This window comes from Anarhichas minor, unplaced genomic scaffold, assembly GCF_050575085.1.
Source record: "Anarhichas minor isolate MPS153535 unplaced genomic scaffold, ASM5057508v1 ptg000031l, whole genome shotgun sequence".
NCBI classification, from domain to species: Eukaryota; Metazoa; Chordata; class Actinopteri; order Perciformes; family Anarhichadidae; genus Anarhichas; species Anarhichas minor.
Window position 1 is genome coordinate 3,322,501 of NW_027466477.1, and position 140,000 is coordinate 3,462,500.

General features: G+C 40.5%; 5 protein-coding genes across 16 annotated transcripts in view; 1 reads left to right on the forward strand and 4 right to left on the reverse strand.

The window, feature by feature from the left end:
* Window positions 1-43,220, reverse strand: part of LOC142964722 (transcription factor COE3) — a 126,753-nt gene extending 83,533 nt beyond the window's left edge. For 8 of the 9 annotated variants that reach the window (XM_076105220.1, XM_076105214.1, XM_076105213.1 and 5 more), the window contains exons 1-6: window positions 43,031-43,220; window positions 27,683-27,839; window positions 24,602-24,665; window positions 22,548-22,603; window positions 18,064-18,137; window positions 10,047-10,115 (exon numbers count right to left, since the gene is read on the reverse strand). In XM_076105220.1, the coding sequence (XP_075961335.1) occupies window positions 10,047-10,115; window positions 18,064-18,137; window positions 22,548-22,603; window positions 24,602-24,665; window positions 27,683-27,839; window positions 43,031-43,164 (554 nt within the window). In that variant the 5' untranslated portion in view covers window positions 43,165-43,220. The remainder of the gene's footprint in view (window positions 1-10,046; window positions 10,116-18,063; window positions 18,138-22,547; window positions 22,604-24,601; window positions 24,666-27,682; window positions 27,840-43,030) is intronic. The other variant, XM_076105216.1, reaches the window with a different exon arrangement.
* Window positions 43,221-52,378: 9,158 nt separating this feature from the next.
* Window positions 52,379-60,278, reverse strand: LOC142964687 (ubiquitin-conjugating enzyme E2-17 kDa-like). Of its 3 annotated transcripts, XM_076105158.1 has the most exons (8): window positions 59,917-60,278; window positions 56,109-56,172; window positions 55,993-56,024; window positions 55,667-55,744; window positions 54,949-55,054; window positions 54,766-54,859; window positions 54,389-54,441; window positions 52,379-52,965 (listed from the first exon to the last, which is right to left on the reverse strand). In XM_076105158.1, exons 1-7 carry the CDS (start codon window positions 59,938-59,940, stop codon window positions 54,393-54,395), a joined length of 447 nt encoding a protein of 148 aa, XP_075961273.1. In that variant the 5' UTR covers window positions 59,941-60,278; the 3' UTR covers window positions 52,379-52,965; window positions 54,389-54,392. The 3 variants fall into 3 exon arrangements, with proteins under 3 accessions (XP_075961273.1, XP_075961272.1, XP_075961274.1); XM_076105157.1 differs by having other exon boundaries at window positions 52,379-54,441; XM_076105159.1 differs by lacking the exon at window positions 54,389-54,441 and having other exon boundaries at window positions 59,917-60,276.
* A 427-nt stretch (window positions 60,279-60,705) lies between these two features.
* On the reverse strand, window positions 60,706-89,618 carry nfkb1 (nuclear factor of kappa light polypeptide gene enhancer in B-cells 1). 2 transcript variants are annotated; one of them, XM_076105209.1, is made up of 24 exons: window positions 89,346-89,618; window positions 88,132-88,175; window positions 87,063-87,144; window positions 85,433-85,473; window positions 82,706-82,804; window positions 75,393-75,544; window positions 75,134-75,297; window positions 74,698-74,856; window positions 73,272-73,376; window positions 72,657-72,748; window positions 72,078-72,216; window positions 71,788-71,940; window positions 71,578-71,670; window positions 70,983-71,135; window positions 70,278-70,407; window positions 70,047-70,161; window positions 69,112-69,337; window positions 66,644-66,813; window positions 66,444-66,546; window positions 65,107-65,246; window positions 64,615-64,681; window positions 64,249-64,412; window positions 63,741-63,873; window positions 60,706-63,022 (listed from the first exon to the last, which is right to left on the reverse strand). In XM_076105209.1, exons 2-24 carry the CDS (start codon window positions 88,168-88,170, stop codon window positions 62,937-62,939), a joined length of 2,805 nt encoding a protein of 934 aa, XP_075961324.1. In that variant the 5' UTR covers window positions 88,171-88,175; window positions 89,346-89,618; the 3' UTR covers window positions 60,706-62,936. The 2 variants fall into 2 exon arrangements, with proteins under 2 accessions (XP_075961324.1, XP_075961323.1); XM_076105208.1 differs by having other exon boundaries at window positions 65,107-65,261.
* Window positions 89,619-94,144: 4,526 nt separating this feature from the next.
* On the reverse strand, window positions 94,145-115,335 carry dgkq (diacylglycerol kinase theta). The gene is made up of 23 exons (XM_076105331.1): window positions 114,112-115,335; window positions 110,101-110,180; window positions 108,611-108,710; window positions 107,947-108,032; window positions 105,841-105,966; window positions 105,169-105,322; window positions 104,347-104,415; window positions 103,825-103,925; window positions 102,673-102,887; window positions 102,496-102,586; window positions 102,062-102,116; window positions 101,699-101,760; window positions 101,460-101,610; window positions 100,695-100,733; window positions 99,918-100,033; window positions 99,349-99,500; window positions 97,970-98,118; window positions 97,702-97,880; window positions 96,827-96,927; window positions 96,594-96,740; window positions 96,360-96,471; window positions 95,995-96,147; window positions 94,145-95,310 (listed from the first exon to the last, which is right to left on the reverse strand). Exons 1-23 carry the CDS (start codon window positions 114,335-114,337, stop codon window positions 95,209-95,211), a joined length of 2,766 nt encoding a protein of 921 aa, XP_075961446.1. The 5' UTR covers window positions 114,338-115,335; the 3' UTR covers window positions 94,145-95,208.
* Window positions 115,336-121,926: 6,591 nt separating this feature from the next.
* mgat4b (alpha-1,3-mannosyl-glycoprotein 4-beta-N-acetylglucosaminyltransferase B) overlaps window positions 121,927-140,000 on the forward strand; it is an 81,457-nt gene continuing 63,383 nt past the window's right edge. The window contains exon 1 of the mRNA XM_076105315.1: window positions 121,927-122,023. Coding sequence (XP_075961430.1) covers window positions 121,927-122,023 — 97 coding nt within the window. The remainder of the gene's footprint in view (window positions 122,024-140,000) is intronic.

Sequence of the window (140,000 nt, forward strand, 5' to 3'; positions counted from 1 at the left end):
GGGCGGACTCCCAAAGTTCCCATAATCCCCCTGGTGAGCACCCCCGCCCTGGGTCAGGTGGTTTCCTGCTGAGCACAGCTGGATGTTGACACATTGAGGCGGCTAACGAACCTGCAGGTGATGATGTAATCCCTCAATCCAATTAGGAGTCAACAGGAAGTGGGAACCAGCTGATGAGACGGGATCAGGTCTGGTCCTCCATGAACCAGGACTCTAACCGCGCTGCCTTCAGGGCCTTCAACAAAGTCAGTTCTCTCTGTTTCACCTGTGTTTGAGGACGGTGACTTCCTGGTCCCATATTACTGGATGTATAATTGCATTAAAACTTGTTCTTGTATTTTAAAACCTGTTTTATTCTATTTTAGCTTCTATTTGTTCTCTTAAATGTACTTTTATAATGTGTTTCTTTGGCTCTTTGTTTTTTGGCTTTCGATATTTTATAGTTTTGAGTTGCCGTGTTACTGAAATGTGCAAATATAAATAAACTATAATTTTCTCTAAAGGCACGTTTTTTTAACAGTGATTTTTGTTTCTGTTAAATCTGTTTTAATTCCCTAAAATAACTGCTTTCTTCAGCCTCTCAAATATGAAGATATTGAGTTGTATTCCTCAGTAACCTGGCTCTCTTTTGAAACATGTTATTAGACTAAAGCGATGGCAGATTAACTGCTAATAATGAAAATATAGGTGAGCTGCAGCCCTGAAACATCTGTTTTTACTATAGTCGTGATATTTTAGGTCTTCACCTCCGTCCTCCGTCTCTGTACACAAACACCTCCTCCCTGAGCTCCGTGGCTGTGGGCAGCCCCGGGCCACTGAACACTTCTCCCTGGATCACATCAACACTGAAGGAGCCCCGAGGGCCCCCGCAGGGCCCCCCGGCTCCACCGGGGCCTAATGGAGACACCCAGACAGGTTACCCAGAAACCCCAAGACCCCCAGACCACCACACATCTGAGAAACTAAAGAGAGCCGCCTTCGTTTCTACTGAACGTAAACAAACAAGTCACGCTGTCGTTTTTAGAGAGAGGAAAGTTTGTGGAAAACAGAGGCAGAGGTCACACACACACACACACACACACACACACACACACACACACACACACACACACACACACACACACACACACACACACACACACACACACACACACACACAGTGTTAGTCATTCCTCTGAGCTATTCTTGTTTCCCGTCTTGGTCACATAAAGTAAACACAACTCTAAAAACAGGACTGATACTCGACCTCTGACCTCTCTCTCTCTCTCTCTCTGTACAAATTCAAAGTCGACGTTTAAAATGCTGCAAAAATACTCCGGTCACCAACGTCGTGCTTCGGTTTAAATAAACCGCATCACTCCGTGAAGGAGAACAGATGATTCCAACAACTAAGAAGTCTGAGAGTTAAACTCCAGAGTGTGATGGTGTGAATAGTTCAGAGAGAACATCAGGACACCTGCTGCAGCGTCCAGACACCATCTTTATTTTACCAACACTCAAACCTCACACCACATGCAGCAGCGTCCGTCCACTCACTGTACTCTTCTCTACTTTGAAAGGAACTCTTTCTGAATGCTCTGAATATCAGGGGATTTCATGGAAATCATGGACTTGATAGAGGAAACCTCAGAGAGGATTATACGTCTTCAGGGTAAAAGAATCGTAGAAAAGAGTCCGACTGAGTAGAAAGCAATAAAGCTAAGTTCTTGTGTCTGATTCAATACTTTAGTTTTGGTTCGGAACCGTTTTTCTCCAAAACCCTTTCATTTCACAAAAGAAATGCTAAATGTTCAGATAAAAACAGAACGGTCCAAACCTAATCAGCAAATGTGGAGATGTGCTGTACTTTTAGCCCCAAAACATTGGATCCTACATTTCCCATAATGCACCTAACAGTATCAAAAGGTACAATAAGTGTCTGTTTGTTACCTAGAAATACTAATAAATGTATTGTAGACGTTAAATATTGGTACAAAACCTCATCTCTCAGCAGCTCTCCATCAACCTTCAAAATAAAACACAGTCAGTACAACCTGATCCCACTTTACCCATGATGCATTGCCCCCGCAGGTCGTCCGTCCATGTCGGCTCCAATAAAGCTCCATTAACACGTCGTGGTAACAACGGCCTCCTCCGATAACCGACATGAACCTGGAATCACGTCGCAGCAGTTGACCTGAACCCAGATCCCCCACACACTCACACTCAAAATTACCCAGAAACCCCTGCGGCAACCTCCAGGCCTTTCCTCTCCCCCTCTGACTGACTCTTCCTCACCCTCTCCCTCCCCCATCTCTCTCTCTCTCTCCTTTCAATTTTAGCCTGGCCTGCCCAGTAATGTCCTGCTTTTATTGTAAATCTATACTCTTAATCTGGCCGGCTCCGATGGGCCTCGCTCGCCCCGATCAATACGCTACGATTGCTGGGAAGGGTCCACGGGGGCAGATAACCCCCCCACCCCCCATCTCCACCACCAGCCCCCTATGGAGTTAACCCTCCATAGGGTCCAACACTGAGACGTGACTCAAAGCCGCCGCTACTTGACTGGATTTTCACCGAAAACCAACGCGACTGGTGTTCCCTTCTTCACAGAGAATTAGATGTCTGTCGGTGAAATGCATCCTGGGAGTTGTAGTTGAATTCTCTCTTTCAGGTATCTATTCTAAAAACAACAAGACTTCGGGATAAAATAACGTCATAAGGTTAGAAACGTCTCAAACTTCCTGCTGTCCACCTAAAGGCTCAGTATATTTCTGACAATCAGAGTTAAATTGTTGCAAAAAATAACAACATGGCGACGGCCGTAATTTAAGATGCGACGGCTTCAAAACATCACAAACCAATGAGTGACGTCATGATGACTACGTCCACTTCTTATATACAACATAGCTAAGCTACCTAGCTAGCAAGCCAAGGTAACTGAAAAATCACGGTTTAAACCTCTTCAATCGGAGAGACTAACTCAGTATTTAAAGTTTAATAATGAAACTAATTCAACAAGTTCAACAGTTATTCTTCCCGTCATGTAACACTGTGGAAGACTTTGAATCATTTCATTCAAACTATTTTACATTTAAATAAAACATTTGGTGTCTGAATTAAACAGTTTGTATCGGTATCAGAAGAATCATCAATATAACTGCTGAGTACAAACTTTCCACCTTAGTTTATATGATTTAAATGAACTCCGTCAACAGAACTTACTGATTTTCCTTCATCTGCCATGTGAACCAAATTAAGGGGAATTTAAAGGGGAAGTCAAGGCCTCTAAGTTTTTATGTGACATGTTTTTATTTTGTATTTCTTTGAATGAATCATTTGCTTAAAAGAAACTCCTGCACGCCGTCTTTGTCTCACAGTTAAGAAGCTTTATGGCCTCCTGGGATCAGAAACAGCATCGAGGAGGCTTTGATTTACAACACAGAGGTTTCCTCTTGTTTGTTCTCCTTCACAGCAGCTCTTTATTCTTTTAGTTCTATCCATGTAAAAAGTTGCTTTGAGTCATTACTTCAGTCTTTTTGTTACATCTGGTCTTCCATCAGCTACATTTGGACAGATTGTTTTATAAAAGAAGTCCGCAGCCAGACTCGAACTGGCGACCTTGTGATCACTGCAGTGTAAACGGATTCTTAATAATGTGCAGAAAATGACTGCGTTCATACGCATGTTTGCACCTCAGAATCATAGACTGTATATAAGAAGTGGGCGTCGTCATTGTGAAGTCACACTTTTACATTTTGAAGGCTCAAGTTGTTTTTTTTGCAACCGGTGAACAGGAAGTGACCATATATGGACTGAGGAGGAGTGACGTAGAGACGCCGTATACGTCTCTGGTAGAGACCCATCAATCACTGTGTAGCCCCGCCCTAAAGCATCCCCTGCTTTATGGTCTGTTTGACTCTAAATGGACCATAATGTACTAAATGAACATCATGCTGTATTGAAGAAGACTTGAAACTAGAGATTGAGACCATAAACTCATGTTTACAATGTTTACTGAGGTAATAAATCAAGAGAGAAGTAGAGTCATTTTCTCATAGACTTCTATACAACCAGAGGAGTCGCCCCCTGGTGGACACTAGAGAGAATGCAGCTTTAACACTTGAAGCTTTGACTTCATGAACAAGCGAGACCGGTTGTCAATGAGAGAACATCAGACATCGTGGCTTCAGAGAGAGACGTCACTTTTGAGTGTGAAATCCTTCTAATTACGTATTTTCACAGTCTTATACTTCAACAGTTTAACCATCAAGTGTTTCGCCTCTTTGAAGAAGAGCTTTGCTAAACACGTTGCCTGTTAATTCCAGCTTGTTCTCGGCTGCTTTTATTGTGAAACTCTCGACAATGAAACAGGAAGTTGTTCCTGTTTAAATCTAAGCTTCCAGTTTCTTTTACCAATGACTTCTTCTCTTCTTATTCTACTGCTGCTCAGAGGATCGTTGTCTCTTTCACTTCTGGTTCTTGGTTGAACCGTTGGACCGTGTTTTGTTCTACTAAATCTACTAAACGAAATAACTTCTATTAGTAAATGAGGGGCCGCAGGTTCGATACCAGGAGTGTCCCTCAGGAGGTGAAGCAGGAGGCTGATGGTGAGTGTGGAGGTCAGAGGTCGCTCTCCATCACTCTAAACTCACCTCTCTACAGACGACATCAAAGCTGCAAATGGTGTTAGAGGAACAAGTGCTGATCTGTGTGTGTGTGTGTGTGTGTGTGTGTGTGTGTGTGTGTGTGTGTGTGTGTGTGTGTGTGTGTAAAGGGGGGGTCATAACCTCCATGTAAGGCCCGGCCATTAAAGCAGGAGGGTGATGGTCAGACAACGCAGGAGGAGGAGGAGGGAGAGAGGAGGAAGAGGTGTGTTCTGGGTAATTAGAGCTCGGCCTCCTCGTACGCTCTGACACTCTGTGGCAATTTATTGCCCCGCTCGGGCAACTTGTCCACCCATCTAATTGCAATATTAGCGTGTAATAACGGCGGCGTTACGGCGATCCGTCAGCGTAACAGTTCTGCTGCCTCGGCAGGATTTCGGCCATTAACCGGCAAACGGAGGAAACAAAGCGACCTCTGAGAGGAGCATCAGCGCACATTTATATGCACACGCACACACACACACACACACACACACACACAAAGCTATAAGAACTTCCTGTTTTTGGGGGACAAGCTGTTAAAGGTTCAGTTCACCAGAAACATGGTCCCTCTTTTCCGTCTGCAGGTATTCTCTCTTTCTCTCTCTTGTCTCCACAGATTTGAAACATTATTTAATGATATTAAATAAAATAATATACATCGTCTTTATTTTTATTATCGTTCTTTCACATTTATATAATAATAATATGTTGTTATATATATTATTATATATGTTAATTTTTATTTTATACATTTTTCTATTATTATTACTTTCTTTATTTTCAATATATATTTTAATCAACAGCAACATCTTTTTCCAGGAACAACAGCTGTGTCCAAAGTCACTCCCTCATACATCCACTTCTCCACTTCTCCACTTCTCCTTATGAAACGTAATAAAGACTCTCAACAATCATCACCGTTTACCAGCCGGCAGCAACTCAAAAGTCTCCAAACTGCTGCACAGTTAACAGAAGGTCGGCTTGTTAGATAAAACAATATAAACATGAAGTATAACTACGCTGAAATACATTCATGAATGATAACACTTTTTGTAAAAACTGATATATTGTACATATTTTAAAGTATTTCTTCTATTTTTATTGTAATTTTTTTATTCTATATTTATGTTTCTTGACTGTTTTGTTTTGCTATGTTCATTGTTACGACTTTCATTAATTAATCTATGAATTAGTATTTTTTTTAAATCACTGTGTTTGTTATTGTTAATATTATATTAAAAATAAATAAAATACATGATTTTAATATGTGGTTTAATCTGCGTTAATAACAGAGAACCCGTCTGTTATTAACGTCACCGCCTCTAAAACATGAAACCAACCAGCAGGCAGGAGGTCAGAGGTCAGAGGTCACAGCAGCGAGAACGCTCACAGATCAAGGAAAGCAAACAAAACGGTGAAAGAGCTTTGTGTTCAATGATGAAGCATGACGATCAGTGTGTGTGTGTGTGTGTGTGTGTGTGTGTGTGTGTGTGTGTGTGTGTGTGTGTGTGTGAGTGTGTGTGTCAGTTTGATTTATTTCAGCGAGACGTGAATTCACAACATTAAACTGCTTTACTGTAGCTACTGAGCTACATCATTTGCATGATGGGTCACTAAACACACTAAAATACCCCCCCACACACACACACGCTGTATAAATATGTGTGTGTGTGTGTGTGTGTTTGTGTGTTTAAGTGTGTATCAGAGCGGTCACAGTAATAAATCCTGCATTTCTTAACAGGCGCTAAAATGCAGAGAAACAAGCAGAGCTGCAGTAAATCACAGTGTGTCTGCACATATATGTGTGTGCGTGTGTGTGTGTGTGTGTGTGTGTGTGTGTGTGTGTGTGTGTGTGTGTGTGTGTGTGTATTCCCTGGGTTAGTGGACTAGTATCAGTGTCCTGTCGTGTCCTAATTAAAGCGGTCGAGCTGCAGAGAAACGAGGAGACAGTTTGTTCTGAGACTGATGTTGTGAAGAAGCGACGTTAACGTGCATTATCTTCTGCACTGTTGTCTCTATATATTTATTTAGACTTCACACTGTGAACTTTGGCACATTCCTGCTAAAAACTGCACAAATGTCACATATATTTATAGTATTTATATTTATTCTATATCAGTGTTTCCTGGCTGCTGCAGTACGTTTGCGTTTATCTATTTTATTTCCTCTCTATATGTTTATTGTTCAATGTGAAAACCTGCTTGGCAACAAACCTGAGTCTGAGTCTCGATGACATGATTATACTGTAAATAAACCACCTTCTGTATGTAAGTATATGAAGTAACTCTGCACTATTTGCAACACAGCATTCACAGTTTACAGCAACATTTTAACCCGCTTATACATTTTATTTATGTATTTCTTGCCCCTACTCGTCTGCACATAATAAATAGGTTTTTGTTTATGTGGCATTGTGTTTCTTGTCAGCAGAAACATATTTAGCAAAATAAAGCTGGTTTTGATGACTGACACGATCTTAAATAATATAATATACATATTTTTGCTACTTTTATGTTCTTTGTAGTGACATTCTGGACAGTTTTGACACAGTAGAGACACTATACAGCTCTACCCAGCAGTACCCATAGTGCCTTGTGTTTGGGGGGGGGGGGGTGGTATAGAGTCCATCTCATGTGTGACAGGACACACAGAGAGGTGACAAGACCTCTAAAAACACCCATCAAACACACACAGAACACAACACACAGCCCGAGGTGAGAGGACAGAGTGTGTGTGTATGTGTGTGTGTGTGTGTGTGTGTGTGTGTGTGTGTGTGTGTGTGTGTGTGTGTGTGTGTGTAAGTGTGTGTGTGTGTGTGTGTGTGTAAATTGTATGAGTGTAGGATGTATTCCCATTCTGGCATGTATGAACACGTGTTTATACATTTTCTCTTATAAATGTAGAGAGAGCGTGTCTGCACTCATACAGTATACGAGTGTGTATCACCTCTACGTGTGTGTGTGTGTGTGTGTGTGTGTGTGTGTGTGTGTGTGTCTGTCCTGGCCGAGGTCCAAGGCCTCTCTAACGAGCCAACATGGAGATGATACTGCCCCCCCATTCTCCCTCCTGACCCCCTCTGAGGTCATTGGCTCCCACCGCTGCGACCCGGCCAATCACAGCCGGGCGCTGTGACGGACAGCCGCCGACTCCAAGGACACCGAGGGCGGAGGGATTAGACAGCGAGGACGAACGTTAATAAAGGATTGTGATGCGGAAAAAGTGGGGTTTTTGGAGCCGTCTGATTGGCTGTCGGAGTTTTTATTCATTCTTTTTTTTATGTGGCATTGGATGAAAAATAGATGAAGCGTCATTTAAAATACAGAACAGAGTCCATGCAGCAGGTTTGGTTTCCATCGTCTACAAACAGAGGTTTTAATGCTGTGGGGGGGGGGTTAAAGTGCGGGTGAGGAGGGGGGAGGGAGGTGAGGTGAAAGAGACAGATGCATACAGATGGTCTAAAAACAACAAGTTAGTGACTGTAGTTTGGCTGCTGATGTGAGCGCTCAACAACACACAGCTCATAGAGCAGATTAACACTTTAACATGTTAAAATATATACATATATATATATATATATATATATATATATATGTATATGTATATATCATTCAGTGTGACTTTCACTTCCTGAGGACATCATTATCTCTCAAGTCCATCCACAATAAACATCCATAAATCCACTAAAGACGCTGCAGAACCTGAGAATTATCATGTTTTTAAGTTTTCTTCAGTATTAAAGTAATCCAGCGATAGTTGTTCATGAGTTCACTCTAAAGAAGAGATGCTAACTGAGACATCTGCATACTTTTAATGGAGGTTTAAGCTCCGTGGCAACATTGTACTTCATGTTTGTTTACAGCAGTTCCAAAAGCATCAACATGCTTCTTATATCACTCCTCTGGTTGTATAGAAGTCTATGAGAAAATGACTCTACTTCTCTCTTGATTTATTACCTCAGTAAACATTGTAAACATGAGTTTATGGTCTCAATCTCTAGTTTCAAGTCTTCTTCAATACAGCATGATGTTCATTTAGTACATTATGGTCCATTTAGAGTCAAACAGACCATAAAGCAGGGGATGTTTTAGGGCGGGGCTACACAGTGATTGACAGGTCTCTACCACGGCGTTGGGAGTCTTACAACTTGAACTCTTTCACAGTGTTTTCTAACACTAGCTCCGCCTTTTCGTGTCACTTCTTGTTGTTAAAAAAAACAAGATGGCGGCCGCAAGTCAGCGTTGTTTATCCGACTGGTGTTGATTAAACAATTCACACAGTCGAGTATCTCGTCGGAGATGAAGAGGTGAGGAAGAAGTGAGACGCCACAAAACAACAAAGAGAGAGAGAGAGAGAGAGACGGTTCATCTTCAGCTCACTTTGAGTTGTGAAGATGATTAAACATCGAACGTGATGGATGGACGTTCTGCAGCTCCTTACAAGTCCATGCGAGTTGAGTTTTAATTGATAAATTAACTGAAACCAGGAAGGAAAGATTTAGAAAATGGCAGCAACCAAACAGCTGATAATTAATAATAATAATTCAACTTTACTCCAACAAATCTCTTCTAAAGACAGCTTTACTGTCAAATAACTCCAGATTAATTTAAAGACACTAAAGATCTAAAACAAGAACATAAATACTTTAATAACGCTGCAACTTTATCTTCTGTAAAACAGGAACCAGGAACTCCACAGAGTGTTCCAGAGTTGTTCACATGTTCAAAACACTTTTTACAGACTTCTCGGTAGATTTTTCAGACCACAAGACTTACAAATCCACCTTTTTACACACAGTCAGCATCTATAGCTTCCTGTTTAGAATCCAGAACGCCATGAGCATCACAAATCTTTCAGGAAGTCTGAACTTTATATTTCAGAAAACAGAATAAGAGCAATATTCTGTTTTTTTCCCATTCTTATCCAGACATAGAAGTTACTCAAATGTGTAAAAACTCTGCCAGATATCAATAAAACTGAGCGTCCTGGACTGAACCCGACTCCACGAGTGAAGCTGAAACAGTGTTTGTGTGGAAGGAGAGGAGACAGACAGGTACACGGTGGTAGAGAGACAGAGAGGAGACAGAGAGGTACACGGTGGTAGAGAGACAGAGAGGAGACAGAGAGGTACACGGCGGTAGAGAGACAGAGAGGAGACAGAGAGGAGACAGACAGGTACACGGTGGTAGAGAGACAGAGAGGAGACAGAGAGGTACACGGCGGTAGAGAGACAGAGAGGAGACAGACAGGTACACGGTGGTAGAGAGACAGAGAGGAGACAGAGAGGTACATGGTGGTAGAGAGACAGAGAGGAGACAGAGAGGTACACGGTGGTAGAGAGACAGAGAGGAGACAGAGAGGTACACGGCGGTAGAGAGACAGAGAGGAGACAGACAGGTCTGTGACCAGGTGAGGTCCTACCTGTCGATGATGACGGGGTCGGAGGGCGTCTCGTTGCGATTCCCGCAGCTCTTCTTGTCACAACACCGACTGGAAAAGAGAGAGAAAAGAAACACAGAACGTCAACACATGTGTGGTGTACAGCAGCTAACGTTAGCATCAGAGCTAACGTAGCATCAGAGCTAACGTAGCATCGACAAACACAGAAGAGCAGACGTCGTATTTCTGAACAGATTGAATATTTACGTTTTTTTGTTCTCACATTTAAGCTTCAAATAAAAAGTGACCGTCTGAGATTAAACTGCAGAATGATTCATCACATGGTGTCATTTCTGTTTGAAAGTTTTAAAACGAGTGAATAAATCTGTAAGAGCAGCAATAATATTATTAGAGGATCCGCGTCATGAATCAGAAGAGTCGATGTAAAACTCTGATTCTCTGCTGTTTAAGAAAAAGTTGATGAGAAACAGAAACAGACTTGATGAGAAGGAGCTTTTTATGATGTGCACATCAACACATCAGCAGTAATAATAACATAAAATATAATGCATCAAAGAAAATCTGCTATTTGAAAACAACACTTCCATATTTCTACAAACATTTAATTGTTTTTACTTCAGTAAAGTATCTGTTGGTCAAAAGGAGCAAACATGGCAGCAAGAGGTGGAAAACATACTACTATAATAATATTAATAATAATAATGCACACACATTTAACCCCAGGCCTGCTACATGTATTCATATTTTAACACATAGAAAATATAAATCACTTCATTTTACAAAAGCTTGAAGCAGCAAAACTAAAAGCTGAACTACATCAGAACTTTATCTCTATTTCACCTCAAATTACAAACAGACGACATCATTCTTTCCAGGAAGGTTTCAAGGGATTATTAGGAAATCACAGGAATAAATATAGAAATAAATAAAGTCTCACTAAATCCTTTTATTTTGAAAAGCGGCCCTGTTTCCCCTCCACTCTCTCTGTCCAGCTGGGTGGAGTCCAAACCAAGGTCACTAACAGTTGGATGAAGCCCGGCAATGGAGGCAGCAATGGAGGCACCACTGTGGACACCCCCCCCCCCCCCCCCCCCCCCCCACACACACACACACACACACCTCAGTGCCATCGCCCCTGACAACCAGCCAGCCAACCGGGCAGCTGCTCACCAAAGCAGCCGTCCAGGTAGCCAGAGGGCAGACCGGTTCCATCCAAACGGCTCCAAAGACTCCAAACATTAAACCGGACCGGAGTCTGTGGAGGCATCTGGAGGGAGCGCTGGGTTTCTGTCTCGGCTCCGTGGGGGGGGGGGGCCAAACGAGGCTCTGAGTGTCGTGGGTCAGTGTGTCGAACAGCAGCAGACTGAATCCAGCACATTAATATCCATCACACAGACGGGAGGATGCTCAGATGGGCTGCGTTTAGTCTCCGACGGCCGGAAGAGGTCAGTGAATGTACCACGAGGCTCAGAGTCAGTCAGGGGGGGTTACTAAGAATAAATATAACTCAGTACATATATAACTAAGTATAAATATAACTCAGTACATATATAACTAAGTATAAATATAGCTAAGTATAAATATAACTCAGTACATTTATAACTATGTAGATTTATAACAAAGTACATTTATTTAAAAAAAAAATTACATTTATTGCAAAGTAGGCTACATTTATTTTATTTATTTATTTAAATTCTTATTACCAAAGTGAAGTACTTAAGGACACTTCTCAGGTACTTGTGAAACATTTAAATTTGCTACTCGGAGGAAAATATCATCGTTTTGGTTTTCTAAGTCGTTGTTTTGTCTCTGTGATTAACATCTTTAATGGAAACGAAGACGAACAAGTCGAGATCTAAACTCGTCTATATAAATAAAAATAATAAATAAATAAAAATAATACTTTTTAAAATTTTGAACCATTAAATTCAATTGTAATTTTACACGTTTCTCTCTGTTTTTATCTTCACCTCTTTACCTGCTACATTCAACGCTTACTTTAACATCATTTTTAATCTTTGGGAGATAATAATAATAATAATTAAAGTCCTGTGACCAGCTGCAAGTCTTTTTACATTTTTTAATTATATTTATTTTGTCAAGTCTTAAGTTATCAAAAGGTTTGAATGTGACTTGAGATTTCACAGACAGACAAATATAATCAACCGTATTATATTATTATATATATTATGTTACGAAACTATATTATTTAAACTACTGTCAACGCATTAATTCATCAGTAATAATAATCCATCGGTATAATATCTGATAACATAACCCTGAGTTTCACTATTTAAGACGCTGTCAAACTTTTATTCTCCATGAAGAGTATTAATAAACTCTTCTGTTACATGAGAGAAACATTTGAGCCTCAGAGGAAACATTCACACGTTTCATCCAGCGAGACAGAAATGTCAGAGAACGTCGGTGCAGCTCTGTGAGAATGTGACATCCGTCATTAATAACAACAACGCTATCTGCACTTATAATCTCCGTCTTTCTCATTAACATATCTTCCGGTAATTCTTAAAAAATTAATCATATCGCATATGACCCCGCGACGTCCAATTACGCCCCTGCCTCGTTGGCCCCATGCTGTCCTGAATCACATTGCCATTTGACAAACAAGCATCAAAATCGCAGGGCTGCGAATGCCAAATGAGACGCTTTATGAATCATTTATCGCAGCGTTTGATCTCGTAAGTACAGAAAAATCACAAACTAAGCGGCGTGTTTGTGTCTCTCTCTCTGTCTGTCTGCGTCCGTATGGATGTGTACGCGCCACTGTTGCCATAGAACGCGCCACAATAATTTATTCCCCCAGCTACTTGGAACCATTAGTGAAAGTTCCAGGAGACCAATTAGCATTGGAAACCCACTGGTGCCGCTGTGGTGACAACCTCCTCCAAACTGCCAAAGAAGTGTTATAAACAAACCGGACCCCAGGAGCACTGCCGGGGCCCCTCCAGGGACCCGGGGCCCCTTTCCAAAAGACAAAAACAAACCTTGGCTGAGCGTCCACAATATCGCCTTAATGACGTTTCCCCCCGGGCCGCAGACAGGCTAACACCACGGCCGGCTAATGACTGAGAGGAACAACACACACAAACCTGAGAGGGAGTGTGAAGCCGAGTGTGTGTGTGTGTGTGTGTGTGTGTGTGTGTGTGTGTGTGTGTGTGTGTGTGTGTGTGTGTGTGTGTGTGTGTGTGTGTGTGTGCGTGTGTGTGAGAGAGGCTAAAAACAGGAATAATAAAGCTAACAGTTTGTGTGTGTTGTTGCCGCTGTCACTCATTTTGTTGGGGAGATTTTTGTCTCCTCCTCAGGTCGCTGTACAAACACTCTCAGACCCCCAAAAATAATTCAGCCACAGGAGCCAGTTTGGCCGGCAACCCCGGCCGATTGCCGGTTGCCGGTTGCCACACACAAGCATCATTACTGCTGGCTGCTGCTCCTCGGCGCTCTGCAGCCACTTCAGACGTTTGCCACAAGTGGAATCTACTTAAGAGCACAAAGAGAAGGTTTGTCCGGGCATGTCGGCGCTCCGCTATCACACAAATAAAAAATAAAAAAAACAGAGAGAGCTCCCTTCAAAGGCTCCCCTGAGGACGGTGCAGCGCGGGCGTCAGAGGCCCCGGCTGCTCGGATCACAGCGTCCAGATAACACCGAGCAGGACGGGGGCCCGGTAGCGCAAGGGCTCGCTTTCAAAGGGCAAGTGTTGTAATTACCCGAAGGCCTGGAACGCATCGGCACCAGCAGCAGCATCAGCAGCAGCAGCCAGGGCTGATGGAGCTGCTGCAGCCTGCAATGCCAGCCAGCCGGCCGGCCGGCAGCCAGCGCCGCCTGAACTGGAAGCCACCCTTCCTCTCGGCGAGCGTGGCAGCAGGTTTTGGGTTTTTTTTTCCGCCCGGAGCCTCTGGCAGCCAGCGAAGGGAGAGCGAGGTGGCCGCGAGGCGAGGAGAGCGAGGGCTACCGGAGAGCTGGCGAGCCTCGGGGAGCCCCCGCTGGCAACGCCGCCGTGCCAACCTGGCTGCTCACTGGTTTGTGATCGGTAGTTTTTGGAAAGCGGCAGAGTCCCGTTTAAGAATGGTTAATGTGCCGCCATGATATGATGGAGAGGTCACAGCTGAAACACACGCGCACACACACACACACACACACACACACACACACACACACACACACACGCACACACACACACACACACGCACACACACACAGGATTTCTAGATTCTGATACGTTGATTTCTGAAAGATCTCTGAAACAAAGTGACTAAAGAACACGAGGAGCAACTTCATTTAAAGCTAAACTTCACCTTTCTCAAAGAAATTAGGTTTATATTCTACTTTGGTTCCCAAATATTATTCAGAGAAACCAGACAGGAGTCAGATGTGACTCCGGTTTATGCAACAGAAGGACTTTGGTTACGTTTAATCAAAGATCATAGTTTCTATTAATTGTTGCTTATGTTAATTATGTCAACATGTGTCTCAAGTCAGTGTTGACTTTCTCCGACCACCATCTTTCTTTAACCTGAACCAATCCTGTGGGAGTCTAAACCATCAGATATCTTGGCAGAAAACAAGTGAAACATGTCGTCAATGAAGCGTTCAGTAGCAACATTTCTTTGCAACTTTCAAGTTGATTAACGTATTTTGATTCTACGGCTCACTTTTAATGTTTTGGACAGTGTGTTTGGCTAACAGCTAACCGCTAACAGCACTACCTGTACCTACACTGCTGAGTACATCGCCGCAACTCAGTCGCTGCCTAGCGGGCAGGTTGGTGAGTTTAATCTTGTTTTGGGCTCGGATTCTATGAGGTGTCTTATATCGGTGACTTTGAGCCGATTGCTTGCATACATCGCCGCTTGTTTTTGAGTTTAATTGAAGTGCGTTTTATGCTAACAGCACCATTGGTGACTAGAGGGAGGGGGGGGATTCATTCAATCACACAATAGCGGTCGTTGCAGCTCTGTTCTCTGTCAGCAGAGATGGATCAAAAAGCACCTCTACAATTATAGAGACACTGTCCTATCCTCCAACAAACACTGACAGGCCATTTACTACAAATAAACACCATAATACAAATGGGGAAATCAATAAATATAAGTCCAAACTGTACATGAACCACTGATTTTTATAACGCCTGATAGGAAGGACCAGCACCCCCACTTCTCACGTCCAGCTACGAGTACAGAGGAGTGACTAAATGCTGATAGTTAGAGACACAACACTTATATTTATCTCCTCTTGGCTGTAAATCTGCTCTGTAACCAGAAACTTCAGCCGTCACATAAATGTAGTTGAGTCGACAGAACAAAATAGAAATAGGAGATGGTAGATTCTTGTTCTTTTAATCCAATAAGAGGGAAACAAGTCGTCCCTCCACCTGAAACAGGTGCTGAGTGGGATCCAGGTAGACAAACCCAACAGGGACGCCCATAAAGATGCTCTCACCTGAGAGTGTGATGGCAGAGAGACGGGGAGAGATGGAAAGAGTGAGCCGCTCTCTCATTAGCGAATGGAAACACAGCATCCATCAGGGGGAAAGCTGGTTAATAATCGCACTCAATCACATAATGACTGAAGCTCAGACAGACAGCCAGCGTTATGGAAAGAGAGCCGCTATCGAAAGGAATCTGGGGGGGGGGGGGGGAGCTCGACGTACTGAAGTTTAGAGATACTGAAGTTTAGAGGTACTGAAGTTTAGAGGTAATGAAGTTTAGAGATACTGAAGTTTAGAGGTAATGAAGTTTAGAGATACTGAAGTTTAGAGATACTGAGGTTTAGAGATACTGAAGTTTAGAGATACTGAAGTTTAGAGATACTGAAGTTTAGAGATACTGAAGTTTAGAGGTACTGAAGTTTAGAGATACTGAAGTTTAGAGGTACTGAAGTTTAGAGATACTGAGGTTTAGAGATACTGAAGTTTAGAGATACTGAAGTTTAGAGGTACCGAAGTTGAGATACTGAAGTTTAGAGATACTGAAGTTTAGAGGTACTGAAGTTTAGAGGTAATGAAGTTTAGAGATACTGAAGTTTAGAGATACTGAGGTTTAGAGATACTGAAGTTTAGAGATACTGAAGTTTAGAGGTACCGAAGTTGAGATACTGAAGTTTAGAGACACTGAAGTTTAGAGATACTGAGGTTTAGAGGTACTGAAGTTTAGAGGTACTGAAGTTTAGAGATACTGAAGTTTAGAGATACTGAGGTTTAGAGATACTGAAGTTTAGAGGTACTGAAGTTTAGAGATACTGAAGTTTAGAGATACTGAGGTTTAGAGATACTGAAGTTTTGAGATACTGAAGTTTAGAGGTACTGAAGTTAAGAGGTACCGAAGTTTAGAGGTACCGAAGTTTAGAGGTACCGAAGTTGAGATACTGAAGTTTAGAGATACTGAAGTTTAGAGATACTGAAGTTGAGAGGTACCGAAGTTTAGAGGTACCGAAGTTGAGATACCGAAGTTTAGAGATACTGAAGGAGAGGTGAAACTACAGGCCCGGTTCTGTTCTGTTTCTGCTGTTACTACCAGTTCACTCCAGACTTAAACCAATCCATGCATCAGTAAACCAGTTCACAGATTAGATTAACCAGTTTAATGCTAATGTAGACTAGTTTACATGCAGCAAGTTTAGCTGCAGAAACCAACATCAACTGTATATTTCTGCAATTATAGGTTATATTATATTTATAATATCATAACATATGTATGCACATACAAACCAGTTCACATATTCACCAGTATACTGCAGATAAACCCAGTCAAGATGTAAACCACTTTACTGGTTTGCTCTACCAGTGTATTCACATGTAAGCCACCTTATCAGGACCTTCAGCCATCACGTCAAACCAGTTTGCTCCACAATAAACCAGTTAAACCAACACTTTAACCAGTTTGCTGCAACTGGGACCAGTTCACTGATGAACCAGTTTGCTTGATTCATGAAATAAATAAACAGAATAGAAACACATCTTCTCTTCTTCATGTGGCTCAAACACACAAAGACTGAGACTCCAGCTTCAGGTGTGTTTGTGTGTTACGTGTGTGTGTGTCCTATTTTTATCCCCCCCTCCTCCCTCACTCTTCTTCTTCTTCACTCCTCAGACTGAACCAGTAAAACCATTACCTCACAGACAACAGCAGAAACACGCAGGCCAGGAAACGTGTTGATTGGTGTGATGAACGACAAACCAACAGCTGCTCTCACACACACACACACACAGGTACACACACACACACACAGGTACACACACACACACACACACCTCCTGTATCTATAAACCATCTCTCATCCATACAATGCAGCTCAAAGAGATAATACAAATAATAACAAGAATAATATACAAACTTATAAAAACATCAGCATCAAAATAAACTTAAAGTACCAAAAGTAAAAGTATTCATGCAGATGAATATATATTACATTACTGTATTATAGTTATTGATAATATAATATAATAATAACATGTATTATTTATTATTATATTATATTATTTATATTTTGAGTTAATAATCTGAACCTGGAGAGTAACTAAAGTATGTATAGCAATAGAAGTATAGAGTAGCAGAAAATGGAAATACTTAAGTACAACTTTAAGGTATTTGTACTTTACTAAAGTACATGACTTGAGTAAATGTACTTAGTTAGATTCCAGCTCTGCTCAGAGGTAAATATTGTTCTGTTTACTCTGAAAGCTTTGGTTTCTTTTCAGATTCTATGTTTATAATATTTTAAATGAAACACAGATGAATAACAGGTGCTGCTATTTATTTTCTAGGCGATAGATAAAATAAAATAAAACTAATTAATTCTAACTTTAGGACACAACTTTTCATTAAATTGGCATGAAGATACGAGGATGAAGTACTTTTGACGTACTGAACTTTCAGTGCTCATTATAGCACGAAGTACAACACAACGTTCAGCTCTGATGTCAAACTACACCGTTAATACATTCAGAGTAAAACCGCAGGAGTCGCAGGTTCGACTCCCTAAAGAAGAGCAGGACAGTGAGGGCTCGTGGGGGGGTCTCACCTGCACATGATCTCGTGGGTGAGGAGGACGCGACACATCTCTGGGTTCTTGTCCTGACCTTCGTAGAGGATCGGCTGATGGGACACAAACAGACAGGAAGTCAGACGCTGACTCAGTGGAAATAAAACTGACAAATAATCGAGAATTTATCTTATTAGGGTCGATGTTTCGGTCATCTGAGGTTAACATAAAGTATGTTTGGTTGGCTCGGGAGGCTGAATGGTTGATATCTAGAGGTGTTGATTAGTCCAGAAGTAAACCGGTTAACTGCCTGTTAACCGCTTTACTCTGAGATAAACCAGTTTACTCTGAGATAAACCAGTTTACTCTGAGATAAACCAGTTCAGTACACATGTACTGCACATGTGAACCAGTTCAGTACACATGTACTGCACATGTGAACCAGTTCAGTACACATGTACTCCACATGTAAACCAGTTTAGTACACATGTACTGCACATGTAAACCAGTTTAGTACACATGTACTCCACATGTAAACCAGTTTAGTACACATGTACTGCACATGTAAACCAGTTTAGTACACATGTACTCCACATGTAAACCAGTTTAGTACACATGTACTGCACATGTAAACCAGTTTAGTACACATGTACTCCACATGTAAACCAGTTTAGTACACATGTACTGCACATGTAAACCAGTTCATAGACCAGCTCAGTGTCCATGTAGATCTACTTTAGACCAGTTCACGGTGCTTTGTCGTGTTGTTTTATGCAGAACACATGAACTAATGAGACAGTTGATGTATTGATATGTGCAGGTGTTGCTTTTATTTTGTCCCCCCCCTCCTCTCCTCTCCTCTCTGATTGGACTTCAGCACCAACAACAAAGTCAAACATGGCCTCCAACCACCACCACCTCCCTTTTGGTGGTCCCAGCCTCCTCCGGCCTTCCCAGAATTCCCTGCCAGATGGCGGGCGGTGCCCCAGGATGAAGACCCCCCCCCCCACACACACACACACCCCCACCGAGCTGTCATGTCAGCGTCCGGATGACGGATGACCGCTGTGTGTGTGTAGGTAATACCCTGGTGGTTGTAAATGAACTCCAGTAAGAATGTGTGTGTGTGTGTGTGTGTGTGTGTGTGTGTGTGTGTGTGTGTGTGTGTGTGTGTGTAAGTAATACCCTGGTGGTTGTAAATGAACTCCAGTAAGAGTGTGTGTGTGTGTGTGTGTGTGCGCGTGTGTGTGTGTGTGTGCATGTTAGTGCGTGTGTGTGTATCCTCCCCCCTTTTCCTTCCCTCTTTTCCTATGATGACCTACCACTACCTCATCCACCTTTATAGTCAAAACAGACCTCCGCCCTGCACACACACACACACACACACACACACACACACACACACACACACACACACACACACACACACACACACACACACACACACACACACACACACACACACACACACACACCCCTGGGTACAATACTTTTAGGATAACGACCACTTCTGCATTATTGATCCTGATCCCGGCTCTGTTCCTCTGGATTAAAACGCTCCAGTTTGACCAGAAGGGATGTGGATCGCATCAGGGACACACACACACACACACACACACACACACACTCTCTCACTGTGTGTAGATTTGGTGGTCGATATTTATACATCATTGGTGATGTAATACCCCCGTGAGTGTGTGTGACTGCACATCCTCTTTCATGCTCGTTTGTGGGTCAACGTCCACATTTCTGTGTGAGCGTCTTCAGCAAAATGGACATTTTGGGGAAAGTCCTGACATCTTTGAAAAGACAATGAGGACAATTCTTTTGGAAAGGGGACATTTTGGAAAGGAAGAAGACATTTTGGGAACCTGAGGATATAATTTTTTGTATTATTTGAAAGCGGAAACTTGTGAAGAGAGTTTTTGGAAGTTAAGACATTTTTGACGAGTGATATTTTAAAGATTGGGGATAGTTTATGTATCGTGAGGACATTTTGGATTTGAGATAATCATTTTGAAAAGTGCGACTTATTTTTAAAAGAGGACATTTTGAAATCTGAGGACAGTTTTTTTTGGCAAACAGGAAAGTTTTTAAAAAGTGAAACTCGATATTTTGGAAAAAAAAATTGGAAAGACAATTTCTGAAAATAAGGACACTTTCTTTTAAAGTTCAAAAGAGAAAATGTTGAAATTGAGGATTTTTATATTCTTTGGAAAGTTAATAAGACATTTGTAGAAAATTGAGAAACAATTTGGAACATTTTAAGTTGAAGGTCGGACGTTCTTAGAAAGTGGAGACAATTTGTGAAAAGTCATAATTTTTCTGTGGATTTCTTAGAAATTGGTACGATTTTCAGAAAATGAAGAACTTTATCTTTGGAAATTAAGAGCATGTTTTGTAAAGTGAGAACATTTGATCATTTCTTTAAAAGATTGTTTTAGGTTCAGATTTCGACGACGATCCTCACAAGTTTAAACGCTCTGATTCTTCCTTCAGAGAGCTCAGATGTGTCTCGTTGGTTGCACACACACACACACACACACACACACACACACACACACACACACACACACACACACACACACACACACACACACACACACACACACACACACACACACACACGTTTAGTTTAGTTGTGACAGCTGAAGTCACACTGAGCGCTTCATCCTCTCTGTTGGATGCAACTCTCTGTGTAAAAGTTGCTCTGCAGTCCAATCTGCATTAATTCAGCTCCTCGCTCCGACGATCCCACGGACGCGGGGCCCCTAACGGGCCCTCCGCGGGGTTTTTATCGACTCCAGCCGACCCGTCTGTCAGGTCTGACTGTCGACCAATGGGGTGTCATGTAGAGGGAGGTGAAGGTGGAGACATGTGGGGGGGGGGGAGATGTCAGGATCATTGTCTCCAGTGGGCCGTCGCTGTGCCACATTAGGGCCTATTGATCGGTTTCCATGGCTGACGCTTTGTCGAGGAGCCGCTTGGTACATCGATTGGTGACATGCCGACAGGGCCAACCGGGAGGGGGGGTAGATATGACTGTGTGGGGGGGGGGGGGCAGGAGGTGTAGCTGGGAGGACGGGTGGAGGTTTAAACAGGTGTTTGGACATGATTTATGCTTTGGAAGATTTTTTGTAAGTGATGGATATTAATTTCCTCAATCTTCAAGCTCCTAAACATAGCAAGACTGGAACACAGACCACCAGACCCCCAGACCACCAGACCCCCTCTGCCTCTATTATGAAGCCTGTGTGCACATGTTAGACTCATTAAAGGGCTACAGGCTTCATTCAATAGACAACTTGTGTCACGTTACTCATTACACTGCAGAAATGAGTTAATGCGTAAATATATGAAATCATTGATTTGATTCTGACAATTACAAATCGTGATGTGTTCACATGTAATCTTGTAAAATGTAGTTTTTGGAGAGAAACTTGAATAAATCCAGTTGTTAAAACTACATATGACAAGATGTTTTAAATCAATAAAACTACAATCTTTTATTTTCTAATCTTTTGAATTGTGTGTTTTAATGTTAATATTCTCGACATTACGACAACAAAGCAAAGAGAACAAACCTTCAGTTGCACCAATAGTTTTATCAGAGTACCATTAGTTTGGAGTCACTTCTTGTTCTAAACTTCTGTTCAGAGTTTAAAATGTTATAAAGAACGTTGAGATTATTGATCTCCGATGAATGTTCTCACAGTACAGCGTGAGGTGTGAGGAACCGGAGGATCTGGACTCCAGTGAACTTCAGGAATGAAGCCGGGAAGTCGTTCACAGGTTCAAATCCCACAAGAGGTTCTGAGTGAGTGAAAACCAGAAAAGTGGGAGTCGGCTAAAGAGGGAGCTGCACAGCTGGAAAGGAAAACACATCAGTGCTGCCGAAGTAAGAGTGAAGAGGAGGAAGAGGAGGAGGAGGAAGAGTGTAGAGGAGGAGGAGAAGAGGAGGAAGAGGAGGAGGAGGAAGAGTGTAGAGGAGGAGGAGAAGAGGAGGAAGAGGAGGAGGAGGAAGAGTGTAGAGGAGGAGGAGAAGAGGAGGAAGAGGAAGACGAAGGGTTTGAGGTTTGAGGAGATTCTTCTTTGAGGAGTTCGTTAAAGTTTCAGGAAGGAGAACGAGAGTTTGAATGAATATTATTGGATTTATGGGTAAACAGTTTGTTCTGGAGTCACAGACAGTCTGAGACTCAAACGTATAAAACGTGTTCGTCAGCGAGGAGTAGACCTAAAGGTCTAAATCTCCACTAGCTCTCACACACACCAAGCTTTACACCTTCACTCCTCTATTCTGAAGGTTTGTTCACGCATCATTCAGAGACTCGTTTATAGATCATTGAATCACTAAAAACATGGAGAACATAGATGTGTTTATGGCTGTTGACAGTATTTTCAGATTTATGGATAAATTCCTTCTGTAAAAACCTTTGACTGTCACATGTCAACACAATGACAGAATCATTGTAAACCTGGTGTAATGTTCACATTGATGTTCTGGACTCTGTGGATCGTCTCACCTGTTTGGTCATGGAGTCTATCAGCCGGACGAAAAGGTCCTGTTCTGTCCTGATGCCTGAAGAAAACACAGAAAACACACAATGAACAGTAATAATAATTATAATAATAAGCATGCTATGCTAAGTTATGCTAATTCCCTCTCAGTATGCAAACAAAAGAAGAGAACCCTAATAACGTTCTGTAAATGAGTTCTGATATTATTTATGTCCCGGTAGTGTATTTATGTTTTCTGTAGCTCTTGTCGTCTCGTCCCGGCTACGCTAACACCCCCCCTCAGCATAAACAAACATTAGCGCTGCTCCAGAGCTGTTTATTATTTATAGGCCACGCCGCCTTTAACTGCCGAGTTCCCCCCCCCCGCTGCCTGTATTTTCCTCGAGGATAACAAGGAATCCTCGTTCTCCTACAAATTAAATATCAATCAGGACGGCTCGTGTTGTACTAGTGAGTGTGACACAAACACGACATGAGGCAGAGGAAGCAGCGTCGCGGGCTAACACCTGTTAGCGAGTGGAGGAGCAGCTCGAATTGTATTCCAGTGTGAGTTTTTTTTGTCCTCACGGCTTCCTGTGCTTTTCTTAATTGACATGATTCACTCCCAGAATGCCGAGCGGCGGCTATCCGTCCCCAGGTTTGCGGATGAGGTCAATTAACCTCCGTACGATGCTAATCCCACATTAGGAGTGATTTATCCCCTTTTTGGACAAAAAAACGCTCTTTTATGGCTTCACTTCATCACACAAGATGGAGAAAACAGAGTTTGGTTAGTTGTCAGATATTCCAGATGTCTCTCTCTCTCTCTCTTTCCCTCTCTCTCTCTCTCTCTCTCCCTCTCTCTCTCTCCCTCCCTCTCCCTCCCTCTCTCTCTCTCTCTCCCTCTCTCTATCTCTCTCTCCCTCCCTCCCTCTCCCTCTCTCTCCCTCTCTCTCTCTCCCTCCCTCCCTCTCTCTCTCTCCCTCCCTCTCCCTCTCTCCCCCCTCTCTCTCTCTCTGTCTCTGTCTCTCTCCCTCTCTCTCCCTCTCTCTCTCTCTCTCCCTCCCTCTCTGTCTCTCTCTCTCCCTCTCTCTCTCTCCCTCTCTCCCTCTCTCTCTCTCTCCCTCCCTCTCTCTCTCTCTCTCTCTCTGTCTCTCTCTCTGTCTCTGTCTCTCTCCCTCCCTCTCTCTCCCTCTCTCTCTCTCTCCCTCTCTCTATCTCTCTCTCCCTCCCTCCCTCTCTCTCCCTCCCTCTCCCTCTCTCCCTCCCTCTCTCTCTCTCTCCCTCTCTCCCTCCCTCTCTCTCTCTCTCCCTCTCTCTCTGTCTCTGTCTCTCTCCCTCTCTCTCCCTCTCTCCCTCCCTCTCTGTCTCTCTCTCTCCCTCCCTCCCTCTCTCTCTCTCTCCCTCCCTCTCTCTCTCTCTGTGTGTGCTGATAATAAACTTTTTTCCAGCCTCACTAGAAGTCTGCTGAGTTGACCTTTAATATAAATTCCTTCCTCCACATAAACTCCAATTCATGCAGGAAAGTTCACAACTGAGAGAAACCGACGGTCTCACCTGTGGGAGCCCCCCCCCCGATCATTAGCTCCACTTCAATCAATCAACACGTTGAACAAAGACTCACCTGACCTACAGAGCTGCCATTTAAAAAGAGGGAGAACTTTAACTCCACGCTGTCAATCATCTTTAAAATCACGAGTTCAACCGACTGGTTTTAAAAGATAATCGAGCCAATGAGAGCCGATGATTAGACATCGATTAGCCAGTCAGAAATAGGGGCGGGACGTCGTACTTTGTTTCTTAATAATAGATATCACCCTTTTCTCTTTCTTTACATACATCTTTAATAACTATAATTCAACGTGATTTTTGTCAATCTTGTCATTTTGAATTGTGCAGTGACGTCATCTTCTTTCCTTTGCTTAAGGATGTTCCTTATGCTGAAGGAGATAAGAAAGGAAGCATTGAAGCACCTTTCCTTAGCATTTAGAGAATTCAAACAGCTCTTATAGCGGCCACTTATGTAATTATAAATATATATATATATATACGTATATTACGGTATTATAACGTGACTCACCGTTGCTGTAGAGGAGCTGTAGTCTGTAGTGGATCCCGTTGTTGGTCTTCTCTCCGTTGTACTCCTGTCACACACACACACACACACACACACACACACACACGTTACACAACGAGTTACTGTGATGAAGGTGTTTTGTTTTTTATTTATTTTCTGATATAACTTTTGTGTACTTTATTACTGAGTCGTGTTTTGGTTCCTGGTTCCACCGTGTGAAGCACTTTGTAACTTTGTTTTGAGTTCAGAGTAAATAAAGTTAATTATTAAATTATTATTACTACAAGTTTGTTATTATAACATTTCATCTCTTTCATTCTTGTTCTGTCGGGAACGTGTTTCCATAATGAAGTCTTTACTTATTTAGTCTCTTTTTAAACAACTCTAAAAAATATTTTATACAAATTTTAAGTTGTTTTAAGTATTTTCCAAAATCCTTTTAGCCGTTTTATTGTTTTATCTTATTTGTTTATTCTGTACACGTCTGAGTTAACGTGAAACTCGACTGTTTTTGAAGAAAAGCTTAAAAAAAAAGATATTAAAAGCAAAACAATATTTTCTAAAATCTGTTGAATTTTTCAGTTTGACGATATTTTAAATGTTATTATTGTTATGATTGTTTATTATTGCCGCTGGGTGACCTTTAACCTCTGACACACAACAACCAGGTGATCATGTGACTCTCGGCCTGAAGACGAGGCCGACGTCCGTCCGTCCGTCACTGGAGAGACTCTGAACACGACGGCCACGAGACAGTGAAGTCTCTCTTTGTCCCTTTCTCTTTGATGTTTAAGTTGTAGAGAGGATCACATAAGTGTAAACTTGTTGTTTACATACACGTATGTATTTATATGCATTAATATTTACTTATTTAGTTTATTAACAATTTGCTGTACATGTTTACTGCTCAATTTACTTGATTTTCTTTGTATTTAAAATCTACAAAGATGATATCTGTTATGTTTCTTTTCTCTCTCGACCCTCTCTCACCCCTTCTTCTTCTTCCTCCTCCTCTTCCTCCCCTCAGCCTTTATTCCTCTTTTTATTTCAGCTCTCTCTCTCTCTCTCTCTTTTCTTTCAGCTCTCTCTCTCTCTCTCTTTTTTCTCTTTATTTCAGCTCTCTCTCTCTTTTCTTTCAGTCTCCGTCAGTCGGTCGCTCGATGCCAACTGTGCCTGGGAGTGTTGGCTCAGTCCCAGTGTGTGTGTGTGTGTGTGTGTGTGGGAGTGTGTGTGTGTGTGTGTGTGTGTGTGTGTGTTGGGGGGTTTCGGGGTGAGAGACTAGAGGTCGAAGCAGAGGTGAGGTGAGTGAGTGGGTGGAGGATTTTAGTTCCAGCTGGCAGCCGATCAAACACCAAACACTCCTCAACCTGTCTGGATATTATTATTATTATTAGTAGTAGTAGTAGTAGTAGTAGTAGTACTGTCAGCAGTAGTACTGTCAGTAGTAGTAGTAGTAGTGTCAGTAGTAGTAGTAGTAGTAGTGTCAGTAGTAGTAGTAGTAGTAGTACTGTCAGTAGTAGTAGTAGTAGTAGTGTCAGTAGTAGTAGTAGTGTCAGTAGTAGTAGTAGTACTGTCAGTAGTAGTAGTAGTGTCAGCAGTAGTACTGTCAGTAGTAGTAGTGTCAGTAGTAGTAGTAGTAGTGTCAGTAGTAGTAGTAGTAGTAGTAGTAGTACTGTCAGTAGTAGTAGTACTGTCAGTAGTAGTAGTAGTGTCAGCAGTAGTACTGTCAGTAGTAGTAGTAGTAGTAGTGTCAGTAGTAGTAGTAGTGTCAGTAGTAGTAGTAGTAGTACTGTCAGTAGTAGTAGTAGTGTCAGCAGTAGTACTGTCAGTAATAGTAGTAGTGTCAGTAGTAGTAGTAGTAGTGTCAGTAGTAGTAGTAGTACTGTCAGTAGTAGTAGTAGTAGTAGTGTCAGTAGTAGTAGTAGTACTGTCAGTAGTAGTAGTAGTAGTACTGACAGCAGTAGTAGTGTCAGTAGTAGTAGTAGTACTGTCAGCAGAAGTACTATCAGTAGTAGTAGTGTCAGTAGTAGTAGTACTGTCAGTAGTAGTAGTGTCAGTAGTAGTAGTAGTAGTAGTGTCAGTAGTAGTAGTGTCAGTAGTAGTAGTACTGTCAGTAGCAGTAGTAGTACTGTCAGTAGTAGTAGTAGTAGTGTCAGTAGTAGTAGTAGTAGTGTCAGTAGTAGTAGTACTGTCAGTAGTAGTAGTAGTAGTGTCAGTAGTAGTAGTAGTAGTAGTAGTAGTAGTAGTAGTAGTACTGTCAGTAGTAGTAGTAGTACTGTCAGCAGTAGTAGTGTCAGTAGTAGTAGTAGTACTGTCAGCAGAAGTACTGTCAGTAGTAGTAGTAGTAGTAGTACTGTCAGTAGTAGTAGTAGTGTATGTGGCTCTCAGCTCAAAGCTCATTGATTCCTTCTTTAGTTCAGATTTCCTTGATCAATATTGAGATTTGGACTCATATTATTGGTCTTCATGATGTGTTTGTACCATAATCACAAATGTATTTATGTATTTATCAAATAATACATCTGTTGCTGTTTTTTTTTTCTCATTTGATTTAATTTATTTGTTAAATTTCCTTTGACGACTACGAGAATCATCACTAGATATTCCATTGTTTAATGTAATTATTATTATTGTCTATTCGTACGTGTGAAATAAAGGAAAAATTTAATTAAAAATATTGTTCCAAAATTTAAATAATAACACAGCTGTTTGTTGTTGAGCTCAACTTCTCACCGAACTTTGTTTCATAGAATAATTGGTCTGTTATTAGTCGTATATTAGACATTACCCAATATATTCAAACATTATCATGACATTCAAACACTGTGTTTCATTATTTTATGTTATATTTAAGTTATCTATGTTATAAGATGTTATGTTATGTTATGCTATGCTATGTTTTTTACTGCTAATAAAGAATAAAAAAGGATCAACAAGTTTCAGATGTTTTAAAAAGCTGATCGCTGTAGGAAACTACTTTCAGCGGCAGATGAATCCACTCTAGTGAGTATTTGAATGAGTCAGAATGAACTACTTAGTGTTCCCGGTGATGAAGGACCAACACAGAGGTCTTCAGCGGCTCACCTTGTCTTTCTCCACAAAGTCGATGTAGGACGTCCTCTCGATCTCCACCGGCTGACCCTGCCGGTCGTACAGCGCCAGCACGAAGTGGAAGAAGTTGGACTTCCTCAGGTTGGACGGAGGCTGCTTCTCAAAGTGAGCTCGGGCCAAACCAACACCGCTGAAACACACAGAGAGGAAACGTTTCATTATCTATATACATGATTACACACAAACACACACACACACACAAACACACACACACACACACACACACACACACACACAAACACACACACACACACACACACTACAATTGGGATTAAGAGTCTGAGATGATCTCTCAAAAATCATCACGAGATCTGAAATCTGTAAAAAAACAAAACTTAAACTGATTCATGTGTAAAGATGAAATAAAACGCACGAGGACAGAGAAGGACAGGTGATAGAGGAGGACAGGTGATAGAGGAGAACAGGTGATAGAGGAGAACAGGTGATAGAGGAGGACAGGTGATAGAGGAGGACAGGTGATAGAGGAGGACAGGTGATAGAGGAGGACAGGTGATAGAGGAGAACAGGTGATAGAGGAGAACAGGTGATAGAGGACAGGTGATAGAGGAGGACAGGTGATAGAGGAGGACAGGTGATAGAGGAGGACAGGTGATAGAGGAGGACAGGTGATAGAGGACAGGTAATAGAGAACAGGTGATAGAGGAGGACAGGTGATAGAGGAGCACAGGTGATAGAGGAGGACAGAGGACAGGTGATAGAGGAGGACAGGTGATAGAGAACAGGTGATAGAGGAGGACAGAGGACAGGTGATAGAGGAGAACAGGTGATAGAGGAGGACAGGTGATAGAGGAGAACAGGTGATAGACGAGAACAGGTGATAGAGGAGAACAGGTGATAGAGGAGGACAGGTGATAGAGGAGGACATGTGATAGAGGAGGACATGTGATAGAGGACAGGTGACAGAGGAGGAGGAGGACAGGTGTTGATGCAAGAGGACAGGTGACAAAGGAGGACAGATGATGATGACAAATGGGTGACAACAGAGAAGGACAGGTGATAGAGGAGGACAGGGGAGGACAGGTGATGACGGAGGAGAAGAGTGACGGAGGAGGACAGGTGACAGGTGTGTGTGTACGTGTGTGCGCTCTGGAAGCGCGACCTTTTACATAAAAAGCTAGAAAAACTCCAAAACCCAGGAGAGACCAGAGGAGTAGGAGGAGGAGGAGGAGGAGGAGATCCTCTTCCTCCATACATCGTAGATAATGTGCTGCATCATAGCGTCTTTAAAGGAACATTTTCAGTCCTGAAGACAGGAAATGTAGTTCACAACAACAACAAACCAGCACCCTGCTGGTCTCTTTTAAGCTTCAGGACCTGATGGTGGAAGAACCACCATCAGGTCCTGTCCTACGTAAAACTTTGAGATATTTACTTCATACTTCATCATCGTGAAAAGTCCTTCAGCACGTGTTCCTGAAATATTCATTCATCTCCAACGTGTTAAACCTGAACTCCAGAAACATCAAACACTAAGAGAAACATTCTTGTTTTGACCGGATGAAAACAATAACCCTTTAATAGTCAATAAAAGGGTTAAAAGACAATAATTTAACTTTTTGAAACCATGTAGATAAATAGAAAAAACATTGTAGAAGTCCAACCTGCGAGAGATTAAATCATTGAGTTGTTGTTAAAAGGGAAGAATGTGTTTTTGTCTATATGTTTTAGTTCAAATAATAATGTAAATCTTTGTGTTTTCTGATGTAGTGTATAATAAAGTTTAGATGTTTATACTGTAAACTCACTGAAAGTTTATGTATTATTAAATATATATATATATATATATATAGTTAGTTTACTGGGAGGAATGAATATTAAATAAATGCTTCTTTGAAAAGCTCATTAATACGCCTCATTATAACCGACTGTCTGACCTCGTTTTCTCAACATGTTTTTACATGAAGTCTACCATCAATCATCACAAAACCTGAGCCAGACAAAGATCAATCACTGGGGGGGGGGGGGTCCTCAGAAATTAAACAAAGCAATAAACTGGATTTTATGTTGAGGCTGATAATAGTTTGAATAGTTTGAACTGATCCTGGTTCAGTAGATACGTAGAGAAGAAGAATCTAATAAATACATTTCATTCACAATGATCCGTTAGTTGTGGGGTTCCCCAAGGCTCAGTGTTGGGCCCATCATTGTTTATCATAAATGATCTGTTCTAAGACATAATATTAATAAAATATATTTAATCATACTTTATTTATTTAATCAGGTACGTTACACACTTTTACTTCCTGTGAGCAGGAATACATGAAACTTATACAAATGTAATTGTTACACTCTAAATTGCAAACAAATCTACAAATGAATTGCTTATTAAAAGGGACTTTATTGCCAAGAAAAGAGAGATTTATCCTTTAATGGGATTTTACATTTATTGCCTGAAGTTGATTGTTGTATCATGATGAGGTCAGAGGTCATCGTACTTTTGATTCATGCCATATTATTGCCTCAGAATGAGCTTCAGCACCACGAGCAAAACTATAAAACACCTTTTACTGAGAGAATAAAGAGAAAAACATCAGTGAGTTAATGTCAGCAGATGATTTTAGGAAAAAAGTGGATAAAAAATCCTGAAATAAAATCGATGTTCCTGCAGGAAGAGGCCTCCGAGCTCACAAACAACAACGACCGAATATTTTTACATCAATCTCATTTTCCTAAAACACTTTATGATCAATATGATCGCCCGGGCGTGGATAAATATTTATTCATGCTCTGGGTTTGTTTTTGGGAGCTCTCTCTCTCTCGCTCTCCTCGGCTCGGGGGTGTATTCCCCAGACGGCAGATTAATACAGCCGTGACCTTTCTGCACCTCCATTACCGATGCTTAATGCCTCATTTGTAGGCCGGTTTGGTGGAAGCGGAATTCTTTTCGACTCGGCCGAGGAGCGTCGAGAGTCTGCGGAGAAACTCTGAGGAAGAGGAGGAGGAAGAGGAAGCTCAGGTGTGTGTCGCTCAGGCTAGAGTTTGTTTTAAAAGAAGGAGGCTCGGAGGGAATAACAGTAACACGGCGGTGTTAAAGGAAGAAGTAACAGCGAGAGACGTCAACACTTTCACTACCAGGTATGTTCAATCACGTCCTGTGAGAAGAAAGAAAGTAACAAGATCCACAAGCATCTGTCCTCATGCAGGTTCACAGTTACAGTATAAATAGTATGAGTCCTGTACTGAAGAATACAGTATAAATAGTACGAGTCCTGTACTGTAGAATACAGTATAAATAGTACGAGTGCTGTACTGAAGAATACAGTATAAATAGTACGAGTCCTGTACTGTAGAATACAGTATAAATAGTACGAGTGCTGTACTGAAGAATACAGTATAAATAGTACGAGTCCTGTACTGTAGAATACAGTATAAATAGTATGAGTGCTGTACTGAAGAATACAGTATAAATAGTACGAGTCCTGTACTGAAGAATACAGTATAAATAGTACGAGTGCTGTACTGAAGAATACAGTATAAATAGTACGAGTGCTGTACTGAAGAATACAGTATAAATAGTACGAGTCCTGTACTGAAGAATACAGTATAAATAGTACGAGTCCTGTACTGTAGAATACAGTATAAATAGTACGAGTCCTGTACTGTAGAATACAGTGTAAATAGTACGAGTGCTGTACTGAAGAATACAGTATAAATAGTACGAGTCCTGTACTGAAGAATACAGTATAAATAGTACGAGTGCTGTACTGTAGAATACAGTGTAAATAGTACGAGTGCTGTACTGAAGAATACAGTATAAATAGTATGAGTCCTGTACTGTAGAATACAGTATAAATAGTACGAGTGCTGTACTGAAGAATACAGTATAAATAGTACGAGTCCTGTACTGTAGAATACAGTATAAATAGTACGAGTCCTGTACTGTAGAATACAGTATAAATAGTACGAGTCCTGTACTGTAGAATACAGTATAAATAGTACGAGTCCTGTACTGAAGAATACAGTATAAATAGTACGAGTCCTGTACTGAAAATGTTACTTGAGTTAAACAGAACATTGTCTGTAAAATGTACTTTAAGTATCAAAAGCAAAAGTACTCACTACGCAGTAATATGTCCCGTGTGAGTGGTATATGATATATTATATAACCGGATTATTGTCGAGGTGGAGCCAATAGTAACTATGTATATATATATATATATGTATATATATATATATATATATTTATTATGGAGCTCAAATGATTACTCCGTACACTACCTGCTCAAAGACTCGATCACATAAATAAGTTGATTGATCGATAAATAACGACCTCATCCACACTTCAGTCATTCTGATGTTCTAATCTTCTATTCTTGTTCTTCATGTAACTCAAAGTCGGAACATGATCTCACACTGAATGCTGCTTGTAAGAAGCTCTGTGAACACCACACATGTGGGTGAGGACTCCTCACTTATTTAGGAGTATTTGCATCTAATTACACTTCATTGGTACTATTTACTGTACGATTGGAGCGTGCATTATTTAGTATCTTTAATTTTTTTGCTTTTCCATGTTTCATTTTTTCCTATCAAACAAAAATCTTGAAAAAGCTGATCATTTCATAAATATTCTCATTGAGCAGATATTTTCATGTCTTCAGGACTCAAATATACAGAAATAAATATTTGTTTAGTGCAGTTGTTTTATCGCACTGCATCCCAAAGCCTCAGCTTCAGGACAAAAGCAGCTTTGATTCAGATTTATTTTAATATTTGTTTGTATGAAAACGAAGACAAAGACGCGACACCAACGTAGGTTTTTAACTCTAAAACGAACCGACTTTGGCACCTGTTTCATCGACTAAACCGGCCCCATTATCCCAATTACACACAATGCTTTGCAGCGATCGCCCTCGTCCTCCTCTCCGCTCCGCTCTACCTCCACTCAGAAAGCTCGTTAGCATTATTATTATTTCAATTATGCTAATTGCGGCGGCATCCACTCGTCGCGGCGCCTCGTATCCGGCTGTTAGCACTTGGCACAAGGTGTAATAAAAACAGTATCGATGGCACACGGCTCGCTCCAACATGCCCGGAGTGTAAATCACACGCCAGCAGCCGGAGAGGAAAAAAGGATAAAACACACACACACACACACACACACACACACACAGAACAAACACAGGGCCGCGGCCGGCGATCTGCACGTTTCCACCACAAAGCCTGAAATTAAAGGTCAGCGGGAGTCGTGTCGAGCACTCTGCAAACAATTACTGAGCAAGACAGCCGGTCCTGTGCAGTCAGTTCATATCCACACACACACAGACACAGGCTGAATAAATCCACAGCCTGAATATTGCAATAAAACCTGCGAGGTTGATCTTCTCTTGTCTCAGATTAAAAGGGAGATCAGCCAGTGATCCAGCGTGATGACTGCTTCCAAACCAAACAGAGCTTTAATTTGAAACTCCATTGGAGATCTCACAGAGATAGCAGATACAACTGTGTGTTAAATGCATGCAGGTTATTTCCACCTGTCTGACGGCTGCAGCCACACACGTGTTGTATGTTTAGTGGTCGAGGTTTTCTTTAGTTTGTCTGTGAGTTTAAGAATCAGCAGACTGGAGGTGAAACAACAAACATCAACAGGCTCTGAAACACACAGCAGAACACGTGTAACCCCACAACCTAACAATGTGTGCTCCCTCCTAACCGAGCCCACCTGCAACAAGAAGCGGTGACTTCAGTTCCTACTGGAGATGAGGACTCTCAAAAATAAAGCAACAGACAGAGCGGTCTGAATGTGAGCAGCAGAGGAGGAGATGTCTGGACTTTCAGTCCCAAAACACTGGAGCCTACATTTCCCATCATGCACCTGGATAGTGTCTTTCATTAGAGCCTCCCTTCCCGGTGGACAGCGACGTCTTTCAAACACCGCACAGACTGAGTGAGACGTTTTAATGGTCAGAAAGCTAAAAGACTCACTAAAATAAATTAAAGACGAATAAATGACACAAGTCTGTGAATATCCAACGTGAACGTAAACTCTAGAATTAAAGACAACAATCTGAAGTTTAACCTTAAAAAACATTGAAAATCATCTGGATACTTAGACTGACGTACATGCCTCATATTCACACACACACACGCACATGCACACATATCAATGCGCACACACACACACACACACACACACACCATGACAATCAAACAGGAGATGGAGTGTGACCGCTGTTTCAGTCTTTAACCAGCGTGGCCTGTCGTCTCACACACACACATGAATACATACACCAGCCTAATGAGCCATACAGCACACACACACACACTCATGCACACACACACACACACTCACTGTCTGGCTGGCTGCCAGGATGTTAATCAAATAAACGGTGGATGTTTAAATCAGATTCAGTGGGAAACCAACTCAGAGCAAACACACCCTGACGGGACAACACACACACATACACACTCTATAATCACACACACACTCACACACACACACACACACTGTTTACACACACACACACACACACACTCCAGGTTGTAGTCTGAGTCTATTTTAATCTGAAAGTTAATCAGAGCAGATTTCAAACCAGAACTGACACACTGACTGGATGCTAACAGATGCTAACAGATGCTAACTGAAACTCCCTTATTGAAAGCTCCACCGTAAACAGTCAATGTGTCGATAAAGTTTTCTCTGTTGTAAAGCCCAAAGTAATGACTCAGCATCAATTCAGAAGAAGAAAAAACTCCTTTTTCAGAATAAAACTACAGTAAAGACACAATTAAATATTAAGTGAACATATGATGACTTATGTTCAACTTTAACAATCAAATCATGGCTTCTGAACCGACACATGACCCACTTCTGACTCTGTGACGTCACGGGACTTTTTGTTTTCTAGCTCTGAGTGTTAGCGTTGGATGTTAATGTTTCCCACCAAACGTCCAGTCTGAATGTAATTAGTGCCGAACACACACACACACACACACACACACGCCTCTCTAATTGCTATGGAAGTGGAGTTTGGACGGTTAAAATATGCACATATTGTTCATGTACAGTGTGTGTGTGTTGATTTATGCGGGGCTGCACAATTACCCACGAATACATTTACTCAATCAGGCCTGTGTGTTCTCACACACACACACACACACACACCTGTTTGGTTAGCTCTCATTAGCCGTGTAATATGAACTAATGAGTTGAGGCTGAAGCAGGGTGGGAGGACAGCAGGCCGTGTGTGTGTGTGTGCGCGTGTGTGTGTGCGTGTGTGTGTGCGTGTGTGTGTGTGTGTGTCCAGCATCCTCTCCGTCTGTCTGTTCCCTGGTTTCATTGATAAATCAAAACATTGATCGACTTCATCAATAGAATGAATCAACTTTTCTCCAAAATGTTCAAATGTTCAAACAACAGGAAACTCACGAATCAATAACTTGATTTGTAAATATCGGATGATACACAACTTAGCTGATCAATAGCAGTCTCAGTGTGATCAGTTAACAATGAACAAATGATCTGAACATTCTGCATGGAATTAATTAAACTAGTTAGAACCAACAGATTATATCGGAAAATCGCCAATCTAACACTTTGTGTTCTTCGTGAATATTCATTGTATATATTATTCTTGTTTTCTTTTCTAGGTTTAACTCAATGAAACTGGTTAGAACCACAAACTCCATTGACAAATAAAACAAATTTAACATTTAGCGTGTTCTTTGTGAATACAATATGTATAATAATAATAATTTGACTTTCATCAAATAGAGTAAAAGGCATCAGAGAGTAATCACATGACTAAATCTGATTTATGTATTCATTTATTGATCTACTTATTCTGACACTTGTTTCTACTGTTGACTCTTTCACAAGTGCATTGTGGGAGGTATTTTTGGCGTGACGGCGGCCCGCTGTGGGTTCGATGGCGTCGGCGGAGGAAACGCCCGCTGACTGATTTCCATTTGTGCACCTTAATAGCGTGTGTCATTCCTAATTAGGGCGACTGGCTCGGGGAGACGGTGGCTCGATGCTGAGATGGCTGCTCCTGTCATGCTGCAATTACCAACAAATTAGTCTTTAGACTGAGGGGCTTCTGCACACACACACACTCCTGGTCGAGTGTGTGTGTGTGTGTGTGCTAATTAGTGCGTTCTGTGAGGTGTTCAATGTGTGAGAATTCGTTGTAAACGCAGGTTTCACAGCCGTCAAAACTCCGACCTGCAGCTGTTTGTTCTGCAGCTTCACCTTCAACGTGAACAATAATACAATTACACGTTAACGCTCATAAACCTCAAAGCTGCTCCGTCGAACAACCGAATCATTAACGTCTATGCTCCAGTAGAAACGTCGTAACGTTAAACTCACAGCGAGTCGTCTGAAGAGTCGAACTGAAACATCAAACTCTGCACCGCGTGGTGCGTTCAGGGGTCAGTGAATCTCAGGGTTTTAGTATTGTCAAGTATTGTAATCTGATTGTTTTCGGTATGTTTGACATATTAGGACAATTTATTAAAGAAGAAATAAGAACAGGAAATTCCTTTGTAGGTGTAAACCCAAAATGTATTAAGAGAGATGTAAAATAGCAGATTTAATCTGGTGGATAAAACCGCTTCAACAAGTCAAACTAATAGTTTTTAATTCATGTTTTTAATCAGACTCATTTGAGAGTTTTCATATTTTAATTTATTCATAAAACTATGGTCACTGTGGTGCATTCAGTGTTCAGTAAATCTGAGTGTTCCTGTTCAAGGAGATGTTTGTTGTTGTTTTTGGCGGGAAATTACGTTGCACGCTTTTTGGCGCCAAACTCTCGTCACATTTATTTGGATGTGAAGAAGAATTTTTACATCTTTTACTTGTTTGTGTTTTAGCTCTCAGGATGGAGAGCAGAGCTAATGCAGCGGCATGTTCTCTCTACTCAGCTGTTTCCTCCAAAACAGACCACACACACGCGCACGCACACGCACACACACGCACACACACACACGCTGGCCGAGCCCATTAGCCTGGTCACCTGCTCCTCTCAGACGAAAGCTCGGGGTTAATTGTTTGCAGCTTTTTCTTCTTCTCTTTTTTGTGTGTGTTTAGCGTAGCTGCTTGTGATTAGCCGAGCGGCGGCCGACACTCTTCAGAGGCCGCGAGGAGACAGAAGAAGAGTGTCGCTCGAGTGTCGACGGTTTATTTACACGAGTCAACTTCACTTCCACGACGACGACGACGTGTCGCTGAGGATTTACAGTAACGAGGACGACGCCGCATCTGCCGGCTGTTTAATTATCCAACACGTTCTTAAGGCGGCGTTCAGGAGAGTTTAATTGTGTGTACGTGAAGAAGAGGAGGAGGAGGAAGAGGAGGAGGGTGTTGACAAATGCAGATGCAGCAGGAAGTGCATTTGTTCTTGTTATCGGGAGAATAAAGACGTCTAAAAGGAGGACAAATAAATCAAACAGGTAGCGAGCGGCCGAGGCCTCGGCTGACCTCCTCCATCGCCATGAGTAACGGCTCTCTGAACAGAAGTCTCTCAGCGCTCAGATCATCACTGACGAACGCTCCAGACCCGAGTACGAACCCCCGATCGCCGGGAGCCCCGAGTGGAACGCCAAACGCCCCCCGATGATCGAGCAGATGACGAATGGCGGCAAAGTGGGAAATCCCCCCGCCGACGATTATTCACCTCTCAACACTACCTGACCCCCCCCCCCCCCCCCCCCCTTAACCCCAGAGGACACAGATAGGGCGTGGAGGGCAGGATCACTCACTCTGCTCCATCTTTCTTCAACACTTTTTATTCTTCTTCTTCTTTCTACAGCGGTGTCAGGGAGGGTCGAGGGAAATCTGTTCACCTGAAGCTTCATCACACACACACACACACTCACACGCAAAACCTCCATCTTCACACATCATTTCTGTTGTTGAGTCCTGAAAGTATATTTTTCCTGAAAACAAAGTGTAAGAATCTGCAGCCGACGGGTTTTCCCCAAAGATCAACTTGTTTTTAGGGATTTTATTATTTCCAGAAAGGAGCTTTAGTGTCATTAAAAAAGATATAATAAAGATTTAAGATCAACACACGAGCGTTAAAGCTTCATCCTCAATACTTTAAACAAGTCGCAAAATAAACTTTTTGGGTTTATTCACTAAATATTTATTAAAACATAAAACATCGACGGAGCGATGACGTTTAGTCCAACTTTTATACAGATGTGACACCAAAAATTAGAAACTATAATTTAAAGAATTGAATCATTAGAACAAACTATCGATATGCGTTTTATATTTCAATGGTTATAAGGCGTTGTTGATGCACGTTGTGGAGAGAAAAGGCTAATTATCTAACAGATATTAAGAATATTAAAGTTCCAACATTCGTTAAGTTTTAATGCAGCGAACACAACAAAACAAAAAAGGCTAATTTTTACGAGCTTTCACTGCTCGATGACGCCGACAGCTGCTCAACAAGTTCAGCTTCAAGACGATATGAAGACAGTTATGATTTAACCTCAGCAGACCATAATCTGTGATATGATCTTAAGACAACAAAGCAGAGTTAAAAACACTTGAGAGAAACTCAAACAGCAGAGTTTTGCTTTTGCTTCGTGTGAAACGCGGAGCGGTCGAACCTGAAGAATCTCTGAACCGCTTCATACGAAGACGAGCGACCTGAGACGAGAGTTCAGGAACCAACGAGGACGAGGAGTCTGTTTCCTTTTTCACGAGCGCATTCGTTCACCAGGATTTCCTCCAGACACTTAAAGCCTCTCTCTCTCTGCTGTCCTCTTTCTAGTCAAAGAATAAAAGCATGCAGCATTTCAAAATAAAAGTTTGCAAGTTTCTGCACGGAAACCAACTCCAACCTCCACCCGCTGCCTGCACAAACTTACACACACACACACGCACACACACACACACACACATATAACCTGTGAAACACACACACAACAGCAGCAGCCTGCGTGCACCGTGACCTCTGACCTCTCACACCTTTTACAAGAGCATCGAGTCTAGAAGTCTCAGGTGCTTTTTCTGCTTTTTCTGCTTTTTTCTGGACTCGTCTCAGAGAGGTGAAGGGAAGTCGTGGACGAGCTGCCGGTGAGATCGAGCTGAGAGAGAAACGTGTTCTCGTGGAGATAAAATCTCTTTCAGGCGTCCGGGTGGCCGAGCGGTGATCATGTGACTGTGGCGGGAGGTCGAGCAGCGCAGACGTATTGTAGTGAAGGTTTACTTTGTTTAAAGGGTGATAGTGCTGCTGTGACGTCTTCACTAATAAAAACAAAGAAACTGACACAAAATGTGGGAATATTAATAATTTCCTTTAGTTGAAGACATTGTTTAATAGAAAATCACCGGCGAGTTTGTGAATTATCTTGAACCTTTGAACCCGTTTACGTCCTTTCACTGTGCCCGTTATGAGAGAAGGTTAATAGTTCATATTTAGTTTTATTTGCACTCTTTCTGTTCCTGCAGCTGCACAACGAGTTGATGTGATCTCCGTCTCAAACACTTTGTTCTCTGCGACACCGTCAGAGATTTTAGCTAAAAAACAAACTGGATTCTACAAACGTCTTGAATATTAGAGCAGAAATAAACGACGGCACGGAAACACTAAATGTACGACGACAGTAAATCAGCGACATCGATTCTACGCCGATTTCACCTCACGAGGGATTCGAAACGGCAACTCTCAGCACCGAGAACAACACAAACATTGAGTTTCATACTTCATGTCTACGGATTGATAATCTCTCTCTATCTCTGCTCTCTTAAAGCCTCTTCTTCCATTAAATAAAACATGTTGGAGCTGAATCCTTTCAATAAAGAGATATCAGACCATCAGACTTCATGAATCACACTTTGTTCTAACTTGTAAATAAATGTAAAGAAACAGACAAGTTCCTCTAAAACGTCAGGTTTGGTTTGATATTTACACACATTTCGGAACATTAACATTAAAGTTTGTAACTCTATCGTTACTGCACATCAGTTTGGATTATTTGTTTCTTCGTGTTTTCATGATTATTGATGACGAGATGTTACAGTTAAAGATGACGTTCTTGTCAGATTGTTAAAGAGAATTAAGAACCGATTAAAGAACCAGACGCACGGTTTCAAACTGCTTGTTGTGGCTTTTTACTAAATAATACATAAAGGTTATCGTATAAATGAAGAAGCTGAATCAAACTGGGAACTCTGGGTTTAATGTTTGTTAGAGATCAGATTCTGGAGGATTTCCACTAATTATTATTCTAGTTATGATCAGACGTTAGCAAACAGCTCCAGCTCCACATGTTAAAGATAAACGCAGAGATGTGTTCCTCCTGTCTCACACATTTCAGTTCACACCTTTAATTCTATTTATTATGTTTTTATTATCTCTTCAAAAACTCTCAAAGATTTTCTTTTGAAATCTAAAAGCTTCAAAAGCAGAAGAGATGATTTAAGAGAAGAGTCTCTGCTGCTGTTTAACGCTCTGAGTCTGATCATTTAATAATCATCAGTGAGATGAACCAGCAGCTAAAGACACCACGCTCATCAGGACTGTCAGAGGAAAGAGACAACCCATATATTATATATATATATATATATATATATATATATATATATATATATATATATATATGAATATATATTCCTGTACTTTATACATAACGTCACACTTTCTTCACTCCTTTAAAAGCTTGTTTGTCTTCCTCTAAGTCACATTTGTTGTGTTTGATTTTGTGGTTTTGACAGACGGACGTCTTCCTTTAACTCTCAGCAGGAAACACACACACACACACGCACACACACACGCACACACACACACACACACACTCATCTATAACTTTCATTATTTATCTTTTAAAAAGAACAAAACTAAATGTGCAGCTTTAAGAAAACAAGACAACAGCAGCCGACAAAACCATCTGGAATCCTCGCTTCAGCTTCTATAAAGCTTTATAATCTATTTCATCTTCTTATTTTAAAAACATTAACGTGAGTTTCATGTGTTCGAGTCTCAGATTAATCTTTAAACATTTCTGTGTTCACACAAGAGACGCAGAGAAACACTCAAACACATGAGCAGAGTCTCTTCTGCATTAATAACTTACATGCATGACTTCTTTCTTGTATTTTGTTCTTGTTGTTAAACCTTCACTCTAAAATATTACACTTTCATCAGCTTCATGAAGCTTCTAACATCTGGAAAGCTTGGTGTTTGTTCAGTAATAAACTTCTGTTTGACGTTCATGTCTCACACATGAAACATTAAATATACTGTACATATAAATATACTCGTTAACAGACATGTAACGCACCTCGAGCTGTGTTAGTTCAGCTGTTCTTTAGTGAACTATTAATGCTGCTCATCAACACATGAGTTCACTGACAGAATCAGCTCTTTAATAACTGAGTCATTGTTTAAAGTCTTTTTTTTTTTAAAGGCACAAATTCTCTTCTAAAGCTTCTAAAATATAAATATAAATATTTGCAGTTTGGACAAAACAAAACATTTGAATATCAACATGTTTTACTTTTTAATGACTTTCTGTGGAATAAATAAATAATCAATTAAATCAATGAATTTGTGTCTGCAGGTGTTAAGCTGTGCATATAAATGTGTTCACATATATGTTGCTCAACTTGTTCGCTGTATTTCTGTTTGAATCTTCTGTTTTCTGTGAACACATTTGATCCATAAAGTTGCTTCTGATTCTGTTGTGTTTGATTTGATGGATTCTGATGTTTTTAAAATGTGTTTTTAATCTGAAACTTTTGTGCATCAAACTGCAACAAGACTCAAAATAAAAAAACTCTGCAAATTAAACTGTTTCCTGCATGAAAACAATCGTGAACACATTTTAAAAAGGCACGCGGACACATCGCGAGGGTCAGAGTTAAAGTTTGAGGTGCGCGTGTCGGATGTGATGGATGTGGTTCTGGTTCCTCGGACTCAGAGAAGCTGCTCCTCGTGTTCAGTTGATTTAAACTCGAGCAGCATTGATTTATTTCCGTGAGGCTCAGATTTCACCTCAGCTCACCTGAGATTTACAGCTCACAGGTCTCGTTATTCACGTCACATTCCACCGGAAATAACCGAATTATGTCACTTCTAAAACCTCTAAAAGACACAATTGTATTTTTTTAAATGAACATATATTGTGATGTTGAATAAAAGTAATTCAGATTTCCGCTTTGAAATTATTCCCTTAATTTTAAGGAATATTTAAGAACTTTGAAATGAAATAAAAAGCTTTAAATCGATTGATGTCAAAGTGAAACTAAGCGTCAGATGTGCGCGTGTTTGTCTCGCGGAGGTCAAACACGTTACAATATTTTACCCTGCGTTTTGAGAACCCTGTAATTTAACCTGTGAACCACTCAAATAGAGATTTATTTCCTCCTCAACTCGGTTCATAAATAAAATATGTTTTTTTCTATTTGACCAACCGCCTAATTACAGATTTATAGACGAGGGTTTGTATGTGTGGGAAAGAGAGAAACCCCCGCAGAGATGTCATGAAATAATAAAGTCTTACTTCTTATAATTATGTGCTAAATAACCTTTAAATGTTCTGAAAGAATCCCGGAGAACAGGCTCGTACCGCGTCTCTGCGCTCTTTTGCGCGTGGCGTGTTTCTCGTGCAGCACCAAAACCGCATGTATTTCCGCAACGATTTGGTTAAATGAACAAACGGCGGTGCGGGAAGATGAAAACATTATTTCAACTCGAGTTTTTGTTTATTAAAGGCACGCGGAGGCGGGAAAGAGGGACTCGGCTCTTGTCTCCGCTCGCGCCGGGTAGATGGTGAACCCTGAGTCCGCCCGAGAGGAGGAGGGAGACGGCGTGATGGGTCCGACCGCCCCGCGCAGTGAACCGCTAACCCTGCTGCTTGGAATCACGGAGGAAACGGAGGACGGACGAGATTTCATGTTGTGATTTAGTTTGTTGTCCAAACACATTTTTACTTATTTTCTGAATTATCACCAGAATCACTTTTACGTATTTTAAGAAGAAACGAGGCGCGTGAAGCTTTACCCCAACATGTCCAGCTGATGCTCCTCTGCACTTCACACTAAAACTCTGCACTCAGTTATTTCATCCTTTCTCCAGAGTAGCGCGTGCTCTGTTGTTTTTGCAAACCGAGAGTGAAGCTTTGACTCTTCCTGCAGAAGAAGAAGCAGCAGCCATGTGGTCGTATTTTAACTTTTTCTGTCTCTGCCTGCAGACTGACACCACTTCTCTCACAGCGTGCCTTTCACCTTCACGCTGGAGTTTTCTACAACTGTGGCATTGATCAAACCGATTGGCACCGCGGCGCAGAGAGAGGCGACAAGTTGCTTGGTTTTTTGGGGATATTGATTTTTTTTTTTACCTCTGGGCAGCTGTGTTGGCGTCCAAAATCCCTGCGCCCTGCATCCAGGAGCGGACCGGGGTCATGCCGGTGGGGAGCGGCTCCTCCTTCATGGTCAGAGCCCCCCTGGGGAGGCTGTCCTGGATGGAGAACATCAAAGTGTCCTTCTGGGAGCTTTGTCTTCACCAGAAACAAGAAAGAAGAAGAATAATCCTCCTTGTACCCGACACTCAAAAAAGCCAAAAGGACCACCTGGATTAAGGTGGAGAAAAAGAGCGATGCGGAAGGAGGAGGAGAAGAAGGAGGAGGAGGGGTGGAGGACACACGAACGAGCTTCTCCCAAAAGTACCGGGTCCTGATCCAAAGAAGAGCCCGGGATCCCTCTGGGTTTCTCCGGGGGTTGTTTTAGATCCCAGCCGCGGCGCTCCGCAGCAGTCCTCGCTTTTAAAAAACCGGCGGCTCTGTGAAGTTAAAAGAGGGCGGAGAGAGGAGCGGAGAGCGGGGAGAGCATCTCAGAGGAGAGAGAGAGGGAGAGAGAGAGAGAGAGAGAGAGAGAGAGAGGCGAGAATCAGCCGGGATCCGGAGAGCCTGACGCCGGGAGAACGGAGCGTGGAGAGCCGGGATCAGATCAGAGGGAGGCGAGCAGCGCGCGGATTGTGGAGAAATGAAAAGTGGGATAAAAAACAAACCCACCGCTTCAAAAAGGAGTAAAATGAAATGATTAGCAAACAAGAGGGAGGGACGGACCGTGGAAGGCTGCAGCAGCTCCCGGGGGAACAGAGGGATTGGGCGGCGAGAAAACCTCACCCCCCCTCCTCCCTCCTCCCTCCCTCCACCGGCTCTTTATGGCTCCTCTGTCCCGGCGGAGAGCTCCTTCTCCCGGGGTCCGAGGCTCTGGATGCTCCCGGGGGACCGGCAGCGGATCGGGGGAGTGGGCGGGGACACCACCAAATAAGGACATGGGCATTTGCATATCGGTCGCACCTCTGGCGTCTCATTGGGCGGGAGGCGCGCGTTGCGTCATGGGTTCTTAAAAAAAAAAAAAAAACGCACGCCAAATAAGGGTTTCCGCGTGTTCGAGAAAAAAAGAAACTTTTAAAAGTGGATAAAGGAGAGATTAAAGATGATGAGATAAACACACGTTTTTAAACACACTGACACGTGACATTCATGCTCCTTCATGTGTTTTGTACCTCGTGGACTCAGTCGGGCCGGTTTTACGCGTCAACACCGACTCTGGTTTCCTTCACACCTCGCGAGCTCACTCGTGTTAAATAAATGTGCAGGTTTTTATTTTGTGCCTCAATCTGTTATTAAACGAGCTGCAGAGGCAGAAGGTGAATTATTTTATATCCAAACCTTCCGCGTGCGTTTCCCTGCTCGGGCCCGCTCGACGAGACTGAAATACTGAACCTCACCGGGAACACCGATCTGTATTCACTTCCTCCATCCTCACAGACTTCTTCACATTCGTTTTTTTGGGGAGGTGGGGGGGATTAACTGGTTTCATGTGGAATAATCTCCTCTGTCATCCCGCCGTTAGGATGACTGACACGGGCGGCGCGCAGATTTGGCACCAATTTGCGCTTTTTTTTAACGCACGGACATATGGCGCTCACTCTCTCTCTCTCACACACACACACACACACACACACACACACACACACACACCGGGAGCCGCTAATAAGACGTGTTTCAGTGCAAGCGTTTTATTTCACACTTCTATAAAATATGTCTTTAATTGCATAATTTAGATTAAACAGAATCGGCCTCGCAGCATCGATCAGCTGTTACAATGATACTAATAATAATATTATGTGTGTGTCTCTGATCATGCCTCTTGATGGGTTTATATTATTTTTGGGGGGGTTGACATCTCCAACAGTCATTTTTTTGTTCATTTTCGTGGCAGGAGCAGAATTCCTCTAATTAAGCAAAAACTCCAGAGCAGCGCTGATTAAATATTTATCCTCCTTTAGCCCGCTGCATTCCTCCAGGGACGCAGAAACGTCTGGAAAAGCCCGGAAAAAAGATCTCTGCGCGGGGAGAGAAAAAGTCAATGAGACGCAAACATACTGGAAGAGGAAGAGGAAGAGGAGGAAGAAGAAGATGGTCCGGATTAGAAACCAGACGGCAACAGGCTCATCGGTCCACCTCGTAACGAGCTTTATTCAAATTAATTATCATTATAAATTATCGTTATGTTATTGTTAGGAATATTATTATTATTATTAGAAGTATTCACTTCTAATAAAAACGTTTACACTTCATTAAATCAATAAATCTGGTGTTTCAGAAGAAAAGATTAAATTATAATTGAATCATAAATAATTATCATATTTTCACACAACATGGCGGGAAATCTAACAACTTAAATGAGATGTTTGTATTTATTTCTCAAAATCATTTTCATTTGAGTTCATTTTATTTTCTTAATCCTAATTCTTCCGTTATTTTGGGTTTCATTAATCAACATAAAACGTGATCCTGATGATGTCACAGCATCAGTATTAGAACCCCTTCAGACCTCAAATCTATTCAAGAACCCCCTCAAGACCCCGTAATACGGGATCAAGACCCGTGTTCTCGAGTATTAGAGCTCCTGAAACCCCTTAAAAAAACACCTGGAACGGCCCCAAGGCCCCTCATGTGGAACCCTGGGACCCCCTTTACCATCGCCCACCAGATCTCTGGAGACGTTCCTTAAAGCCTGTGGAACCCACTCAAGAGATGAGCCGCTCCTGGATCCCCATGGATCCCTTTAAATTAAGAGAACCTCCGTTTGATAAAAACCTGAACATTCTGCGGAGCACCGAGACCGACAAGAAATCCTTTAAGAACTCCTGGAACGTCATTTAAAGCTTCAGGGAACCCATTCAAGAACCCAGAAGCCCCAGAGAGCTACCTGAACCTCCTGGAACCCTCTCAGAACCCTCTAGTCTCCTTTTAGATCCCTTTAAGGCCCCTGGAACACCTGGGACCCCCTTAAAACCATTATAATCTTTACTTGAAGGAACGGCCTTCAGAACTCCTGGAACGTCCTACGACCCTCATTTAGATCCTCTGGAATACCTTGAAAAGGACCAGAACCTCCTTTAGAAACATCCTGAATCTCCTCCAAACCCGCTAAAAAACACCTAGAACCTCCTCCAGGAACCCCTGGAACGGATTCACTCCTGGAACCTACTGAGGAACCCTGAGAACCCTTAAACCCTCTTCAAACCACCCTGGAACCCCCTGGAGCATCCCACTGCCAGGCTTTACAGAACCACATGTGGAACCTTAAAGAACCTTGTTGGTTTTAAACAAAGAGGATTCATTTAAATGTAAATAATAATATAACGTTACTGTTAACCGAGGGCCTGAAAAAGGGTTATTTAAACCTGCGCTGTGTGGTTCTACATAGAACCTTAAAGGACATTTGACACTCCAACAGAGCCGGATTAGAGACGTCTGAATTCAGATTAATCTGCTTTTTAAATATTCTTTCTACTTTAAATACTTTAAATATTTCACTCGTCGTGTTCAGCTGCAGTCTGCAGGCTCACGGCGCCTCACGGTGGACAGAACCGGCTACTGCACATCAGACCTTCCTCTAAATATCAAAGAATTACTTTTACATTTTACATCTTTAGAACACACACATGACATCCTAACAGAGATTCAGCTGAGCTACAAATACAGAGGATTTCATCAGCAAACAGAAAGACTTCAAGACAGAAAGAGAGGAAGAGAGAAAGAAAGAAAGAGGAAGAGAGGAAGAAAGAAAGAAAGAGAGGAAGACGTCTCTCCAGTAAAAGCTTAGTTCAGTTCTGAGGTTCCTTCAGTGGAACGGTGAATAAAAATAAAACAAAGCAAAAGAACAAAGAGATGTTTCCAGAGGAGCAGAACTTTATACAGAGAACAACATGAAGCACAAAATAAACAAAACATCTTTAAGTGAAACTGTTCCTCTCCATACCCCTAACACGCTATAAACGAGTTAAAAACATGATCAACAGGAACCACTGAGAGCAGTTTCGCTTGTTAAATAAACTAAATATTGTGATACTAAATTCTGCAGATTGTTTTTCGATAAATAGATCAAAATAAATGAATTAATAAATCCTAGAGTTCAAGATGACGTCTTTTTTGTTTGTCGGACCAAAAGTACAAAACTCAAAAGAGATTCATATTAATTGATAAAAGACGAAGAAAAGCAGCAAATATAGTGACAAATGAATAAAAACAATTAAATCAAGTACGAAGTTAGTTCGACATCGTCGGCTGAATTATTAAATCTAATCATAATATTAAGTGAGACGAGATGAAATCATCTAAACCTAAATATAATCTCAACTTCATACTTTTCCTCCAGAGCTTTCAGTCGCTTCTCATGGTCTTCATCATGATCAAGGAGCTTGTTGAAGGTGTCATGTGACCGAATCTCATCCGACACCAGAGACACGTTGAAAGAGTTAGAACCGACTTCTGCTCTACAAACACCGGTTATTATGTGAAGCTCCACTCGCTGAAGAAGACCATGACATGTGGTTGAAAGCTCAGAAGAGAAATGCTGTAAGTGAAGCAAAGGACGCTGCTGATCTGGGTTGTAAACTGTTCATATCACTGGTTGATCTTCTCACTTGTGTTCAGATGTTTAGGACTCAATGTTGACAAAATGTAGTAAGTGACCCTTGAGTGGAGGTCATTGTGATGTGATGAACTAAAGAGTTTGGATTAAAGATACTTGAACAGTGAACATGGAGGCTGATTTATTTATATGTTGTGTTTAAATAAACTAAATGTCCTGAGAAACATTTAGTTTGAGAAGAAACAGCTGATTTAAAACAACAAACATGAAGAAAGTCAAAGAAATGTGAAGTTTTAATTATAATCCTTTTCTACTGTTTGTATTTTGATCTGAATCCACAACATGAACATTTGTTTAAAAGCATGTTTTCTATTTTAAATCACAGCCAGAAACTGTAAAAACACGTCAGAAGAAACCAAATCTCAGCTTCACGTCGTGATATTTCATCAACATTTTATTCTTCATGTTGTCATTATAAATGTCTCCTCTAATAAAGAGTTCACTTTAACCAGATTGTGTAGAAACATTAAAGTGTGAAACTATGACGTCATGATTGATTCATCTGAGACCAACAGTCATGTGACTACAAACCAGAAACTTTGACTGAACTTCTGCATCTTCTGTAAAATAAATGCAGCTTGTGTCTTTTCTTTTGACATGATTTCTGTCATAATAACTGTGAGTTCTCTACTTCTAGTCGTGACTGTGTTGTTTCCAGAGGAGCAGAACTTTATACAGAGAACAACATGAAGCACAAAATAAACAAAACATCTTTAAGTGAAACTGTTCCTCTCCATTTAACATGAAGACAAACCCTTCAGCTAAGACGGAGGAAAGACAGAAACGTGTGTCTTTACTGGAGGAAGTAACAACAGGATCAAGACTCGGTGGATCAGAGGATCCTGGACCCAGCAGACCTCCTGCTGGGGGGGGGGTCAAGACCCACTTTAACACGTTAACCCCAGACACTCCTACTCTACTACTGTTAACTGCCTCCAGACAATCAACACTAACCTGTCAGTCTGTCCACACACACACACACATGTTTCATCATATGAGACCTGTCAATCACTGTGTAGCCCCGCCCTAAAGCATCCCCTGCTTTATGGTCTGTTTGACTCTAAATGGACCATAATGTACTAAATGAACATCATGCTGTATTGAAGAAGACTTGAAACTAGAGATTGAGACCATAAACTCATGTTTACAATGTTTACTGAGGTAATAAATCAAGAGAGAAGTAGAGTCATTTTCTCATAGACTTCTATACAACCAGAGGAGTCGCCCCCTGGTGGACACTAGAGAGAATGCAAGTTTAACACATGAAGCTTTGACTTCACTTGGTTTGTCTCAATGTCAGTAAAGATTTTTAGGTCTTCGATGAGTCGGTTTAATTTTTCTCTGAAACATTACAACTATAAAAACAACTATAAAAACACAATCAAAATGTTTAAATGTAGCAAAAACATTAAACCTTCGTCATGATGTCACACAAACATGATGTTAAAGATTAACTTTATTTATCCAGCTGGAGTAAAAAAAAATAGAAGAGTGCAAATAAAACAAAATATAAATAACAAAAAATTTTCAATAAAAGTCACAAAATGTAAAATATAAACAGGCCAAGAGTGAACGGAAAGGATCATTAATGAACATAGATGTTTTAATATTGTCAGAGTTTGTAGAGAACATAAGATTTTACGATCAGACGATGCAGAAAATAAATAAATAACATATTTAATAAGTTTGTAAGAAGAAACAAGTGAGCTTCTCCTTCTTTAGAGAAATGTCTTTCTCTCAGAAACAGTCAAATAAAGCCGGTGTTACGTCCCTACTGGTTTCTGAACCGACTGGTTTCTGAACCGACTGGTTTCTCCTCCAATCCAGGTTGTTGCGATCTTTCCATAAATATATTTTCTTCAATGTATTTCTTCATACGTGGCTGTGATGTAGTGCTCACTTATACAATCGTAATCCGCGTAATGAATTTGAGATGTGGTTTATAGATCTCCAGCAATATGTTTGTGAATGTTTGACGAATCTGGCGACAGAGACAGAAAACAGCTGCTGCGCACGGAGGAGAAACCAGTCGGTTCAGAAACCAGTAGGGACGTAACACCGGTCAGTTAAGATGAACTCTGAGTAAATGTTGTTAAAAGATAATAAAGATATTGTTTCATGAGATTAAATTAAATTAAAAAACACCTTCAGACTACAAAATAATAATAAATATAATAAAGTTCACGACCACGTCAGTGTCTTCACTCTTTAACGGATGTAAATTGAGACATTTGAGATAAAAACATAAAACAGCTGATTTTAGTTCACAGTAACAAGAGTAAACTATCTACAGGTTCGTTCATTTCATTTCATAAGAAACGAAGACTGAGAAGGGAACCGAGTCATTTAAAGAAGGTAAAGAGCGACATCTAGTGGACAGAACTGCTCGTTACACTGATGCTTCTGTTGAATACGTGATTGCAACTAACAATGACGTAATTTAATATAATAGTGATCTAAAACAGTCAGTTAAAAAAAGTAGTGAATCCTCACAGGTGATGGTTCATGATTGAAAGAGTTATTTAAATATGGTACTGGTTGATTTCAGCACCAGTATATTCAGTGAATCCACCGTTCTGTCAATGAAACACTTTAAACGTTAAATGTAAATATGATTGAATATGTAAAAGTAACATCAGCATTAATGAGTGACGATAAACTGACAGTGACAGTCGAGCCTCCCCAGGTGTATTTCGCCAGTCTACGGCGGCCGGTTCGCAGCGGGGCCGGGATCCCACCTCCACCGGCCCCGACCGCCGTTAGCATAGCATAGCTCCAAACACCAACACGCTCAGTTAAAATGAAACACATTCCCAGACATAAAATGTGCGACGCCGTCAGCCAGGAACACCGTTCATACAAATCCTTTTCCTGGCTGAGTCAGGGCTGCTGTTATAATGTTATAATGTTATAATTTCTTCCATATCTTTCAATTTGAACTCTTACTACCAGTGGCGGCTGGTCAATAGAGGGCGCTAGGGCGCCGCCCCACCTTCAGCCACAACAAATACAATAAAATAAATAATAATAATTATAATAAACTGTACAAATTGTCAATATTTGTGTTTTTGAAATATGGAATCACCCAGTAATATGTATAAAATATGATATCTGCGGTAAATATATGCTTTTCCTGCACGTCCTCTCCGCGTGCACGTCTCAGCAGCTCTGGGCCGCTGGAGAAACTGCCCAAAAGAGGCGGGGCTATGAAGCAGTTTAGCCAATTGCTGATTAAAGATATAAATGTGTGACATACAATTTAGCCAATCAGCGTTCTCAAATAGATTCAGCTTGGGGCAGAATCGATTCTGCAATGAGGGGGCGTGTCGGCCGTTAAAACACTTCCTGGAAGTCTGTTCTCGTGGGTCCTCGCTCATGGCTCCTCAGAGATCCCTCCTCCCTCCTTGATCCTCCCTCCTCAGAGCAGAAATAAGAGCTTTGGGACGGCCGTCAATATGGCGGCGCAGAACAACTTCCGGTTCGAGCGAGGATCGAGGAGCGAGGAAATGATCCTCGCTTGAACCGGAAGTTGTTGAGGAGCGAGGAAATGAGAATTAAGAGACTTGGGATGTATGACGTCTGATGTACCCCAAGTCTCGTTTGAGAGGAGAACTTTGAGGAGAAGCTTCAGGCCAAAGTGCTGATATCAGATCAGCCTGACCTCACAATCAGACAGCAGACTAGCGGGAAAGGGAAGCAGCACATGAAGCTTCTCCACTAGCTGAACACCAGACAGGTTTGGCTAGCTGCATGACGTCATGCTAATAACTTATTTAGCTTTTTAAAACAACGGGGACAGATCCAGCACGGACAGTTAGGGAGTGAGAGACATGAAGCACCTGCTGAGACATGATGTATAGTTATAAATACATCATTATATATATATGTGTGTGTGTGTGTGTTTTATATTATAGTGAATATTATTATATGATATATATATTATTATATTATACTGAGACTATAATAAGATGTCCTGACGTGTTTATCAAAGTGTTATTTTCTGCTTTTTTTCATGTTGGAATAAAGGTTCAATATTTAACTGTAAAGTAGTAATACGTGTTTGATACCTTAATGTTTTTGCATTAAATCATTCTGGGATGTTTGCTGACATTGATTGGATGTGGTACAGCCCTACAGAGAACATGTTCCACCAGCTCCACTGGTATATATATATATATATACTGTATATAGTCAAAGTACTAAGACCTTAGTGTAAAATGCTGTTAGTTTATGTACAAATACCACTCTGTAAAAATAAGAGTACTGATATCAAACAGTAGAAATACTGCTCCAGTAAATGTCCTTCAGTACGTGTCAGTATAATCAGTAAAGTGTGAAGTATTCAAACTGACTGTTGTACTACTATTCTACCATTAGAGTATTATGACTCATGTATCATTGTAAAAGCAGTATTTTACTGTTGTACTCCGTTAAACTGGAGCTCGTTTTGAAGTTGAATTAACTCTAATTAGCAACAAGTTCTGTTTTAAGTTGTTACATCTGATGAATCAGCAGCTTCATTGAACTTAAACTTAATTAAAATTCAATCAATAGAAATCAGACCGAGCGATTCATTATTGATCATATTAGTTATTTGTGTTCAGAGACATTAAACTGAATGTTTTACATTTTTAAAAGATCTGCAGATTAAAAAAGATAATTAATCTTTAGTTTACTTTAGTTGAAGCGCTAAAAACACAATTAGAAGAAAAATAAAAACAGTACAACAGGAAAACTGCAATTTGTTCAACTTTATTGATAAAAACCCTCGTCACAGAGCAATGAGTTGACCAACGAGTTGACCAACGAGTTGTTTGAGAGCTTTGAGTTTCATCTTCAGTGCAAAAGGAGAACAGTGTTGATGAAGAACTAACGGCTCTCTCATCTAAAAACAAACAGAATAAAACAAAGACGGGCGGTCGTTTCCTTTTTTTCTACTTTTATGTATATATATATATATATATATATATATCTCTGAGCAGCACATGAACCAATCACTGACATGCATTAAATTATTATTATTTATTGTAACAGTTGTCTCTTCAGTTGGCACATTCACAGCTCAAAGAGTCCTCAGCCTTCACCTGGTTCATTTTACTTTTATTTTGAAAAGCAGAGAAAGAAAAATAATCATCAAGAATTTAAAAAGCGTTTTAGGAGTAAAATGAAAATTTATGAACAAATTGCTATTATTGGCTGATGAGAGAGGGGGGGCGTGGCCACATGAGAAAATCAAAGAGTTTATTCCAGCAGTGAGAGAGAAGAAGAAGAAGAGGGTCACATGGCGTATTTCTGAGTCCAGTCCTGAGCCGTCTTGTTGTACCTGAAGGAAGATTAAAGGTGCAGGTGAGTCAATCAGCTGCTGTCAGGAGACCAGGGACGATGCCATGCCCGAGAACACACACACACACACACACACACACACACACACACACACACACACACACACACACACACACACACACACACACACACACACACACACACACACACACACACACACACACACACACACACACACACACACACACACACACACACACACACACACACACACACACACACACACACACACACACACACACACACACACACACACACACACACACACACACACACACACACACACACACACACACAACTCCGTCTGTATGAACTAAAGTTAAACTCAACATGTTTCTAGTTTGGGGTATTTTTTTGGGATACAATTTTAAGATATTTTCAAATACGTATTTTTTTTTTCCAGATATCTGAATACATCTTGCTCATATTTAACAAATATATTTAAAATATTTTTCTGATATCCTACTTGTATTTTTTTAATCTATATTAATTTTACTGATATTTTACTAATCTTTGGGATACTAATAATGAATTAGTTAATATATTCCATTTTAATACACTTTAAGCATACAAATATTATACAAGTATTTTTAATACTTTTACTCCATCTCAGAGGAAACTATTGTACTTTTTACAGCTTTAGTTACTTTCCAGTTAAAGATTTTACATTCCGTTTCTAAAACTCAACACGTTGTTGAAGATGAATCAGAATCTTTTCTGTTTGTAAAGTTTAAATAAATATTTGAGGTAATAAAGAACGAGAACTTCTACTTCTGGTACTTTGAATACATTTTGCTGATACTCATGTACTTAAACTTATGAAGGAATTTGTGTGAAACACAGAAAGGCAAAATCCAGACAGGAAGTGATGAACGTTTAAAATGTAACCATTATCTCGTGTTTGCATCACTTTTATTGCTGTAAACTAAACTCAATGACACATCTTTATGCTTTGCATGCAGGTAAATCTATTGAAATGTTCACGTTTTATCTTATTCTTTAATTCCTGCTGAACATCTTTAAACTAATCCTCAGTTTATCGAATCATTCGGGTTAAATGAGTGTTGTTGTGAATGAGGTCTGGTGGTGTTTTAGATGTATTAATACACAGACTGTGGTGCATTACCTCATAAACACACATTTAAACATCACAACTGTCCCTTTAATGAAGTGTCTGTATTCTTATTAAACTGACGTGTAGGAACGTGAAGGATTAATCATTAAAATAACTAAAACATGAAAGTGCAGCAGCTCAGACTCTGTATGTGGAGCCATGCTTTGAGTCAACGTGCTTCAAACCCAGCCTCGTGGAGCTCTAACAGGGCGGTCAGCTGAGCAGCTCTGCTCCAATCAGACGACAGCTGAGCAGCTCTGCTCCAATCAGACGACAGCTGAGCTCTTACCCTCTCACAGCATGGCATACTTCTCTGTCCACTCTCTGGCTAGTCTGCTATACCTGAGACAGACACTCTGGTTAAACACCTCCACACTCTGCTCTACTAACTCCTGAGGAGCTGCTACTTTAGGCTGGATGTAAGTTTACAGGTCCAGCTGAAAAACAACTGAGCATAAGATATTAAATACTTTATTATTATATACGGTCATCTCTCATCGGCTTAATGAAGATGAAGGTTTCAGCACCTGCTGTATTTTAAACACGCGTCTACAAAGCTTTACGTTTATAATTCAGCATTTTATATATAATATATATATACATATTATATATAATGTTCATGTTAACTCAGTGTGTTAGTTTGTATTTGAAGAGATATAAACTCACTTCACAGGGTCTGTTTTGTAGATGCGGGCGATCTCTGGCACTAGCGGGTCGTCAGGGTTCGGGTCACATAACAGAGAACAAATGGACAAAAGGACTGCAGAGAGAAAAAACAACATTTGAACAGTGAAATTAAATAACTTGAATTGAAATGAGTTCCACTCAGCGTTCTGTACACCGTCTTACCTTTAGAGATAGTTAATGCAGGAGACCACTGTGATCTCAATATATCCAAGCAGATGCTGCCGTTACTGTTAATATTTGGGTGATAAATTCTTGTTGTGAAGGCGACCTGAAGAGGAAGAAGAGGAAACTGAATCAGAGCGGCTTCTATAACAGTTTATTTTAGGACTCGATGGTTCGGATCAGGAAGCTAAACTCCAGTTTAAAGACACAAAGCAGATTTTGCTCAAGACAAACCGACGTCTAAGTTTCCTTCTGAAGTATCTTTCAGGTTTATTGAATCATCTCTTTCTACTACGAATATGGTTGGTCGAGTGTAAACACCAGAGAGGACCGCTTTACAGAACGTTAGAGTGGAACATAATGAGACGGAGAACCATGAATGAGTGAGACTCTCAGCTGGTTTACCAACAATAAATATTAACTTTAAACCAGGTGACAACCTCCAGTTCTTTAAAGTCAAAGCTTCATGTGTTAAAGCTGCATTCTCTCCAGTGACCACCAGGGGGCGACGCCTCTGGTTGTATAGAAGTCTATGAGAAAATGACTCTACTTCTCTCTTGATTTATTACCTCAGTAAACATTGTAAACATGAGTTTATGGTCTCAATCTCTAGTTTCAAGTCTTCTTCAATACAGCATGATGTTCATTTAGTACATTATGGTCCATTTAGAGTCAAACAGACCATAAAGCAGGGGACGCTTTAGGGCGGCTGACTGACCTTGGGTGGTTTGAAGGGATAATCTGTGGGGAAATGAATAGTCAGGAAAAATACTCCGCCCTGATAGGGACTGTCCGGCTGCAGCAGAGAAAACACACAAAACACAGGTTATACATTCACACAGCATCACTAGGAACATCTGTGTGCATGTTAATACATTTTCATAACTGTGCTGCACTTTATTTTACTACCAGTTTACAAATGTACAGCGTTATATTATAACTTATGCACTATTTATTTGTTTATAAATTATTATTTTCTCTTTGGGTTTGTTTGTCTGTATTTATATGAATCTAACACTGAAGTCAGAGTAGATTAATACTTACAGGCCCCATAATAGTAGCTTGCCAATGAAACACTGGAGACAAAAATAAAAGAGGGTTAACATAGAATATTTGCTGAGTCGGATGAAAACAAAATGTAAAGAGTGAAACCGTCTTACTGTCTTCACCGACGGGTCCAGCGGAGCACTGAGCCGGAGGATCTCTGGACAGATCGGTCAGCTCCTGAAAACAGAGAAGAAGAAAGAGAAGTTTAATTAAAGAAGAAGAAATTAAACAGAGAGATTAGGATCCTCGACGTCAAACACCGACTTTAAAGTCTGTAAAATAATTTAAATAAAAGGAGGCGTTTACCAGTAAAATGATATTAAGATAAATAATCAGATTAATTATCATCCGTCTCACTGAAACAAACAAATCACTTAAAATACACGTTTCCGTTCCGTCTGCATTTTGTTCTCTGGACCGCTTCCTGTTTTTAAAACATCAACAGCTAAACTTCCAACTTTAAATATGACCTGGGGATGCATCACGCATCACACGCACACACGCACACACACACACACACACACACACACACACACACACACACACACACACACACACACACACACACACACACACACACACACACACACACACACACACACACACACACACACACACACACACACACACACACACACACACACACACACACACACACACACACACACACACACACACACACACACACACACACACACACACACACACACACACACACACACACACACACACACACGACTTGAGTTCGAGAGGCGAGAAAACAGTCAGGAATTCAGACTGAGACAGAAGCAGCTGGAGAGAGAACGAGTACACTGGTTAAAAAGTACACAGACTACTACTGAAGTTATTAAAAAAAAATACTTCATGAGTTTACTTCTAAAGTACCCCGGAAAATACTTCAGATCCACTTTAAACTACTGCGGTACTGAACAGTTTCGAAGCTCCTTTCATACTGTTGACATTTTAATTCTATAACCAACATTAAAATGTTTTTTAAATGAGTGTCTATTTATTGTGTTTGTACAGCTGCAGATAAAGAATCCAGTATATCAGATTATTTAATTAATAACTCCAGAGCTAGTGTGAAATGGTCAAAAAACAGTTTGCTCTCCTCATATTCACTAAAGAAAGTTGATTTAAAACAAACAATTTAATCCGGTGAATCACTTTAATCAAATTATACAACAGGTATAACAAATGTTGGGGGAAATAAGGTGTCACGGTGGACATAACTTTACAAACACATCGTTTGTTCAAATTCAAAATCATATTATAAATAACTGTCTCTGCCAGCAGGGGGAGACAAAGGCTTTAGACACTAAAACACATCCTGCCTCACAGAAACTTGAGTGAAATAGACTTTTATAATATTTTATTGACACGTTTGCTTGATTAGCATTGCCTCTACGAAGCTTTTTGCGTATCGAACAGTTTTCTGGAAATATTTAAGATATTTTTAGTTGGTTTGTCGTTTTTTATGCCTAACGACTTGATTATTTAAAGGAAACTTTTCTGTTAAATGTAAGATTTAAAGTGTTGCTTTTCTATTTTAGATGAAAGAAAAAAATAGCAGCTAGATTATTTACCAGCAAAGAAACAAACTTCATTTTACGATTACATTTCCCTTTTATTACTATTCAAACTATGTTATAGCAGTGTGTAAAAGTAACAGTAATAAAGTAAAAATAATTTTCTATTCATTATTTATTTATAGCATAAAATCTTTATGGCTGTTTTGACACCACATAACTTTGAGTCCTCTTTGTATTTTAGTATCAAACATTTGATTTAAGTTTACTGTGTAAAAATACAACTAGAAGTATTTTAAAAACTCCTAAATGGTTCAATAGTCACAAACTACCCTGACGGATTACTGAACCGTTAATAAAATATCAAATTTAAGGGCTGAAACTACCGTTTTCAATAATTCATTCATAAGAATCTCACAGAAAAATATTAAAAAACGTCAAAGTTCACATCTTCAAATATCACAAATATATATTCAGTTTTTAAAAAAGCAGAAAATCCTCACATTTCAGCAGCTGGAACAAGTGAATATTTGGCAAAAGTTGCAAAGACAAAAAATAAAGTATTCTTATCTCTGGGCTACGACTAAGAAGTGTTTTCACTGATATACTTGTCCAAAGTACATTTGTACTTGCCCCGATACAATTATTTTGTATTTATTTGTGGTTATAAAACAACAACAAAGACTAAAAAGTTAATAGTCATATTTTATCTGCCGTGATCTCAAACTTCCGGCACAATGTGCAAATATAACATAGTTTGAATTTAGGCGATAATTCAATAAGATGACATCATACATCAAAATATCCTGATACACAATTACGTCGTCTAAATTGATAAAAACAAAAACATACCGACTCATATTTCTCAGAAAATCTGTTAAATATTTTGAAGGTGTGAATATATGTAAATATTTATCTTTTTCCTCTGAAATGTCACTTTTAAACTAAAGCTCTTAATTAAATGAGAAAACACTCAATACTAGTTTACAAATTAAGCTCTAATGTTAAATGGATATTTCACAATATTTAGTAATTGAACTAACAGAACATGCTTTATATTGATATACATTGTTATCGAGATGTGACACGTCCTATATTGTGGTATAATATTTTACATTTAAATGTTAGCCTACTTCTTCCACCATTAGATTATGACTGTTAAACTAAACATTTGTAATATTATGACTCAAAATATTTTGGCTTTTTCTAGTGAAATTATTACTTTTATCCTCTTATCTCAACTTTATCCTGTGAAACTCTGATTGTGAAAATATTTAGAGATGAGAACTTCTTATAAAATTAAAACTTTATTTTTTTAAATAATGACTTTTCCTATAAAATCGTAGAGTATTACATAAAGGTATTAGATGTACTGATAGAATAAGAAAAACAAATAATATTTAGAGGAAAAAAAGATTTTCAGGAAAAAAGATATAAAATTAGAAAATATATTATATTTAGTAAAACAATTTTTGAAGATAAAAGTAGTAATATTTCTTGAATCAATAGCCAAAATTATTGATATTAGGAGAATAATGCAGCCTATTTGTGTGGTAATATTGAAGGGTAGTCTTTATTCACATAACGTCATAACGTCATTATATTACGATATTATTTAAATAATTAATGACTTTTTCTTAGGTCACATATAACACTTTTTGGAGTGTAGTAATATTTCTTGAGTTAATTGCCAAAATTATGAGGAAATTAATGCATTATATGTTGGAGTGGTAATATTGAAGGGCAGTCTTTATTCACATAATGTCATTATATTACGATATTACTAAAATAAATAATGACTTTTTAAACTCTTTCATAAGTCACGTATTAAATGCTATAAACCCTATTTAAACAACGAGGTATTTCTAGTCTCACTTCAGTAAAAAATATCTAAATATTTATTCCACCGATGAGCTGAGTTGTAAAAAGTTAACTTCATAGAGTAAACTTCACTTAACCCTGAAACCCGTAACGTGGAGAAAATTAAAAAGATGGTGTCAGTTAAAAATGACTGTACAGTTATTTTAATGACAGAGGCCTGAAGCTAAAGCTAAGCTAAAGAAGCTAAAGCTAACACCGGGGTTATTGTTTCATTTTAAAGAATTTACGGAGGGTTTTCTACCCAAAATAAATAATAAATAAATGTTAATGCGTGTAAACAATTCACACAGAAAATATATTAAGAACCCCTAAAACCAAAAAACATATTAAAGCTATAAAACGACAATTTAAAATGTCAAATGTTGTGTCATCGGTAGCAGTTGGGTGAACAAGCTAACTTGCCGCTAGCTTAACGAGCTAACGACCTACCACAGACATCGGTTATTTAAGAACTACAAACGTTACACTGTTAATAGTTAATGTAGTTAAAGAACAAGTTGAAGTCCGTTACCTTGGTGATTCGTTTTAAAGCCATTGTGTGTGTAAAAGTGACCGTTTGTCGAGGTGAAGGAGGAAGGAGAGGAGGAAGGAGGCCAGCTAGGTGGCGCTAACTAGCTAGCATCTAATTAGCAACTTTGCTAGCTTTTGTAGGCTGGCTAAGCTAGCTATGCTACACACACACCAGTTAAAACTACAACTGTTTCTGTTAAAGCTCGTCTTGGTTGTTGTTTTCAACAGACTTTTTAACGGACTTCTTTAAGACTCTCCAGCAACGTCAGCCCCGACTTCAGGCTGACTGACACTCGATATAATGGACCGACCGACCGCAGCAGCTTCAAAATGTCTTCCGTTCTCACTCAGAGAGCAGCTGTCAGAGGACCGGAAGGAAGGAGGTCTCACTCTGACGATGTTTAGCGGCACCGCAGAAGAAGAGACACAACATGGTGGCACGAAAACACTAGTTTTATTTAGTGATTTATTTATGTATTGTTATCATCATAATAATTATTATCAGTATTAATATTATTATAAGTTATTGTATTATTATACTCATATTATCATTATGCTGATTATTATTCTTATTATAAGTTAGTTATCATCATTTTACTATCATCATTATATTATTATTATTATTATTATTATTATAAGTTGTTATTTTTTATTAAATTAGTAGTAAAAGTACTCATTCTGCAGAATGGTTCTTTCAAATTATTATAGAAATTATAGTGATGGAAGAAGTACTAAGAGCCTTCACTTAGAAGTAAAAAATATATATATATATTCAAAACACAAGGAGACATTTGCAGTAAATCATACTAATTATTTATTTGAAGTTATAAATAAACAAACTTGACGAGAGTATATATATATATATATATATATATATATAAAAACTTTATTTAAAAAATAACAACCAATGAAAAGCTGGCGTTGAACTGTACAGTGCCGGGCAAAGATATAAATATCAGAGAGGAGCTTTGGTTTCACACGGAAAAGAGACTACAACTCCTCACAGCTCTGGACTTCTTTTCCCACAATGCCTTGCAACAGTTTGCCCTCTGCCTCCAGTCTTTGTGCTCAAACATATCACTTATCTTATCAGAGGAAGACGGAGTGAACACACTTTAGATACATGAAAAACATTATTATTATTTTTACAAACAAGTTCATGACTTTCTGTTGTTATGAATCTTTAAACGTTTTCAGTGGTGAGACGGACAGGAAATAAAAGCCCTTAAAATAAAAAAAAACACTAAAATTACTTTCTAAAAACGTGCACATTTAAAATGAGTTTGTTTTGTTTTTTAAATCTGTCTGAAGATGATATTAAAACGTTTATATGTGGAGAGTTTGTCATGATTCCTCCTGTTCATACTGACTGAAAAGATCTCTGCAGGCAGAACCGGATATCTTATTAATAATAATAATAACAATGCAGTCCAGTACAGCAGCTCTGCCATAATAAAGTGTATAACGTTTGTTGACATGAACAGAAATGTGTCAGTTAAATTATAAGTGTATTGCTGAGCTCTTAGTTAAATGTGGAGATGTAGAATATTAGAATATTAGAAACACAAGACGTCACATTAAACTTTGAGCTCAGACATAAACACACAAATATAATTTACACATTACTCATGCAGCCGCTTTCTGCCGCGTCTCGAGGTCTGATTCAGTGAAGATATTTGGGATGTTTATAAACAAAAAACAGGTTTTCCAGCTGATTGCAATTATTTCATGCGTTAACAATAAACATGGTCTTTGTAGGCAGAACAATGGAGAGAAACACCTATAATTTAAACTAATTTAAACGTGACAGAGTTTGATATCTCAGTCTGACGGTGCTGTTTTTGCATTGAGGCTCATTTGCATAGAAAGGGGCTGATTTTGGGACGGCTGTGGCTCAGAGACAGTCGGTCGTATTCTAATCGGAGGATCAGCAGTTGAACTCAGCTCCCGAAGGCTAGAAAAGCAAGTTAAAGTCCATTTACCCGTTGGTCCAAAATGTCTGCATATTTCCTCATTTAAATAGGCGGGACTATCTCAGGAGACGCTGTTTGATTGGCAGGTCAGTTAAAAGGTGCATCACACGGCTTGTTTTTGTTGTATTTGTGCAGGTTTAGAGGCTGCAGAAGGAGATCAACATCCATCCACCAGAGGGCGACTCCTCTGGTTGTATAGAAGTCTATGAGAAAATGACTACTTCTCTCTTGATTTATTACCTCAGTAAACATTGTAAACATGAGTTTATGGTCTCAATCTCTAGTTTCAAGTCTTCTTCAATACAGCATGATGTTCATTTAGTACATTATGGTCCATTTAGAGTCAAACAGACCATAAAGCAGGGGATGCTTTAGGGCGTTGATTGACAGGTCTCTACTAGAGACGTACACGGCGTCTCTACGTCACTCCTCCTCAGTCCAGATATAGTAGTTTAAGAACACTTGAAACTAGAGATTGAGACCATAAACTCATGTTTACAATGTTTACTGAGGTAATAAATCAAGAGAGAAGTAGAGTCATTTTCTCATAGACTTCTATACAACCAGAGGATGCCAGAAGGCCAGGATGGATTCATGCACTTCATGCAATGCATGAAACAGGAGGAATCGTTCTCCACGTGGACGTGAGCGTGTTCTCTAAAGACGGATTTAAAACAGTCTGAACTGATCCTTTCGGTCTAATTTACCTCTTTACAATCATCTCAGCATCAATAGCACCTTTTCCGTCTGCTGTAGAAACCAACAGAACACGACTCCAAAATATCATAACAGTCAATCAAATCAATACTTTTTCCACCACGTGACCTTTGAGGGACTCTGTTCGTATTTTCCTTTTTAACAAGTGAGGAACAAATAACACACGTTTACATTGTTTGGTGGAGCTGTTGGAGTGTAGTGTGGGCTGAAAACCATCAAACCAAATGTTTAGCTTTTCGTTTCTTTAACTTAAAAACGTGTTTTTTGTTCAATTTAATTGTGATGAGAAACATTCAGCCCTGAAAACCTGAAGGGAGATCGATGGAGTTTGTCACGCCGTGGAGAGCTCCACCCCGCTGTCACAGACCCCACTGTCGATACGAGCGTCCACCTTCAGATCCCGCACCTGAGACTCACCTGTGGGAGAGAGTGAGTGTGAGAGAACCACAGGTGAGGTGAGTCGTCTAACGTTTTAAAGCTCAATTAAAGAAATGGTTAGTTAGTACCCAGCTCTGTAACTGCACCTTACTGTCCTCAATCTGTCTGTGTTGAACTTCCCTCTGTCTGTCTGCCGTCACCCGTCAGTCTGCCGTCACCCGTCTGTCACCCGTCTGTCACCCGTCTGTCACCCGTCTGTCACCCGTCTGTCTGTCTTGAATTTGCCGGTCGACCCTCGTCTACCTGTATGTATGTCTTTAATTGTTGTTTAGTGTCAGACTGACTTATATATTTCACACACTCTGCATGCTTTTATGTCGTTCCTCTGACGTGGATGTTTTTAATATCTAACATTGCAGCATCATCTTGTCTTTAGTCCATGTTTCTATTTAACATAGTTATCCTCATTGTATTGTCTTTGTGTGTGTTGACTTTGTCTTGTTAGTACTTGATAACGTAGTGTGAGTCTCCTGAATGATGACACTACTTATATTAATATTCTCACTTCTTTCACTGTTTCTGCACGCTTTGTAAAGGGTCAATATTGTGTAACTTTGTAAATGTAATCTTATATTCTGTTTTTAGGTTTACTTTGTAACATCTGCCAACAGCAATGTGTTTATTAACGTGCACTGTCTCTTATCAAATAAACCAATAAATAAATAATCGTGACGGCGGTCGCCTCCTGTCCGCTCACCACTCGTCTCCTCGGTCCTCTGCGTCTCCTCTTCCTCGTGGCGTCGCAGCGCCTCCTCCAGGACGCTGAGCGCTCTGCACTCACCGACTGACCCGAGACCAGCCAGCAGGTCCCTGACCGTCCCGCCCGAGACCTGCAGGACAAAAACAGGTCAGAGGTCACAGTCAATCAATTCATACCATTAAGGTCAAATAAACCTGAATGCATCAACAGAGGAAGAGACAAATAAAACTAAAATAGAAACGACTCAACAGCAATTAAAAACATTCAAGGAAAAAAAGGAGACAAAATAAAGCCGTTGAAAAATGCTAAACCAAATAAAAGTGAAGTGTTATGAATGAAGGTAGATTTATTAATTTATTTAAGATTTCAACTGTAATTTAATTTGGATTCAAAAAGCTGGATTTCTGTATTTTCCATATCTTTAATTTTCTAGATTTTTCTTCAGAGCTCCCTCTCTAATGTGACACGTACAATGTTTTTATACGTGTGTGTGTGTGTGTGTTACCTCGTAGCTCTCCAGCAGTGTTTTGGCGGGGGAGGGGCTTAGACTGAAGGCCGTGTTGAGGATCCCGAGACCCAGACTGTGAGCCAGTTTTTCCCAGCATCCTTCACTCTCCAGAGCACAACACACCTGCTGCTTCACCTCCACGTCCAGGCTCGCCAGGTCGCCTACACACACACGTATACACACACACACATAGACAGAAAACAATGAATTATTTTCCTTCATATACTTACTATTTTATTATTTACGTCATGATGCTTTTCTATTGTTATTATTTATTCACAAACGTATAACAAACATATTTTAAGTGTCTTTCAATCTTCAGAATTTTTTTTGGAAATATATTAGATTAGAGACTGAACTCACCTTGAGGAGTGAAGGCTTTTTGTAGAGATTTTGGTTCATATTCTTTACCATTCAGAAGCTCCAACACCTACACACACACACACACACACACACACACACACACACACACACACACACACACACACACACACACACACACACACACACACACACACACACACACACACACACACACACACACACACACACACACACACACACACACACACACACACACACATTTAGTTAGACTGTAAATAAGATGGTTTTATTTCTCTGCTGCCACCTAGTGGTCAACAACACTTAATGCCGCTTTAAGACTCAAACGCAGGTCTGGTTAATAAATCTGTGGGAATTATGAGAAGAAAATATTAATATTACTTTATTAAAGAGTAACTTGACATCAGTGTGAACTGCAGCGTCACACTTGTGACCACGCCCACAAGTGATATTAATACGAATACGTAAATGAGATGAATTTCAGGTATTCGATGCTGCAGGAGGCCGGTGTACCTGAGTAGTGGCGGCCATGTTGAGAGGAGTGGTTCCTGGGATGTAGCCTTCATCTTCATCCTCATCCTTCCTCTCTTCATCACAGCAGTCCTCCTCCCTGAAGAAGAGCGGCTCAAAGTTCTCCTTCTGAGGGTCTGCACCTGGAAAACACACATCTGTTGGTCGCTTGAGTAGCAAGTTATACAAAAATGAGCATCAGCTCACATCCACCTCCTGAACTAACTAACTCACTCATTCACCACATAACAGTCTGTTAGTGAAGGTTCTGCAGCTGAAACGGTGAGACAGATAACAATAAAGTCTTTAACCCAGACATGAGTCAGCATCTTTACACTTCCTACACACCAACGTCCTCACTAGAACCCCGTCTCCCTCTCCTCCATCCCTCTGTCTCCCTCTCCTCCATCCCTCTTTGTCTCCCTCTCCTCCATCCCTCTTTGTCTCCCTCTCCTCCATCACTCTTTGTCTCCCTCTCCTCCATCCCTCTTTGTCTCCCTCTCCTCCATCCCTCTTTGTCTCCCTCTCCTCCATCACTCTTTGTCTCCCTCTCCTCCATCCCTCTTTGTCTCCCTCTCCTCCATCCCTCTTTGTCTCCCTCTCCTCCATCCCTCTTTGTCTCCCTCTTGTTATGGCCATAACTTTTGGACCCAGGGAGAAATCGCCCCCCTCCCTGCAGCCATGTGCTCTCAATCGCCTCCAAAACAGCAGGTTTAAGTAAAATCAAATGGATTTATTATCCAAGAAGCATAAAAACAGATACAAACAGTTACAAACCGAATCACACTATTAATAACAAAACAAACATATAAAATGAAAGTGAGGCCCAGTCCGGGCCACACGACAGACAGTTGTCTGCCCCATGCTCAGGAGGAAGTCTGAATCTCTCCTGGATTTACATCTCCTTTTTCCCCCAAAGTCTCTGAAAAGTCTCACATTACATATCGATCAGCTCAATGATTGGCTGAAGTCCAACAAGCCCCTCCTGGGCCGTTGATCCATTGTTTGGATCTTCACACCTCACCCAGCCACTTTCACACAACCCCCCTCCAGCACGTTCCTCAAACCCCCACTCTTACAGGCACTCAAACACACCTCTTGGTCTAAACTTCCTTACGTAAATACATTGTAACATATAACTTCCATAATTAGGAGCTTTAAAACCTAAATTTCTCACTCTCCTCCATCACTCTTTGTCTTCCTCTCCTCCATCACTCTGTCTTCCTTGCACCCATCTCTCTCTCTCTTTTTCTCTCTCTCCACCATCTCTCCCTCTCCCCGTTTCCAGTCTTTATGCTAAGCTAAGCTAACCACTTCCAGGTGTGTGTGTGTGTGTGTACCTGCAGCCATCAGGAGAGCTGTGAGCTTGACGGAGCCTCGTCCTGCAGCGATGTGGAGGGAGGTGGAGCCATTGAAGGTGAAGCAGTCCACCTTAGCGTTTCCCTGAGCACAGAAAGCATCACACACCGTTAGATGTTACTGGGGACAACCTGACCAGTATGACCAGTGAACCAGTATAACCAGTGAACCCAGTCAGTACCTCCAGCAGCAGGCAGCCGGCCAGCGACACGTTGTCCCTCTCGGTGGCCAGGTGGAGGGCCGTCCGTCCACAGGTGAGCTCCTGAGCCTCCACGTTAGCCCCGCCCTCCAGCAGCTCTCTGAGGGAAGACAGCTGATTGGCCAGGACCGCTAGGTGGATCGCACACATACCTGTGACCATGGAAAAAAAAGGGAGGACCGTCAAACACGCTAAACGTTTTCTTGTGTGTGTGTGAGTGTGTGTGTGTGTACTGTGCCACCACAAGGGGCCAGGTATTAGAGGGGTTCTACATTCCCTTGCATGATATCTCTCTCTCTTCAATTAGGTGGCTTAAACACCTACACCTGGGTGAGTGGTGAGGCATTCTGGGAGCTGTAGTTTGGGAATCAGCAGCCATTTTGTGGAGAGAGAGACGCACGCACGCACGCACGCACGCACGCACGCACGCACACACACACACACACAGTGGGCCTTTCTCAATATGCGTTCTTGTGTGTTCTCGTGTTGACTTGTGAAACGTCATCAGCCCAAGTACTGTTCCAATTCAAAAGTCTGCATTGAGCCAAGCACGGTCCAAATGCCTGGCAGTGGCTCCGCCCATTTTACCGGGGACACATCGGAGGTGACTTGTCTCTACTTGGGACAGCCAAATATCCCAGAATACATTTTGCACCAGCAACAGGAAACAATGGCGGAGGAGAAAACACACAACTGGATGTTGAAACTTTCGAAATACTACTGTTGATAAGTCACGGAAAGTAATTTTAGGATGTTTTTAGGCGAGAAGTTTGAATCCTGGAAGGCTAAATTCAACGCTCTCTCAAACGGCAAGTCTGATCTAACGCCCACGCGAAGCATCAGCCGGACTATGAAAAATCTATGTGTAGCAGCAAGCATGCTGCAAACCTTAGTAAGCATTATCTTAAGAATAAGGGAGCAAGCATGCGTCCTGAGAAGTCATCCTACCTTTATGTGGAATATCTGTGTGTAGCAGCACGCACGCGGCAGACCTCAGCAACATTATGCTAAGAACTAGAAAACAAGACATTTTGACAGTGTGGCTGCTGCAATATATATATACACGCCAATATTACCAGTAGTATCATTGAGATATCGCTTTTCTCATTTCTGCATTTTAGATTCATCCTCATGTATTGAATCTTGTATTTGTGGACAGTCTTGAACTTGAGAGCTGCTTCATAGAAACACATATGACAGCGTGCGCTTGTCACTGTTTCTGTGTTGTAATTAGCGTTGTTGTGTTATCATTATGTTTTGCTATTATTTCTCTTATATACAATTATGTTAATTATGTTTCTTATTATTATTATTTAGTGGTCCTATCATTGTTCCTTCTTTCTTTATTCTTTATTCTTTCCTGACTGAGTCCTCCCGCTCCATGTCGATGACATTAATGTTGGATTCAACGACCTGCATTTAAAAACAAACAATGCTTTGGACTTCTTCTTTGATTGACAGCTGATGACAGCCTTTTCTAGATTATTGATAGTTTTTATTATTATGATTATATTTATTATGATTATATTGGGCACTGATCCCGACCCCCATGGGACATTGAAGAGGCGTGTCAGCCAAGACAGCCCAACTGTGTCCAGCACCTTCAGCATCTCAGGGCGGCTCTCATCCACCCCCGGCGCCTTGCCACCAAGGAGCTCTTTGACTACCTTAGCGGCCTCCGCCAGGGATGTGGGGGAAGGGGTCCAAAACTCACCTTTTCAGAACTGCTTTTAATGTCTGACGAATGTGTGTTCTATGTTTTTAGTTTTTATGATGATTTTAATGTTTGTAAAGTGTCTTTGAGTATTTTGAAACGCGCTCTATTAATAAAATGTATTATTATTATTATTATTATAACCCTATACAGGGTACTTTTGTACATTTTATGCGTTTTAAAATCCTTCCTACTGTATGGTTGGCTCACAATTTCATCCATCGTGCAGAATCATCAGAACCTCACCATGTCCCGACCTAAACGGTGTTCCAGAGAAAACAAACCACTGCTCCAATGGATTTGAAATTAAGCAGTCAATATGTGGTTGAAGTGTAGACTTTCAGCTTTCAATATGCAAGCATGCGTCCCAAAAGAGGTCGATCTACCGTTACGAGAAATACCGGTGTAGCAGCAAGCATTCTGCAGACCTCAGCAAACGTCATCTTAAGAATAAGAGTGCAAGCATGCATCCAAAGAGAGGTCATACAACCTAGATCAAGCAGTGAACCCCAGCCAACCACTTGCAAACGCAGCATTTATATTTATTTATCGGATATGGTGAGTAGCGTGAATATACATAAGCGTTGTTGTCAAAGCTTTGCCAGCAGTACGGTCTGTAACAGCAGAGATGTAGAGGATCAGTGCGGACGGAGTCACATTAACATGAACCTGCATGAAGTGAGAGTGGGCTGTGATTGGTGTGTGTGTGTGTGTGTGTGTGTGTGTGTGTGTGTACCTGCTGTGTTGCTGTGGTCCAGCAGCTCTCTCATCTCTCTGTGCTGCAGTAGAAACTGGACCATCCCTCCTCTTCCTCCTCCTCCTCCTCCTCCTCCTTCCAGCCGGGACGCCAGGTGGAGCGGCGTGTTTCCATTACGATCGGTCAGAGTTGGGTCTGCACCGGCCAATAGCAGCGCTTCCACCGCCTCCCTCTGCTGGGTGATCACGGCCAGGTGCAAAGGAGTCTGGGATACATGGAGAGATTCTTTTACTAATGCTTCCTCGAAAAACTAGCAAGCTTCCTTGTAACTACTAACTCCTTGATCGCTAACTTGTAAGCATCCTTGCTCGTTGCCCCCTAACAAGGCATCTTACCCTCCTTACCAAGGTAATTTTCTTGGTTTCTAAATCAAGAGAACGTCTTTGCTTCTTGCTTCCTAAGTAGGTTACTTTCTTGCTTCCTCACCCCCTATATAGGAAGCTTCCTTTTTTATTTCCAAACTAGAAAGCTTCCTTCATTGCTCCCTAAATAGAAAGAAACCTTTCTTGCTCCTTAAATGGTCACTAACTTGTTTATTGCCCACTAACTTAGTTACTTCCTTTCTAATTGCCTTCAGGGTAAGTTTCCTTTCTTGCTTTGCATCGAGTAAGCTTCCTTGCTCCCTAACTAGAAATCTTCTCTTGCCCCATGATCCCAAACCAGTCAACGTCCTCGCTCAATGGCTCCCTAACCAGCAAGCGTCCTTTCCTTACGGAGGTCATTTCCTTGTTCCCTAATAAGAAAACATCTTTGCTCCTAGCTTCCTAAGTGAGTTTCCTTCTTGCTCCTTCTCCCTCTCAATCAGAGAGCTTTGTTATCTCTCACTCCCCAACTAGAAAGTCTATTATTTATGTGTTCCTGTTCTAAGAGTAGGAGGCATCCTTGCTGCTAGGAAACAGTGCATTTCCTTCTACCTGGTACAGGTTGTTCCTCGTGTTGAGCACCTCCTCTCCAGGCAGAGCAGAGACCACCTGAGTCAGACTCTTCAGCGCCTCCTGCTGGCTGTGGAGGACGGCCAGGTGGAGCCCACTGAAAGGAGAGGGAAGTGAACGGAGTGAATTAAAAGGATCAATCTGAGCTATAAAAAGGTTTTTATAAAATAAGCTGTAGAGGTTTAAAGTGAGTTATTTATGTTTTGTACTGACGTGTCTCCGTCCTCGTCCTGAGCCGTCATCAGCTGGCGCTGTGCGGCCAACAGATACGCAGAGTCTCCGGTGACCGAGTACTGAAACAGAGCCTCCAACTGTCGGCCGGTCGCCTGAACCGACCGCTCATCTGCATCACACACAAAAAGAGAATTCTAACAGAAAGGAAAACATTGTTTTTGGTTCAATCAATTTTTTTTAATGCAACAGGAGCAGAGCTGATTTTTAGATGCACTTTGTAAGGCAGCACAATACACATAAAACACAAAGTATGAAAACATTTAAAGCACAAAGAAACGTTTTGTATTTAGAACGAAGTTTAACGTTTCACCCTTTTATGTTTCATGTTACTGGGTCGAAATCAATTCAAGAAAATAAAGTTTCATCTCCTTAGCTGCTGCAGTATTACTTCTTTGACACTTAATACTCATTACTCTGTTTGTTCCTAGATTTATTCTACTGTTCCTGTTATTCTTCTGTTGTAATCTTTCATCTCCTTCTGGCACAAGAATTGTTTTTCTTGGATAAATAAAGTTCCATCTCATCTCATCGCTGCATGTTTAGCATTTAGACTCATCGTGTCTTGAGTTAAAATATCCTGAACGGATCTCTGATCATCTGTTGTGTTTGATTAAACTCTAAGTTACAGTTGATAATGTGTGTATACACACAGTGTGTACAGCGATGGCAGCAGCAGATGTGTACCTCTGTGTGGTTCTGGTTCCTCCACGCTGACCCCTCCCTCCTCAGTCCTCTCCCCCACATCCAGGCCTCCTGGCTGGGCCGCAGCTCTCAGCACGACCCCCGACCCCGAGTCATCGTCTGGATCGCTGTCGTCTGCTGCGTCGCTCTCAGAGGCTTTAACACAACATTTGTTTCCTTTCGCCGTAAGTCTTTGATTTTACAGTTAACAATCATGACATTTCCTTTGGTTTAGATGAATGTATATTTAGTGGTGTGATGAATGAAAAGACTGTTGAAGCTGAAAAGGATCTCAAACAATGATAAAAAAACTGGGCAGTTCGTTTGTAAACTTCCTCTTATGTTAAGAAATTAATTCATTGATTTGAGACTTTTGAGGCGAGAAATAACGCAGTTACTGAAACTTTGAGTGTAAAAGTGTTTTGAGAGTTTCCAGAGGCGGTGAGTTGCGTTGGGACACCCGTGATTTGCATGAAGTAGCCTAGACCTCAATTCTATGCAAATGAGGAGCGGCCAACGAGACGCCCTACATTTTAAAACGTACCATCCGTGTCCACTTCAGTCGATCGTAAACAAACTTTGTGTCATTTCTTCTCACCGTGTTTGATGCCTCCTTCTCCCAGACCAGCTGAGTATCCGGTGGAGAAACCTCCTCCTCCATAGTTGTAGGTAGTTAAGCCCTGGAAGTAACCTGGTGGACAAATCAAACACACCCACAACATCAGTTGACAGTTTTATCTTCTATTGTTCTGAACTGTCAATGACTTTCTAGGTTTTCCAAGTGTGTGGTAACCGGGGCTAATTTTACCTCCTCCTGCTCCTGTAGAGCCGGGTCCTCCTCCTGCAGCAGGACCTCCTCCACCTCCTCCTCCTCGGTATAGACCTGCACCTCCTCCATGACCGCTGAAGTCCTGGAAGTTTGGCAACGTCTTCTGTCTCTTCCTCTGCACCTCCTCCTTGTCTGAACACACAGGTACATGCATATGAGCACAGGTGAGCTACCTGCGATCACTTGCCTACCTGCGATCTGAGGGCGGAGCTACCTGTGATCTGAGGGCGGAGCTACCTGCGATCTGAGGGCGGAGCTACCTGACCTACCTATGATCTGAGGGTGGTAGGTGAAGGGTTTGGGTTCGCTGGTCTCGTTGTCAGACTTCCTCTTCAGCTGGACGAACACTGACGTCGGTTTCTGCAGGTTCTGGTCGCGATACTTCGGAGTCTTGAACACGATGGCGAACTGACGGCAGAGAACACGTCGTCACGGTAGCATCGATATTGCCATCAACTCCTGATCTTATGGCTTTGACTACTGTACTTCTACTACTACTGATACAACCAATACTGCTACTAGAGCTACTGCTTTACTACTAATATTAAGATATTGTTTTATTATTATTGCCCAGCCCAACTTGATACTTTAACCTACGAATACTTTTACTGCTTCTGCTACATGTGATATTCGTACTACCATTACTATAAGAGCTGCTACTGATGATTCTACAACTATTATATTTTCTCCTCTATTTATTTATGCCATTACTACACTTCTATCACCACACTTCAACATTAATATTCATCTACTACTACATCTATTTATTCCTTTTTTATTAGATTAAAATAACAACTAATACTACTTGTGTGACTACGATTAACAGTAGTACTACTAACTCCTTGTACCTGTCTGTGGACGTCTGTAGGGGAGAAATCTCCCAGAGCCTCCCAGGTGACCCCCGAGTCGTCTTCTTCATAGAACCGAACCTGGATGTCATCTACACACACACACACACACACACACACACACACACACACACACACACACACACACACACACACACACACACACACACACACACACACACACACACACACACACACACACACACACACACACACACAATTACACTAAACCTACTAAACACAACGAAACTTATTCCGCCTAAGTAAAGTTTAAAACAAATAGTCCTATCTGCTAAAGAACTTTTAGTAATATTAATAAAACCACTCAACGCCGCTTTAAACACATGTGTAAGGAGGATTTAACAAACTCTCCAGCAGGTGGCGACATCAGCGGATACGACACTTATTTACATTTCATACACTCATGACGTCACTAGTAGAGAAACTGTTATCGAGCTGATGTAAAAGTGAAAATGGAAAATCTTTACAGAAACTAGAAGAGGAAAAAGCCTCATGATGAATCAGAGCTGAGACTGAGACTGAACTTTGTGGGTTTTATGTATAAAACGGTGCGTTTGTGTTTCGGTGTCGCTGTCTCTTTAAATCCCGTCTCACCTTTCTGGACTTTGTCACAGAGCAGGTAGACCTCCTCTCCTCCGCTCACGCAGCCGGCGGTTCGATCCATCCGCACGATCTTCAGGTTGGAGGCGTTCGGAGCCTCTAAAGGGGAGAAAGAGAAACACAGCGGGTCGGTCAGTGGAGACAACAGAAGGGCCGCAGGTTCGATTCCCAGCCATGAAGAAACAACTCAAGACTCAAACTGAGCTGAAATGAAGCCAAAAAGGTTTTCCTAAGATTTCACGTTCTTGAGAATGAGACGGACAGACGGACAACCCGAGAACATAATGCTGGTAATGGCTGTTACCGGCGCGGAGGCATAAGAAGATAGATCATAATAATATTATATATCTATAATATCCTACTAATATTCCAAAGTTAACAACATGTTTGGTATCTCACGAACTATTCTGCTTCAATCTATATTTGTTGGCGTTTAGCCTTTCAAAACCAACATATTCACTGCGTTTATGATTTAACAGATCACATTTACATTGACGTCTTATGAATTCTCATATGAAGTCTTGAGTTCTGACCAAAAACTTGGGACGGATGGACTAACAACCTGAAACCAGGATGCCTCTGGACACAGCTGTTGCCAGCAATTTCTCTTTAAACTAAATGTAATTTGTATTAAATATCTCCGAGAACCTCTTTGAGGATCTGAATGAGTTCAACAAAGTGACTCTAAATCAACTTTGAAGTGAAACATTCGAAACTCTCCATTCAACTCTGCAGCCTCTCGGGGAACAACTTCACTTTTGGAGATTAAAACACAGCTGAACTCTCCAGTTTGAGTCTGAATTCTAAAGTGAAAGTGCAGAACGGTGGTGAAGTGATGATTTTTTTTAGTTCTGACAGGAAGTTGCTGCAGCGTATGGAAACCAAACCAGCAGGAAGAGGGAAATGAAACCAGGCGACCCGACCCTGAGCGGTCCTCAGACACGAGGAGGGTGTGATCACAGTTTAATAAAGTAGAGCTGAAGACACAGGAAACACTGAGACACCATGAAACAGTCCTGAAGCAGAGAGAAGCTTTTAAAGGACAACAAAGTTATGATGGACGGTCCATCATGGTTCAAGGACCAGAACTGAACAGTGAGGGCTTTTCCTCCACTAAAGATATTCTTTAATCTACTTATCGATTAGTTTATTTAATCAACAGATCTGTAAAACTGAAACCATGGGATCTCAAACCAGTCTGGGATCTCAAACCAGTCTCTGACCTTAAACCAGTCTGGGACCTCAAACCAGTCTGGGACCTCAAACCAGTCTGGGACCTTACACCAGTCTGGGACCTTACACCAGTCTGGGACCTTACACCAGTCTGGGACCTTACACCAGTCTGGGACCTTACACCAGTCTGGGACCTTACACCAGTCTGGGACCTTACACCAGTCATGGTAACTGTGTTCAGACTCACTGCTGTCGTAGATCGGATCAGACACGACGGGCTCCAGTCTTCTGGTGAATCCTCCGTCACTGTTTGGGAGAAACGCTGTGAACATGAGCCGAACTACGCTGAGGTCCATTTCTTTAGCCTGAAGAGACGCCGCGCTGCTGATCACACTGCGCTGGTGGTCTGAGGACAGAGAGGACAAAAAAATAATATATAATAATAAGACAGAGAGACAGACATACGTTCATTTAAAGACAAGGTGAGAAAAAAAACTAAATAATAATAAGACAGAGACAGAAAATAAAGATGATAGTTTGTTAGATTAAAAATGTCCTCACTTTCCTAAAATGTCCCCTCCTAATATGTCCTCTCAAGGTCTGAAACTTCAACAGGTCTTCTCAAAGTCACCAGTACAGTCTCTCTCACACGCGCACACGCACACGCACACACACACACTGACCGGTGAGGTCTCTGGGGACCCTGACTTCCCCCTGCAGAGCGTCGATGTCCACATGGATGGAGACCCCACAGTTGTATCCCAGCCGGAAGGCCTCGACCATCCTCTCCTCCAGAGTCTTGGCCACGTTCTTCTTCGTCACATGGAGGATGCCCAGGTTGGGGAAACTATGAGAGAAACACACCTGTGAGTCTCACACCTGGCGGGTTTACACACACCTGCGTTTGATGGTGCAACGTGTGTGTGTGTGTGTGCTGCAGACCTGATGGTGGAGTCTTTGGGCTGCAGGTCGGTGATGCAGATCCCTTTGTCACACTGTTTCCCCACCAGACTGTGAGCGTGAAGCTGAGGGTTGGGGGTCAGCGCTGTCACCAGTTGGACCACGACCCGGGCCGGACCCTGGTAGTTACTGATCTGAAACACGGATCAGCATTTCATTTACTCTATAATACAACATTTCACACCGAGTCAGGGACAAAACAGGACTCATTTTATTACACACATTATTTTTATATCGTCAAAACCTGGCACCTGCAGTACCCACAATGCAACTCAGGTATTTAACATACTAACTGCTGACAGGATATTGGATCTTGTGCAAACACAAGTTGTCTCCTTGCTTGAATCGGCTCTTTGATATCAAGGATTCTTCGAACTGTGTTCATCTCATCAGTTAATTAATACACAACACACAACAACAACAACAACAACGATGATATTCAACTTACAACCTTGTTTGCACAAGATAACAATCTTCTTTTAGGGAATTCTGTAGAGAAACGCCAGACTTGCGCCAAAAATGTATCAATTCAGCTCCCAATTTTGAATCTATTTTAAAATGAATTTTGTTTGTTGATAAAATCATTGATTTCTGTAATAAAACCTGAATATTTTTAGTTCTTTAAGTCTTTATTTTATGAATAAATCACCGTGTTCTTTACATTAAAGACCAGCCAACCACAGCTTCCATTCAGAGACATATTCAGCTTCATGAATAAAGATCCAAACCGTCTGAAACGCAGATTAAAATCTGATTACAGATCAGTTAACTTCCTGAACTGTAAAATATCACGAAATGAAACTTTAAAAACAAAAAAAGAAATGACGAAGGAGACAAAAACAGATAACTGGAGGTTACATATATATATACACACACACACACACACATATGTATATATATACATATATACATATATATATATATTTAAGTGTCTCCTACACTCACTGATTTATCTCTGAACTGTTTTACATAAAATCAGATGTAAAGAAATATACTGTGTTCCTGTTTCTACTCTGTCTGTCTGTCTGTCTGTCTGTCTGTCTGTCCATAGTTCATGATCCTGCAGGTATTTTTCTGCAAATAAACACGAGCACCACTTCCTCTTCCTCGTTTCTTGTCGGCCAATCAAATCGCTCCATCACACAAAACCCAGTTCCTAGAAACACGGCGAGCGGCTGCTGAGTTTCCTGAATATTTGTTGTATCCGCTCAAAACAGCCGGGTGGAGTTTGATCACTAACGGAAACTAAAACCTTCTGGTGCTAAATTAGTCTGACTCGTGCAGTGAAACACAATCTATTTCATTTATTTAAAATATATTCTTTTCTCTGTATGACCACTCTTGAACTCCGTAGGTCCGAGTGTGTGATTTATATTGTTATCGTCACTTCTTTTTAAATCCATAAAAAGCTAAATGAGGTTTAAAACTTGACCTTAAAGTATTTTAAGAAATACGCTCTCTGCAGGTGTCTCTGCTCTCCTGTCAGTGTGGGCTTATTTTGTATTATACACAAAACAGGTAAAGAAACAGGTTTTATTTCTCTGGAGGGTTCTTTCCATGTCTCGTTTCACGGCCATGTCTCGTTTCACGGCTGCCGTACCATAATGTACTAAATGAACATCATGCTGTATTGAAGAAGACTTGAAACTAGAGATTGAGACCATAAACTCATGTTTACAATGTTTACTGAGGTAATAAATCAAGAGAGAAGTAGAGTCATTTTCTCATAGACTTCTATACAACCAGAGGAGTCGACCCCTGCTGGATACTAGAGAGAATGCAGCTTCAACACATGAAGCATCGGCTTCACTCGGTAGGACCGGAGGTTTGCCGCCTGATTGCAATTCTCCTTCAAAATATAATCTAAGACACACTGTAGGGTTTGCACCGCTAGTTGCTGTCCACGTAGAGTGATTAGTTAGAAACGGTATTTATCAGCATTAGTGGTAACCAGTCGGGTAACGCTTTAATATAAAGGAAACAGCTTGCTGTTTGTTCAACAACACTTTGGGGAAAACAGTAAATCAATAACGGAGTGAAAAGTATCTTAAAGTAGAAAAACAACATAAGAAATGAGTCCAGAAACATTAATGGAACATCACAGGTCGTTGAGCGGAAACACTGTGTCTGTAACTGAGCTACAAAAAGAGGCACATGAAGCAGAATTAGGACACATCAGAGGGTTAAAGGGTGTCAGTATTCTGTCAGTGTTTTTGTGTCAGAGTGGGCGCTCCCTCCCTCACACAGATGTTACACCTCTGGATGTTTCATCTCAGAGATGAAACTCAACACCTTTCCTGTTCGTGACGCAACTCCACTTCCTTGTAATTATATGTGGGCATCAAGGGAGGAAATTCCCAACAGACATGAAACAGCACAGGTCTCTCAGAGAGAGAGAGAGAGAGTGTGTGTGTGTGTGTGTGTGTGTGTGTGTGTGTGTATATGTATAAACCTGGGCAGGTCCAGACCAGCAGAAGATTCTTTAACCCCAAAACTCAACCTGCTTCTTTGACTTCCACAGCTTATCAAACTAAACACACACACTCTGCCAAAGCTGCACAGCTCTCCACATTATGTCTCCACTACCATCATGAGTATTAAACTATCTGCACTACCATCATGAGTATTAAACTATCTGCACTACCATCATGAGTATTAAACTATCTGCACTACCGTCATGAGTATTAAACTATCTGCACTACCGTCATTAGTATTAAACTATCTGCACTACCATCATGAGTATTAAACTATCTGCACTACCGTCATGAGTATTAAACTATCTGCACTACCGTCATTAGTATTAAACTATCTGCACTACCGTCATTAGTATTAAACTATCTGCACTACCGTCATTAGTATTAAACTATCTGCACTACCATCATGAGTATTAAACTATCTGCACTACCATCATGAGTATTAAACTATCTGCACTACCGTCATTAGTATTAAACTATCTGCACTACCGTCATGAGTATTAAACTATCTGCACTACCATCATGAGTATTAAACTATCTGCACTACCGTCATTAGTATTAAACTATCTGCACTACCATCATGAGTATTAAACTATCTGCACTACCATCATGAGTATTAAACTATCTGCACTACCGTCATGAGTATTAAACTATCTGCACTACCGTCATGAGTATTAAACTATCTGCACTACCATCATGAGTATTAAACTATCTGCACTACCGTCATTAGTATTAAACTATCTGCACTACCGTCATGAGTATTAAACTATCTGCACTACCATCATGAGTATTAAACTATCTGCACTACCATCATGAGTATTAAACTATCTGCACTACCGTCATGAGTATTAAACTATCTGCACTACCATCATGAGTATTAAACTATCTGCACTACCATCATGAGTATTAAACTATCTGCACTACCGTCATGAGTATTAAACTATCTGCACTACCGTCATGAGTATTAAACTATCTGCACTACCATCATGAGTATTAAACTATCTGCACTACCATCATGAGTATTAAACTATCTGCACTACCATCATGAGTATTAAACTATCTGCACTACCGTCATTAGTATTAAACTATCTGCACTACCGTCATGAGTATTAAACTATCTGCACTACCATCATGAGTATTAAACTATCTGCACTACCGTCATGAGTATTAAACTATCTGCACTACCGTCATGAGTATTAAACTATCTGCACTACCGTCATGAGTATTAAACTATCTGCACTACCATCATGAGTATTAAACTATCTGCACTACCATCATGAGTATTAAACTATCTGCACTACCATCATGAGTATTAAACTATCTGCACTACCATCATGAGTATTAAACTATCTGCACTACCATCATGAGTATTAAACTATCTCCACTACCATCATTAGTATTAAACTATCTCCACTACCGTCATGAGTATTAAACTATCTCCACTACCGTCATTAGTATTAAACTATCTCCACTACCGTCATTAGTATTAAACTATCTCCACTACCATCATTAGTATTAAACTATCTCCACTACCGTCATGAGTATTAAACTATCTGCACTACCGTCATGAGTATTAAACTATCTCCACTACCGTCATTAGTATTAAACTATCTCCACTACCATCATTAGTATTAAACTATCTCCACTACCGTCATTAGTATTAAACTATCTCCACTACCATCATTAGTATTAAACTATCTGCACTACCATCATGAGTATTAAACTATCTGCACTACCGTCATTAGTATTAAACTATCTCCACTACCGTCATGAGTATTAAACTATCTGCACTACCATCATGAGTATTAAACTATCTCCACTACCGTCATGAGTATTAAACTATCTGCACTACCATCATGAGTATTAAACTATCTCCACTACCATCATGAGTATTAAACTATCTCCACTACCGTCATGAGTATTAAACTATCTCCACTACCGTCATTAGTATTAAACTATCTCCACTACCATCATTAGTATTAAACTATCTCCACTATTCTTGAGATTTGGCCAAAAACTGGTGACCTTTGACCGCCAATATCTAATCAGTTCAATCTTGAGTGGATGTTTGAGCCAAATAACAAAAATAAATACAGAGAGAATTATGCAAGAATGTTTTTAGTCTGACAAAATAACCTGCCTCAATCCACATTTGTTGGCGTTAAACCTTCGTGTAAATATTATTTTTTAAAGGCTAAAGTTTAAAATTACATCTACATCACCACAATAACGTTTGTTTTTAGAATGTTATGTCATAAAATATGACAGACAATCGAAGCTGTCAGGTTGGTAACGTTTGATAAACTATTAACTCAGATTAATAATGATAATTTATCACCTAACTTGAGCATCATGTCTGAAATGACTGTCGACTGGATTAAACCGGTTTAACGTTGATCTTGTGGAGATATTTCAGGGTTCTCTTGTTAGAAACATTAAGTTTCCTCTCTGACGTTCTTTGTTAGAAACCTCAGTAAAGTCCGTCATCTGTGAATCATTTCCTTCCTGGAAGTTTCCACAAAAAAAAAAAAAACTAAATAATTTGTTAAAAATATATTTATTTACTAATTTGAATCAACCGAGTCTTTTATTGTGAAATTTGTCAAAGAGCCAAGCGTAGAATTCAATGAAGAATAAAGTTAATAAACAAGCAGAATAATCACACATTTCTGATTAATACGTCCTCACAGAGGAGTTTGGTGAGTCAGAGACCTCATCATCTTCATCTTCATCGTCCCACTGGTCCCACCAGAACACCAGGAGGGGTTTCCCCACTCGGCAGCCTCAACATGCAACATGCTCACATCCATCCGACAAAAGAGACAGAAAGAGACGCCCTGCTTCGCTCTGATGACCTCATCTCATTATCATAATGATTCATAAAATATTTCCTTTACACCTCCTCCAGCTCTGCTTCTCAACTCTACCACATCAAAAAAAATAAAAATATATATATATATATATATAGTTTAAATGCAATTATCTTTATTTCTTTAATTGAGTGTCTAAATGTCTCAGCATCATCCAGGTGAACCGGCATGTGAACCATTAATGAGTGCGAGTTTATTAAAAAGCCTCTCATGGATCATTTAAACGTTCATCCTCTCAACTAAATTACTAAATTATTTTGCACATTTTTTTCCAGGAAAATCCCAAAAATAATTAAATCCAGAATGAAAATAAATGACTTCCCATCACTGGCAGACTGTTATTATAAGATGTTTTAAGATTTTTCATTAAAAAATGTCATTTTCAGCTTCTCAAATATGGAGATTTCCTGCTTTTATATCTTATTAAACTCAATATCTGACAAAACTAGACATTTAAAAACATCACCTTTAACTCTGACATTTGTTCCATTTTTTTGATATTTTACAGATGAAACGATTAATCTAGAAAATAACCTGCAGATGAATCGATAATGAAGACAGTCGTTAGTTGCAGCTCTAGTGGCGATACTTGTGAAGAACATCTGTTGGGACGCGTCTAACATCTGGATTGATGTATTTCTTTAAAGTTCAGTAAAGTCTGAGGAGAGACGGAGAGTCAGACAGGAATCTGGAGATTTCCCGTCTCCTCTGGTTTCAGCTTCAGACGGTCCAACAAAAACTATCCTCCACAACATAAATGTGACAGCGCTCTGATTTCTGATTTACTTGTGGTAACTTTGGGAAATCCCGAAGTTGGGATAAGATTTCTTCCTGAATGCAGCGAGGAGAACCCGAGCCCGTCAGCTCTCCTGGAACTCATATTCAAAGTATAGATCAAATTAAAAACATCTTTTAAAGTTTGTCTGAATCAACATCAGGCTGATGGATTAGAACAAATAAGATGATTTCACCAAAAGTAAATAAATAAAACATCTCAAAACAAAGCTTCATTCCTGTTCAACAGCAAGCTATAAGAAGACCGAACTCTCCGGAAAAAACTCAGAACGTTTTTACTTCTAACGGTCAAAATGTACGTAAAACTCAGATTAAATAATCCTGTATTGATCCTCCCTGGGTTAATTCAGGTGTTGCTGCAGCACAAAGACATGAATAAATATAAGAGTAAGAGGTGCGTACAACTAGAATAAGACGAGAAGCAACAATAGAAACTATACAAGAGACTTTTAAGTCAAGTCGTAAGTGTGTTTGGCTCAAACAAACAAAAATATAAATATACAATATGTGTGCTTTGGTTCAAAACATAAAAAGAAGACTTGAGGTTATGTGTTCTCAGATCGGAGCTCTTGTTTTATTATTGCTGTAATGTTTGCGTGAAATATTTAGTTTGTCATTCAGAGAAAAACCTTTTGAAGAAAACTCAAACTACAGACTTTCACAATAAGAGAGTCAGCTGACAGGAAACAGAGACCACAGTCACTCTGTGCTCATTCTTCTCTGTGCATCTAGATAGCTGATGTCACTTCCTGGTGAATGTTTTTAGCCTCATTGTTTCACACTGAAATAAAGTTTAAATGTCACCTTGCTGGACAGGTGAGCTCTCACTGATGCACAGTGACCATATCTGACTGAGGAGGAGTGACATAGAGACGCCGCATACGTCATTGGCAGAGACCTGTCAATCACCGTGTAGCCCCACCCTAAAGCATCCCCTGCTTTATGGTCTATTTGACTCTAAATGGACCATAATGTACTAAATGAACATCATGCTGTATTGAAGAAGACTTGAAACTAGAGATTGAGACCATAAACTCATGTTTACAATGTTTACTGAGGTAATAAATCAAGAGAGAAGTAGAGTCATTTTCTCATAGACTTCTATACAACCAGAGGAGTCGCCCCCTGGTGGACAGTGTGAATAGTGAGGAGTTACCTTGACGGCGGGGAAGGTCTTGCTGTTCTTCTCGCTGGAGGCTCCTGGTAGACCTCCGTGAGACGGACCTTCACATCCGTACCTGAACCTGAAGCCTCTCTGGGAGACAAACGGAGACAAACAGCGTCCATAAACACACGTGTTAATGAACAGATGATCTTCTGTAGTTAAACCCGAGAGAAGAGAGGAAGAGAGGAGAGGGAAGAGAGAGGAGAGAGGAGAAAGCAGAGAGGAGAGCAGAGGTGAGAGGAGAGGAGAGAGGAGAGAGGAGAGCAAAGAGGTGAGAGGAGAGAGGAGAGCAAAGAGGTGAGAGCAGAGAGGAGAGCAAAGAGGTGAGAGGAGAGCAAAGAGGTGAGAGGAGAGAGAGGAGAGCAAAGAGGTGAGAGGAGAGGAGAGGAGAGCAAAGAGGTGAGAGGAGAGAGGAGAGCAAAGAGGTGAGAGCAGAGAGGAGAGCAAAGAGGTGAGAGGAGAGCAAAGAGGTGAGAGGAGAGGAGAGGAGAGCAAAGAGGTGAGAGGAGAGGAGAGGAGAGCAAAGAGGTGAGAGGAGAGGAGAGAAAAGAGGTGAGAGGAGAGGAGAGGAGAGGAGAGAGGAGAGCAAAGAGGTGAGAGGAGAGAGGAGAGCAAAGAGGTGAGAGGAGAGGAGAGCAAAGAGGTGAGAGGAGAGGAGAGCAAAGAGGTGAGAGGAGAGGAGAGCAAAGAGGTGAGAGGAGAGAGGAGAGCAAAGAGGTGAGAGGAGAGGAGAGAGGAGAGCAAAGAGGTGAGAGGAGAGGAGAGAGGAGAGCAAAGAGGTGAGAGGAGAGAGGAGAGCAAAGAGGTGAGAGGAGAGGAGAGCAAAGAGGTGAGAGGAGAGGAGAGCAAAGAGGTGAGAGGAGAGGAGAGACGAGAGCAAAGAGGTGAGAGGAGAGGAGAGAGCAGAGAGGAGGAGAGAGCAGAGAGGAGAGAGGAGGAGAGAGTAGGAGTGAGCAGAGAGGAGAGAGTAGGAGTGAGCAGAGAGGAGAGAGTAGGAGTGAGCAGAGAGGAGAGAGTAGGAGTGAGCAGAGAGGAGAGAGGAGAGCAGAGAGGAGAGAGCAGAGAGAGCAGAGAGGAGAGAGCAGAGAGGAGGAGAGAGCAGAGAGGAGAGAGGAGGAGAGAGCAGAGAGGAGAAAGGAGAGAGCAGAGAGGAGAGAGGAGGAGAGAGCAGAGAGGAGGAGAGAGCAGAGAGGAGGAGAGAGCAGAGAGGAGAGAGGAGGAGAGAGCAGAGAGCAGAGAGGAGAGGAGAGAGCAGAGAGGAGGAGAGAGAGGAGAGGGGAGAGGAGAGAGGAGGAGAGAGCAGAGAGGAGAGGGGAGAGAGCAGAGAGGAGGAGAGGCTGAAGTAGAGGATATAATAATGTAAATAGTTGAAGATTAATAACACATGGAGCCTCCATTCTTTATACTGTATATACTTTATACAGTATAATATGCATTTATATTTATGTGGTATAACAGTATAATATGTATTTATATGTATGTGGTTATAACAGTATAATATGTATTTATATTTATGTGGTATAACAGTATAATATGTATTTATATGCATGTGGTTATAACAGTATAATATGTATTTATATGTATGTGGTGATAACAGTATAATATGTATTTATATTTATGTGGTATAACAGTATATTATGTATTTATATTTATGTAGTATAACAGTATAATATGTATTTATATTCATGTGGTATAACAGTATAATATGTATTTATATTTATATGGTATAACAGTATATTATGTATTTATATTTATGTAGTATAACAGTATCATATGTATTTATAATTATGTGGTATAACAGTATAATATGTATTTATATGTATGTGGTGATAACAGTATAATATGTATTTATATTTATATGGTATAACAGTATATTATGTATTTATATTTATGTAGTATAACAGTATAATATGTATTTATATTTATGTAGTATAACAGTGTAATATGTATTTATATTTATGTGGTTATAACAGTATAATATGTATTTATATTTATGTAGTATAACAGTATAATATGTATTTATATTTATGTAGTATAACAGTATAATATGTATTTATATTGATGTGGTTATAACAGTATAATATGTATTTATATTTATGTAGTACAACAGTATAATATGTATTTATATTGATGTGGTTATAACAGTATAATATGTATTTATATTCATGTAGTATAACAGTATATGTATTTATATTTATGTGGTATAACAGTATAATATATATTTATATTGATGTGGTATAACAGTATAACATGTATTTATATTGATGTGGTATAACAGTATAATATGTATTTATATTCATGTAGTATAACAGTATATTATGTATTTATATTGATGTGGTTATAACAGTATAATATGTATTTATATTTATGTGGTATAACAGTATAACATGTATTTATATTGATGTGGTATAACAGTGTAATATGCATTTATATTGATGTGGTTATAACAGTATAATATGTATTTATATTTATGTGGTATAACAGTATAACATGTATTTATATTGATGTGGTATAACAGTGGGCTGTGAACGGTAGTTATCTTCATACTGACCTAAAAATAAAACCTGTATGCGTCATAGAGACGGGATCTTAAGATATGATCCATACATTTGGGGACCTATTGCTCATAAAGTAATCTTATTGTGAAAACGTGGAGATAGTTTCTTTGTTCTGAAGAGTTATTGTTCTGCTCACACTTCTTGTGATTATTAGTTTTACCTGCTTCGGCTGCTCCACGATCTGCAGGAACGGTCCGTCCACTGAAACCACAACAAAGTCAGTGACAACGTTCACACACATTCAGCCTACGAGAGGAATCAAACATGACGAGAGACATTATTATTCTCATTTCATTGATCTAGTTTCTATTTCACACAGTTTTCTACTATTACTGTTAATAGTACCGTCATAGCTTTTAAATCTCACTTTTTCATAACTTTGGATTCAAATTGTTAAACTTCTTTTTGTCTTTTCTGTTGTTTTCTGGTGAAAAGTTATCATTAGTTGTTGTTGTTATTTGTCAGTATTCTGTGAAGCACTTTGAACAAAGATGGTGTACAAATAAAGTTGTATTGATTGATATGCTTGTTGCAGTAAACAGAGAAGTATGATTGTGTGATTTCCTGGTTTGAATCATGACTTCCTTCCTTTATATTTAAACGTTGTAATACAGTGTGAACAGGAAAGATCGGGTCCCAAAGTCACCCTTAAAGTAAAATGTAGTACTTGTACATGATGGTACTGGTACTTAAACTGAAGTATTTCTGAAGCTGCTTCAACCGATGAATCACATGAATTTCTCACATGTAAATGTTAAAGTGGAGAAAGCCCCCCCCCCACCCTTCTCTCTCTACTTCAGAGTAAAACAGTGAAAACGGAGAAGTGAGAGCTCACTCACCAGAGACCAGCGACGCGTCAACAAACTCCTTTCACTTTACCTTCGTCACACATTCGCTTTACAAACAGGAAGCACGCTTTCTTTATGCTGCACAGCTGCTTCGTCCCAAAATACGCTTCATGTGTCCACTACCGCTAGCTCCTTTACAGGTGAAACGCTTCACGCACTAAACATACGAAGGCTTTATAGAATATCATGTTCTTAAGTAAGAAGCTTCATAAAGAAACGCTCGAAGCAGCAGTTCATTAATCAACCGAGGGAAACTTAACGTGAAAATATTTTTACTGTAAAAACGTTTTTACTGTAAAAAAAAATGTTATTGCTCCAGATTTAATAATGTTAATGTATTAGTGTTAATGTTAATAATGTTTATGTGTGTGTGTGTGCCAAACTATAATAACTGACTTCCTGTTTGTAGAACACCTGTATGCACCTGTATACACCTTCACCTCACACAGTATCTTAACGGTTTGAACTAGGAAATAGAAAACAAGTTTGAAACCACTGAAGTGGTTTTTAATCCGTCACATCGGCAGTTTAACGTACAGGTTAATAATTAATCCAGTCACAGAGCTCAGACACAGTTTAAACAACAGTCACTACGTCCTTTATGACAGAATTATTAATATGATTATCAGTTTTCTGTGTGTTCAGTCAAACAACTAGGATTGTGTATCTGTGTAAAAGGTCCCCATTGATCACGTAACCGGTATTTAGGATTGTGGTACCTGAGGAGGGTCAAAACAAACCACACCACATATTTAATGTGGAATAACAAGTTTAAATATTACAAAAGATTTGTTGTTGATCTATTTTGGTATCTGAAGATAAAAGGAAACAAAGTCCGTTCTGCCAACAATGAGCAGCAGCTGCGTGTTGACCATTGGAGCAGCAGTTAAACAGAGACATTAAAGCCTCTTCACACAGCAGGTGTGAAGCTGAGACGCTCACCTGTCCGCAGGGACGAGGTCGGATGCATCGCGGGGAAATGTGGGAACTCCCACAACGGATCCATCACGATGTTGTCGAAAATCTGGAGGAAGAAGTTCGGACGTGAAGTCGGGACACTCGATGTAGAAACATATAATTCATAAATGTGTAAATCATTTAGGGCTGAAACTGACTATTTTCATTTCTGATTGTTTTCTCAATTAATAGATATAGCTGTTTAGTCAATAAAATGGTAAAGAAAGATCTTTCAGTGTTTCTCAAAGATGACGTCCTAAAACGTCTCAAATATGTTGAGTTTACCGTCACAGAGGAAAATACTCACATTAGAAAAGCTGGAATTACATTTTATTTTCTTCAACATTTACTCAAAACAGTCGGCTATTAATTAAAGAGTGGACAACTAATCAATTAATCTTTGCAGCTCTTATCCATTTTACATTATTAGGTTATTTTATAGGAAACAAAAACTTAGTTGTGTATTAACAAAATCAAACATTCAGTTTAAAAATCAGCTCATTTGAAAGATTTAAGGCTGAACCGAATGTTATTATTTTAACAATCAAAGCTTCTTTTAAAGGTTTTTAAATGTTTGTCACATTTTATGACGTCATCAGGTTTTAAGTATACATTCTAGCAACTTCAGTCTGTAATATAATAGCGGTAAAGCCTGTTATGAATGAAGTGTTCATGGTGCTGTTAGATACAGGTGTGTGTGCTTCTCTTTGTCTGCGAAAGTCAGAGAAAACGTTGTTTTTGAAACACTAAACATCAACAAATATGAAATGAAGCAGAATATTTTGTTAAGATAGAAACATGTTGTGAACTTTGACTCTTTGCTCCGGAGTTATTGGAAATGTTTGGATCCCATGAGTCAGAAATATACTAATAGTATAACACTAGTAATATCAGTGCAGCCTGATATCCATCTGATTCTGGTCCTGGATCAGAGCTCAACTTTAATTCTAACAATATATTTCACTCACAATGAGATAACTCTATCTTGTTATAATAACACAATACTTCTTTGCTGCAGTGTTTGCTGTACAGGTGAAGTTAGAGGTGAGTTTACCTGGTTGGAAGTGTGAAGGTAATGGTCATCTCCAGCCATGGTGTCTGCAGGTGAAAGGTCACAATACAACAATTACAACAGTGTAACACGCAGTGATAATTACAACATTTGATTAACTAATGATGTAAGCAGACAATATAAAAGAAACATTCATCACTCTTTATTTTATCATTTATTTATAAAGCCCTGAAAAGATTCAGAATTAAACCGAAATATTATTTCTTTATTATTATTGTAAATAACAGGGTATTTTTATTAGTTTGAATTGTTAACACACCTGTATTTATTAAACAATACATTATTCACAATACATGTGATTTTATGAATTATTTTTTTACAATAGATAATATGTATTGTCATTGTTATTGTTGATAATAAACAATCCCTCTGACACTTGTTGCTGCTTGGTGCTAAGCGTGAACGCGCTTGTGTGAATCGTGCTAGCCCGCTGGCTAACAGCTAAGCTAGCGCTACCAGACTGTTGTTGTTTGTTTGTGTTGTTAAAGCGACCGTTTAGTAAATAAACGTTAATCACCAGCTAACACGACTACAGTACAGACCGTAACATAGTAATTCTCTGACTGTTAGTCTTCGTGTTACAGAGAGAGTCGGAGTGCAAACCGCTAAACTGTCCTAGCTAGCACGGAGCTAGCACCTTGAACACGAAACTCCGTTCACAAATCTGACATTTAAACGGTTATTCCTCTATTTACTGATGAAACTTGAACAGCAGAATATACATTAATACATTTTAGAGTCAGATGAATCCAGTCATGAATTCGGCAAGTGTAAAAAACACTAAAAGTTTCAGCTTCTCACTGTGTTTCCCTGTTAAGAAAACGTGCACTGCGGTTATTAGGGAAGTCCAGCGAGTGAAGCTGCAGTAGATCCTCCAGTTACTACCACTAACCGAGGATGTCCATGTTTCATACACGAGCCGAACTCACCGTTGGCTTTCACAGATACAAAATATATATTTAGTGCTGATGTGAGACATTCTGTCGTTTGCTGACGAGCAGAAAAACGTTCAAATTTTCATTTTTAATGCTGAGTTTGGTTGGCGACGTTCTCACAAGTGTACCTGTCTTATAAGGAAGTGAAGTAGCACAACAAAGCGCAACTGTAACGGCTCACGGGTAAATTATGGAAATGAGTAGTGCAAATATACAGAAATCTAGTTCTCTAGTAAAAGTGGGTAGTTAATGTGTTCTTACCTGGTTAAGCTCGGGTTAATTTATGAGTGACAGTTAACTTTTAGACATCACTTCAACACGCTCGTGCCGAACCAGTGGATCCATTAATTGAAGCGCGTCACGACGCCACGCGACGGCGTCATTACAGTTTTAAACGAGAAGAAGAAGACTTTTTAATATGACGCGATGTTTAATCCCACCGAGCACGAGCCAGCAACAAAAAAGTCCTGCAGGTTGAAGTTTGTCTCGGTTTGTTCATAAAAAAAGTTTGATTTCCTTCCTCACTGGAAAATCCCTGTGACGTCAGAGAGAGGTGATAAAAGAATGAAGAGGTCTCACTCTGACGCGAAAATATAAATAGTATGTTTTAATTATTTTGTTTTGTATTCAGGAACAAGGACTATGGAAGCCCATTGCTGGCAAATATATATGTACATATATATTTCTAATAATACATCATGATTTATTAGTTAATTGTATATTTTTGTTTTAATCTGAAACTGCAAAAGAACTAAAACTGTCAAACAAAAAGAAGTAAAAAGTACAACGTTTCCCTCTGAGATGAAGTAGAAGTATCAAGTAGCAGAAAATAGAAATACTCAAGTACTTCAAAGTACTTTACTTAAGTACATGTTAAACATTTTAAAGATAGATTTAAGAGAGAAATCTGACAGAAACGTTCTCATACGTTCTTTAGTTTATTCTGAATAAACACGTCATGTATTTAAACATATATGTACATTTATATATTTGTACTACATATGTGTACAACATATTCAGCCTTAGTTGTTACAACATTCATCATGACCTGAACGTCACATCTAAGAGGATCAATTAAACAGTTAGTGCAACTTTACAGTTAAAAATAAAAACAACACAAAAAACAGCTTCTGTCTGCAAAAATATACATTTTATCTTTTTAATAAAACTGAAAATTTACAGCGGAAAAAATCTGAAGATACGAAAAACATCAGAGCACTGACGGTGTTGATGAGGCACTACGCAAACCTCCACCTGCAGAACAAACCTCCATCTGAAGAACAAACCTCCTTCAGGACAAACCACCACCTGTAGAACAAACCTCCACCTCTAGAACAAACCTCCATCTGAAGAACAAACCTCCACCTCTAGAACAAACCTCCATCTGAAGAACAAACCTCCACCTGTAAAACAAACCTCCGTCAGGACAAACCTCCACCTGCAGAACAAACCACCTGAAGAACCTCCATCTGAACAAACCTCCAACTTCAGAACAAACCACCTGTAGAACAAACCTCCACCTGCAGGACAAACCTCCACCTGAAGAACAAACCACCTGAAGAACAAACCTCCACCTGAAGAACAAACCACCTGCAGAACAAACCACCTGAAGAACAAACCACCTGCAGAACAAACCTCCACCTGAAGAACAAACCACCTGCAGAACAAACCTCCACCTGAAGAACAAACCACCTGCAGAACAAACCTCCACCTGTAGAACAAACCTCCACCTGAAGAACAAACCTCCACCCGAAGAACAAACCACCTGTAGAACAAACCTCCACCTGAAGAACAAACCACCTGCAGAACAAACCTCCACCTGAAGAACAAACCACCTGCAGAACAAACCTCCACCTGAAAAACAAACCACCTGAAGAACAAACCTCCACCTGCAGAACAAACCTCCACCTGAAGAACAAACCACCTGATGGGCAAACCTCCACCTGCAGGACAAACCTCCACCTGCAGGGCAAACTTCCAACTTCAGGACAAACTTCCAACTTCAGGACAAACCACCTGTAGGACAAACCTCCACCTGCAGGACAAACCTCCACCTGCAGGACAAACTTCCAACTTCAGCACAAACCTCCACCTGTAGAACAAACTTCCAACTTCAGGACAAACCTCCACCTGTAGGACAAACCTCCACCTTCAGGACAAACCTCCACCTGAAGAACAAACCTCCACCTGATCTGCTCTCAGGGGGGCGGGGCTTAATGACCACAGGTGGTTCTAACGCTACGAGGCACGACGGACGCAGAGAAGCTGGAAAAAACTGCACATTTTGTAACATTGAACAACAAATAGAGAGTAGTTCATGACATCGATGGAGGATGTTTAAACACAGGAAGGGACACATTTACATTTACAGAGATTAACTGTTGTGGATGCACGAGGAAATATTTGCTCAAAAAGCTTCGATATTCTGCTGTTTGAAACTATATTTTTATCATTTATCATCGTTACTCATCGAGTCATTAAAGGTGAAAACACTTCTTTGGACTAAACTGCTTTTCTTAAATCTGAAGACGAGACAGCTGGTTGTCCATCTTTTAGCTCGTTAACTTTATATTCCTGAAAATCTGTTTTTTGGGTTGATTTCAATTTATTTCTATTAAATATCAAGTTGCAGAGAAGAGAAACTTTTGGTCACTTTCTTGTTTGAGGTTGTATTATATTAAGGAGTCCAAAAGTCCTGAAAGATGTTATTTTTATATCTTGTTCAAGCAAGAAAAAGACACTCTTTAAGGACTTTAGGGCTTCAAATCATTCAGTGGTAAAAGAAAGATTTTTGAATCCAACAAAAACTTCAAATGTCCCAAGTTTCAAGAATCTGCAAGTAGATTTTTTTTCCCGAGCAGGAAGTCATTCTAAAAAGAATAATTTGTAAGATGAAGAGCAGGATCATGAAGTATTAACTGTTTAAAACGTGTAAAAACCAGCAGTTTACATTATTTACCAGCGACAGACTGACTCATTATTGTGAATAAACAGGAGACAAAATGCTATAAATACACAATACTCAGAACTACAGTACTTCATGCATGTAACAAAACACTGTGACAGCATGTGTACAGTTTAAACTACTCACAGCTACATGTCAGTACACACAGTACTGTCGACTGTAGGAAACACTTAAAGTAACAGTTTATGCCATTGATGTATCTGATCCACGTTCATTCAAAGCCAGAAACTCTCACTGTAGTCTTGATTTATTAAAGTCATTAAATGTGGAGAATACAGTCTGCATTCAAACTTGTTGTTCCATCAATTAGTCCTTAAATAAGCTACATTTTGAATGAAGTTTGAGGCTTTGAGTAAAAACAAGATCCTTGAATCTAGAATCAAACATATTATTCTAGCACCAAATACATCAAAATGAATCGGTTAATGCAGTTAAAAAAACTGAATATTACATCCAAAGTACAGTGATCAAATACTCTTGTGGCTACATGAAGAGCTGAGACCTTCAGCATAAAGTCCTTTAATATCTATTTCTTTACGTTCTGCATCTGGAATGTGGACGAAGTCCTTCATATAAACTGGCAGCTGAAGCTCGTCGTTGACAAGTTTTGTTGTGGCAGCAAATAAACTAATTTTATTATTATTATTAACTTTAGATTAAAGTTGTATCATATCAAATATGATCATTGTTGTAGATCTGGCAATGTTGTTTTCCTTATTTTAACTCATTCAACGTTAAATACTGAGCCCAGGTGAAAAGTTTTGATAAATTGAGCAATTTTACCTTCAAATTGCGAATAATTGAAAGAACTAATATTGTGATCAATATAAATATATCCCCTCATAGTAAATTACCGTAAATTACTTAATTTGTTGACCCCAATCAATTTTCAATGACAAATTAAGTTTTGCTTGCCAGTAAACAAGCTAACTAGCTGGCCAAGCTAGTAATATGTCTAGTTTTAGCTAATAATGTAGCTAGTTTTCTAGCTAGTATCTGGTGCACAGTGGGTCAAATGTTGTTCCAACATTTTTAACATTTTATTTTTTTCCCCTACAATTATGTGAATTTAACTTTTAATTTTGTCTATTGCAAGATAGCTTAGCAGCCACCTTGTTAAGCTAATGCTGAGCTAGTTTTCAGCTCAGTTCTTTAATGCTATCTGCAGTAGTAATGTGTTCCCACATTTTAGTAATTGAACCCTTTATTAGTTCTTCAAATTAAGTTTTGTTTAGGCAACAAGCTTGTTAGTTAGCTTGCTAGTAAACTAGCCTATTAGCTTGCAAAGTTAGAGTTGTTTCCAGTTTAGCTTAGCTAGGAATACAGTTAGCTTTCTAGCTAGTGGCTGGTGCTACCTGATACAGTGCCACCATTTTTGTCCACATTTTAGTAAATCTATACTTTTGATTTACAAATTTTATTTTCCCGTAAAATTTATTGAGTTTTGTTTTAATTTTGTATAGACAAGCTAGCAGGGCAACTAGCTAATAAAGCCAGTAACATATCCTTAATTTACAAATTAAGTTTTGTTTCGACATACTAGCAAGCTAGCTAACTTTCAAGAAAACGCTAACCACCTTACAAGCTAGTAATGGTGCTGTTATATAGCTAGTTTTTTAGCAAATGTACGGTGCTGCCTTTAATCACAATGGCACAACTTTTTGACAATTTCTAACGTGACATTTTCTCTTTATGTAGTTCCACGGCTCAGCTAAACTCAGTTTAATAAGACTCAACTAGCTAACTGCTACCAGAGAAGACGGGAAAGAGATAAAGTCAGTCATACATCACAGCTGAGTATGTTAGCATTAACTGAAAACAGTGTAAAGCAGCACAGTTTCCATCGTAGCAACAACACCATCTGTAGCGCGTCACTGTATTTTTAGTTACGTTTTGCATTCTTTAACAGAAATTTGGACGAATAAAGTCAATTCTGTTGAGCGAAAGAAAGACGCAAAATAACGGTAGCTATATTGGTAACGGTAAAAGTAAATCTTGGCAAGTTTTACAATTGCGTTTTGGAACGTATAATTCAGATTATTTGTCGTGATCTCAATCTTAATTAAATCAACTAAAAAGACAGATTTTGTGACAGTCTGGTCATGAGTTCTTTATTATGTTACAAAATATAGATGTTTTCAATCTTGTGCACACGTTATTATCTAGTTTGCACAAAATCCGTCTTGTGCAACGTCATCGTAACAAGATTATAATTCATGGCAAAACAAATTTTGGCTTATAAATCCTGTCATATATTCACAGTTGGTGTTGCTGCCAAAGTAAGAGCTTCACACTTTCCATCTGCAGAAATACAAACTGTGCTTCAGGCTTTACAGTTTATCTTCACTTTAACACTTTTTTGATCTGACTTTTATGTATTTTTTACTTCTTTGACTCTTTCCAGTTACACACAGTGGTTTCAGAGATGTCTTGTTTGATTTTGCGTGCTCATTAGCTTCGGAGAGCTTCACCACATAAATATTGTGTGAAACCAATATTACGAATATATTTCACAGAAGAAGAATCATTCAGCCTCCAAGGAGATTTGTGGTTTAGATAAACAAAATGTGGTTGCAGCTTCTTAACTAAACTGCCTGTCTTCAGGAGTTCTCCTGTTTCTTTATATTCTCTAATGACAATATGATTAAGGTTATAATCACTCTATAGCTGTACATTATATTAATACAACTAAAGTTATTACAATTAATCAACTGACATTGAGTCTACTGCTACTTACTGTACATATACAGTCACATCTGGACAGAAATCTACTTCTGTTAAATACTTCTATAGATTTATTTTGTTCAAACTCTGAAGCTTATCCATACTGAGAAGTTACTTGTTACTCTTTTTTAAGTAAAAAAGTTCAGTTGCTGAATATTAACTATGAAATCTGTGAGTGATAAGTGCTTGGTCAGCAGGATGGAAATGTGATCCTAACTGGACCAAACTTGAGGCGATCCAGGACTTCCTCCCACCGCGTGCAGGCTGTAAACTTTAAACCTCCTTCAGTCTCCAGGTTGATCTGCAGCCCGTCAGCGTCGCTACGAAGCTCCACGAGTGAGCTCACAGCCGGCTGATGGAAAACAAAATGGCCTCCCAGATAGCAGCAGGAGGCAGGTAAAAGGCAGGATGCTGATTTTTTTTTAGGCGGGTCGGTCAGTTTCCTCCGTCTCTGGAGGACGGACTCTCAGAACGACCGTCCTTTGAGCCACCTGATGACTTCTTCTGCTTCTGCTTGGACTTCCTCAGCATCCGAACCTGCAGACACAGCAGATGAACAAACGTTGTGTAAATTAGTAAAGATAAACTACAGAGTTACACACCAAACTACAGATAAACGACAGAGATACACACCAAACTACAGATAAACTACAGAGTCACACACCAAACTACAGATAAACTACAGAGTCACACACACCAAACTACAGATAAACTACAGGGTTGCACACCAAACTACAGATAAACGACAGAGTTACACACCAAACTACAGATAAACGACAGATAAACACACCAAACTACAGATAAACTACATAGTCACACACAAAATACAGATAAACTACAGAGTCACACACCAAACTATAGATAAACGACAGAGTCACACACCAAACTACAGATAAACTACAGGGATACACACCAAACTACTGATTAAATACAGGGTACAGTACAGGTATACTCAGAATATACTAAACTACAGATTAAGGACGGGTATACTCAGAAGATACCAAACTATGGACAAACAAGAGGTATACACAGAAAATACCACAATACAGATAAATCACATTTTCACATGAAAGGCTATAAAAAAAGAGAAGTAAATGAATAAACAGGAGAAGAAAAGGGACAAAGAAGAAGAAAGGATAGGAACGAGGATAAAGACAAAAGACAGAAAGTAAAAGAAAAACCAACAAAAACACAAACTACGGGTGCCCTTCGGGGACAAACCTTCGGTCCAGCAGCAGAGATGATGATGTGTCCCGGCGGTTGGATCCACGGTTCTCCGTCCACCTGGACATGTATGGGTTTGCTCACCGTCAGCCTGATGTAGTTCCCTTGAGCAATACGGATCCCTGAGCGCAGACCACTCTGCACCTGGCCCTGCGTGCACACACACACACACACACACACACACACACACACACACACACACACACACACACACACACACACACACACACACACACACACACACACACACACACACACACACACACACACACACACACACACACACACACACACACACACACACACAAGGTTGAAAGCTCTGGAAACAGCTAAAGAGTCTTGAGTGTCGTGACTTATCTCACCATGTGGACGACGCCGGTGACGCCGACCACCTCCAGCAGCCCGTCATCGATGCTCGGTTTCCCATGGCGAACATCGACCTCTGACCCCCACAAGTCAGCACCAGAACCCCAACTACACACACACACACGCACGCACGCACACACACACACACACACACACACACACACAGACAGGAAGGTGAGTGTGCGGTCATACTGACTGTGGGTGAGGAGTGTGATGTGTGTGTGTGTTACCTGGGTATGTTGAGGAAGATCAGCCCCTCTATGTGAGGTAACGGGACGTTCTGAGCGTCCACCTGCAGCTGCAGCTCTTGGTGGAGACTCCTGGTCCAACTTATCTTCTGCAGGCCGACCTTCACGTACACCCCTTTGTTATGGAACCTTTGGGATTTGAATAAAATAAAGGTTTTAATTTGCAAATGTGTCGGCTCCGTCTGAGCGACCCCCCGAATGAGCTGTAGCTTTACCTGCTGGTGAATTTATCAGGGTCGTCCTCTCGGGCCTGGTGGAAGTCGAGGCTGACCTCCGCGTCGATGCCCAGACCGAAGTAGTTGTTCATCTGCACAATCTGAGACACAAAGACGCGTTAAAGACCGTTTCACCTCAGACAATTGTAGATGTGTAGAACACACATTTCCTGTTAACATTTTTAACAATGGACACTGTTTATTTATTAAGTATCGTGGTATCATGAGTATCAGGGTCACTGTTAGAAAAAAATACTAAGATAAAGTAGCATTATGAGAAAAATTCATGTTATCTGGCCGCCCTTAGTAACTGGTTTTAACATATGATTAATTGTTATATCTATTTTAATCTATTATAATTCATCTCGTCATTTATTTGTTATTTATTTTTGTACAAATCTTAACCTAATTGGAAATGTTAAGTTATTACATTTATAATAATGTATGATGTTTATTTACTAATTATCATGGAGGAGTATCAGGGCGAAAAAAATACTAAGATTGAGAATAAAGTATAATAAATATTCAGAAAATTAAAAAGTAGCATTATGAGAAAAATTCATATTATCTAACCGCCCTCAGTAACAACAACCACTTTCAGCACATGTTTTGTCAGTATCATTGTTAAATATATTTAAATTTTTAAAATGTATCTTTTTATTTATGTTTAATTAAACTTCCATGCAGATAATGTGTAAAATATGTTGCAAGATCCACCGGTTCAGTGCTGTTACATCGTGAATGCACTTGCAGATTTGCACATCATGGAACCGTTAGCTTGTTTTTAGCAGCCTTGAAGGACTGTAAGCTAACGGGGAGAATGGATTTGGACTGTTTGCCCCGTCTGTCCTGCAGGACCTGGATCTGGACCAGACCTTGGGAGGCTCCAGGAAGCCGTTGTCCTTCCCGTCTTCAGAGATGTCCTGGGCGTCCAGCAGGATGGTCCACCGGTCCATCAGGACCTCGTCTGCCTCGTCCACAGAGACCAGGATGTGGTGGGGGTTCTCGCCGCTGTAACCGGCTCCCCAACGCAGGACTCGAGACAAGTCATTCCCTGTCGAGACGGGAAAGACTTTAGTACCCGTGGACACTGAACCTCAAAACCCCGGCAGCACGTGTCAAGTCAGTGAGCGTCGGTCTGACCTGTTCCCAGCGGTATGATGCCGATGGGCGGCTCACGACACACCAGTTTGTGCCGGACGGCCTCCAGCACTCCCAGCACCCAGCCCACCGTCCCGTCACCCCCACAGACCAGCACCCGAAACCTGGGAACCTCCCGGAATGTGTGGAGGCTGGAGCAGAGAAGACGAACATCAGACACATTGAAAAAAATCAGAAATCACAGTTTAAAGGCCTGAAGACTTCATGAAGAAAATAACATGAACTTGGCTCGATCGGCGCCATTAAGAGTCACCATGTGATGATGACATCAGAGGTCAAAGGTCACAGCTGCAGCTTCTACTTCCCACAGACTGTATTTAAGAAGTGGACGTAGTCGTCGTGACGTCATCCGTTGGTTTGTGGACTGATGTTTTTGAAGCCTTGAGTTCAGCATTTTGACAGTCGCCATCTTGGATTATGGCCGTCGCCATGTTGTTTTTTTCACAACCAGTGAACAGGAGGTGACCATATCTGGACTGAGGAGGAGTCACGTAGAGACGGCGTATACGTCTCTGGTAGAGACCTGTCAATCACTGTGTAGCCCCGCCCTAAAGCATCCCCTGCTTTATGGTCTGTTTGACTCTAAATGGACCATAATGTACTAAATGAACATCATGCTGTATTGAAGAAGACTTGAAACTAGAGATTGAGACCATAAACTCATGTTTACAATGTTTACTGAGGTAATAAATCAAGAGAGAAGTAGAGTCATTTTCTCATAGACTTCTATACAACCAGAGGAGTCGCCCCCTGGTGGACACTAGAGAGAATGCAGCTTTAACACATGAAGCTTTGACTTCACTCGGAGGTTGCCGCCTATCTTAACTGAGGAAAAAACAAAGTAGAAAAACTGGATGCAAAATATGACATTTGTGTTAATCACATAGAAATAGAAAAAGAGTAGAATCATCAGGGTTTTACCGGAGCTTGTCTTGCTTTGTCTGTTATTAAAGGTGCTTTATAAATAAAGTTATTAATTGACTTTCCCATTCAAATCAAAGTAGAATTAAGGGTTTATTTTACATCGTATGGTTGTATGTTTCAGTTTAGGTGTAAGAATATTTCCTTTATTGACATTTTGTGAGTTTATTTTGTTCTATTTATCAGACGTAGCGAACTCGCCGCTCACAACGCAATGCATCCTGGTACTTGTAGGCACAGCCGGCAGCAGGAGAGATCAATACTTCAGTGTGACTACATTTACCATCAGAACCGATCAGACAAACACAGAAAAAGGTGGCGAGTTCTCCCTTTAAATGTGCAGCAATAAATAAAAACCTCCTGCCTGAACTTCCTGTAAACATTCCATCGTCATCATCATCAACATCATCATCATCATCATCATCGTTGGTTTCTCTCACCCAGCCAGCGGTCCTCCGTTGGAGATGTCAAAGACCTGATGAGGGTTCAGCAGCTTCCTGAAGCCGTAGAGGAGCTCTCGGCCCTTCATGCCGCCGCTCTTCGGGTTCACGAACACGAGCAGAGGACAGACGTCTTCTCCCAGATCGTTGTTCTGACAGACAACAACTACAGTTACTCATCTTACCAATAACAACACATGAACGATTAAATAAAAAACCTGTGTGTCAGAAACAGCGTTTGTAGTGTCATCAATAATAATTATCTTGATATATATATATATATATATATATATCACATTTCATACAGACTATGTAGCTCAAAGTGCTGTACACATAAAAAATAAAATAAAATCTGAAAACCTTTTACAGATAAAATAAATAAAAGTGGACTTACTTATTGTGCACTTATATTTTAAGAGTAATGAAACAAGTTCAACAGATGAATAAAAACTGGGAAACATTTTACATTAAAAAAAAAAGATAATAATAATAATAAATAAATAAAAATGTTGAGACATAAAAGTGTTTAGATACATAAAAGATGATTTGAAAGATGAATTGATTGTCACCTCGATCTCTGGAATAACGAGGGACGTGAGTGTCTTGTTGTTGACGGTCGTGTCTTTAGCCAACATGTAGATCCTCTCTGCTTCAGAGAAACACGAGATCTGCAACGCCACCGCAGCTAAACACACACATATATACACATATATATACAGTATATATATATATATATATATACATATAAGTACACATCTCAGGTACTTGTGCTTTACTTGAGTACTTTCTTCTCGTGCTACTTTATGCTTCTACTGGACTTCTTTTATCTGACAAACTTCACAAATTAAAATTTTTACCTGCAAAAAAAAATGTAATATTATGATGTTTAGTTGTAAATTAAACTCTCCGACAGTGAAAACTAACTAAAGGAGAGGAAAGCAGGAACACATATTTCTCTTAAGAATTATGAGATAATTTAAGGCGATTCAGGCTTTTTTACAAACAATTAAGGATTCAAAAAAAGTCCTTGTTTTAAGGAGTTAAAGCCAAATAAATGTCACGTTGAGAAATGTTGAGAACACCTTTTAAGAGACACTTTCAGCCCCTCTGCTACTTTTTAAGAGAAGCAGATAAGATAATAATAAAATAGAAAAAGTTAATTACTAGAACAAAATATTAAATTAAGAGTACAAATATGAATTGCATAAGAAGTGAAACTAACAGAAGAGCCTGATAGAGAATAAAATAGAAAAGTTATATTTCACATAATGAAAGTTATATTTGACATGATATAGAAAGTATTATTGCACATGATGATGATGTCAGAGAGGCCCCTTAAATCTCACCTTGACTGGTGTAGACGTGGCTGACGGTGACCAGGTGACCTGCAGAGACAGAGAAACAGGAAGTAAGGAGGTGTGTCTCAGGTGAACGTGTCTCAGGTCGAACGTGTCTCAGGTCGGACGTGTCTCAGGTCGGACGTGTCTCAGGTCAACGTGTCTCAGGTCAACGTGTCTCAGGTCAACGTGTCACAGGTGAACGTGTCACAGGTGAACTTGTCTCAGGAGAACGTGTCTCAGGTGAACGTGTCTCAGGTGAACGTGTCTCAGGTGAACTTGTCTCAGGTGAACTTGTCACCGGAGAACGTGTCTCAGGTGAACGTGTCTCAGGTGAACGTGTCTCCGGAGAACGTGTCTCAGGTGAACGTGTCTCAGGTGAACGTGTCTCCGGAGAACGTGTCTCAGGTGAATGTGTCTCAGGTGAACGTGTCTCAGGTTCAACTTGTCTCAGGTGAACGTGTCTCAGGTGAACGTGTCTCAGGTTCAACTTGTCTCAGTTGAACGTGTCTCAGGTGAACGTGTCTCAGGTGAACGTGTCTCAGGTGAACGTGTCTCAGGAGAACGTGTCTCAGGTCAACGTGTCTCAGGTGAACGTGTCTCAGCTGAACGTGTCTCAGGTCAACGTGTCTCAGGTCAACGTGTCTCAGGTGAACGTGTCTCAGCTGAACGTGTCTCAGGTCAACGTGTCTCAGGTCAACGTGTCTCAGGTCAACGTGTCTCAGGTGAACGTGTCTCAGGTCAACATGTCTCAGTTGAACGTGTCTCACTCACTCTTGATGCTCAGCTGTTCCTGGATCAGCTGGACGTACTCATCTTTGGACAGAAGGGGGGTCAGACCTCCGATCAGCAGGCTCACCTGCACCGCTGGCTTCCTGTTCTCCACCACATAGAAACGAGTCTGGTTCATCTGACGCACAGACACCTGGAAAAAAATCAATCAATCAATCAATCATGTTGATCTCCTGACCTCCTCCTCCTGCAGGAGTTCAGTGTGTTACATGTCCTCATACCTTCCTGATCTCGTGCAGCTTGTCCTGAATCTTCTCCTGAGGACTCAGTGTCTGTCTCTGAACTGGAGGACAGAAATGGAGACGTCACAACCTTCACCGATGAGTCATCATCACACACAGTTTTCATAACTTCATTTAAGTTTTCTTCATTTTTTTACACATTATGGATTTTATCTAACAACGGCAAGTCATACAGCAGAGACTTCAGAGGGTTTTAAGGGCCATAATAGATTTAAAAAATAGATAAATAAATATAAAATATAAAATATAAAATATAAAATATAAAATATAAAATATGAAAAGTAAAATAAAATAATAAATAAAAGTTTTTGTGTGTCCTTTATTCTTGACGTCAGCGCTCACCTTGCTTGCTGCTCATGTAGACCTCCATCAGGCTGAAAGTGGACGCGTCTTCCTCCTGAAACAACACACATTATTTAGTTCACTTCACACTGTTTTCAGGTGAGGTGAAGCGGCCATGAAGAGTCGACCAGGTATTTAAAGTGTGACTTTAAAAAAGGGGGAAAAAAGCTGTAAAAAAAACACAGTTTTAAATAAAGAAACCGTTTATATTGTTTAACTTTTTATAGACAAATACAGCATGAAATGTAAAAAATGCAGCTTATATATGTAAAGTGACTTTATACCAATTTGTTTTTGTGACTTTTTAAATTCCATGTGTGGCTGCAAATTAGTGACAATATTAATAATTTACAATAGTTCCAATAAAATGTGTCCGAGTGAGTTACCTCACTGGTTATGTTGCTATAAATAAAAACATAAAAACATAAAATCACCCGTCTGTGGAGCAGACCGAGGACCTCGGAGACGACTGAAGCTGCTGAGCTGTTTCTAGAGACGGAGACGGAGACGAAAGCTGCTCCCGACCTGAAACACACAGCCAGTGAGACCATCAACACACTGGGAGGAGAACCAGTACATCTGAGCCCAATGAAAGGGGTCAAGTTCCTCACCTGGGCCGTCCCGCGTACACCTGGATGACCTCATTGTCTCTGGGTTTGGCCCTCAGGAGCCAGGCGTCGCCGCCGTCCTTCAGGGAGCTCCGGTTGTCGGTGCCGCCGTTGCGGTTGAGGATGTCGTCGCTGTGGAGACGCTGCACGCCACCGACCTCCTGCAGCTCGAAGTCCTGAGAATCATCGGGGAGGAAGAAGGCCCTCAGAGCCGCCTCCTGCAGGACGACACCGGTACAGCGTATTATTAAAACAATATATATACATATATATATATATTTACTATAATAATGTCATCTATCTGCTTTGTTTTTACCATGTAAAGCGCTGTACAAATACAATGTAATTTTATTATTATTATTATTATTATTATTATTAATACAAATACATACAATTATTATATTAAATTCACCTCAAAATAAGACATGTAATTAAAAGGATTAGGAATCACCAATCGGACAAAGAACAATATTTAGTTTCGTATTAAATATGAAAGTAGATTCACAGAGATTTAAATAGAGTTTTAGTCTTCAGAAACTCTTTGGCTGCCTTTACTTTGATCAACGTTCTATTTTAACATATTTTGTATTAGAATAGTTTAATTATAAACCTGTAAATCAAAACATGAATTTAACTATTTTCTCCTCCAATCTCACTGCTGTGATGTTAAATTCTCCATTGAATTACTTAAAACCAGCTTTTACAGAATTATAATTACCTGCTTTTATTTTGAAAAACAAATGCCTATTCCTGAAGTTGCCACTAGAGATCCTAGATGTAGATAGTAGTAGTAGTAGTAGTAGTAGTAGTAATAGTAGTAGTAATAGTAGTAGTAGTAATAGTAGTAGTAGTAGTAGCAGTAGTAGCAGTAGTAGTAATAGTAGTAGTAATAGTAGTAGTAATAGTAGTAGTAGTAGTAATAGTAGTAGTAATAGTAATAGTAGTAGTAGTAGTAGTAGTAGTAGTAGTAGTAGCAGTAGTAATAGTAGTAGCAGTAGTAATAGTAGTAGTAGTAGTAGTAGTAATAGTAGCAGTAGTAGCAGTAGTAGTAGTAGTAGTAGTAGTAATAGTAGTAGTAGTAGTAATAGTAGTAGTAGTAGTAATAGTAGTAGTTGTAGTAATAGTGTGTGTGAAATGTTTTTGGGAAGCTCTCACCACAACTTCCTCATTCTTTGTGGCTCTCATGATGGAAACCAATCGGAAGCCGGCGCGTTTCACTGCATCATCACCGTCAAACACCTTCAGAAGCTGTTTACCTGTGAGTCACACACACACACACACACACACACACACACACACACACACACACACACATCATTATTCATCTCTTATGACCTGTCTGGAGGTCTAACCTGACTCTAGAGGTCTAACCTGACTCTGGAGGACTAACCTGACTCTGGAGGTCTAACCTGACGACTCTGGAGGTCTAACCTGACGATTCTGGAGGTCTAACCTGACGACTCTGGAGGTCTAACCTGACGATTCTGCAGGTCTAACCTGACGACTCTGGAGGTCTAACCTGACGACTCTGGAGGTCTAACCTGACGACTCTGGAGGTCTAACCTGACGGCTCTAGAGGTCTAACCTGACTCTGGTCTAACCTGACTCTGCAGGTCTAACCTGACTCTGGAGGTCTAACCTGACTCTGCAGGTCTAACCTGACTTTGGAGGTCTAACCTGACTCTGGAGCCGCCGGCTGACCCTCTTTCGGCGCAGCAGCAGACTGATCCACATCATCCGAGTTATCTGAAAAAAAACACGGAGTTCTGTGAGTCACCAAAAACCTGGAAAAACTTTACGATATATATTTTTTGTGTTATTTATTATTGTTACTTATTTTGGTTTATGTACATTATATTTTGAATTTGCACTTTTCTGTTTTCATGTTGACGTTTCCCCTCATTGATAATCTTTATTGTTTATATTTTGATATATTTAAATCAATAATAAGAGCTCCACTTCGTGCTGCACATTCTCCCTCAGAATACATGAAGTTCATCTTATTTTAATGTATTTTAAACTTAAAATTTTTTCACAAGATATTTCCTACAATGTAATTGTCCTTATCTTCCATTCTTTAAACGACTTAAAGGGACAGTACACCTGCTCCTTGTAGAATCTCACTCTGCAGGTTTTCTTTTGGTTTAATTAACTTAAATTTGCAAAATAAGTTTTTCTGAAGTCCTCCTTTAAATCTGTTGAAACTTGCAGGAACTGGTCTGCAAGTCTAGAGGTCTGTAGGTCTAGAGGTCTGCAGGTCTAGAGGTCTGCAGGCCGAGTGCAAAGACTCTAAACATGTTTGTTTAAAAACGAGCCTCACAAACAAAGTCGTTCACATCAGAGAATTCGTGAGAAAATTTTTTTGGGGTTTGGGCTCAGATGAAGAAGCGAAGCTTTCAGGAAATGAGCCGAGTGTTTCTGCATCACAGAGGATGTGGTCTGGAGCTCTGTGTGTGTGTGTGTGTGTGTGTGTGTGTGTGTGTGTGTGTGTGTGTGTACCCAGGTCCTGGCTGCAGCTCTCCATGACGCGGTAGCAGTGCATCTTGCTGAAGTTTCTGGAGTCTAGGCGGACGCAGGCCGGATGCAGCATCATGCAGCGCAGACGTCCCAGAGTGCACTCTGGTGGCACGCTGAGGTAGCACGCCGCGTGGCTCTGCAGAGACGAACAGGAAGACACAAGAGACATGAAGACTCGTTGATAGAGACAAGAAGACTCGTATAGAGACATAAAGAGACATGAAGACTCGTATAGAGACAAGAAGACTCGTATAGAGACATGAAGAGACATGAAGACTCGTATAGAGACAAACATCATATTGTATTTTGACACCATGAAACCAACCAGGACTCCTGAAAACTACCTGGTCCAGGTTTTCCTGTCTGTCAGTTAGTTTGTTATGATGAAACACAAAATGATTTATATATAATTTACAGGTCTACAGGTCTGCAGGTCTAGAGGTCTGCAAGTCTAGTGGTCTGCAGATCTAGAGGTCTGCAAGTCTATAGGTCTGTAGGTCTTGAAATCTGTAGGTCTTGAAATCTGTAGGTCTAGAGGTCTGCAGGTGCAAGTCTGCAGGTCTAGAGGTCTGTAGACCTGCAAGTCTTAGGTCTGCAGGTCAAGAGGTCTGCAGGTCTTCATGTCTGGTCTGATGCAGTTCAGCTGGTCCTCACCGTGATGCCGCACCACTCACACCTGATCCCCGACAGGACGTCAGATGAGCCGCAGGAGCGCCGACACACATCACACCTCGCCGCTGACGCCAGGTTCCCCTCCCTCCAGTGGTGGTGAAACGTATCCTGCAGCAGCAGAAAGTAGATCCCAAGTGAGAGGTTGTTAGAGAACTGAGAAACAATATCAATGAGCATCAATGCTCTTCCTTCGTCACCACCATCATCATCATCACTCTGTAGTTTATTCTGACTCAATCACACACACACCAAATGTGGATTCATCCGCTGCTGAAAATAGTCCCCAACAAATGCACTATTTCCTCCTGTTTGTTTGATAAAAACTACAAAGACCAGCTGTTTTAGGGAATTTTTGATAAAACCACATATGTGTGTTTTTAAATATTGACGTCTCCAGTAGAACCAGTAGAGTAGTGGGTTTTAGAGCTGAGAACCAGTCTGAACCAGTCTGTTTCTGCTGCTGGTTTTCTGTCTGACAGCCATCAGCAGCTCTACAGGAGCTTCACACTATTGATTTTTAATCAGCGTCTGTCAACCGATCAATCAGCCACACACACACACACACACACACACACACACACACACACACACACACACACACACACACACACACACACACACACACACACACACACACACACACACACACACACACACACACACACACACACACACACACACACACACACGAAGTCTTTGATCAGAGAGTGTGGGACCGCTGCAGGTGTCAGGTGATCAGTCAGACTGTTTAATAACACTCAATCACATTCATTGATTGGACTAATATTATGCTGTAGATCGTTTGTCAGTCGCCATTTTGGATTACAGCCGTCGCCATCTTGTTTTTTTCGCAACCAGTGAACAGGAAGTGACCATATCTGGACTGAGGAGGAGTGACGTAGAGACGCCGTATACGTCTCTGGTAGAGACCTGTCAATCACTGTGTAGCCCCGCCCTAAAGCATCCCCTGCTTTATGGTCTGTTTGACTCTAAATGGACCATAATGTACTAAATGAACATCATGCTGTATTGAAGAAGACTTGAAACTAGAGATTGAGACCATAAACTCATGTTTACAATGTTTACTGAGGTAATAAATCAAGAGAGAAGTAGAGTCATTTTCTCATAGACTTCTATACAACCAGAGGAGTCGCCCCCTGGTGGACACTAGAGAGAATGCAGCTTTAACACGCGAAGCATTGACTTCACTTGATATATTTGATATTGTCCACACAGAGATATTTGTCTTTTACTGATATGACACATAACATATTATAATTATAGCTGCCTTTATAGAACGCAACATGTACTAAAGCACACACAACCACACACATTACACAACCAGACAGGAACAAGCAACCTATTGCACATCTCAGACATTACATCATGAATCTATTGCACAACCAACACAACTACTAGCAACAATATTTAAAATTCTTATGGAGGTAGACAATGAGTCCATATCATCCATACTAGAGCTGGAGGATATGTCTCCTTCATTTAATTAATCTCAGTTTGTAATAATCAATTTTATTATTTTTTTTTAGACCTAAAATATATTATGTTTCAAACATGTTTCAGTTTTCCTGCATTTTGCAGAAAAAAACAAATGAAATTGTATTAAATCTTTTTTAATGGTCCTGACGGGTGAATTTACAAAGAATAGATTGTAGCTGCTGATGAAACCGCCATCTGTCTCGTCTCAAAGGTCTGATTAATTTCAGATATTAAAGTGCAAACACAAACATTCCATTATCCAAACCGCTTATCCTATTCAGGGTCGCTGGAGCCGATCCCAGCTGACATTGGGCGAAGGCAGCGGAACACCCTGGACAGGTCGCCAGTTTATCGCAGTGCACCAAACACAAACATAACGAGTGACATTTGATAAAGTACAAATGTAGAAACAAATGTTTTAATAAAGGAATTGAAACGTGACCGAGTTAACTATCTCAGTCCGTCAGTCATCATCGACTCTCTGTAGTTTCATGAATTAGTGATTGGTGGTTGATTGGTTGTTGTAGAAGTGCACATTATTAAGTTGGATCTTCTTTTAGAGACTCTACGGTAGTTGGTTCTCACACTCACCTGCTCCAGAGTGCCGTCCAGGTGAGGACTACGACAGTCTGCACAGCTGAAGACGGCACAGTCAGCGTGGACATGCAGCTCACACACTGAAACACATACAATAAAATAAATAAAATAATCAACAAACGGACTCTGGTTCTTTCATCCTGTTTAAATTAATCTCAAATAAAAACTATAATAGCTAAAGCGTTCCTTTTTTTTTTTCTCTGGTCTTTTCACTTTAGGAAAAATATGTTTGTGAGTTTCTTCATTAAACTTTTATGCAAAAAACATGCCAATTTCTTTTGTATTTTTTATTATTTACGACACAATTTCAATACTTTTTTTCCCCATTATTATGGTTTATTGACTTGCATAACGTTCTGCTTTTAAAAAACATGTCACAATAAAAAATAAAACCACGAATGTAGCTACTGGAGGATCGTTTCTGTTGCAGAGTTCAAGGGAAGGTTTAATAAGCAGACATGTTTTTAATTTAAAAGTCATGACTTATTATTGATGTGTATTTGAGTTGTACAGGTTGAAAATGATTGAAATAAACGAAATTAATCTCTCTGCAGGTCTGACTCAGTTCTCACAGAATGTTTTTATTGGTTTATGATTTATAGATAATAATCCGATGCTGGTTGAACTGGTTTAACTGGAGGATGAAGCTGGTTCTGACCTTCGCAGCGCAGCGCCGCGTTCCCCTCCGTCTGTTTCCTGCAGACGCAGCAGAAACGTTTCTTCTGGCTGGCGGGTCCGAAGCAGTGAGCCACGGGAACCTGCAGGGGGCAGCGAGGAGACTCGGTCAACACGCCTGAAGCTAACGCTAACGGAAAAAACACGACAACGTGTTGATCCTAAAGCAGGAAGAACTCAGTGAGAGGATTACAACATGTTAACACAACTAAATAAAACATTAGCAAGGAAATAAAACCGTAAACACAACAGTTTAAAAAATACCAAGAGTCTTGTTTTTGTACATATTTGGTCAAAATAAACCACATTTAAATGGACGACAATAAAAGATCAGTAATTAAAAAAAGCTTTTTAGAACACTGAGCTTTGAGTGAATAATGGCTCCAGAGAGGATTAGGATTATCTGTAGGTCCTGAATGTGACAACAGCGTTACTTAAAACAACATGACATGTTATACAACAGCATGACGGGTCAACATAAAGCACCAGGTGTCGTGGGGGGGCCACAGCCCGGGTGCCCGAGATCTGAACTGTGAGGGCCGGCAGCTGGTGTTCACCAAAACACATGAAGATATTAAGAAGGCAGCGTAAAGGAGGAGTCAAACTCACCATCAAATAAACAGATAACTGGCCTGTTTAAATATTTATGAGTAACACATAAGTATAAGTGTAAAAAAAGGGTTAAAACATGTTTTTATTCCCCAAAATACAGTATTTAAATAGTGTTTTATTTTGGCACAGTTACAGGAACACAAGTATCTTAATGCTACAATTGAGTTCTGCAGGAATCCTAAAAATAGTCCTAAAACATGACTCAGCATTTTTTCACTTCCTGTTCCCTCATCTTGAAGTTGATGTGTTTATTGAATGTGGAGGATAAAGTACAATATGTACCTCTGAGATGTAGTACAGTAAAAAGTACAATATGTACCTCTGAGATGTAGTACAGTATAAAGTACAATATGTACCTCTGAGATGTAGTAGAGTAAAAAGTACAATATCGTACTCAAGTAAAGTGCAAGTATCCTGCATTAATACTTAAATTGAGTACTTGAGTAAAGTGTGTGAAGCTCTTAAGTCCTCGGGTCTGATCACCCGTCCTCTCCGTTACTTCTCACTCATGCTCGTTGGCAGTTTATTGATCGGTGCAGCAGTTAATCCGGTTTATTGATCGGTGCAGCAGTTAATCCGGTTTATTGATCGGTGCAGCAGTTAATCCGGTTTATTGATCGGTGCAGCAGTTAATCCGGTTTATTGATCGGTGCAGCAGTTAATCCGGTTTATTGATCGGTGCAGCAGTTAATCCGGTTTATTGATCGGTGCAGCAGTTAATCCGGTTTATTGATCGGTGCAGCAGTTAATCCGGTTTATTGATCGGTGCAGCAGTTAATCCGGTTTATTGATCGGTGCAGCAGTTAATCCGGCTCAGTGATCGGTGCAGCCGATCAATAAACATGAGTTTGTTTTACTCACCCGGACCAAAGATGGAGTCATGCAGGAACAAGCTGAGCGCAGGGTCTTCAGGCATTTCTCGTGACACATGAAGTTACACACTGGAGGAGGAGACAGAGAGGACAGTCAGACACCACTGAGCAAGGCACCAACACTGTCAGGTTGTAGGTTCGATTCCCCACAGATCCACTATACTACTGACCTGAATGTTACTGTTTGGTTGGGTTAAAAAAAATAAAATAAAAAATAAAAACAGCCCAGATTTCATGCTTCATGTTGGCTGTTCTTATCATGAGGAACTGGTTATCTGATGTCCTTTTTACCCACAATGCTGTGCAATCTGAGGTTGGTTGGATTACATCACCTTTATTGCAATCTATGACTCACAGTCAAAAGGAATAAGAACTAAGAGAGGGACTAAAAATGGAGGCAAACTAATTCTACACTCAGTGAATAAAGTCATTGGTTTGTTTTCAATTTTTAACTTTGTGTTGAACATAATTTTCTTACTTTGTTGGAGACATTTTGGACAAAATAATTGCTCGTACTTCAATGACTAGAAATACAGACGTCAAACGACAGGGTTTAAATACAAGACCAAGACCTTGAGGGGTTTAGACCGAGACAAGACTAAGACTTTGAGGGGTTGAGACCGAGACAAGACCAAGACTTTGAGGGGTTTAGACGGAAACAAGACCAAGACTTTGGAGAGGTTGAGACAGAGACAAGACCAAGACTTTGGAGGGGTTGAGACAGAGACAAGACCAAGACTTTGGAGAGGTTGAGACAGAGACAAGACCAAGACTTTGGAGGGGTTGAGACAGAGACAAGACCAAGACTTTGGAGGGGTTGAGACAGAGACAAGACCAAGACTTTGGAGGGGTTTAGACCGAGACAAGACCAAGACTTTCAGGGGTTTAGACCGAGACAAGACCAAGACTTTCAGGGGTTTAGACCGAAACAAGACCAAGACTTTGAGGGGTTTAGACCGAGACAAGACCAAGACTTTGAGGGGTTTAGACAGAGACAAGACCATGACTTTGAGGGGTTTAGACAGAGACAAGACCAAGACTTTGAGGGGTTTAGACAGAGACAAGACCAAGACTTTGAGGGGTTTAGACAGAGACAAGACCAAGACTTTGAGGGGTTTAGACAGACAAGACCAAGACTTTGAGGGGTTTAGACAGAGACAAGACCAAGACTTTAAGGGGTTTAGACAGAGACAAGACCAAGACTTTGAGGGGTTTAGACAGAGACAAGACCAAGACTTTGAGGGATTTAGACCGAGACAAGACCAAGACTTTGATGGGTTTAGACAGAGACAAGACCAAGACTTTGAGGGGTTTAGACAGAGACAAGACCAAGACTTTAAGGGGTTTAGACAGAGACAAGACCAAGACTTTGAGGGGTTTAGACAGAGACAAGACCAAGACTTTGAGGGGTTTAGACAGAGACAAGACCAAGACTTTGAGGGGTTTAGACAGAGACAAGACCAAGACTTTGAGGGATTTAGACCGAGACAAGACCAAGACTTTGATGGGTTTAGTCCTTGAACTGCAACAACAATCCTCTCTTCTGTTCACGTGGTCAACCACCAAGTACTGTTTTTCTTTCTGTGACAGTAGTCAACAGTTTCCTGCAGATAAAATCTCATTTAACCTTTATTTAAACACAGAGATACACTTTGAGGAACAAGAGGTCTGTTTTAAGATGACACCACATGTTCACAGAGCTCATTGGAGCGTTCATAGTTATCAGTACTGATTATGAAATGACGGACAAAACTACCAAAATAAAAGCCCGGTTTTAATAAACTGCAGTTATCCTGTAATTTGTGAAATGTGCAGCTACATTTCTACCATTGAAAGCTGTGATAATAAAGAGATTTAGCGTTTTATTTATAATATACAGTATATATATATATATATACAGTATATATATATACACAGTATGTATATATATATATATATATATATATATACATACAGTATATATACATATATATATATACATATATATATATACAGTATATATATATATACAGTATACATATATACATACATATATATATATATATACAGTATACATATATATATATATATATATATATATATAAAATATTCACAGCCAGATGTAGCACTTTGATGACACCACATGTTCGTGTTAATCCAACTCCACAGTTTAAAGAAGGAAACATTACGTAATCCAGCCGAGCAGCACTTTTCTTGTTGTTGTTGTTGTTGTTCTGCAGCTTTTAATGCATCTGCTGCTGTTTGATGATGATGATGATGAAGGTGGTCATGACACTGCTCGCTGCCACACAAACACGCCTCCTGTTGCCATGCCAACCCAGAGGAAGTAAATCACGACTTGACTGCAGCTCTGATGGTGGACAACCAGTGTGTTACTGGGCAGAGTGGAGTGTGTGTGTGTGTGTGTGTGTGTGTGTGTGTGTGTGTGTGTGTGTTTTGGAGGAGGTTGTCTTGGATCTGCTCTTCAGTTCGCCTGTTGAATTCATGATTAGGTCGTGGCTTTGTGAGATGGAAAGAAAAAAGGGGAAGGAAAGGAAAAGGAAAAGGGAGGAAAGGAAAGAAGGGGAAAGGAAGGAATGAAAGAGGAGAAAAGGAGATGAAAGTAAAGAAAAGGAAAAGGGAGGAAAGGAAAGACTAAGAAAGGAAAGAGAATAAGGGCAAAGGAAAGGAGATGAAATTAAAGAAAAAGGAAAAAAGAAAGAAAGGAAAGAGTAGAGAAGTAAAGGAAACAGACATTAGGAAATGAGAGAACAATAGGAAGGGACAATAATAGAGGAAGAGGAGGAATGAAAAAAGGATGAGTTCCTGGTTTCTCATTTTTGCTGCAGAAGATGATAACACTTTTAGTTCAATGACCCAAAACAAGTTTCAACTGAGCCCGATCCCTGTGATCTAATATGTGATCCAGTCTGTGATCCAAGTCTGTGATCCCAGTCTGTGATCCAGTCTGTGATCCCAGGCTGTGATCCAGTCTGTGATCCCAGTCTGTGATCTAATCTGTGATTCAGTCTGTGATTCAGTCTGTGATCCAGGCTGTGATCCAGGCTGTGACCCAGTCTGTGATTCAGTCTGTGATCTAGTCTGTGATCCAGGCTGTGACCCAGTCTGTGATCCAGGCTGTGATCCAGGCTGTGATCCAGGCTGTGATTCAGTCTGTGATCCAGTCTGTGATCCAGTCTGTGATCCAGTCTGTGATCCCAGTCTGTAATCCCAGTCTGTGATCCCAGTCTGTGATCCAGGCTGTGATCCCAGTCTGTGATCCCAGTCTTCGATCCCAGTCTTCGATCCCAGTCTGTGATCCCAGTCTGTGATCCAGTCTGTGATCCAGTCTGTGATCCCAGTCTTCGATCCCAGTCTTCGATCCAGTCCGTGATCTAGTCTGTGATCCAGTCTGTGATCTAGTCCGTGATCCAGTCTGTGATCCAGTCTGTGATCCCAGTCTGTGATTCCAGTCTGTGATCTTGTCTGTGATCCAGTCCGTGATCCAGTCCGTGATCCAGTCCGTGATCCCAGTCTGTGGCCTAGTCTGTGATCTAGTCTGTGATCTAGTCTGTGATCCAGTCTGTGATCCAGTCTGTGATCTAGTTTGTGATCCAGTCTGTGATCCGAGTCTGTGATCCAGTCTGTGATCTAGTCTGTGATCTAGTCTGTGATCCCAGTCTGTGATCTAGTTTGTGATCCAGTCTGTGATCCGAGTCTGTGATCCCAGTCTTGGATCCAGTCTGGGATCTGGTCTCACACCCAGCTCCAGATCGGAGGTTAAATCTGTCCACTCGGTTACTACACTGTTAACATACGTCACCTGACAGGAAGGAGACCCCCAAACACACCTGGTCCAGAGTCACCTGAAGCTCCACAGGCTGCAGTAACAACCAGCCAGGCTCGGTGGTTCAATTCCCACTAAGTGTGCTCTTATGTGGGCACGAGTTCAAGTTTTTACTATAAATAAGTAATGATTTACTATAAATAAACACACATGTTTAAGTTAATGTAGTCGTACCTTCACACAGGAAGCCCACGAGCCCCCAGATGAAGTCGCTGCAGCTGTGGCAGTAGGTGGGTTTGGTCAGGGTCACCCTCTTTAGGCAGTGGCCCGGTACGGAGCTCCGGTACTTGTTCCGGAGACCGGGGGACTGCTGCGCCCTCTTCTTCCCGGCCAGGGGGCTCGCTGTCTGGCAGTCCGCGGAGTCCGGGTACGGCGATATGTCCCTGCCGGAGTCCGCCATGTCCTCTCACACACACACACACACACACACACACACACACACACACACACACACACTCAAAAACTCAATAATTGGGGGGTTTCTATTGTGCAGGGGGAAAAAAGAAAAACCTGGATCTCTATAAAATGTCCCGCCAGCGCGACATCCCCCAACCCGGCGACAGCGCGCCGTCCTCGGCGTGTTTATCCCGGAGCTCCCCCTGTCTCAGAAGCTAATCCAATCCATGTCCTAAAAACACAGAGTAGGCAACCGGGTCACGATTTTGCAATTCAAACGAGATTAGTTCTCCAACACCACCATCTCCACCACCGGCTGCTGGACCCAGCGGTGCCACCCAGCGGTGCTGCCCGGCGGATCTCTCTCTCGCTCTCTCTCTCTCTCTCTCTCTCTCTCTCTCAGGCCGGAGCTCTACTCTGAAATATTAATCGTGTGAAACACAGAGTTCCAGGAGATGCAGTAATGATGATGGAGCGGTTTTCAAAACCTTTTTCGACGTCGCGCCGACGTCCACCATGCCGGAGATCAGAGTCGCTCCGCCCGGAGACAGCGGTGCCACCCAGCGGCGCCGCAAACAAACCCCGGTGGAGAGGGCGAACGTGCTCGGGGCGCTTCCGGAGCTCTCTCCGCTTAAAGGAAAGCCGAATGAATAAGAGATGAACTATATCGATCCCGGTAAGAAGCTGGATGTTGTGTCTGAAGTGGGATGTTATTTTTCTCATGCAGCGGTGAAACCCGCGCGTACGGACACCGGGGATAAAAAACGCGAGGCACCGGGAGAGGAAACGTCCAAAAACATTCGCTGCAGCTTTTAGAGATTAAATGTTATTCAACAAGTGTGAAGAGGGGGGGGGGTGCTTTCATTTTGGGGTTCCTTCTTCTTCTTCCTTCTCAGAGGGCTGATTCTTCTTCCGCGTCAGAGACTCTCCAACACTGATTTACTCCTCCTCCTCCCTCCCCTTCATCGTCTCCTTCCTTTATTCCCTTCTTCTCTTCCTCACCACTGAGGGTCCTCTGAATCTCATTAAATGAATGAATGATTCATAAACAACCTTTTTTATTCCGTCACATATCCTTCCTCTTTTCTTTGTGTATTTCCTTCCTCGTTTCCTTTACTCACTTCCTTCCTCACTTTGTCTCTTTGTGTTGTTTTAAGATTCTCTGAGGACATGTAAATAATGTTAACAATAATAACAGGAAGAAATAATTATTTGAATGATATAAATAATATATTAATAATAATACCAATGCTATTAATAATAATAATATTAATAATAATCGTAATAACAAATATAAAAAGCTAAAAAATTGATAATTATACAAGAGCATGGTACATGAGAGTGACATCAGACTGATGATACGATTAAATAATGGAACTTTAAAATGTAAAAGTCAGTGAAATATTAATATAATTTAGTTGATGTGGTGAATAATAATATAGTTTGAGATGTGAGGAGGTTGAAAGTTACTAATATAACATAATATATAAATAGTACAGATATAACATATAATAGTATTGTCACAGTTCAGCTCCACACCCTCCTCACTCTTATTGTCAGTCACTCCCTCCTCATCAGTCTAAACTCCCTTCACCTGTTCACTCACCTGCCTCTGATCAGCAATCAAGCCCCTATAGACTCCTGCCTCCCAGACACATTTGCCAGATTGTTCTTCGGTTCTATGCCAGACTCTCCAGCACACTCTCACGGACTGATCTCCTGTTACCGATCCTGCCTGCCCCTGTTCTACCCGCCTTGCCTGACTCCCGGTAAACCCACCAGCCTTCTGATCCTGACCCTGTTTGAACTCTGCCTGCTATATTTGAAGTTAGTAATAAAAGCCAAAGATCTCTGGAATCCTGTGTGTTGCATTTGGGTCCATATACAACCCGTTACAAGTATGACACACTCTCATATGTGATAACATTAGACATTTATTTTTATTTGGTTGATGAACAACAATCAGAAACATTTAACAAATAATTTTAGATGTTTTTTAAGCCAATTTCTGCTCTTTAATTTCTTCATTGTTATATTTATATACATTGTTAAATACAATTTTATATATATATATAATCAATGTTATTGTCAGTTTTCCAGTGTACATGATCTTCCATCACACATACTTCCAGTGTTGGAAGAAGTACTTTTATAGTAGTAATACCACCGTGTAAATTCTACTTGAGTAAAAGTACTGACTCAGTCTCAAATGTCTCAAAATCACTGGCGGCTGGTCAATAGTCTGGGGTGCTGGAGAAACTGCCCAAAAGAGGCGGGTCTATGAAGCAATGTAGCCAATTGCTGGATAAAGATATAAATGTGTGACATACAATTTAGCCAATCAGCGTCCTCAAATAGATTCAGCTGCGCATTCCCGTCCGGACGAGTCTCTACAGGCAAGCGCTAGCGCGAGCACTGCTCCTCCAAGGGTACATCCCAAGTCTCTGGCCAAATCCCAATGTCCCCCTTACGGACTTTGAGGTGCGCTCCCGCGAAGTCCGTGAGGGTTTAGGGCTGTCCCACTGTCAAATCGTCAAGTGTTTGAGGCTCTCTTGCAGACATTTTGAGCCCTTCATGAACCCTTTCCATAAGTCAGCATGGTATGCTGACTTAGCCTGGAAGACATTAAAATCAGAGAGTACAAAGTATAAAATAAATACCCACAGTTATACATTATATTTCTTGTCATTTTCATGGTAACGTGATATGTTGCAGCAAAGTGCTGTCCCATTCATATTTACACCATCTCAAGCCCTCAGTCTCTCACACTCAACCACTTACCAGGTGATGTCAGTAAGTCCTTGAAGGTTCAGGGTTTGAGGGTTTAGGGGGGACATTGGGATTTGGCCATCATTGCATCCCCGTTTCCCTCACTTGGGTCCTTTCCTTGCGTCTTAGTCCCTCCCACCAGGGATGCATGGAGGAAACCATGCAAGGAGAGAGGAAACGAGGAAATATGTTGGACATGAGACGTCCTTTCCTCAGTTGCCTCGCGTGAAGTGACGTCTGTTTCTGATGACGGTGGCTGATGATCACAGCTGGATCAGCTGTCAGTCGGCTTTAACAGCTGGAGAGACTTTTGAGAAGTTTGTGTCATATCGGAAGGATCCTCGCTTGAACCGGAAGTTGATACCAGAAGCGTAAATATATGTTGATTTCAGAGTGAACTGTCCCTTTATTCTGCTGCACGAGACATAAAGGCTTAAGTTCAGAGTAGATATCGGCTCTTATAAAACTTCACATTCGTGCTCTGAGGTTTAAATAATAACCTAATAAACGATGAATGTTAAGGTATTTTATGTATTAATAAATCATATCCTCAGAGTGCTGAGTCAACGTCATTATAACGGTTGTTGTATTAATAAAATAAATGTTATTGTGTTGTACCTTCTGTTCATGACCACTAGATGTCAGTGTGGGACATTACATTACAGTCATTTAGCAGACGCTTTTATCCAAAGCGACTGACAATTCAGATTCTATCACACTGTAGGCTCAGCTACGGGAGCCCTCTGATTGAAGGACGGCCCTGCTCTCCACTTAGCCACATTGAAACTGCTTCTTTTAGACATTAAAGATATTAACCTTAATATTCTTATTTACCTCCTTAAGCTTACTCATTTATAACTGTCAAATATTTAATTTAAATGATTTTGTAATCTATAATTGTGTTAGTATACAAGTACCAAATCATTATCTTTCTCACATATGAAGTCATAAGAACAGTAACAGCAGCTGTTCAACACATCCCAGTAAACAATGTTCGTCTTCTATTAATGTATTTTTTATCAGTGTGAGAAGTAAATCTGAGCTTTTCCAATTTAAAATTAACCATTACCCCCTCAACCAAGCAGAGCTCCAGTTCGATAGAACGAGACATCCAGTTAAGAATGAGGAGAAAGCAACAAAGTGGGTAAGATGTGTAGAAAACAAACGCCTCTGTAGAGCAGCAACACGTCTTATCTACTTTATCTGGTAGATTTGTTCTGTGACTTCTCTGCAGGTTAGGAGTTTTATTAAATACTGAAGAAAACTGTCTTTACGTTTCTGTTTGATTGACCTGTAACTTTGCATTAAACTTCACACTTTATGTTTTTATCCTGACCACCAGGTGGAGCTGCAGGCTGCGTTCAACACATCCGGATTCTCTACAAAAAAATAATTAAACTAACCTTTATTCATCTTCAGTTCAAACACCATGAAAGATTATTGAATTTAGTAAATGAAAGTGTGGAAAATCTTTAGTTATTAATCCTATTCTTTATTGCTTTTTAATCACAGTCAACATCAACAGTGGGAGAAGAAGAAATTAAATTACAATCAATAAATTAAATCAATAAAAACGAATAAAAACAACAGCTGTTCTCTTGATTAAAGTTTAAAAAAACAATTACAGAGTAAAGTGGTTACTGGAGGATTGATGCAGAATGAGATGAAGATGTAAACGCACTAATTGGCTTCTATACATAAAACAGCAACAACCTCTAACAGCAGACAAACCAGAGGTGCGTTATTCATTCTTCTGCGGGTAATTAGCTGGACGATACCGTGTTGGTGGGAACAAAACCGTAGAGTTAAATAAATATTCACATAAAACTAACACACAAAAAAAAGACAATATTCAAATAATAATTCTCTATAACATAAAGATTCCAACAAAGAGTTATACAACACACATACATAAATTTAATCACACAAATAACTTGTATTGTTTTCATACCAAAACCAGCTGTGAACTAATTAAACAGTGTTTGGCTAATGTTAGCATGTCCAGCTAACTAGCATGCTGTCAACATTAGCATCACTTCCAAGGGGAAGAGTTAGCATGTCATTAGCATTTTGTATTTTAAGTGTGAAACATGTTTTCTGACAATATAAACTAAAGTAATGTATGTTCTTTTCCTGACGGTTATTTTCCAAATGTTAGCTTCTATATTTTCCTCATGATACTGTATTATAAAGCTACGACTAACTAGCTTAATGAAACAACACAAGAGCCATGTTGTTTATCTGAAAAGTGTTAGCTTTAGCCTGTTAGCGTGTTTGTAAGAGCCTTTACACCAGAGGTAGCCAACACGGTGCCCGCAGGCACCCTGTCGCCCGCAGGGACCACGTGAGTCGCCCGCGAGACATGTTCTAAAAATAGCACTAGTCACCATTGGAGCTCCGTCTAAAATTGTAGTTGCTGTTCTTTTTTAATCAAAAACGCTTGCATTAGTGTAGATTTTAAAATGACAATATTTCTTGTCAAAAGAGAGTTGGGTACCCGGAGGCGCACGGCGGACAGCCTGGACGAGGCCGCCGCACTAGGTTTTCAGGTTCCGAATGCCGGGCGCTTCCCGTTGGCGCCAGACGCGCGCCGCGAGCGCACCCCGTCGTCAGGTCCGTAAATCCTCGGAACAGGCCGCGGGGCAATCCGACCGAAAAGGCCCAGACTAGAGGTTTGAACGCGGTCGCCCGAGGACGCTCGCGCGCCTCGGAGGGTTGGCTCGGCTATAGACGAGACTTTTTACTGGTTTCTTCGTGGAGAAAAAGGTACCATTGGAAAAGCTGGTGTCGGTGACAACAGACGGGGCTCCCGTGATGACGGGCCGGCATGCAGGCTTCATTGCGCAATGCAAAGGTGACCCAGACTTCGCAAAATGTCTACATTACCACTGCATCATTCACCAGCAGGCGCTATGTGTAAAAGTAACCGGCTTTAATCATGTGATGATACAAAAATATCAGAGATGTGATACCTCTGACTTTCAAATGTTGAAACAGATTAACAGAAATAAAAGTTGCATGTTTAAATATATATGTGTAGATACCATCATTGTTGTGGAAATCATTATTAATAATTATTGTTAGGAATAATTAACTGACATGTGATCAAACAGTCTCTTCACATATATTATTATTATTATTAAAAGGTGATCTGTGCAACTTTGTTATTCAGGAAGTTTGTATCAAATAAGTAGCCCTTCGTACTACTCGGTACCCTTGAAGTAGCTCTCAGTTTCAAAAAGGTTGGTGACCCCTGCTTTACACAGTTCTCATTTTTCCCTTTTCTCAAGTCACTAAGTGTAATTGTGTCCTACTTGAACGATACTTGAGTATTTCCATTTAAAGCTAACTTATGATTTGACTCCTAGAGTTTGGAGTATATTTTACTGCACTTCATTCATTTGACAGTTGTAAATGCTTTTCCCATATATAGAGATTTTTGAAAACTGATATTTTCCTCCATGTTTTGGTGTCTCGTCTGCATGCTAACAGAGTTTTTAGTCACTAAAAATGGCAATTTTTCAAAACTCTGGTCACGGTGAATCCGCGTAAACGTGAAAAACGGAGCGTTTGGGAAACGACAACGTTGTCTCCTCAAATTTATGTCCATCGCTGTTTTATGAAATGAGCATCGCCAGAAACACTAAAGAACTCTGAACACTGATAAGAAGTGAAAGCTAATTGGTCTTTTAATTGCAGCCTTCCGCCATTTTGGAACGAAGGAGACTTCCTAAATTATCGGAGTAAAATATCTGCCTAAAAGTGAAGTAGAAAGTTAGAAAACAAAATAATTTCCATTCTATCGTCATATATTTAACGCTATTTCACCGAAGTGTTGAACAATGACAAAATATTATAAATATGCATATTATCAAAAGTATTTATTAACTTATTTATTTATTAACTTATTTATTTATTAATGTGACCAAAGTACATTAATTCGTGCAACTAGCTAGTTGCCGATAGCTGGTGGACGTTATTACGCCGACGACGACACAGACTTTACAGCTCATAGGTGTTTTATCGTCCACACTGTAGTGAACTGCTGTAAATTTAATCTTACAGGATTTCATAATAACTGTAACATACAGTTAAACATTCATCCGTCGCATGTAAATTAACGGTTAATTACTGCTGTCTCTGTTGCCAGTTTTTTACCGTTATTTTACGGTGAAATTATTTGTCGCTGCGTTTTTTTTCCATAGCAATCAGCCAGAGTTCTCATTTAATAACTAATGTGGGAGGGGGCGGGGCTTAGCTAATAGCCAATCAGAGACGTGAAACGTGATTATTTATTTCACACCCTGTAAACAAATCAAACGCACTTTTCATACACAAGATAATAACTTCACTTTAATTTAAAATGATAAATCGCAATAATCTTTCATTTATTTAATTTAAAAAAAGTCTTTATTTATTTTATTGTTAATGACTTTTGTCTCCATTAGATTTGCATCATATTTGTGTCTAATCTGCTTTTATGTCTCATATAAAGATTATTTTATTTATGTTTATTTTAAGCTCTCTGTCACTCTGTCTGTCTCTCTCTCTGTCTCTCTCTCTCCCATGTCTCTCTACCTGTTTCTGTCCCCTCCCCTCTTTCTCTCTCTCTTTTCAGTGTAGCTGCTGCTGCTCAGACGGCAACAGCTCCGCTCTCCTCTCTCTCTCTCTCTCTCTCTCTCTCTCTCCGTCTCTCACCGCCTCTCTCTCTCTTGTCTCTCTCTCTACCTGCCTCCTTTCCTCCCCCCCTCCTCCCCTCTCCCTCATACCCTCCCTCCGTCAGTCCCTCTCCTCCCCCCTTCTCGGTGCGGACATGCTCCGGAGATGAGGCTCCGAAATGTCTCCTTCCTGACGGTCTTGTTGTTCGGGCTGTGCGGGCTGCTCTCCGTGTCCTGGTACACCGCCTTCAGCAGCTCCAGAGGTAAGACCCGGTGTGTGTGTGTGTGTGTGTGTGTGTGTGTGTGTGTGTGTGTGTGTGTGTGTGTGTGTGTGTGTGTGTGTGTGTGTGTGTGTGTGTGTGTGTGTGTGTGTGTGTGTGTGTGTGTCAGAGAGAAAGAGCTCCGCTTGGTTTCTGTTGCAGCTCCGCGTGTTGTGTTTTTGGATGTTGCAGAGAATAAAGACGTGTTGTGTTGATGTTGATTGTGACGGTCTGGAGGTGAAGGGAGCGCTCGGTTTGTGATGCATCACGTGCCAGCTGAGAGGAGAGAGGTGCCTGCATGAATGGGAGGAGGGGGGGTGCTTGGTTTGATTTGTTGCAGAAATAACAAGTGATGCTGGAGGGAGAGCTCCTGCGTTAATGTAGAGGAGGGAGCGCTTGATTTTGTGATGCTTTGCATGCAAGATAAGGGGAGACATGAAGGAGATTGGGGAGGTTTGCTGATTTTTGTTGCAGAGAAGAACAAAAAAACACAAGATGCTTGTTAATGTGAAGCTCCAGCAGTGAGGTGTTGGAGGGAGCGCTTGATTTGTGATGCACCACAGCTGAGAGGAGAGGGTCTAGCTGGAGGGGTTGGTTTGATTCCACTTTGTGCTTTTGGATAAAATAAAAAATGCTGCTCTGCCTGAGAAGGGAAGCTCCACTTCATGAGGTAATCAGGGGGAGCGCTTGGTTTGTTGTGCTTCACATGCCTGTTTAGAAGAGGAGAGATGAAGGTTGTGATTTTGTTGCAGGACAAAAAAACACAAGATGCTTGTTGTGGTTCTCCAGCAGAGAGGTAATTAAGGGAGCGCTTGATTTGTGATGTATCACATGCAAGAGGGGGGGAGGGGGGTCTTGTTGGAGGGGTTGGTTTGATTTTGTTTCATTTGAAGTGTTGCAGTTAAAAAAAATAAAAAACTCCACTTTGTGCCTTCTGTAAATGTTCCTGTGCATTTACAGGGGAACCTCCACTTAATGAGGGGAGCGCTTGGTTTGTGATGCACCACATGCCAGCTCGGGGTCTAAAGGAGGGGTTTGTTTACTTTGTTGCAGCTCCAGGGTAAAACACATTAGTGGCCTGTCTATGTGAAGCCCCTGAAGTAATGAAGGGAGCGCTTGGTTTGCCCCACATGACAGCTGAGGGGGGGGCAAGTCAAGAAGGGGGAGATGGGGAGGGGTTGGTTTGATTTTGTTGCAGACATACAGCAGCGTCATGATTTATGTGCATGAAGCTCCAGGTTCTGGGGTAATGAAGGGAGCACTTGGTTTGTGATGCAGTGCATGCATAGACGAGGGAGGACGGAGAGACGGGGTTTGTTTGATTTTTGTTGCAGAAAAGGATAAATGAAGGTGCGAAGAGTTGCTCACACACATGAGTTAATCAAGGGAGCGCTTGTTTTGTGATGGACTTACATGCCTAGTACGGGAGAGGGTCTAGATCAGAGGTAGCCAATAACGGTGCCCGCGGGCACCCTGTCGCCCGCAGGGACCACGTGAGTCGCCCGCGAGACATTTTCTAAAAATAGCACTAGTCACCATTGGAGCTCCGTCTAAAATTGTAGTTGCTGTTCTTTTTTAATCAAAAACGCTTGCATTAGTGTAGATTTTAAAATGACAATATTTCTTGTCAAAAGAGAGTTGGGTACCCGGAGGCGCACGGCGGACAGCCTGGACGAGGCCGCCGCACTAGGTTTTCAGGTTCCGAATGCCGGGCGCTTCCCGTTGGCGCCAGACGCGCGCCGCGAGCGCACCCCGTCGTCAGGTCCGTAAATCCTCGGAACAGGCCGCGGGGCAATCCGACCGAAAAGGCCCAGACTAGAGGTTTGAACGCGGGCGCCCGAGGACGCTCGCGCGCCTCGGAGGGTTGGAGGGTTGGATCCCCCGCTCGGCTATAGACGAGACTTTTTACTGGTTTCTTCGTGGAGAAAAAGGTACCATTGGAAAAGCTGGTGTCGGTGACAACAGACGGGGCTCCCGTGATGACGGGCCGGCATGCAGGCTTCATTGCGCAATGCAAAGGTGACCCAGACTTCGCAAAATGTCTACATTACCACTGCATCATTCACCAGCAGGCGCTATGTGTAAAAGTAACCGGCTTTAATCATGTGATGATACAAAAATATCAGAGATGTGATACCTCTGACTTTCAAATGTTGAAACAGATTAACAGAAATAAAAGTTGCATGTTTAAATATATATGTGTAGATACCATCATTGTTGTGGAAATCATTATTAATAATTATTGTTAGGAATAATTAACTGACATGTGATCAAACAGTCTCTTCACATATATTATTATTATTATTAAAAGGTGATCTGTGCAACTTTGTTATTCAGGAAGTTTGTATCAAATAAGTAGCCCTTCGTACTACTCGGTACCCTTGAAGTAGCTCTCAGTTTCAAAAAGGTTGGTGACCCCTGGTCTAGATGGAGAAGGGGTTAGTTTGATTTTGCAGTTAAAAAGAGGATGTAGATTTGAAGAGGAAGCTCTGGGTTATGAGGTAATCAAGGGAGTGCTTGCTTTTAATGCACTACAAGCCAGCTAAAGAGAGAGGGGAGATGTTACAGCTTAAATTTCTGACTGATAACTGGAGGGACAGCAGCTCCAGATGATGAAGGGAGCGCTTGGTTAGTGGGGCTTTGAGGGGGAGGGTTGGTCTGAAAGTTTGAACTTGCAAGGTAAAGGGAGCGCTTGGTTTGGGAAGCATGACAATGCCAGAGGGCTAGTTTGGTCAGCTGCCACAGAGGAGAGAAGGGGAGCGCTTGGTTTGTGGTGTGAAACAGAGCCGGGGGGGTGATCAGCCGTAGGTGAGTCAGAAGGGCGTGCTTCATTTATGATCCACAGCAGGCCTGGAAGGGAGTAGATAGTGGGGAGGTTAACACACACACACACACACACACACGCAGGTAATCCGTAGGCTGCACGGTCAGCTGCCCCAAGGGTAAGGGAGCGCTTGATTTATGGTGTGTAACAGGCCCTGCCAGGAGATTTTTGCATTGTTTTGTTGTGTGTGTGTGTGTGTGTGTGTGTGAGCGAGCTGCAGGCTCAGCTGTCAGGTCCATGTGAGCGCTTGGTTTGAGACTCCTTGCACGCCTGTGAGGGAGGTGGAGGTAGCTGGATGGGGATCAGCAGATTTATGCAGCTGCTGGTTGTTTTGAATAATCTTCTGCTGCAGGAACGGAATTTAAAAAAGAATAAAAGGAGCGCTTGGTTTGTGATTCATCACACAGCGGGGGGGGGGGGGGGGTGCAGCTGCTGTGGAACAGATGACGTCTGGAGCTCCAGTCTGCTGTGTTCTTGTGGCGGGCAGGTGGAGACAAGAGGCTAAGAGGGGGCGCTTGGTTTGTGATGAATTCCACGCCCGGTGAGAGGGGTGGTGTTAAGGTTTTTGTGTCTGTATGAAATCGTTTTCTGGTTTGCATAAAGTTGAGCAGAGAAATGCAAAAGATTTTGAGGCTCGGCTGCTTCAAAAAGGGGAGTGCTTGGTTTTAAACCCAGCATGCACCAGTGGGGAGGAGTCAGACAGAAGAAGACAATGTTAATTTGCTGATATGATATTCATTTTTGCTTTAATCTGCTGTGATTTTGGTCTCTTTCTGGACTCAGTTTTGCTGCTCTTCCTTCTGAGTCTCAGAGAAAGTCTGAAGTCGGTTGTGCTGATAATCATCTATTGATTATAACAGAAACTCATTAACTCCGTAGATTAAAGGCACGATTTCCCCGAGAGGAGCTTAGTTTGTGAACGCACGGCGTGACCTGATGAGAAACGAAACAAACAAACTCTTTCAATGAAGGAAACTTTTCACCAAACACAAAAAACATGTGCATTATAAAGTAAGTAAGTACACAGGAATATCAGTATTCCTGTGTACTTTATACACATTGTCTCCTGTGACTCATTGATATTAGTTAATAGTGACGCATCACTTCCTGTTGTAGCTGCTCTGAACCTCTTTATAAACAGGGACCTGGTTTTGGTCCAATGGTTCCCGACCCAGAGGGGGTCTTCTGAACCGGACCAGAGGAGTTCATGATCTGCATGCAGGAAGTTTTTTTGCGACATTATCGCTGCGATGAGCAACGTGAGGCAACGTGAGGCAACATGATGCTGGTGTGTGTGTGAGGTGACCGAGGGAGCGCTTGGTTTGTGATGCACCACACACCAGGGGAGAGGGAGGTTCTTCATGCAACTTTATACTTAACTTCACTACATTTCAGAGGGAAATACTTTTTACACACAAAACATCAACAAAGAAACTCTGTAATCTGAGTTCCTCCTCAAAGAATCACGCAGAAGTTTGAATCTTGTTTTTAGCAGACGTGCACAGAAGGTTCTTAAAAACAAGTCATTCAGCAAGAAAAACAACATAAAAAACAAGTAAAGACTAAAGAAATGTTTGTCGATTATTGAATTATAGGAAATAAAACATGCTCCAGTACTTTAGATTAAAGGTACAAGTACACACACTATGTAAACTCTACTATTAACATCTAAAATCCTACAGAATAAAACACTGATACCTGTTAAGTACATCATGCTTTGTGTGTGTGTGTGTGTGTGTGTGTGTGTGTGTGTGTGTGTGTGTGTGTTGATCTCTCACTGATCTCTGATCTGTTTACTGCAGCTCTGCTTCACTTTAGTTTAATCTGGAAGTGAAGAACAAGAACTGGATTCTCTACCAAAGCAAAGAGACTTTTAGATTATTAACTTATTCATTTTAATAACTCATATTTTAAGATGTTTTGTGGAAAGCCAGGGAGATAATATTCAGTTGTACTTTGTGAAGTTCAGTGTTACATTTGTTTGACTCGTCGATATCAGAAGATGTAGCATAAATGTGTTTTTTAAATGTTCGGCGTCATATAGAAATAATAAACATTATTCAGATTTCTGACTCTTTTTACAATTTAAAATGTTTAATTTCACATTTCAACATTTTCCGGCTGCTTTTCATAGAATTTGTTCAGACTATAAATAAATAAAATACTCAGTAAGTAACTCGGATAATTAAACTAATTAAAGAGTGTGTGAGTATTAAATACGGCTGTTAAACCTCGTTATAAATCTGGTTTTATTTTGAGTTTTATTATTAACGTTTTTCAATCTGCGTCTAAAAGTTTTCACACAAAAAATGAAATACAGAAACAATTGAAGCTGAAGTTCAGAGACGAGATGTCAACCACCAACGAATTCTGTCTTTCCCCACGGCCCCTGAACGCCACATCATTTGAGAATATTTAACAGAAGAGAAAAACTGACAACAAGAATCAGAATCAGAAGAATCTGCCTCAAAGTTTTAGTTCATAACGAAGAACAAATACTGCAAAAGTCATAAATGTGAAGTGGAAATTTCCAAAGAAAGAATCTGAAGAATCAACACGAAGTATTTGTTTTGACATGAAAAGAGCTGTACAGTGTTTTAAAAATCAGTCTGCTCTCTAATATTTATTTAATACAATAATAATAATATCGTGTTGCATAATTTAAATATGTCATTATGTTGTTGTTTGAAAAGAAAGAAAGTTTCAGATTAAACATTTATTTTACTGATTTTTCTGAATAAAAGAACGAGACGAGCTGTTTGAAGGTTACGACACTAAATGAACTGAACCGGTGACTAAAGTCAGGTTGGTCAGAGAGTTCTAATGTTTGGTTAAACCACGACTACTATGTAGTACTGCAGTATACTAGAAGGTACGACAGAGTACTACACAGAGTACCACAGAATGTGTGCTGTGAGAAACCTAAAGGTTTTGATGCCAAAACCAGAGATTAGACCCAAAGTTCAGAGGAATCAGACATGACTGTGACTCATCCATCTTCCTGCTGTCACACACACACACACACACACACACCTCAGCGTTCACTCACATCATGCTTCTCTTCACATCCTTTCCGGACAAAGGCGTGTTTCTGCTGCAGAGCGGAGATTGATTCACACTCTGATGGCAGTTAACCAGGAGGTAGGTGTGTGTGTGTGTGTTCTAGCTTGTGTGTGTGTGTGTGTGTGTGTGTGTGTGTGTGTGTGTGTGTTGTAGCACTCAGAGTAAATTAGTTCAGTCAGTGAAGCTGCAGACAGAAGGTGCGTTTGATTTATTCATTCCTCTGAGGCTGCAGCGGTGATGTCATGTTAACAGCACTGTGAGGTCAGAGGTCAACACGTTTGTTAATCCAGCCCTCTGATTGGCTGTCAGATCTGTTACTGTTTGAACATTTTTTATTCAGTTAATTATGGACTTGTGTTGTTGTTTTTTTGCCCATATCTTCAACAGACTTTTACTTTGTACACACACACACACTCACACACAATGTCCCACACACACACAGTGTCACACACACACATATTGGTTTACTACATGGAGACGGCTCATAGCGATTAGGTGACGCATCGGCCTCTTTCAGTCTGGAAGTGAACATGCTTGGCCTTGTCCTCCTGTCACACACATTGTCACACAGACACACACACACATATATCCTGCCTGGCATTGTTTAACTGTCATAACCTTGGTTTTACTTTCCTCTGTGGCGCTTTGAACTGATCCATTAAATTCAGTTATTGTGTTACACTTTAAATAGAGCTTTGTGTGTGTATAAAGTGTCTGTGCAGTTCAAACCTTTGGCTGTGCTGAATTTATATAATAAATATATAATTTATATCCTCTATTATCTCCACTCAGAAATCAAAGAGGCTGCAGAAGTTGCTTGAGAATCTTAATGTTTTTAAGTGTCCTTCATATTTACAGTGAACCGGTGATAGTCGTCTTCATATTTACAGTGAACCGGTGATAGTCGTCTTCATATTTACAGTGAACCAGTGATAGACGTCTTCATATTTACAGTGAACCGGTGATAGTCGTCTTCATATTTACAGTGAACCGGTGATAGAAGTCTTCATATTTACAGTGAACCGGTGATAGACGTCTTCATATTTACAGTGAAACCGTGATAGTCGTCTTCATATTTACAGTGAACCCGTGATAGTCGTCTTCATATTTACAGTGAACCCGTGATAGACGTCTTCATATTTGCAGTGAACCGGTGATAGTCGTCTTCATATTTACAGTGAACCGGTGATAGAAGTCTTCATATTTACAGTGAACCCGTGATAGACGTCTTCATATTTGCAGTGAACCGGTGATAGTCGTCTTCATATTTACAGTGAACCGGTGATAGAAGTCTTCATATTTACAGTGAACCGGTGATAGTCGTCTTCATATTTACAGTGAACCCGTGATAGGCGTCTTCATATTTGCAGTGAACCGGTGATAGTCGTCTTCATATTTACAGTGAACCCGTGATAGACGTCTTCATATTTACAGTGAACCGGTGATAGAAGTCTTCATATTTACAGTGAACCCGTGATAGACGTCTTCATATTTGCAGTGAACCGGTGATAGTCGTCTTCATATTTACAGTGAACCGGTGATAGTCGTCTTCATATTTACAGTGAACCGGTGATAGAAGTCTTCATATTTACAGTGAACCGGTGATAGAAGTCTTCATATTTACAGTGAACCGGTGATAGTCGTCTTCATATTTACAGTGAACCGGTGATAGTCGTCTTCATATTTACAGTGAACCGGTGATAGTCGTCTTCATATTTACAGTGAACCGGTGATAGTCGTCTTCATATTTACAGTGAACCCGTGATAGTCGTCTTCATATTTACAGTGAACCCGTGATAGACGTCTTCATATTTGCAGTGAACCGGTGATAGTCGTCTTCATATTTACAGTGAACCGGTGATAGTCGTCTTCATATTTACAGTGAACCGGTGATAGTCGTCTTCATATTTACAGTGAACCGGTGATAGTCGTCTTCATATTTACAGTGAACCGGTGATAGTCGTCTTCATATTTGCAGTGAACCGGTGATAGTCGTCTTCATATTTACAGTGAACCGGTGATAGTCGTCTTCATATTTACAGTGAACCGGTGATAGTCGTCTTCATATTTACAGTGAACCGGTGATAGAAGTCTTCATATTTACAGTGAACCGGTGATAGTCGTCTTCATATTTACAGTGAACCCGTGATAGTCGTCTTCATATTTACAGTGAACCCGTGATAGACGTCTTCATATTTGCAGTGAACCGGTGATAGTCGTCTTCATATTTACAGTGAACCGGTGATAGAAGTCTTCATATTTACAGTGAACCGGTGATAGACGTCTTCATATTTACAGTGAAACCGTGATAGTCGTCTTCATATTTACAGTGAACCCGTGATAGTCGTCTTCATATTTGCAGTGAAACCGTGATGGACGTCTTCATATTTACAGTGAACCGGTGATAGAAGTCTTCATATTTACAGTGAACCGGTGATAGACGTCTTCATATTTACAGTGAAACCGTGATAGTCGTCTTCATATTTACAGTGAACCCGTGATAGTTGTCTTCATATTTACAGTGAACCCGTGATAGAAGTCTTCATATTTACAGTGAACCGGTGATAGACGTCTTCATATTTACAGTGAACCGGTGATAGACGTCTTCATATTTACAGTGAACCGGTGATAGACGTCTTCATATTTACAGTGAAACCGTGATAGTCGTCTTCATATTTACAGTGAACCCGTGATAGTCGTCTTCATATTTGCAGTGAAACCGTGATAGACGTCTTCATATTTGCAGTGAACCCGTGATAGAAGTCTTCATATTTACAGTGAACCCGTGATAGACGTCTTCATATTTACAGTGAAACCGTGATAGTCGTCTTCATATTTACAGTGAACCGGTGATAGTCGTCTTCATATTTACAGTGAACCGGTGATAGTCGTCTTCATATTTACAGTGAACCGGTGATAGTCGTCTTCATATTTACAGTGAACCGGTGATAGTCGTCTTCATATTTACAGTAAACCGGTGATAGACGTCTTCATATTTACAGTGAAACCGTGATAGTCGTCTTCATATTTACAGTGAACCGGTGATAGAAGTCTTCATATTTACAGTGAACCGGTGATAGTTGTCTTCATATTTACAGTGAACCGGTGATAGTTGTCTTCATATTTACAGTGAACCCGTGATAGTTGTCTTCATATTTACAGTGAACCCGTGATAGTCGTCTTCATATTTACAGTGAACCCGTGATAGTCGTCTTCATATTTACAGTGAACCGGTGATAGTCGTCTGTGCATCGATGGTTTCACTGAGAACTGGAGCTATCGGCTAATTCCTCGTCCTTATAACGGAGATATTTTGACTAAATGGAAACAAAAAAAAGAAAAGAGAGTAGGAACTTATTGAACGTGGAGATAAAACTCTACTGACGTCTGTAGGTTCAGTAGTACTTCTGTGTACTACAGTACTGGCTGTACTAGTACTGTTGGACCGGTGTCATTGGTTTAGAAAACCAAGAAGAAGAAGGAGGGCGACTCCCCTTTCTGATATAGATGAAGACGAGTATTGATCTTCTCTCTGCTCCTTTGTTGCAACTCAGTACACACATGTATGTACATTCATACACATGTATGTACATTTATACACATTTATATACATTTATATACATTTATACACATTTATAGACGTTTACACATATATACACATACAGATATGTACATTTTGAGACAGATTTATACACGTTTACACATTTTACATTGATGCACTTTTACACATATTTATACACGCCCTCTTACTCTTTTGTCCTCTTGACCTCCTTTCACTCCTTTCCCTAATTCCTCCTCCTCCATCCAGCCTCCTCTTCCTCCACATCCCTCCATCCTAACTCCTACCTCTTTCATCTTCATCCTCCCTTCTTTTGTCTTCTTTCTCCTCCTCCCTTTTATCATCTTCCTCTCCTCCTTCCCCTCCTTCTCCTCTGGATTTGGTAACGTGAGAGGATCTTTGACAGTTCGGTCAATATGAGGGAAACTGTGTGTGTGTGTGTGTGTGTGTGTGTGTGTGTGTGTGTGTGTGTGTGTGTGTGTGTGTGTGTGTGTGTGTGTGTGTGTGTGTGTGTGTGTGTGTGTGTGTGTGTGTGTGTGTGTGTGTGTGTGTGTAATGTGAGCTTCAGATAAACTGTGTGATCTGTGTTACAGACGCTTCTGTTTGAGGTGTCAGTCACACAGTAATGACTGTTTGTGTGTTTTGTATGTGTGTGTGTGTGCGTGTGTTTTGTATGTGTGTGTGTGGTATTACAGTGTGTGTGTGTGTGTGTGGTATTACAGTGTGTGTGTGTGTGTGTGGTATTACAGTGTGTGTGTGTGTGTGTGTGTGTGTGGTATTACAGTGTGCGTGTGCGTGTGTGTGTGGTATTACAGACTTTAAGTCCTTCAGCTGTTGGCTTTGATCGTCCTGCTGGAAAATGTGAATAAACTAACATAAAATGTAATAATTGTAACAGATTAATAAGAGAAAGAAAGTCTGTAAAATAATAAAAGACAAAACTCCTGCTAGCGCCCCCTACAGTCTGCAGTGTGTAGTAACAGGTAGTGTGTGTGTCTCCTTGAGCTCCATTAAAAACACACCAATAAGCCTCTCTGTTGTTCCTTCATCATCATCATCATCATCACAATGTAGTTTATTCTGACTCCAAATGTCTGGTTTTTATTGAATAAGCTCAAAGATATCAAATACTATTCACTTTAAAAGTGTGTGTGTGTGTGTGTGTGTGTGTGTGTGTGTGTGTGTGTGTGTGTTATCTCACCTAATAACTGTTTCACACCTATAATTGAAGTGCAGCCGGCGTCTCCATGGTAACTCGCCCTCAGACTCGTCTGTGATCTGAATTGATTTCAAGGTTTTAAACTCATTACTTCTCATACTAATACTTCATGGTCTGTAGCGTCTTTATGGACTCTCAGGTGTACAATAACACTTTTACTAACAAATACAAATCGAGAATCAAAACTAAACTTTTTTGTTTGTTGTTCTTCTTGTTTCCTGTTTTCTTTGACTTCGTAACCATGTTTTTAAAAAGGTTTTTCAGATAGAAATGGAACAGGAGTAGAACAGGCATTCCCATTCAAATCAATGGTCACAGCGGCGGCCATTTTTATGTGTTTATACGGTGTACAATAAACCGACTTACTTTCTTAAATTATGCTGAAAACCTGCAGGAGTCTGGTCACCAGACCAGCACCACGTTGATGCCCTCCCCTCGGGGGGGCTCCTTCACCCCCAAACCCCCCTCCATCCCCTCTTAATGCACACACACACACACACGCACACTGCAGGCTGTTGTCATGGTATGAGCTGTTACCAGGGTAGGAAATTTACATATTTTTTTGGGGGCAACTTTTGCCCCCACTGACTGAAATCCAGGGGCATTTTCAAAAAATTGGGGGCACTTTTTGAAACTTGTGAAATAACATTTAACCTTTGTTCAAAATAATAAATATACTTATTTAGGCTTACAGTATATGAGCAAATGGCAATAATAAGACTATTAGGCAGTAGTCTACAGATTCAAAGTGTTTTCTTAGATTTTTTTGACAAAAAACAAACGTAAATCAGACAATCATATTCAATTTTATTCTTATTTCTTTGTGGTTATTTATTGTTATTATTAAATGTTTTAAACAACTATTAACAATTATTAAGTCAACGATGCCTTGATTACATATACTTCAGTCATTGTATGGAATTATTGAGAAAAAGTATTTTTGTAGCACCTCAAATATTGTGATATTACCCATTTTTGTCCTGAACATATGCATTAGTCATTATGTGGAATTTTTGAGAAAAACATTTTTATAGCACCTTAAAAATTAAAAAAAATGTGCCATTTGAAGGTACAAATTCAGTTCAGAGTTTTTACTTAGTAAAATCTTAATTGACTGTCAGTCAGGTATTATTCATTTCCAGCAACCCTCAAATCAAAGAATAAAGACACTTTACGCACAATTTAGGTGTATTTTACCTTTAACTCACGAGATGCAGGTAGCATGTTTTATACTTAATGTGAATATAATTCATTTAATCTAATTTCCATTATGCAATATGTATACTTTGTTGGCATCTTATTCTGAAAACCGGATGTTCGTCTGAAGAAACCGGATGTTGTCTCACGTTAATCTTTCCATTAACTTTCAAAGTCCTTCGCTCGCTCCCGATCTGCGCCGTTTGAGTGAGTTTACCGTGAATTTCAGGATATAGGTGCACTAAAATTTAAGTGTCTGCTGAGTTGACCGCAGTCTCGCAGTCACAGGTCTGATTAAGAAGCGCTCCATTTTTTTATTCGTTTAGAAAGTTCGGGGGCATTTTTTGCCCCTCTCCTGGTGATATCAGGGGCAAAATGATATTTCTTAGGGGCAGTTTTGCCCTTTGCCCTCGTGTATTTCCGACGCTGGCTGTTACTGTTGTATTCAATTAAGTTATTTTCTTTTTACCCAAACCACCTCCTCCAGTCGTGATGCGTTCAATGTCCTCGTGGCAGTAAAAGAAACACGAGTTCAGTCACATATTCAAAACGTTTTCTATGAAGGGCTGGGGAAATAAATCAATAATATATTAATATTGTGATATGAGAACTAGATTTTAGATATTACAATATTGAATATTGTCATAAATATTGTGTTTTCCTGGTTTTAAAGGCTGCGCTACATTAAAAGTGATCCACATTACTGATGGTTATTTATCAAAAATGTTATTGAGTAAATATTTAGTAAAAGCACTGATAGTCGCCCTACAATATCAATATAGAGGTAAAAATATTGTGACAGTTGATTTTCTCCACTTCGCCGCGGTCAGTTTACTCAAATACTGTACTTAAAGTAAATTTTAATGGTGCTTGTACTTTAATTTTTCCCACTTCAATGACGTCTGCTCCCCAGAGGATGAACCCTCTCAGATTTAAACAAACCGTTCGATACTTTTAGAATCAATAAAGTTTAATTGTTATCATGAGGCATTATTGTTCCGTCATTAGTTATGGAACAATAATATTCAGTTAAATAGAGATACACTCAGATAATAGTCAGTTTAACAGTAATGTAATGAGATCATAATGTTGTTGTAGCACACACACACACACACACACACTCTGTGTGTGTGTGTGTGTGTGTGTCTGTGTGTGTGTGTGTTTCCTGGAGAGTCCAAGACGCTGTGAAAGGAGCTTAATGAATATTTGATGGGAGCTCGGGTTGCACTCAGGCCATGTCCACACTACTCCGTTTTTACTCCGTATTTGCTACGTTTACACTGAGCAGCCACACTACGCCGGAGTTTTGGAGCACCCTAAACGGAGGAATCTGAAAACTCCGGCGAGGTTGGAGGTGTTTGAGAACTCCGGGGTTGCGTTTGCGTGTGGACGGTCGGATACGGATGTGCTTAGAAAAAATTACGCCCACACCCGTGTTCGCTACTGGATTGGTTCTTGGCAACCATGACGTCTCCGTCCCTGATTCGTCACACTCACTATCACATGACCCGTACCCGGAAGAAAACAAACAGGGCTACCAGCGATTCATTTCAACATGGATAACTAATTGCAAGCGTTGCTGCTAGCACAACAGCTAGCAGCAGCTATGCAGTAAAAGCCTGCATTTCTGTGGAGGAAGCAGCTGTTATTGGAGTGATTAGCGAGCGGCGTGACCGGCATCAGCCCTATGGAGCAGCTCATTGTTTTTAGATTCTAATGAGAAGACATGCTGCTCTAACGTTTTACTTCTTCCGTTTGGTAGCCTTGAGAGACCTTAGTCTGTAAGTATGTATTTATGGAGCATGAAAATATGTACGTAGATATATTCTATTCGCGTGTTTAGTATAACATTTGTGTTGTATTAAATGCTAATCGCGGTTAGCATTTCTCCATTGGCGGTAATGTTAAAATTAGCTTAGAAGCTAGCTAGGCGGACATGTTACATGCTGGCTATATCATGGATTGTTGTTTTGTATTCGTGTAATGTGTATAGGGACAGTTCGTAAAGCCATATTTCATATTGTGTTTCCACAGTTTTACAAATAAAGATTCACACTGAAGTCTTGAAACTCTTCTTTGGATTCCATGGTCTTTATTTCACGGATCTACTGTTAGCGATCTGCTAAGCTTTCCTGCACGAAGGAAGAGCAGAATAGAGTGAGAGACGTGTGTTGACCACATGTATGGACCCATATTCTAGTAAACGTTTACGTGTAAGTGTTGATTTTAAAGTAAATTTGATGTGAGAGAGATAGACCCGCACCGCTGTAATGCTAATCGCGGTTAGCATTTCTCCATTGGCGGTAATGTTAAAATTAGCTTAGAAGCTAGCTAGGCGGACATGACGTTCAGAGCTACTAGTGAGAACAGACATCAACAACACGGAGGAAACGAGTGAGAGACCACATTGATGGACCCATAATCTAGTAAACGTTTATGTGTAAGTGTTGATGTTAAAGTAAATTTGGAGAGAGAGACAGAGTGAGTATTTTTTTTTTTTTAACTAAGCAAGCAATTCACTTCCTGTTTACACCGTCACGCGCATGCCCAGTGTAGTTAATGGTCACGTGCTGTCCGCCTTCGACGGCTGCCGTGTGGACGCAGATCAACTCGAGAATGATGCTGAAACTCCCGTGTGGACGGAGATCGTTTCTATTTGACAAATCTGCATCCAAGGAGAAACGGAGTAGTGTGGACAGGGCCTCAGACACACAACAGAAACTCACTTCACAGTTTTGGTCTGTTTTCCTGCTGCAGACGCAACAAACGCTTCACTTCATGGTAGCTGTGTTGAAGATGTTTTTAAAACGTCATTAACTGAACTCCATGTAGAATAAAACGAGTAAACACTTATCAGACACCTGATCTGTTGATTTAATGAGAGGATGATTCGTCTCTTAGTGAAAACAGACTTTAAAATGAACATCTACTCTCATTTGAACTTGGTAACTTGTAACAGATGCAACACACATTTTAGGTTTCATTGTAATTTTAACAGAACTTTAAATTAGTTTGTTCTTTTTTTCCATTCACACATTTTAGTGCTCATTTTGTTTCACATTAAAAAAAGCTGTATGGAAACGGCAACAATCAATAAAACGTACTCAATTGTGGAAAAAAGTTTTTAGACTTGAGTTCGTTTTTTGTGTGTTTGTTGAAAAAGAGTTGATGCGCTAACGGATGTGAATAGTGAACATAGCGGTGTTAGCTCATTTGTCTTCAGTGTTAGCTCCTCTGGTAGCTCCTCTGTTGACTCCTCTGTTAGCAGTGTGTTAGCTTCTCAGATAGCAGCGTATTTGCTCTGTTAGCAGTGTGTTAGGTGTGTCCTGCTAAGTATATTGTGATGTTTTTTTGTACTAAAGTAAGATGTTGAGTGCAGGACTTTTACTTGTAACATAGTATTTATAAACTGTAGTAATGCTACTAAAGTAAAGTATATAAGCTGTTTCCAACCATAAGAGCAACCACAGACATTACATTTGCTTTAGAACAATATTTAAAAGTAGTATTAGCCCAAACTAACCAGCTCATGTCCCAGTTTGTTCTGAGGACACTGGGTCAAACTGAGAAGCTCCATTCACGTAAATGTTGATAATATTTAACTCTCTCTAACAGGGCCGATGATTGTTTGGTCTGAGGCAATGTGCTGACTCTGTGTGTGTGTGTGTGTGAGGTATCAGGAGGACAACATGTGACCCAGTGCCTTCAGCATGTGACTGTGTGTGATTGTTTTGACCTTTCACCTCTTGTTCTGCTTATTTTCGGGGACACTTGCTCTTTGTGTTTCTGCCATTTGGAGCTCAGCTGATCAAAGAACTGATTAACATCCAGAGTCCTTAAAAACTATTTTTAGTCATTTATCAAGTAGAAATATTAAACGTTTGTCGGGTGTGAATCAATATATTCTCCCACTGAAACATTATTATTTTAATAATTTGTATCTATTAAAACACTTAAGTTTAGTTAAATGCTTTATTTTAGCAAAGTTAAACAACCTTCAAGTGTTATAAGTCATAAGTACAATATGTACCTCTGAGATGTAGAAGGGTAAAAAGTACAATATTCACCTTTGTGATGGAGTAGAAGCATAAAGGAGCTGAAAATGAAAATACTCAATTGAAGTACCTCTGAAGTGCTGTACTTGATGTAAAAACACCATCTATCATTATCATTAAGTATTAAACAAAACTAAATGTTATTTACTGGCTTAGAGAAATATAATAATGCTGCAATTTGATATTTATATATTTTCTATGTCGTGGAGTATAAAGTATAAAGTGTCATGTAACGGAAATACGCACGTAAAGTACGTAAAATTGTACTTATGTACATTTAAAATGCTTTGTTACTTTCTACTTGTTTTTCATGTGTGATATTCACACACTTTCCTCTTAAAGGGACAGTTCACCCCACAGTCTGAAATACATATTTGTCCATTTAAATGAACTCAACAACGTGTCTCTTTCCAGAAATCATGACCCGGTTACTGAAGATAATCCACAGAGCTGATCCACAGAGCTATAGCTAACGTTACAGCTCAGAAGCCATTAACGTTTAAATCTCGTCTATGAGTAGATCCTCTCCCTCTGCCCGGTGATGCGGTTGGCGTGTGTAGTTCGGTTAAAAGAAAGTAGTTCCTACATGAAACTGCTCACAGGAAAGTATGTGGGACGACAAGAGGATATTTTAGATTTTTGTGGTGAACTGTCCCTTTAAATCATCTTTACAACCTTCTATCTGTAATCTCTGCTCTCTAAAACTTAAAAAAAAACAAGTCTAATAACATTAGAGAGATGTTTTTTATTACATTACATTAAAGAAGATCCATTAATTTAAAAGGATCTGGAATGTATCTAAAGACAGATGAGAATAGAATCTAATTCAAACCATTAAAAACAAAAAAAGAAGAAACAGAAACAAGATGAGAAGGACGGAGACAAACTGGCTCATATTTAGAGAGGAGGAAGAGGAGGAGGAAGAAGAAGAAGAAGAGGTGACAGGGAGTCTCTGTACTGAATCAGATCAGCTTCCTCACACAGAGTGAACCATCTGTCTACCAGAAACACTCAGTGTGTGTGTGTGTGTGTGTGTGTGTGTGTGTGTGTGTGTGTGTGTGTGTGTGTGTGTGTGTGTGTGTGTGTGTGTCAGCCCAACCCACTCGTTTACTGGAGATGAGAGGCCAGGAAAATGGAGTGTGAGAGAGAATCACTTTCATTACATTAGTTGTTTAAATCTCTCTGAGTTTCAGGTGTCCGTGTTTCCTCTCAGGCGATCATCTGCCACCACTGTGGGTGTGTGTGTGTAAATATGTGTGTGTGTAAATGTGTGTGTAAATATGTGTGTGTGTGTGTGTGTTGATGCTGCAGGATCATCCAGATGATGTTGGTGGATGTTTTAATGCAGATTATTTATCATCATCATCATCAGAAAAACATGTTAATGTATTTTTAATAGAGCAGTTAAGTCCCGCCTCTTCCTGTGGACCGCCTTGAGACTTTATTTAAAATAAAATATGTATGGTAGTCAACGGTGAGAGACAAATAATGTTTTGATCCCATTTAAATTGTTTAATGAATTACACTTTTGATGTTTGTCCATTTAATAAATACTTCTTGCACCTATTTCCATGTAAATATTTATCTCTAGCCATTGACTTCCATACATACTTTATCCTAAAATAAAGGTCCCATCTATGACACTGAAAGGGGCGGGACAATATATACAACAACAATATGTCCTCACTTGCTTCTCTCTTTGTATACGTACTTTAAATGACATCATGGAAAACTGACTAATGAGATGAAGCTGTTGTTAATAATAACTGATGAAACCACACACACACACACACACGCACACACACACACAAGCAAGACACATGTTGAAGCCTCTGTTTCCATCTATTCTCATATAAAAAGTAGTGTTTTTCATATGTTTTCATATAAAATCTTATTTAATAATATCCCTTGAGTGATTTTAAAAGTGCAGAAGGTCACATGCGATTACGATAACATTTTGATTATTTGTCCAGCTTCTGGTTCCAAAAAAACCGAGATGGCGTCGGCCAAATGCTGAACTCAAGGCTTCAAAACTGTCGTCCAGATACCAATAAGTGACGTCA

What these genes read in the sequence shown, in the direction of transcription:
- LOC142964687 (XM_076105158.1), bottom strand. Translation starts at nt 59,940, where the DNA reads ATGGCTTTAAAACGAATCACCAAG. An exon ending in ATCCCTTCAAACCACCCAAG is followed by an intron (nt 55,055 to 55,666) that starts GTCAGTCAGCCG and finishes CTTCCTCTTCAG; the next exon opens with GTCGCCTTCACAACAAGAAT. An exon ending in TGCATTAACTATCTCTAAAG is followed by an intron (nt 54,860 to 54,948) that starts GTAAGACGGTGT and finishes TTCTCTCTGCAG; the next exon opens with TCCTTTTGTCCATTTGTTCT.
- nfkb1 (XM_076105208.1), bottom strand. Translation starts at nt 88,170, where the DNA reads ATGGCTGGAGATGACCATTACCTTCACACTTCCAACCAG. An exon ending in CCCAAAGACTCCACCATCAG is followed by an intron (nt 75,298 to 75,392) that starts GTCTGCAGCACA and finishes TTTCTCTCATAG; the next exon opens with TTTCCCCAACCTGGGCATCC. An exon ending in AGAAGGAGGCATCAAACACG is followed by an intron (nt 71,136 to 71,577) that starts GTGAGAAGAAAT and finishes GTTGTGTTAAAG; the next exon opens with CCTCTGAGAGCGACGCAGCA.
- dgkq (XM_076105331.1), bottom strand. Translation starts at nt 114,337, where the DNA reads ATGGCGGACTCCGGCAGGGACATATCGCCGTACCCGGACTCCGCGGAC. An exon ending in CGCGGCGCTGCGCTGCGAAG is followed by an intron (nt 108,033 to 108,610) that starts GTCAGAACCAGC and finishes TATGTGTTTCAG; the next exon opens with TGTGTGAGCTGCATGTCCAC. An exon ending in GCCGGCGGCTCCAGAGTCAG is followed by an intron (nt 103,926 to 104,346) that starts GTTAGACCTCCA and finishes TGTGACTCACAG; the next exon opens with GTAAACAGCTTCTGAAGGTG.